Source organism: Amia ocellicauda, chromosome 23 (assembly GCF_036373705.1).
Source record: "Amia ocellicauda isolate fAmiCal2 chromosome 23, fAmiCal2.hap1, whole genome shotgun sequence".
Lineage (NCBI taxonomy): Eukaryota > Metazoa > Chordata > Actinopteri > Amiiformes > Amiidae > Amia > Amia ocellicauda.
The window spans coordinates 18885989-19028916 of record NC_089872.1 but is presented as its reverse complement, the minus strand read 5'-3'; the positions used below and the strand labels follow the sequence as shown (position 1 = coordinate 19028916).

The window sequence follows — 142928 nt, the reverse complement described above, 5'->3', positions numbered from 1 at the left end:
TATATTGAAGATCACTCTCAGCCAAAAGGTATCCAGGGTGCCTCACTCACATAAACTTTGAACGGGTTACTGACTGACCACAACAGCTACCTGCTTGAATGAAAATACAGGATTCCTAGTTTTAAAAAAGAAAGCCTGTATTTCAATTGGGTTTTATGTCATAAAAGTAGCAACAACACCATAAAAAAACAACACAAAATAAAGTTAAATAAACAGACGTGCAGTTGCAGGAAGTGCATCCAAAGCTATAAAACTGCACTGTGAAAATGATGGCTATCATGCACAATTAAATCAAGCAGTAGCAAGGAAACTGTTAATGTGTCTTAAACTGCAGTGTTGTTTTGGTTTATTTGAACTGCCTGGCTGTTAAATGTCCAATATTTTACATTTACAGTAGAACTGGTGTCAATCCTCAAACCAACCACCTACAAAAAACGATTTTAATTACTTTTGTTTTCTTTGTTTAATGAAACTGAATCCTACTGACCCAGCTAGCCTGCTAATACAGCAGTCAGAACATTTGCATTCTTAATATGAACATCTGAGAGAGCTGGCTGGTCTAATTCTTCCACTAATCACCTCAGAAATCCCTTGATGTTTTCCATTTCACTCATATATGCTCTTTTTGTCCCCTGGATAGCTAGTAAATCCATACCTGGACATGTTCCACCATATTGGTGAAAGAAAATATATTCAGCACAAAATAAGACGGAATTTAGTATTTGACTCCCAACAGAGCTGAAATCAGCAACAATGCATGACGTGAAAGTACAAGATTGTATTGACTTGCACACAAAGATCAGCCAACACTAACCCTATATCACATTCCCATTCATAAATGCACCTATAAAAGCGCACAATACAGACAAAAGCACACTCCCCAAAAACATGCAGTACTCAGAAAGAAGTGAATGCATGTAAGATGTATTGTGCATTTTGATAAGCCTGACATACATGCATGTCTAATGTGTAAGTAGAGTGCATTCTCCAGAAAATGTGCCAACACTGCTCTTACAACTTCAACAGTGCCTGGTCAGAATACATAGATGTCTGTGTGTTGATAGAACAGGTGTAAAAAAAGATGTGCATCCAATTAATAACTCAATCAACCACAGCAACAGCAACAGAGGACTGACCTGCGCTGCCCGGGACTGGTGCACCGCTGTCAGACACAGCAGCAGCAGGCAGCTGCACGGCACCGCGGCGCTCATCCTCGCAGAGTTGCGCCTTATTGCTCCCCTTGTGCGACGGTCTGTGTCTGTTGGGATCTGCTCGGAAACCAGTGCGAGTCAATGCATGAATAGTTTACTGAGTAGCAAGACGTCTGTGGGTCGGTGATCAGCAGTGCCAGGGGTGATGCTCCACTCCGCGGGATGCTGCGCCTCGTCCTCGGGTTGCGGGAGGCAGGGCAATGCGGGGCTGCTACCTAATGCGCTCCGACTCCCAGGACCGCTGGATGTGATCCCTCCCACCAACACCCGGCAGCGCTGAATCGCGATTGCCTTTCCTTTTTTCACCCCCTTCTTCAGAAAGGTCCCACAGTAAAGCCCCCTTCTGTGTGCGAAGCAAAGCCTCACCCCTCCAAAAAAGACAAAAGCATGATCACAGTGAGTGGCATCAAATCAAAGGGGCATCAAAACCAGAGTTCCTAGCATGTCTTTACTTTTTACTTTGTTTATGAAGTCAATGCTGTGCAGAGATGACAAAGCATTTCAGAAACTATATGAATGTGGTTGTAAACTGGAGAAATTCAGAGTTCATCTCCTTTCTCCTCAATGGACCAAGTGTGTTTCCCCAAACATCCTTGCTCCACAACTCTCTCTCTCTCTCTCTCTCTCTCTGCTGGTGCTCAGCCCAGGAGCTGCTCATGAGAGCCACATGTTGATACAAACAAAGCAAGCAGAAATAAATGGTGTGTAGTAGATTGGTTAAATTGCTCCCTACTTCCTCCGCATACTTTCCATGAATTTGCTGTGTGTGTATCTTGGAGCAAGCACAGTTTAAATTGACAAACGCTGCAAGAATCGCAGTAAAAATGACAGATTTCGGCAGATCTCCGAAAGACAGTTATGTGAGTTACTAAATCAAGTGATTTGTTACAGGGATATGTGTTACAAGATTTTACAGCACTTTTGGGATTAGCAGTAATTTTACTAAAATACACTAAATGTAACTGTTCTTGTTGTTCTTTTTAACTTTAAACCAAGCATCTACAGTATCTGCATGGCACACTATCAATCACAAAGCACAGTTTTGATCAGCTTTAGCAGGTTCCTAATTTCTCAGAAGTTAGTTTTGATGTCAGATTGTGTGAAACCGGTCCTGCAGTACCCCTTGCCCTGCTGGTTTTTGTTCCAACCTAGGTCTTAATTACTTAATTGAATGGTGTATTGCTTTGTTAGGGCAATTAAGGATTCAATTAAGCAATTAAGACCTCAGTTGGAACAAAAAGCAGCAGGGCAGGGGGTCCTCCAGGGCTGGTTTTAAAACCCCTGGTGTGAAGCAAGAACTTCTTCAAAACTAAATTAAAAAACAGATACATGTTTTGTCAACTGCCTTTGTTTATTTCATTATCTTTAATATGTTTTGAGAAAATAGTTATTTCATTATTTTCCACACTATTCATTAGAAAGGGATGTGAGTGAGGAGGAATGGATAATATTACCAAAAAGTCAAATCATTCCATATATTACTTGTTGCTTCCAAATTCCTTGACCAGTAATATAAATTAATAGGAAAGCAAATACGGCCAACTTCCTACCTAGAGATTTTCTGTCTAATATCAGACATTTCTGCTTTTTACATTTCCTGTCAAGAAAGAGATAAAAAAAAAAACTGTCAGTCTGTTATGCAAATTTACAAATGTAACAACAGTCCCCTCATGAAAAGTCCTTTTTATTTCTGTAACTTTCTGCAGGACAGCAATAACAGACCTATAATACGTGACATGGAAATGGAAAAACACTAACTTGTTTTTAAGTGTTATTCGGGGGGCAGATTGATTTGTATTTATAGCAAACGAGAACCAGATTTGAAGTGTTGGAAGTTGTGTAATAATGTTGTACGCTAGGTATGTTAGATATTTGTTTATGAAGTTTAACAGCCCGTCCTGAAAATCCCCCCTTCAGCGTAGATGATAGGATCGAGGAGCATTCCGGAAGAAAGCCCCTGCATTATCCCGTGAAATGAGCCATTTATTTATTCAGCCTTAAAGCATCTGAAATGTTCCCAGGGAGTTCAGATGTTCAAAACCACATTTAGAAATACATCCAAGTCTGCTCAAAGTTATCCTTCAGTGTATTACCCTAACGCTGTTCCCTACCAGGGATAAATAACCCAATCCAACACCAATCATCAGTTCAGTTTATTGCACTTTGTTTTTCAGTCAATGCCATTCAAATTCAGTTCTTGCCAAGATAAAAAGAAGAGGAAGATTTAAGAATAGATCTTCGCTGCAGCTTATGCAACAGGAAATGTAATTATTAGTTGACACTTTTTTATCTAGAAGTCACAAACACAACTCATGTTCAATACTGATCAATATGGCAGCTGTCTTGAGATGTACAAGTGGTGACCAATCCCTCCAGATACTAAGGGGATGTGATGGACTTGGGCAAGATACTCATGAACATGAGTGGATTAAAAATAGAGGCGGCGCTGTGTGTGTGTGTGAGTGTGAGTTTATGAGCACCTACTGAAAACTGTCACACTCTCAAGCAGCCCATGTGTGCGGTGAATGACGGAGAACCTTGTAAACATCTCTTATGAAAGCTTCTGTGACTCGCAGGTCAGAAACACGGACCTGCCCTGGTCATACAGGATATCTTCAAGCAAAGCTCTCTTTCATCCATGGCGCAATGTGCCTCAGCGTTCGGGAGTGAGGAAATTCCAGGCCGTCAGCCCCTCCAGGCTCCAAACCCGTGTCCTACGGAGAGGGCAGGAATGTGGGCTTAGCAGCTTCGAATGGGAGAGGCAACAAAAAATGCTTAGACCCTATTTTTTTCAGGCAAAATAAATAACCACCACAATGCAGCCAACATTCGAGCTTCGTCTTAAACAACAAACAAGCAGTATTTTTCTTTCTGTGCAGGTTAACACATTTCTGTCTGCGTGTGTTTGTTTTCCTCGCAGATCTGTGCAAGCACAAGAAAGATCTCGTCTTCAATTACACAAACACAAATCCTGTCCAGTAAAGAGGGTGAAGGACAGCCCATACAAAGACAGAGGGGGGAGTGTGAGTGTCACCCTGACAGGGCTGCTCAGTCTGAGGCTGAATAGTGAATCAATGACTTAACAGACCTGATGCTTACTCTGGAAGAAACCCTTTCCCACACAAACCAAACTAACTAACCCAACACAGACATGCTTGACAAACTTGCATGTTTTAAAATCTATAGGGTGACAGTTTTAAGCAGTCCTTGGGGCGCCACCTGCCGTTCAGATACTGGAAATTGAACTAGCCATGATAGCACTGTGGGCTGCAATATCATTTACTGACATACACCTAAAGCAAATATAATCACATTTGTTTAAGTTGTGCATATATATATATATATAACCTTTCGAATTGTATAGCCATGCATTGTGTATATGTTTAATAGGAGGAACTAATACACCGCAAAGGGAGTGCAAAAACATATAATTAGAAGATCTGTGCTAAAAGTTATCGTTTCACAATATAAGTAGTTGTTTTGTTACTATTTTCATCTATATATTCGAAAGAAATTACTTTTAGATGTGTGGACTTTTTTCTTGATTTTAATTCAATGCATAGTACTTTTTATTGTTCTTAAGCATGGAGATCGGTTTATTTATTTAATTTAGTTTGCATAGTACTAGCCGGTCTCCTGCTCTATATGTCTCCCGTATCATTCCGCCGCGCAATGACGCAACACGCCTTCTCATTGGCGAGTGTTCCCACCCGTCTACCAAGCTTGATTTTCTAACCACGCCTCTTTTTGTGTTAGACAGCCCACTTAGCCAATAACAGGGAGCAAATTTGCATAATATCTCTACACTGAGATAGACTAGCCAATCAGAGTACGGAGAGACCGGGATTAGTGCGGGACTACTCTGACCGAACGGGACCAGCCTGCGCGGCGGAAGGACACGAGTGATGTGGCGGGGGGTCGAGCGCCGCCATTTTGAGATTGCATTGCGGGCGCCATGTTTGTGTGAAGGAATAGAAACCACCGAAAATGATTAAATTGCTTGTTATTCCACCCTCCGTCTCCACAAATATCAAGAACACAGTCATCCGGCGGGACATTAGCAAAGCGGGGGTATCAAACTCTGTCACAGTCTTAAAAAAAACATCAGTGATTGATTAAGAGACTGGGATATATATAAAAAAAAAAAAGTGTGTTTACTCTTGTCTCTCACTAAAGTAACCGTGAGTTTTTCCAACTAATGTAATCCTTCATCATCTCTCACAGTCCAACGCCTCCTCTTGTGAGAGACTGAATGCAGCTCACTGTGGTCTCGGCAGCGGTGCGGTGTCGTGTCCGACCATCATGGCTTTTGCGAGCCTGTTCGCCAGCCCCCCAAACCCCGTCCTTGACAAAAACATGACAGACCAGTCTGAACTGGCAGGGGACGAAAGGTCGAGTAACATTCTTATATATATATATCTCTAAAGAGTTGATTGATTGATACAGAAATGCTTGTCTCTTTCGGTTTGGCTCGGTGTATCCAGACTACGGTGTTGTTGAAACGGTGTTAATGGTGGAGTCGGGCCTCTATCCTTGTACTATTAGTATAGTAGTAGCTGCATGCCGTTTTTTTAAATATATATATGGATATCAGTCCTATTTCCGTGCCATAAAAATTGCACTCGTCATGGTAAGTTGTGTTGCTCATTTCACTCTGCAGACGCGAGTAGGTGGGGTTGTCGTTTTTGTTTTATTCTTGTTTTTGTGGCGGTGAAGTTCTTGGCACGGTGAAAACGGACGGGGCCGCCATTTTGAAATGGTGGCTGTCATGTTCGCTGGATTGTTTTATGTAAATGAGATGACGTAGCCGAGACGCCCCGTCACAGTCATGCGCACTGAGGCCCCCCTGTGCACAGTTGTGAAAGCACCGCTGGGCTGCACAGCAGAGTAGGTCAGCGGCAGCTAATTGCACTTTTCATTTTGTCACCCTGACATTGAGACTTTGTTTTCCCTTTCCTTGTGTCCAGTTGTGCCTGTCCCCTTTGTCATATGATCATCAGTCCTCATAAGTCTTGACTAACACTTTTGTTCAGTCAACCTGCATTTATTGACATTTTGAAGTTTGTTACCAAGTTTCAATCAGCTGTTAATTCATTTTTGCTTTAGAAAAGTTAATTGTGAATTTAAATTTCTCTTTAATAGTCTATATATGTTTTTTTCTCATTTAAATCCAGAACAAAAACTTACCACGTATATATCTCTTAACAGATGCATGTATTATACACTTTAATTGATTTTCAATTAGGCTATATATGTTTTTCTCCCTTCAACTCCTGAAAAAAAATTACCACTTATGTATCTCAAGCAGATGCATGTATTATGTACACTTTAATTGATTTTCAATTATTGACCCTTAGCACTGGCACTCACTCACAAATATAATTATATAGGTTTTGTTCAGTTGTTAGGTCATGTTTTAAGCTTAGCTAAGATTTCAGAAGTATTTTACTGTAATCCATGACTTTCGGTAGTTTGCCTCTGGAATCAGTTGTTGCTTTAGGTATTACAGCAGATGACACTAAACTAACCTGTTTTGTGATGCAAAACTGAAAGTGTTAGAGAAGCGCTTGTGGACCATTTTGTTACACATTTCCTTCAGTTGGTTGAATAAAGCAATCCCCCTGCTTTTCCCCACATTTGTTTTAAAATAAAATGCACTGAAAATGAAAAGCCGATCTTTGTGGGTAAAATGAATATCTCGGAGGCACTATCTGTGTGTCGGGAGAAGTGTTGCACAGGTCCTGTATAGTTCACAGATCTAGCTGCCACAGAAAGCTTTATCTAGGCAAGAGGCTGGTAATGAAGATAAGGTGCTGGAGGTTGCAACTGAGTGGTTTAAAGATGCTGATCGGGAGGCTTTTAGGAGATGTGTCCGTTGTTGTAAAATTACACTAAGGGAAAAGGTACAGGGGTCAGATAGTTTTGTATTCTCCCATGTAACAGTGAAAAATGTATTACAGACGGCCCCGTCCACTGAATTTCACAACTGCATGGATTAGGTCATCTTTGTAGTTTTGTGAGTTTAAGGTGGGAATTCGGAGTGAATTGTCTGAGAAATAAACGAACAGTGTTTTATGTGCGTTTCACAACTCCCGTGTCTTGGGGGTTGTCCGAGTGTCTAAACTTTACTGTGGCATTTCGAATATCGGTAGAACGTTGTGGTCTTCTCAGAAAGAAACCCGTTTGTAGAAGGTTATCATTTGCTGCTGAGCTGTCTCCGTTGTGGCAGCAGCTGAATACTAAGTTTTTGCTTTTGTGCACAGCGAGGCTTTTGTGATTCCTCCTAAGAGAACAGAAACCATCTTTGCTGCCACAGGTTTTAATGACCTTGAGGTTGAACTTGCATGAACCTCCCTGGAAATCACGCATTGTCCTGTGGCCTGCGTGCCCATGTGCATTGCAAACTGGGACTTTGGAATAAAGTGGGTTACACAGAAGAATTAAAAACTGCTGCTGCCGTGCAAATTCAGGCAATTAAATAGTTCCTTAAATAGTGACACGTTTATGGTAACATCAGGGTGCAATAAAGTGCCCCTACTAATCACTGTTCAAATGAGAAAGAATTCAGGACAAATATGCAACTTTCTGATGGTGTCTTTCTCTTTCTCTGGATACTGGGCACTGATTTTATTTAACTATGATCACTCTGAAGAAGTTCTGTTTAAGTTACACTTACAATTGTTCCCCAAATCGAACACACCGATTGTTAGAAACATGAATCGCTCGCAATGACAAAGCAGTTTAGAGATGTTGACTTCCACATGCACACCATTTGCTAATTAACCGAAAAGTAGTTTTTCGTCATACCTGATGCAAAACCATGACTTGAACCGCGTGCCTTTGGTCCTCATTTCATACGTTTGGCAGTTTTCCAAGACATTTGTCTGGTTCTGGCAGCTGTTGTCTCTGCTGAATATGACATAACTTGAGACAACAGTGACATGGCTTGTGTGACTTAATTATGTGCACAACCACCAATTAATTACACCGCTGTCCTGGGGCAGGAGGGCAGACTTTATTCTGTTAAGGTCCCCTCGTCCCAGGATCCAAAACATGAAAATTGCTTTAATCACGGAACATCAGACCAGTCAAGAATGACAATGATATGACAGGGAAGGAAAATAGTGTTCTTTCATACGATGTTCTTTTATGTAAATGTCTTGACTGCGTCCTGTGGTGAGGTGAAACTAATGGAAGAGACATTTTCAATACCTCGGGTAGGTGGGTTTTCCGTTGTAGGTTTGTCGGCCCTGTTATATGAATAAAACATTGTGTGGTCGGTGTAGTATGGGCTTAACTTGCGTGTCTGGAAAATAGGCCTGCAGCGATCTACTGGAGGGTTTCTGAATTGATAGCCAACCTGTATGTTAAACACGGTAAACTAAAGTGATGTTGTGTGTATATCTGAGTGAAGTTGACTACATCAGTGTGTTGTATGCAGCAGTGTCAGTGGGCTGATCTTCTCCATGCTCAGTTCAGCAGTTTTCACCCCCCACCCCCCGTGTTTGACTGTTCATGGCAGTGCAGTCCCTCTCTCTGCAGACAGCCGTGGTTTGGAAATGCACAGGCCCTCACGAACACAGCTGCTGTTAGTGTTCACTTCAGATGTACGTTAGTTGAAGCGGTCAGTCGGATGGATGTGTCTGTAGTGTGTTTTGATTTATTAGCCGTCAGAATGCGTACACCAGGGTTTTAGTGTGTTGGGACTTTAATAATTGGCCTCAAATACCGTCTGCCTTAAAAAAACACACAAAACAACAACTGGACGCGTGTCTTAGTCAAAGTGATCTGTTCCTCTGCTTCTAATATCACGCAAAGTAACGCGTTTAATGCAAACAGTAGTGGATTACAATGGATCACTATTTTTTGCATTCCCTGTATTTCCCTGGTCCTCAGTTTAACTTTTTTATTCCTGAGTTTGTTTCTCGTAAAGTTTTTTTTTCACACTGCAAATGTAAATGCCATTGCCAAGATAGAGGAAAATGTCCCTGATGATTTGTTTTGCATAGTTTAGTGTCGCTGTACTGTAATTTCTTTTGTAAAATTGGACTGTTGGTTTGTTGCAATTTCATAAAAGCATGCCATACAATCTGTGTAGATGATGCAACACTTTGGTGTGCCGGACAGCAGCTGTATCTAATCTAATATTTTGTTTCCATGAATATGCTGTTGATGGAAGGGGCTATTCCTTGCTATGGATGTTTTTTTTTTCTTGTTGAAAATCACATTATCCACAGGCTTTATGACTCAGCCTTTAAATACTCCACAGACTTTCCACGATGAGTAAAACTAAACGCACACATCTTTTTCTACTAAAGGGAGGATGGTGAACTCGAGGATGGGGAAATCGACGATGAGGGCATTGGCATCGAAGAGGAGGGGAAAGAGGTGAAGGAGGAGAAGGAGAAGGAGGAGAAGAGTCACCGGCGCTCCAGAAAGAGGCACCGCAAAGAGAGGGAGAAGAGGAAGTCCAAGAAAAGGAGGCGTGACCGCCAGAAAGTAAGACCCGCATTTCCTTATTTACAGCCCTCCCTCCTGCACCTCGCATGTTCATCTACAGTATAAACATCGCTGTGAGGCTTTTCAATACACGCTGCGTGCCGAAGACAGCCTTGGGATCTCCTAGACCAGGGGTTGTCAATAGGCAGACCGCGTGCCAAATCCGGACCACCAGACGCTTATGACTGGACCGCGAGAATAATATTAATTAACTTATTGTCATGATTTATTTTTATGTATGTATTGTTACAGAGGTTTGTTGCACTCAGTGCTTGTTATTGTGTGGAACCCAGTAGCAGCCCTTCCTGGATATTAGCCGATAGGATGTGACATATTAATACGGGATGTCCTATATAGAGCCCGTGATCCAGTGAGTGAGTTGATTGCTCGCAGATTCCCGGTTCGGGCATGTCTGTCTGGACCCCCAGACCCCCTGCCCTGACTGACTCAATCCTCTTCACCCTCATTTTCAACATTAATTTTGTGCAGTGCACAGTGGGGCGAAGGGGAAAATGCTAAAGACTTGAATCTAATAAGATGCAAAATGCTTGACAGTGTCTATTGTGTTTATTTATATGCCTACAATAATCTTTAACAAGTTAAAATTAAAAGTGGTCTGAAACCATTTTATTACTAATATTTACATTTATTTAAACGTTTTATTTTTGTACTTTGTCAGATGAATGTACTAAATATAAGCAACGGGGTATATTACTAATGCACAGAAGTGTGTGTGAGGGTGTTGGAAATGGTCTGTTTTCTGGACCTTGACCAAGACATTTGGACTCTGACACACAATAATTGAACACCCCTGCCCTAGATGCGATACTGTGTGCTCGTGAGCGTGTTCTGATGCTTGCCTTCTCCTGCGACTGTTTCCAGCATCATTCCCCGGGCAGCGATGGCAGCTCAGACAGCTATGACTCGGAGTTCGACCACCCAGAGAGGTCGCACAAGAAGAACGCGGCACCGGCCTACAGGGATTACGACTCCCAGTTCACCCAGGTAAAAACAATTGTGGTCTGGAAACCGACTGGGAAATGTGATGCTTTGAAATAGGAACTAAAAAGGTGTGTGTCTTTGGGTTTCTAGCACGGCCAGCCGAGCGGCGGCGGCTACATGAAGCCCCAGAAAGCGCCGCCGCACAAGAACGACTTCGACAAGTTCAGCGACTACAGCGAGGAGAAGTACGACTACGAGGACGAGGACAACGACTTTGCGGATGAGCTGAACCAGTACAGGCAGGCCAAGGAGGCCACTGCCCCGGGGCCGCCCAAGGGGCCCCCCAAGGAACAGATGATGAAGCCCCCCAATATGAAGGGGGTGCAGAAAGGTGAGAACTCCTGGGCGGTTCCGTTTTGTTTTGACTCGATGTGGTGTCCACCCGCTCCTGGGCCACGAGGTGAACCGTCTGTGTGAATGTTACAGGTCCCGTGCTGAAGGGCAAAGGTCGGGGGATGGGCCGAGGACGGGGCGCGCAGAAGAACAAGAAGCAGAAGGGGAAGAACTGGGGCCGGGGGCGCGGCCGAGGAGGGGACCAGGGCGGAGACGGCATGAAGGAGGTGAGGGTCACGCACGGCGCTGCCCCGGCAGAGCATGAACATGAAGTGCTAATGTTTCATGAAACTCTCTTCACAGAATATGTGATTCAGGTTTTTCTCCTTCACAGGACGGGAAAGGCCCCCCCAATATCCAGAAGAAGCGCCCGATCATGACGCAGGAGTTCATCAACCAGCACACGGTGGAGCACAATGGCAGATACATCTGCAAATACTTCCTGGAGGGGCGCTGTATTAAGGTACGGGTCGGTGACTGCTCCCACCGCCCCCTTCAGGAGCCGGAATGAAAACACCGACTGAGCGAGACGTGGTTTCAGCTGTTATAGTCTCCCTTTGTGTCTTGCAGGGGGACCAGTGTAAATTTGAACATGAGATGGTGATTCCCGATAAGAAGAAAGAAATCTGCAAGTTCTACCTGCAGGGGTTCTGTAGTAAAGGAGAAAACTGCATTTACATGCACAATATCCTTGGCGTGTTTTTAGTAACGTGTCGCAGTTCAGAAGTGTTTACTTTAATCTCACTTTTATTCGAGATTGTTTAACTGTATTCTTTGATCAGTGATCTACGATATGTTTCCTGATGGCTGCGTGCCCTATCTGTCACAACTTGCCCTTTTATATGTCTTGTTTATAAAACTGTTTTGAGTAATTATATAAAATAGATCATTTAAATTGTATTCTGTCAGCTGCTGGCATAAGAACATCAGAAAGTATACAATCGAGGAGGCCATTCGCCCCATCGTGCTCGTTTGGTGTCCATTAATAACTAAGTGATCAAGGATCCTATCCAGTCTGTTTTTGAATGTTCCCAAATTGTCTCTTCAGCCACATCGCTGGGGAGTTTGTTCAGATTGTGACGCCTCTCTGTGTGAAGAAGTGTCTCCTGTTTTCTGTCTTGAATGCCTTGAAGCCCAATTTCCATTTGTGTCCCCGGGTGCGTGTGTCCCTGCTGATCTGGAAAAGCTCCTCTGGTTTGATGTGGTCGATGCCTTTCATGATTTTGAAGACTTGGATCAAGTCCCCACGTAGTCTCCTCTGTTCCAGGGTGAAAAGGTTCAGGTCCTCAGTCTCTCAGTAGGACATTCCCTTCAGACCTGGAATAAGTCTGGTTGCTCTCCTCTGAACTGCCTGACTGGCATAGTTGATTATGCTTTAGAAAGCACCGCAGTTAAAACTGTACAGATTTCAGGAGTGCTTGCCTTGGCACGAGTCTCGGAGGCAATAAATGTTTTTTGCGCTCACAATTTGTACTGTTGGTGCAGCTCCTTTCGGTTAGTTTTATGGAGATAGCTGACTTGGATTAGTTTCAGCTCCTTAATTGTTTTGTCAGGACTTCCACAGTTGAAGTAGAGCAATTATCCTTTTTTTCCTGTGCTGTGGTTATTTCTGGCATGAGATGTACTTGGTTGGACAGAAAAGGGATCTAAGCAATATAGATTCTAAGTTAATTGTGCACAATACATTCTGGTGCCTATAATTGTCTCTGAAGCGTGCAAGTCGTTTGTTGCCTTCATTGAACCACATAAATTAGACCTGTACAAACCTGTGCTCTCCTTAACCTTCCGCTTTACATGAATATCCTTGCAAATTCTACCACACTGGAGCGAAGTGCTTTCAGGGAGATAACTGCAAGTTTTCCCACGAGCCCCTGACGGATCTCACCAGAGAACTGCTTGAAAAGGTTCGTAACCTTCCTGATCATTTGAGCACGGATTCATTAGCAGCGAACCCAACCCCATATCTTTGTGAACTTGCACTCGGAAGCAAACCCATCTGGGGCTGTCCGCTCAGGTGCAGCAGCAGCAGATGGTGCACTGTAAGTGTGCATTAATGTCATTTGAGTCCACCCTGCTTTTTCACCCCTCAGGTCCTGAACACGGAGGAGGAGCCAGTGAACGAGGACGAACAAGAGCTTGAGGACCTTCGGAAACAGGGCATCGCTCCCCTTCCCAAGCCTCCGCCTGGAGTAGGGCTCCTGCCGACGCCTGGGCCTCACAGCCCCCAGGAGGGCAGCCCGTGCGGGGGGAAGAAGATCCCCTCGCTGTTCGAGATCGTGGTGCAGCCAACGGTGGATCTGGCGCAGAAGATTGGACTGAGGTACTTCGGCTTTTTAATTTGCCTCTGTGTTCGTCCTGGCTGTGGCAGAAGTAAACGAATGTCAAGGCAGGGTGTCGGTGTTGACTGATGAGGGTATCCGTCTCTTCTTGTCCTAGACCCAATTTCTACAACAGCTCCTCCCCTCCCGGGCCTCAGTTCCAAGGAAATGGACCTCCACCCCCACAGATGTTTGGCAGCGGCCCCGACGACATAACCGGGCCCAACGGACCCCCAGGTCCACCCCCGGGGTCCCCAGGCTCTCACCATGGAGGACCACCAGGAGGGCACTGCCCCCCCATGAACCAGAGTCCCCCCGGGCACGGCTTCCCCGGGCCGCACGGCCACCCGGGCCCCCCGATGCATCTGCCTCCGCCCGGGCCCCCCCCGGGCTATCACGGGATGCCGCCGGGGAATCCACACGGCAGCCGGGCCAGAGACAACCCCCAGCAGATGCCAGATCTCCAGAACATTCCCTACCAGGCTGACTTCTTCAACAACTACTACTCCAACCAGGCGGTTCACAGCTTGGAGTCGGCACCGCTGCAGGAAGGTAGGACGTCATTTTGCACCGTCCAGTCCTTCGGCCTTCTTTGCCCGTCTTAGTCAGAGGTTGCCGAGTTGTTTTAAGCTCCCCAAATGTGCAAAACTGATTCCATCCACTGTTTCCTCCTCAGAAGAAGCTCTGAGCATGGAGCAGCTGGCCTACACTTGTGTCCAAGACTCCCAGCAGAGCGGCACCGAGTCGGACGGCGGCAGCAACCACAAGGGCCCGGTCCAGGTGCCCGACTTCCTCCCGGCCATGCAGAAGGCCCTGTTCCTCCGGCTGAGCCAGAAGCAGCACGAAGGCGACCACCAGAAGGACGACGGTAAAGGACACAAGATGGCCAACAAGGACAAAGGTGAGGCTAGCGATCCATTCCGTATTAATTTGGGGGACTGAGATTCGGCTTGGGTCTCTGAGCCCTGTGAGAAGCCCTCCTGATTACTCGCCATTAAACGCACTTTTATTTGTTTTCTGTAATGTCCCTCAGATGATGCTGTGAACTGGTACTCCAGTGATGAAGAGGACGGCAGCAGTGTGACGGCCATACTAAAGACCCTGAAGAAGCAGAACGAGATGATGAAGAGCCAGCAGCTGTCGACGGGCCAGCCAGGCCAGGGTCCCTGCGACCCCCGGCTCCAGAAGGAGAAGGGCGTCCCCTGTGATCCGCGGACTAAGTGCGACCCAAGGCACCGCGCGCCAGGGGAGGGGCGGAAGGTGGCAGACGTGGCGGTGGATCCGCGGCTGGTCCGGGACCCCAGGAAGATAAAGCCCCACGAATCTGGCCCTGCCAAGCCCGAAGGCCACCCGTCCCACAAGCAGCAAGCGGCAGACGACGACGAAGATGGCGAGAGAGAGCTGAGGGAGAAGGCGGCGAATATCCCCCTGGAGCCTCTGCCTGGCATGGCGTTGAGAGACCCTCGGTGTCAGCTGAAGCAGTTCAGCCACATCAAAGTGGACATCATCCTGTCCCGACCGGCTTTCGCCAAGAGCGTCGTGTGGGCCCCCGAAGACCTGATCCCTCTGCTCATACCCAAGCAAGAGCCCTCCATCAACCTGCCGCTGCCTCCTCTCATCGCCGACTGCAGGATGAACCGGAATCACAGCATTTTAAGCGACGCCAGTCAAGCCTCGCTGCCCCACGACCCTCGCCTCTCTGGGGCCCGGGCCAAGGATGGCTTCAGTAAAGTGGGCAAGCCCCCCGAGCCCAAATCATCTCCAGAAAAGCCGCTGGATCCTCGGCTCCACAAGGCGGTCGACCCCCGAATGGGCCGGCCCTCGGGTGCGGACTCCTCGAAGCCCCCTGCGGCGAAAGATTCCCACCCTGTCCCGGATCCTCGGCTCCTGCGCGGGAGCATGTCCTCCCTGCCAGCCCCTGCCCCAGCTCCTGCTAAACCGGAGCCGGAGAAACTCCCGCCCTACGCTCCCAAGCTGTCGTCTTCTAGCGGGGGTCTCGGCAGCCCTACCACCCTCCTGGGGGGCATCAGCCTGTACGATCCCAGGAACCAGTCGCCGCAGCCTGCGAAGGAAGAGGGAGAGCCTCCCAAGAAGTTAGGCGTCGCGAAACCGCCGGTCAAAGCGGAGACCATGCAGTCGCCCCCGGCCCCCGTGTCCAAGCCTGGCTCGGGCCCGGACGCCAAGGCGGCGGACGGTCCCTCCGACGCCCCCGCGGAGAAGTCCAACAGCTATGGCAAGGCCCGGCCGGTCTCCAAGGCGGCGCCGCCGTCCTCCGCAGCCCCGGCCGTGCACAACTTGCCCATCCAAGCGCTGGCCGGGCTGATCCGCCCCCCGTACAGCGACCCCCGACAGACTAGACAATCCGGACCCTCTAGCGTGTCCCAGGAGGCCGAGGCCAACGGGGAGCCGGACGGCAAACCGCTCAAGGACGTGTTCAAGACCTTCGACCCCACCGCCTCCCCTTTCTGTTAACGAGACGCTCCTGCTCCGTTTCGGATCGCGGACGCCCCGGGCCGAGCCACTCCCCTCCTCCGCGCACCCGATCGATATTTATTTATTTTAGCCGTCGCACAACCCCCCCCCACGCTGTCGTTAGTCGCGGTTTCGTTGAGCTAGAGAACCCGACGGAGCCCCGGTTTGTATGAACAGCGGATGTATAGTGTATGTGATGAATCCAGTAAAGTTTATTTTGTCAGTTGTCGTGTATCGAAGAGATGTGTGCTATTCAAGTATTATGATTTTAAACACATTTTTGTTGACAGAAACAAAAAAAACAAAACATAAAGATATAAAACTGCCACTTTTATAAACTGTACAGTACTTAGCTGATATTTAGCCAGAAACCACAGATAGTGTTACACAGCACCAGTCATCATAAATGTCGGGTTTTGTTTCTGCAATTACTGATCTTACTTTCAACACGTTGGTACTATGACCGTTATTATTTTTTTTACATATTTATTGCACCAGACCGCGAGGAATGTCAGCACGGTGAGAGTTTCGCAAAGTGATTTTCCTCGTCTCAGTGGGAAACTGTACGAGACTGTCGATGTCTGGCCCTGTCTCTCTGTGAAGTCGTTTTTTTTATCATCCTCATCTAATAAGGCAGCTTGTATATTGCATTTTTTTCTGTTGTAATATAAATGCTATACTTGTCATTAACCCCTGCTCTGTTTGACCGTTTCTGTTGTCGTCGTTGTGCTGTTGAATTAATTTAAACCTCCCAACTCATGCTGCATTGTGTTTTTAAAGAACGTTTGACATGGTCTTCAATAAAACGAAACGCCTTCGGGTCGGGACAGGAAGGTGACAAATAGTGCTGCACACTCCTTTATTTATTCATATGTTTGTTTATTTTAAAGGTGTTGATATTAAACAGGATTGTATACCCCAAATGTAATGCACATGAAACAGCTCTCATGTTTTTCTTTTATGACAAACACAAAACAAAAACACAAAGACGGAGAACAAGAAACTGTGATGACATTTTTAACGGGATGCTTGATATTCTGCAGGGGTAGGTTATATATAACATAGTTGTATCTGAGTTTGGGGAGTTTTATTCTCTCTCATTCTAGAGGGAGACGCTATTTGGGCCACAGGGATGGATGGATACTTCCTTCGGGCCTCTTTCTGTGCAATTTAGTGTCGGGTCAATAACACGTTTCAGGGGAACAGCTTGGCTTAGATTAACTCCTTTTGCTGTCGGTCTTCCTTGCGGTAACTCGGCCATTACTCCGGTAAGGCCAAGTCGTCAGGGCATTTGGATCGGCAGGGCCAGACTATGCGCTGGCGGCTGCCTGGATGTTTTTCGAAGCCCCAGCTCATCGGTGTGGGGGTTGGCGGCCTGCTGGGCGAGCTGGATCTGGAGTCTCCGCCTCCACTGGAGACACAGGTTGGCGGCTGCGGCTTCGTCCGAGTCGGGCCACGGTTGCTTCAGACCCTGGGTTTAAAACGTACAAGAGTAATTTTCATACAACCCATCTGTTGCGTTTCTTACACTAGCAATCCCTCACACACCTCTCATCTAGACTGCGGACCGAAGAAAAAGGCTAGATGGATAATATATATCCCACAGGAGAGGTTACAAATGCTTATACACAGCCCAGCCAAACATAGTTAATGAAGGCTGTTTGAATTCCCTGAACTCAGTTGAGAAAAGGAAAAATCAAAGCTGTAATGATGCACCTTGACGGCGGCCGCTTCGGCAGCTCTCGTGCCCTGCAGCACGATCTGCAGCAGGTTCTGTGCATTTGTCACCAGGACCTCGTCTGACGCCCTGCTTCCCACCGTCCCTGCTTTCACGCTGTGGGTACAGTCACAGAAAGGGACAGCGGTTGGAGTGGAAGTTCAGAAACATGACGTGCTCTAGTCGCTTCATGCTTCTCAACCAGCTTTAGTCCCCCGGTGTCCCTGTGTTCGCAGAGACGGACTCCAGCCAGTGCGTCGCACTTTCCGTGGCGTATCTGAAGTGTGTGAAGACTCGACTCGGAGGAACATCAGGGAGGCGGGACTTTATTGGCATTCATGTCACTGCCAGGTACGCTGTTCTATTTAAAGACACGGGATGTTATAATGGCTCTGCATTTCGTTTCTTGCCAATTCACTGCTGGCTACTTCAGCAAGGCCCTGATTTATTAGTCTGAAACCATTGCAGTATAAATATCACCTACAGGGCATTTATAATATCCGGACCAGGTTCACAGAGCTCTGACACCTTTGACTGTTTAAAGTTCAGACGCTAAATCTGACTGGTCAAAAAAATATCTGTACACATATATATTATATATTATATTCTAAATGAAACCTTTTTTCTGACCTTGCGATGATGGTCAGCTGGCTGCTAATGGTGCGAATCTGCTCGACAATATGCAAGAGCTCTTCGGCACAACGCCCGTCCAGTGAGAGATCAGCGATGATGTGAAGGAACTTGGAGACCTTCTGACCGCTGACTGCAATGTGTTTGGCTGCCGCGATGAACTCCTTCTGGGTCTGAAATGGGAAGAGAAAATGATTAAATCCAGCATCACACGTCAAATAACCCGAGCATCTTGGTTTATGGTCACGTCATGTCTATATATTTAGTCAGATCCATAAATATTTGGACAGTGACACAATTGTCATCTTTTTGGCTCTGTATGCCACCACAATGGATTTGAAAGGAAACAGTCAAGATGTGCTTTAAGTGTAGACTTTCATCTTTAATTTGAGGGTAGTTACATCCAAATTGGGGGAATTACACCCATTTTTAAAGGTGGTCCCCCCCCAATTTTAGGGGCTCAAAAGTATTTGGGCAAACTTACATAATCATGAATTAAATTGTGAGTTTCAATACTTGGTTGCAAATGCTTAGTTCCTGCCTCTTGGATTTGTATGCAATATGCTTTTTGGCACATATTGCACACACACACACACACACACATATAATTTCATACCTTGAGGGGTCCTTTCTTTTTAAGGTACTGCACCATGTCATAAATCTGAGCTGCCATCTCTTTAGTTGCTTTGACAATCCTGTCGTCCTCCTGACACCGGTCCGTCTCTCTCTTGAGGAAGAGGGCTGTCTCTGTGAGTGAAAGCGCCTGGCTGCTGGCTCTGAACACCCTGAGAGATGCGCTGTAGTCCTATGGACCAACCAGAGCAGCAGAATCACAACCAACCTGCTCTTTCACTACTGCTACACTTTCACACACAATTGCAGTTTGATTAAGAAGGCAGAATTATTACAGTTACCTTTTCTGGTTCACATTTGTGGACTGGAGGCTTGCCAGTGTCGTCTTCATTATTCCGATTGATTGTGATTGTTGTCTTCCGAGAAACACTTGAGTTGTCTTCGAATCCTGTACGTCCGCGTGGGGCGGAAGGGGTGTCACTGTCGGCGTCGGGGGCTTCAGTCGGATGCTGACACCGCAGAGCACATTGGATGAGATTTCTTGCCTCCGGGTGGATTTCGCTGACCCGCTGCACTTCCGTCACAAGATAATGTGCCTTCGCAGACCAGTCTTTTGTGCGGATTTCTAGGCCCGTGGAGTCACGGAGATCCTGCGTTTCGACGATGTGTCTGGCCCTGCTTACGATGTCAGATGTTAGGAAGGACAGATGCTCATTAACGAACCTCAGAGTGCATCTGACTCGGGGGTCCCTGATATAGTTAAGGCAGTGCTGTATGTTTTCACTGGCAACTTTGACATTTTGTAATAGCTGTCCTGCCTCTCTTTCGAAATCCTTCGCTGCTTGTATCTTCTCCTCACCAGTTTGTGTAGCAGCAAGAGTGGCAAAGTGGACAGTATCTTGAACCGCGTCTACATAATCGATATTAACCCTGTCGACGAGACCCGACAGCATCTTGATCTTGATGCGGAGTTCTCTCTGGAGCAGCTCAGACCTGGAAAGCGGTTTCATATGAGACAGAGGTATGGTGCTGAGGTTGTCTGCCGACTGGAGAAAGGCTTCTGTGAGGACCTTCACTTCTTCCTGAAGGTCTGCAATCTTTAAATTAGTCTTGTTGTCCTTACAGGTCAAGGAGGACAGTTTGGCGGCCTCCTGGATGCGGAGCGAGTTCTCCGAGATGACCGCCAGCGCTTTCTGTGGGGTGAATCGATGCGTTAAAGACTGGCCTTCGGTGGGATGCGTTTGTTCTCCTAATAGCTTATCGAGTGAACGTAATAGAACCTGGATGGACAGTGACCATAACATGCACGGACCCTCGAGTCGGTCAGATCTCACTGGTGCAGCCGCAACTTCGAGTAGACGTTTAGTGTTGGTCTGCGCTTTCTTCAGCTTGCTGTTTAGTGTGGTGATGTTCTGCTGCGGTGCGGATCTCAGCGTAGAGTTAAAATCCGACACCGTAGAAATGATAGCTGATTGGACGACGTCGGAACAGGACAGCATCACTTCACTGATGTCCTGCGTGTTCGCTGCGATGCTCTTCTGTGCTCGGTCAGTCAACATCGCTCGGACCGCGTGGTACCAGGTTCCCGCAGCGGGTAGCAGTATCTGCCTCATTTCAGCGATGCTGTCCGACAGTAAGGCAGCATTTTTGTCCACGGTGTCGGTACCAAGTGCTGCGTTCATGGCTGCCTCCTGAGCGGCTCTGATGAGTGCTGACGTTAGTGCCATGACCTCAGATCTAAGAGAATCCAGTTTTTTATTGTCTACATGGTCGGTGACAGTGGATGCCTCTTTTGCAGCCTCCATGTAACAGTTTGAGAGCTCCAGGACAGCAGTGCAGGCCGTGTTCAGGACAGTCATATCCATCTCTTTAGTTGCACTGAGAACTTCATTTAGGACAGGTAAAAGATCGAGGCCTGGTAATTTTTGGTCAGGCGTTGTGTCGTCCCTGATGGGAACTGTCATGCTTGTATCACTGCTCTGGGAAATTCCCAGCACTGCAGGTTTATACAAGTTTTTGTCTAAACACTTGTCATGGCACTGTGAGGAGGTGTTCTTATTTTGAACCTCCAGGACTGGCAAGTTGGCTTCCGTGTTGGTGACGATGACCTGTGAAACGGGGGGCTGCCGGGCTTGTTCCCGTAAAGGACTGAGGATGTGCGGGTGATTGACACCATCCAGGCCGTCCCTTAAAATCTGGATTCGCTCGATTGCCTCCAGCACTTTTTCTGAAAACGTTTCGAAGGATTTCACATTAGAGAAGTGTTTGACACAGTGTTGCACCGCCACGGTTGCCTGTGAAGCAGACGTTTCTACTTGCTTTACCAGCACTAGAAGCCCGTTACGAAAAATCGGGTCGTCACTTTTGCCCACGTGCCTCTTTCCCGCATCGATCACGTGTTTAATGCGTGCTGTGAGAGTGGCAGCATGCTCACCAAACTGATCGGCACTTTGGCCTTCAAAAGCCTTTTGACACTCCGCTTTATCGCTCATCATCTCTTGCACAGACAGGTCTGTAAATTGCTTTATGTTGATGACATTGTGGAGAGCACCCAGCAGCTGTCTGGTTTCTTCTGCCCATTGGTGGTTGAGATCCTGCAACCTCTTCACAGCGCTGGCGTTCGGGGAACTTCTTCCCAGTTCTAGCACGTTTGGCACAATATTATCCCGTAGCCACTTTAAACAAGCTCTGGAAGTCTCTATGTTTTCAATGGCCTTTGTGTCAGTGGAGCCGGCTGAGATATTGCCTGCCACTTGGATCATGAGATCAGCATGTGTGAGGAAGGCAGTGAGGAGAGGTTGGAGCTGGTCCAGCTCACCGCAGCCTCGGATATTTGAAGCCTGTGTGGCTGCTCCTAGAAGCTCATCTAAAGCTGTATCATGAGCTGTAAAGATATCCAACATCTGGTAAACAATGGCTGACGACATACTACTGTCCAGGTTCTCCAATTCCTTTTTCATAGACGCACAGTTGTCTTCCAAATCTTGTTGCAATTGTTTGGAGTCAGCATAACATTTTACGAGCCTCCTCGCTTCCCTGGATATTTGTGTCCCGAGCTGCAGGACGTGTTGGCAATGTTTAATCACGATGAGCTGCCATTCTTTTCGAGAAGCTCTGGCTACCACCATGCAGTGCATCACCAGATCTCGTAGTAGGCTGTCAAAGTCACTGTCTGTAATTGAAGAACATCTGGAGCTGGGCAACAGCTGGAGTAGCCCCTGAAGTTTATCCACATAGTATCCCTGAGAGGTAGAAGCACTTTCAATTAAATTACTTTTCACCAGTGAAATCAGGTCTGTTATGGTGGTGTCCACGTGATCAAGGATGTACTTCTTGGCACTTTGAGCTTCCGCATTGCGAGGCTGTTTGATGGTGGTTTGCATGGCTGTATATAACATGGAGATGCATTTTGTCAGAGCTTCCAAGCAGTGGCCTAAATGTTCTCGCTGACTGGAGTCCCTCAGTTCCTCCAGACGCTTTGTGGCCAGGTTGTGCAACAACAGTAGAGCTTCAGAAAACCCCCGGAATGACATCAGAAGAGATGGCATATTGGGTGCCGCCTCGACCTGGGTAAGACTATCCAACAGCCAGTGCGCCGCTGCCACGATCTTCCTCACAGCAGCGTCGTCTTCCACTAAGAGAATCTAGGAGCAATAGACACAACAAAGATGTGGATTTAAGGTTAGACTTCATGTCATTATGGACTCTCTAAATTATATGAAATTGTTCCACAAATGTAAACAGCTATTTATAATGGCATTTCCCATCTACTGTACACCAGAATGATCTAATTAAAATATAAATGTTTCTTCTGTGGATGCTTTAATTGGTCAATTAATTAAGAAAGTATGTGTTTTTGTTCACAATATCCTATCACAGCTGTGCCTCTCTTCCCCTAATCTATGATAAAATCTATAATATCAACCATTGACTGATTCACACTGAAACACCTGTGTCTTGATCAGGGCAGCAGCAGGCGAGGCCGCAAGAAGATCCTGTACAAACCTTTAAAGTTCCCAACAACACGTTTTGTGTTGCAATGACAAGTTCTTCTTTGTGGTCAGATATCTGCGGCTGGATGCTGAGCTTCTGGGCAGCCAAGAGGATGTTTTGTCCGGATGCTATCAGAGACTCCATCGCTGGCCTCATCTCTTTCTGTAGAATGTCATCTTCTGACTCTTGCACAAGCCTGGAAGAGACCAATCAATTTACAGGACTACCTGCATCTTTTCACTATTCATCTTTACATCCTTTAAGAACTTAGAAGTAGAAGCTAATGCAGTTCATTCTATTAATAGTGAATGAATCCCTCTAGTCCATGAGACAATTATATCCTCTCTTCTAGTCGCAATACTCCCTCTGGTGTCCGCCAGATGTTTCAATTAAGAGCCAAATCTGTTCAGCACTCCAGTAATTTTGCACTTTATGAAACTGTTTCATTATGCTGCTTAGTCATACATCGCTGGAGCTCCTGTTGTTTATGTGATTGCCCCCGCTACCCCCTTCCCTCTCACTCATCCCTAGGACTTCACAGCATCATATCTGCACTTTTGTTACCTATTTGAACTAGAATGTATAACTTGTGTTTTATATTAACTGTATATTTTACCTCTGCACTCCTATAATTTACTGTTTTGCACTTTTGTATTGCTCTTATAACCTGTAAGTTGCCCTGGATAAGGGAGTCTGCCAAGAAAGAAAGAAAAATAACAATCCAGTGCCACATATTTATAAGCATCCACACTGGGGACAAAAAAACTAAACAAAATAAACAAACCTATATTTTGCAATCATTAAATACTTATTTTACCATATTTCTACATGTCTACCTTGAACGACAAATCAGCGCAGACTGAGATTTTATGGAAGAAATGGATAGAGTGCATTTAGAAGAAACAGTGCACTATTAAAAAGGAAATGACCCATTTGCCTGAAGATCATTTAGATCATATTACCAGCGGTCATTTATGGCTGTGAAACCTGGTCCATTAATTCAAAACAATACAGAAACTGTGGACAATGCAAAGGAGCATGGGAAGATGTCTGCTTGGTTTAACAAGAAGAGACAGAAAAGGAAATGAACACATTCGAGAACAAACGCAAATGTGACATTACTGAAAGAGTGAAAATGTTAAAATAGCAATGGGCCGGACACACTGCAAGAAGAACAGATCATAAATAAATGTATACATTTGTAGTATAAATACTGAAATAATTAATAAAATCTGATATTTGAAAATCTGAAATCTGATAAGTGGTTAAGCCTGCAATGGAACAAACTTACCTAAAAGCCACACTGGCCATTTTCTTGGTAGCTTTTGCCACATCTTCAGCGGCCCCCTCCAGCTCGGCGAACTCCTGGGCTCTGCCTCCCAGTTCACTTATGATAATCAGATGGCAAACCTGAGCTGCAATTGGAGCAATTACTCTCTCGATGGATTTGGTCTTTATTACGCACAGCATACCATTTTCCAGAAGGCAGGCCATTCCTGTCAAAACAGAGTCACGTGCATTTCGCATTCATTAAGACGATTCTATAAATCCCTAAAATAACAAAATCCATCAGCAGGTGCTGCATATATAGTATGTTCAGTTGAAGCAATGGTTACACTGGCAAAAATCTATGAAAGGACTGAAACTATAAAAATGTGATTAATATAAATCCTGTTTGGTCAAGTGCATATATACACACAGACCTGTGTCTGCTGCAGTGCAGTGTACCATATTGCACCCTGTGTGAATGTATTACAAACACTGAACAATGCTTTGTCAGAAACACAATGGATATGGTATCAGTAATGTATGCAAATAGTATTTACCTGGTTAGTGGTATGGAGGTGGTGTTTGTTCCCTGTGTTTCTCAGTATCTGCTGGAAATGTTTCCACTCGGGTTTCAAAATGCCTGCAAGTGTGGCTTTGGTGTTGCATGGCAACCAGCAGTCAGCTGATTTAAACAATTACGTCATCAGAAAGCATGCCTGCCACTTCTAATTTCACAGCAATTGTTTCTCTTGGATCCTTTCACCATTCCCCACACATATAAAAGAAGACTAATAGGAATGGTAATAGCGTTCTGTCTTTCTGTCTGGTATGATGCTCAATGCATATTCATAGCAGGGTTTTGTTTTCAAAAGACTCCATTATTTCTGTAGAACTACTACACCGTCATTGTTTAATTTAAATAAATTAACCTTCAAACTTCAAAGCTTTTTATTTGAACGTATTTAAAGATGCACATTTGATATGGTAAATGTTTATTATTATTATTATTATTATTATTATTATTATTATTATTATTATTATTACTTACACCACACACAGGAAAACATAAATGCACGAACTGTTTCAGGTTAAACAAAGCAAACCTAAGCAATACAGTATCAAGTATTTAGATAAACCATTGTTGCAGATGGCCTTTAAAAGCCGAAGCTATGCATTTTGGGACATGTAGTCCTTTTTAACACCCTATCTGCACGGCAGTCATTTTTCTTTGGATATTAAACTGCGTTTATATGTACCTCTTCATTTCCAAACGAATTGTAAATACTGCTCCGCAATGCAACTGTCGTATGTTGTGCTCTAGTGAGTTTATCATGTAACAGCATCACGTCTCGAATTACAATACCCAGCACCCCCCGCTGCCCGGTGTGGGCGCATGCGCGGAGCCGAGACACGTGACTGGGAGCTGACAGCTGTGCGGCGGAATAAAGGAGAAGAGGCTCGGGGTGGATGGAAGATGGGATTAAAAAGCGCGGACATCTATCGGTAGACAAAACAAATACTTGCAAATTACAGGCCTGTGTGGCAGCTGTGCTCAGAACCAGCATGCTCTCCAATACCGGGGACTGGATTCACTAGCGGGCAGGGGAGCGACATTGAAGCCGGGAGGAATTAGGACAGTCACACCCTGATCTGCTCGGGACGCCCGGCCGGTGCTCCGTTATTCCCCGGACAGCATGCGTGTGGGCAGCGGGTAGCTCTCCTGCAAAGACCCGGGCGCTGGCGACTGATGCTCCCCGGCGGCTCCGTGCAGATACATTGACAGTGTAGCTCGCTATTTTGTTTCCTGTGTCTCTCTGTCTTGTTGAGCTTTTGTTTGCAGCATGAATGCCACCATGTACACGTTCGTGGCGCGGGATGAGAACAGCAGCGTCTATGCCGAAGTTTCCAAAATCCTGCTCTCCACTGGACAATGGAAGAGACTCAAGAGAGACAATCCCAGATTCAACCTAATGCTGGGCGAGAGGAACAGACTGCCCTTTGGGAGGCTCGGTGAGTAACTGGTCTCGGATCCGACTGGGGCAGCTGGGCGATTTGGAGAAAAGCGTCTGCGTATTGTCATGTTAATTGTCATTTATTGGAGCGGCTTCCCTGCAATGCGAACCCCATCCCAGATTAGCATCCCCGACCTCTCCTGCGTTTGGCCAGAGTGTTTGAAATGCGTTGAATTTGCATTGCATTTGTAATTGAGCTGCCAGGGACACTTGATTTGATACGGTTTTGTAGACTTCTCATCCGCATCATCGTCTTGCATTCGAATGATTATACAGTAGTTTGTGCTTCTTAGTGGTTTTTGTTGTCCTAAAATTAAATAGCCTACTTACAATTCAAGAAATACTATGTCATGCATTAAGCTTCCTCAGGCCCCCACGACAATGCATCATGCCCCACAGTGTGTAGGAGGATCCCGTGTTCCCAATCTTAATTCTCCCCGGTTTCCGAGATGCAGTCAATGTGCATGCAATCTGTCTCTCTTCCTCCCTCCCTCCCTCCCTCTTACTGTGGAGTATTAGACTTATCCATTTCCCTCTATTTTATGGTTGCATTTCGGTAGACCACATTAAAAACAATTGAAAATGACCTTGCATGCCCTGCCTCTGGCTGCAGCACCAAAGTAGACTAAAACATCTGAACATCTGTGCAGACTCATACTGTTGCACTTTTGCATTGAATATCCTTTAGGTAATACCAATTAGCAGTGATCTATGGGAGTTTATCTTCTGTACCTATTTCTATGAACAGTCCTTTCCTAAATATAACTTTTTGTATTGAATTTGTCTCTTTCCCCCCCCCCCCCCACCCCTCAACAGGTCATGAACCAGGATTAATGCAGCTGGTGAATTATTACAGAGGGGCTGACAAACTGTGCCGCAAAGCATCTCTAGTGAAGTATGTGTATCCACTCTGAAGTGTGTGTTCATTTTAATCATAAAAGTGCTCCCTTTGTGTACCATAAACAATGGACGGGGATGGTACTGTGCCATGTCTGGAGCTTGGCGGGGGATTCGCGGGGGACCTGGGGCAGATGTCTCCTGGGAGCATATCGAATCGATACAGCTCCGCCCTGTTGATGAAGTGTTACAATGCTAATGAGCTCCAGTTTGTCTTTAATCCGTGTGACCCTCTCTGGGCTGCAAACTGCTGACCGATCAGAATGAGGATTGTGCATAAACACTCTCCTGTTGCTTTAGACTGAACCAAAATTATATGAAACATTATTTATTGGCAGACGCCCTTATCCAGGGTGACTTACAGCTTACACGAGCATTACAGAAGTGCAGTAATACCAATCGATACACAATTCAGTTTCAGCAGTAGTATAATCAATACAAAGTACAATTTAGAAATGACAAAAGTGCAGAAGTACAATGAATGTAAAATTCAAAGCACACATTGATACAGTGAAACTAAGAGGTGATATTTCCTCGGACGGATCTGTGAATGTTTCTCTTTCTTCATATCGACCGCATGCGTGTGTAGGTTAATCAAGACCAGCCCAGAACTGTGCGATTCGTCGAGCTGGTTCCCCGAGTCCTACGTGATCTACCCCACCAACCTCAACACCCCCGTGGCCCCGGCCAAGAACGGCATCAACCACTTGAAGAACCACCCAAAGACCGACGAGAGGGAAGTGTTCCTGGCGTCCTATCACGCCAAGAAAGACAAAGGCGAGGGGACGGTGTGGATTGCAAAGTCCTCAGCTGGAGCTAAAGGTGAGAACCCCACCTGCCTAGTGTTAGCGCTACTGTTACATTGAAGCAAGTTAAATATTGCTATCAAAAATCAGTTTACAGCGTTGCATGTGTAACGGCACTAAATACACAAGTCAAATGCTAATGATGAAAGCTTTAGAATATATTATGAACTTGTAATTGTGCTGCTTTTATGTTGTTTCAGGTGCTGGAATTTTAATCTCTTCAGATGCGAGTCAGTTGTTAGAATTCATCGATAATCAAGGCCAGGTTCATGTCATCCAGAAATACCTAGAGAGGCCACTTCTGCTGGAACCAGGCCATCGCAAGTTTGATATCAGGTGGGGATGTTTCCGCCATGTGTCCTTGTCTGCCGATAAACGCACTTCATTTTGTCCAGTTCTTTTCTTCAGTAAATAGAAGGTCACTCTGGTTTTCCTGCTTGAGATCTAAAAGATGCCTTCTGTCCGTTTCTTAGGAGCTGGGTACTGGTCGATCACCAGTACAACATCTACCTCTACAGAGAGGGGGTGCTGCGAACCTCCTCCGAGCCCTACAACAGCTCCGACTTCCAGGACAAGACCAGCCACCTGACCAACCACTGCATCCAGAAGGAGCACTCTAAGAACTACGGCAAGTACGAGGAGGGCAACGAGATGTTCTTCGACGAGTTCCGTCAGTATCTGCTGGACACCCATAAAGTGGCGCTGGAGAGCTCCGTGTTACCTCAGCTCAAGCAGATCATCAGGTAACCACGTCTCCTCTGCCTCTGGAGAGGACCTGAGATTCATTTGCCATCTTTGCTTTGCTTGAGAAAATGGTCCAAACCTGGGTTCCACTTGCAACAGTTATGCATGATGTTGGTTTTAATTGTATTGATGGTCATTAACAAAGCAAGTTCTAGTCAGATAAGGTCTTGAAATGCATTGCTGTGTCTCTTCCCTCCCAGGAGCTGCCTCGCGTGCATTGAGCCGGCCATCAGCACAAAGCACCTGTCGTACCAGAGCTTCCAGCTGTTTGGATTCGACTTCATGGTGGACCAGGACCTGAAAGTCTGGCTGATTGAAATCAATGGAGCTCCAGCTTGTGCCCAGTAAGACCTTGGCATACAGCTGCGCCTAATTCTGTGTGATTTACAGATGCCAGCGTCCAGCTCGTAGAGTTTTTATTTTATTCTGTATAACCAGTCCTAGTATATCGTATCGGAGAGATGCAGGAATCCAGGAATGTCTATTAATCAAGACGCTTTGATATTGTTATTGCACCACATGATCTAAAATTAGTTCAATGTCATTTTTAGAGCTTTGTAATATCTCTATAGGCTGCTGATTACGTGTGCAGCTTGTTCAATAAAGGTGTTTTACTAATCCCTTTATTCCTACAGAAAAACTTCTGCTTTATATAGAGACTTAAATATATATCCTCTTCACTAGCATTAGAGACTGTATCACCTTTCATTATTAATGTAAGGCTTAGTGCATATAGTAAAGATCTTAAATTGCAATTGGGCTTTTAAATAAATAATCAGACCCCAGCTCTGAAACCAGTTTGCTATTGTAGGATAATAAGACTTTCATCTGCAAGTGTTTTGTCGAACAGTTCTCTGCTTTGCACTTCAAAGCAGCCCGAGCGAGAGAGTGATGGGCTTTGTAACCTGAGAATAATGCATGGTTTAATCTTGCAGAAAGCAGATCGCACTGATCACACCACCTCATCTGGGTTTCCTCTTTGTGAGACTGTTTGATGGTAATTACAGGTGAACAGAAAGAGTGCCGGATTGTTGTTCTACAGGAGAGCCCTTTCTTACACCTACCATTTAGATTGCGTTCAATCGCAAGTTTTTGAAGCAGCTAAGACAAACCCATTTGGAAGGGGAAAGGGATGTGAAAAGGCTGAAGTGACCCCGAGAGAGAGAGCGCTCTAGATTAAAAGTGCATTGACAAGGTTTCCTGCTGATAGAAATAAGTCAAATAGGTGGTTTATACTTAATTGTATCTGTGGAGATATTGTACAAAAGAAAAGGCCCAATATTTAAGCTAAACCCCAGAGCATGGACATATCCCGAAACCTTTTCCTTTTTGTCCTGTTCAGGAAACTTTACCCAGAACTCTGTCAGGGGATTGTGGACATCGCCATCTCCAGCGTCTTCACCTTGACCGACTCCTCCTCGCGGCCCCCGAGCCAGCAGACCCCCTTCATCAAGCTGTAAAATGGAGGATCCCAGTCCTTCTAGAGTTCAAGCTTCTTCTTTACCCACCTCATGCTTTCCTGATGACCCCAGGTTTTGTAGGTTTTAATTTGAGTGACTCGCGAGCGGCCAAGGAAGAGAGACGCCTCCCAGGAACGGGTGACGAGAGCAACGCGGGATAGACTAGGGGAATGGGTCCTCGGCAGGGTGTTGGCCTGGTACCGCCAACAACATCCCGTGAAGAAGGGAGGACCCCATCAAGTCCACATGATAGAACTCCCGTCTGTTCCATGGTAGGGCGTGGAAGGTCTTTTTGGAGATCTTGCTTGAAAGGAGGCAATGAATGTCTAAAGATGAAGAGAATGGAGGAAGACTCTGGTCGGCTGCTGGAGGATTCTCCTGCTGGGGAAAACAAAAAAAGGTATACTGTACTGCCATCAAGACTTTAAAGGACTTTGTCACATGGTTAAAAGATCTGGATATATCATTACCATTCAGTACCTGTGACTCGAGTGCCTTACATCCCTTTCCCTACCCCCCCAATATGATACAGCTAGGCTTTTACGTTGCTTTTTTGCCATGCAATGTAGCCATACCTGACTTATATGGCAGGCCTGGCTAATGCTTGCGTCTTGGCACCACAGTCTATTATTTCGCCTCAACCATTACAGTCTTCAATACCCTGGAAGTCTAACGGTGGAAGTGGTTTGAACTGAAAGGCAAATTCATCCTGAGTGGCTGCGTTTGCATTTGGCCTTAGTGGTTTCCTAACGACTTGATTGAGAGTCACTTTGAGACTGAGACCGCATTTCTGTTCCAGAGACATCTGTGCATTAATGCTAAATGCCTCTTGCCCCCCTCAACTTCTACGCTGCTTCTTGCACATACTATAGTACATTTGCAAAACAAGCCCCAACTAGTAGTGAGGAGAAGGTCTGGGGAGGTGGGTCCTCCGTGGGGTTGAGCATTGAGAGCTGGATCCTCTGAGAAAGATGAGGGGTGTAGTATTAAGTGTGAAGTTGTTAAACCTGTAGGCTGTCCTAGAAAAGTTTCTCATCCCCCGTTCTCCTGAACCCCGTTATAATGAAACCTTGAACCCCAGCTCAGTTTTGCTCCTGCTGACCAATTTGAAACCTTATTCCGCCCCCCCTGCAGCTGTCTGTGACGAGCCATGGATTTGAAATGGGTTGAGATGTCTAGATTGTGGTACCAAGATCCCTTTTGTTTGCTTCTCATTTTGAAATGAACCAAATCAACCAACCTGCAATTGCTGATGTTCCAGCCTATGATCTCTGTTGTGTTCGAACGCGACGGAGCAAAAGGATCATCTGTCAGTCTTTGCAATCCGAAGAAAGGTTTTAAAAAATTGAATTATCGATTATGGCTGGCCTACTATTTATGAATGCATCGATAATGGCCTACAAGCCTAAAAGCATGTTAATTGTGTGTGTGTGTGTGTGTGCTTGTCGGTTTATTTATAGTCATCTTCCTGTTTGTTTTGTATGGCGTGCTCAACTCTGCCTAATGGTCTTCTGTCTGACGTTTATCTAATTCCTCCATATATTTCTGTTTGAGCTGATGATGGAAGGCCGCCTGTTCTGATTTTTCACTCCCCAAAACAAGATGCATCTCGAGACATGGATTATAAAATACATTTACATGTTATGGAAGAAATACAAATGTTTTACTTAGTTGAGAATTTAATTTAAAAAAAGACTCTATTTAAAGTGTTTAATCAGAGTTTCTGAACTCTTTCTGCTTGGTATTAAAACAAAGTTATTTAACACGTGAATTGCACTAGGGTATTTCCATTGTGACTGACATTAGATTGTCAATGAACATTTAAGCATTGATGGTATCATTTCATAGAGGATCAAGCTTATGCTCAATCACTGGGTTCGGGTTGTCCCACAAAAAGGGATTCTCTTCTTATCAGCTCTCCTATGTAGTTTTAATATTTATATTTCCAATAGGATTTCATGTACATGTTATGTTGACTTGATTTGGCTATAGTTTAGGTAGTACTAGCGTCTTCCTCATCCTGTGGAGTATTGTGCATCATCAAGAGTCTTTCCTATGGAAGATCTACCTCACTTCTCTGTTAATCATTATAGATAAATAAATAACAAATGTATAAATGGTGATAAAAACAAATATAAACCTCTTTAAGACATAAAAAAGCCAACCTATCAAATTCACAAATCCCGTCTGTTGGATCCATATCGGTGTTCTTTGTTTTATCTGAAAGAAATGGCTTTTTTTTTAAATCAGCTAAGAGTGATAATAGCCGGATGATGGAGACGAGGAGAGTTAAGTGAGTAATACAGGAAATGATTGTAGGAGACGGGGGAAACTGAAGTTAAATGCATGGTCTCTGAATATGCCTTCGTTGGCCTGCTGCAGAATGAACCTTATTTTTCTTTGAATGTGTGACTAGAATGTACTGACACAATGTCGAACGGGAGCTTGTTTATGGTTTAGATATTGTGCAGGCCTATTTAAAAGATTTTGATCTACTGTAGGAACCATTAGTTTTTTCTAAGATAAGGGTAGTTCCCGGGGAAGAAAATCCTTTCCTAAAGACTTTTAAACCATGCACAACTTACATTTTTATTTTTCTTAACTTCAAAACAACGTCCAGGTTTTAATTTAATTGAAATGGTTTGAACAGAACAGTTTTATGTACTCATCCCTGAAGCTCTGAATACTGTAGGTGTGAAACACTAGACTCGTTTATCCATCTAAAATGACTTTTTAAAAATTTATTTTTTATATTCCCAATTCTTGACCATTATTTTCCCCACTCAGTTGCAACTTTATCATTGTTATAGTCAAACGTGCTTCTTTGTCTGAAAGAGCCTGTTTGTGCAGACCCTCTCCTGGTGTAGAGCCCACAGACTATACTTACAGAATACAACTGACTGGGAGAAATACTTCACTCAATGCTTGGTTTGTCCTTTTACTTTGAGCGGAAATCCCCATTCCTGATGCCCTCCTTGCTTCGCCCATCACATTTCTTCTTGTGTGAAGCATGTATCCTGCTTGGATTTACATAAAGCAGCTGGGAAGGCAGTGGCCAGCACACTGCTGACCTATGATCACTGTATTACACCTTATTGGACCATTAGTATCTTGGTACAGAGGGAATGCTATATTTGCTTTGCAGAAATTGTGTGATACAGCATTATCTCGTCATGTTTTTGAATATCAAGCAGGGCTGTCTGATCTGTATGGTAAATGGCTGTACTTAGACACTATCAGTGTTATCCACATGGCCAAATGTGTGGACTTACACATCACAATCAACCATCTCTTTGTAGCACTTTTCTCTGCAATAAGGGGAACTCTGTGCAATAATATATGTATCGGTCATATTATAAACCTGCTGTCATTATAAATTAAATCAGGAGTTCACAATGTGTCAAGAAAACATGCCAGTACATTACCTGTACCTGCTACTTAACCAAGATGTGTATGTAGTAACAATCAATAGATCCGATGTTTTTCTCTTGTTTAACAGATTATTGCATGGTTTCTTGGCATCTGTATGAGAAACACTATCCATGAAGAATAAAACCTTAAATGTCTTCTTGAATGTCTCTCACTTCATTTTTGTGTACGAACGTATAGTTCTACGACTTCAGTCGTGGGAAAAAAAGTTTGTTGTTGAACCATCGAAGAATAGTCTTTGTACAAACAGTAATAGAAACCGTGTGGTCATGTTTTGTTATCCTGGTCCAAGATTTTACCAGAAATCAGCCAATTGTTGTCCTTAGACTTGATGGAGGATCAGTCGACAAGAACCTGATCACTACCAAGAGTTTTTATCTCTGATAATTTTGATAATTGTTTTTACACTACAGCAGTCAGACCCTGCTTTCCTTTGGTATTTATTTTACTATACACACCTGCAGTTCTCTGGTACAGTTACTTTATAAACCTGATGTTTGAGCTGTTTCAACTAGTTTTAGAATATATAGTTTGTTAAAATTAGCATTTCAGCATTTTGACTGCCTAGCTTATGTATAAATAACTGCAACACTGTCATGTTAAAATGTTATGCATTTTCTCCCTACAAATAGAGATGAATAGCCAGCTCTACATAGGGGCATTAGAGTCATATAAAGATATGGTCTTTACTATGGCATAAATCGGTTATTTACATCACAATGAACAGTTATAGTTTTAAATATCTATTGTCAGGAGCGATTCATAGTGCAGGACCTATCTATTAAAAGCAGAAACTGTATTCTATGGTACTTCCGCTGTGAACCGGAAGTGGCATTTCTAACAAGCATGGATTCCGCGGAGCAGTGGAGAAGCAGCCCCGCCGCTCCCAGCCTCAAGAACCTCACCGAACCGGGCTACGGGCTCCCGAAGAAGAAGCAGCATGCGGCGGTGCAGGGCCTGGTCAGGGCTCACATCGACTCGTTTGACGAGGCGGTTTCCGAGGGCCTCAGTCGGGTGGTGCAGGTAGGCGATGCGCTCCGAGCGGCGGCGTGTTTGTGCTCGGCCGCATGTGCGTGAGAGCTGAGCACAAGCACTTCACTGTCCCTCCGCATGTGTGTGTCAGGACATGCACTTCACTGTCCCTCCGCATGTGTGTGTCAGGACAAGCACTTCACTGTCCCTCCGCATGTGTGTGTCAGGACAAGCACTTCACTGTCCCTCCGCATGTGTGTGTCAGGACAAGCACTTCACTGTCCCTCCGCATGTGTGTGTCAGGACATGCACTTCACTGTCCCTCCGCATGTGTGTGTCAGGACATGCACTTCACTGTCCCTCCGCATGTGTGTGTCAGGACATGCACTTCACTGTCCCTCCGCATGTGTGTGTCAGGACATGCACTTCACTGTCCCTCCCATGTGTGTGTCAGGACAAGCACTTCACTGTCCCTCCGCATGTGTGTGTCAGGACATGCACTTCACTGTCCCTCCGCATGTGTGTGTCAGGACAAGCACTTCACTGTCCCTCCGCATGTGTGTGTCAGGACATGCACTTCACTGTCCCTCCGCATGTGTGTGTCAGGACAAGCACTTCACTGTCCCTCCGCATGTGTGTGTCAGGACAAGCACTTCACTGTCCCTCCGCATGTGTGTGTCAGGACATGCACTTTGCCACGTGGTTTTATTTTTGCACACTATTAATAGTATTATTCTTGTGATATTTTTTTGCAGGCGATTCCACCTCTGGAATTCATGTTTAAAAATGATCGCCTTTCACTGGCATATGTCGACGTTGCCATCAACCGCCCCACGGTGCCTAAAGGCAGCATTTGCCGGGACCTGAGGGTGTTCCCGGGAGAGTGCCGAGGCCGGCGCTGTTCATACCGAGGGAAGATTGTGGTAAGTAAGGTTTCTTATTCAGATCTCTCTCTATCTGTGTAACTTACCTATTGCAGAATCATTGAAAATGTTCTTTGTTACCAGGCAGGTGTCAGCTGGTCCGTCAATGGGGTTCCTAAAGGGATTATAAAGCAGTCTCTTGGTATGGTGCCCATCATGGTGAAGTCCAGACTATGCAATTTGCACGGCCTGTCTCCCGCAGAGCTGGTTGAGCATCACGAAGAAGCAGAGGTAAGGCAACCCTCGCCTCTCGTTCTCTACCTCAATCAGATTCCCTTTTCTTCCCTCTCTCCTGGGTCATTCTGCGACACAATGCCACTCTCTCTTCCTCTGCTGTAGGAAATGGGAGGGTATTTTATCATCAACGGCATCGAGAAGGTCATTCGAATGCTGATAATGCCCAGGAGGAACTTCCCCATCGCCATGGTCAGACCCAAGTGGAAGAGCAGAGGGCAAGGGTACACGCAGTATGGTAAATATCACCTCAAAACTTTAAGACAGGGGTGTCAGACTCCAGTCCAGGGGGGCCACAGTCTGTCGATGACTCAAAACATTGAACCCACAGAACATGTAAGAGTCTGGAGAGAGAAGTGTTCAATTAGTCCAGTTAATTGTTTAATTAGACAAATTAAGGAGCCAAGAGCTGGGCTGGAACAAAAAACAGCAGATACTGGACTGGAGTCTGACACCCCTATATAGCCTTATGTAAGGTGTGCAGTGTAACCCGTCCACAACCTGTAATGTTATCGGACAACAAAAGGGTCAATATTCTGTTTCAGAAGAGGGGACATCGTAGTACTTTTTTTTTTTTTCCCAGCCACACATTTAAGACCCTGTTCTGTCCCACTAGGTATCTCAATGCACTGCGTCAAAGACGAGCACACGGCCATTAATATGAACCTGCACTACCTTGACAATGGAACGGTCATGGTGAACTTTATTTACCACAAAGAGCTCTTTTTCATCCCTCTGGGCTTCGCGCTGAAGGTGAGCATTGCAATTTCATACAGAAAGAAAGTGTTTAGACTTCAAATTGAAACGTAATAAAACGAGCGTGAGTGAATAGTTGCAGAAAACAGCCAAGCCTCGCTGTGTGGTAGAAGGACGATTATTAATCCTGGCAGCTGCAGGGGAGCCTGACAGGAGAAGGTTCCTCAGACAGCTTCAATATTTCTAAGTGACATTTGGTATTTCATGGGTTGTGTACAAGACAGAGAAGACAGTTCTTTCCTTCTTGATTGGTGCAAACAAGCTTACTATGCAAATTGCAACTAATTAACGAGACATTTAAATGACTTACTACATAGACTTTATGAATGAATAACCTTTTGTTAAACAACAGAATGCAGAACCTTAGAGATAAGAGAGCTATATTTGAAATTATAGAAATAATCTATACCATACCAATGGTCTCAAACTCAATCGATGGCGGGCCCTGTGTGTGTATGCTGGTTTTTGTTCCAGCCGAGTCCTCAGTTACTTAATTGATCTAATTGTTTAATTAGCTACATACATTTAAACACCTATCCAGGCCCAGGATGTTTTATAAGATACTGTACCTTGAATCAAATGCACTTTTTAGACCATCAACTGTAAAATACCTCACAATATATTGTTGAAATATATCAAATTTAATAATTATTTAGACAAATGAAGTAATTGAGGACTTGGTTGGAACGAATACCAGCATACACACGGCCCTCCAGGCTTTGCCAGGTCCAAAGAGTAACACACAAACAGAGTCGGCTTTAAAACTCTAGGAATGTGAAATGTATCTCGAAATATTAAATTTAGTTCTTCAGTGAGAATCAAGTTTGTCCCTTAGAGAATCATCGATATTAACAGTATCATAGTTTAACTAATTAAAGAACTGTCCTTGTGAAAGTGCACTCCAGCTGGGGTTAATTACGTCTGCGTGAGCTGTTGTTGACATGCTTCTCTCCGGTTCCCCACCCCCAGGCACTGGTGGATTTCACAGATTACCAGATCTTCCAAGAGCTGATCAAAGGCCGGGAGGATAACTCCTTCTACAAGAGTTGTGTGTCTGAAATGCTGCGCATGGTGATGGAGGAGGGCTGCACCACCAGGATGCAGGTGCTCAACTACCTGGGCGAGCGCTTCCGGGTCAAGATGCAGCTGCCAGAATGGTACTCCAACCAGCAGTGCGCAGAATTCCTCCTGGAGTACGTACGGCACGTCCCATTCCAGCACGTCCACTGGCTGCGCGATCACTCCAGTGGCCAGTGCTTTCTCCCCGCCGTTGTGTGCGGCGGTCACTGAACCCTCCCCCTCTTCCCTCCAGACAGTGCCTCTGCATCCACCTGAGGTCCAGCGCCGAGAAGTTCTACCAGCTGTGCCTGATGACCCGCAAGCTTTTCACCTTCGCCAAGGGAGAGTGCATGGAGGAGAATCCAGACAGTCTGATGTGTCAGGAGGTGATGACCCCGGGCCAGCTGTACTTGATGTTTTTAAAAGTAAGTGCTGCGTTTTTGCGTGTGCGCGCTTCTCCTTTCTCCTTTTAAACGCGCTTCGGGATGCGGTTTCCTCCCTGCGGTCCTTTCGTTCCCCTCACTGTCTTCATACAATGATCTCTGTTCGCCTGCAGGAGAGGATGATGGCCTGGTTGCATTCGGTGAAGATAGTGATCGACAAAAAGGCGCAGAAAGGCTACACCACTATAAACTCGGACAGTCTCATGAAAATGTTCAATCTGGGGATGGACTTGACCAGACCTTTTGAGTATCTCTTGGCTACGGGGAACCTCCATTCAAAAACAGGTAAAGCAAGAGGTTTCCTTTGCCAAATGCCAATCCAAAATGTTCGCCTCTGTGGTGGTGTGTTTTGCAGCGCTGTTGTGAACCGCGGGGCTTCGCTCTGGCTGCTCTCTCCTCAGGCCTGGGCATGCTGCAAGACTCAGGGCTCAGCGTCGTGGCCGACAAGCTCAACTTCATCCGCTACCTGTCGCACTTCCGCTGCGTCCACCGAGGGGCGGCCTTCGCCAAGATGAGGACGACCACCGTGCGCCGGCTCCTGCCCGAGTCCTGGGGCTTCATGTGCCCCGTGCACACGCCCGACGGAGAGCCCTGTGGCCTGATGAACCACATGACCACGCACTGCCAGATCGTGACCAAGGCCCTCCCCACCACCACCCTCCCGGCGCTGCTCTGCTCCCTCGGTGAGTCCCTGTCCGCCCCGCTGACGCTCGGGTGTTTTTATTCAGCGTGCTGTTCTTGAGAACGCTCACATCGCGCTGTAACCGCGATAGGCTGTCAGGGGTCTGTTAGGCACCGCAGAGTGCGCTGAGCTGTGAGTCTCTCTCTCCAGGTGTCACCCCGGTGGACGGCACCCCCAGCCGGCCCTACTCCGAGTGCTACCCCGTGGTGCTGGATGGGGCCATGCTGGGATGGGTGGAGAAGGACCTGGCTCCAGCCGTCGTTGAGTCTCTGCGTAACTTTAAGGTGAGTTGGGTTGACAGGAGCGCTAAAAACACAACTTCTCTCCATCAATTTAGTTTGAATGGCTGGGAGGGGGATAACCAACAAATAAGCGTTACAGATGTGTGCTTTCAGTTGTGTTGTGTGTGGAGGTTCCTGCCTAAAATTACAAAATCATCAGAGAGTTGGAGCCCAAGATATATCGTCCCACCTTATCGTTACAATTCTAAATGTGGAAAGAGACCAGCGCCTATTCCGAAGTCTCACATGCAATTGTTTGGGGTTGTCTCGGGGCTCTTGCTGTGCAGGTGCTGAAGGAGAAGCGTGTGCCACCCAGCTTGGAGATCGCGCTGGTGCCCATGACGGGCAAGGCCAGCATCTACCCCGGCCTCCTGCTCTTCACCACGCCCTGCCGCATGGTGAGGCCCGTCCGCAACCTGGACAGCGGGAAGGAGGAGCTGATCGGCACCTTTGAGCAGGTACACCCACTGACTTTGTGGCCTCTGTGCCCCCGGCTTGTCAATAACACAGGAGAGGGGAATGTCTAGGGTGTCCTGAGGGACATTTATGTTAGGTCAGAGGTGGTCTTCATTTAGAATTGTTCAGAGAACCGCGGCACCTAACAATCAGCAGCTTAGATGATCATAAACAACCTCACGGTGGTCTCGGGGGGGCTTCCTTCTCTCAGCTCTACATCGACATTGGGATATTCGAAGAGGAGATCGTGCCGGGGGTCACCACCCACCAGGAGCTCTTCCCCCACAGCATGCTGAGTGTGGTGGCCAACTTCATCCCTTACTCTGACCACAACCAGAGCCCCAGGAACATGTACCAGTGCCAGATGGGTAAGACGAGCCTTTCCTCACTTACACCACGGGCCGAGCCAGAGAGACTGAGCTCCGTGAGACCAGCTGTGAATGCGTTGTTCATTTCCCTTTCCCTCAGGCAAGCAGACCATGGGCTTCCCCCTGCATTCGTACCAGGAGCGCTCTGACAACAAACTGTACCGCCTGCAGACGCCCCAGAGCCCCCTGGTCAGACCCCTCATGTATGACCACTATGACATCGACAACTACCCCATTGGAACCAACGCCGTGGTGGCCGTCATTTCCTACACTGGGTACGACATGGAAGATGCCATGGTGAGTCTGTGTGCCGGATTGAAATGATTGGACTCCCTCTCACAGATGTTGCAGATGTTGTGTTGCGTGTGCTGTAGCCATCGTTCGACTGACGAGATCCTCTGCTGTCCCTCCCCGCCTTGTAGATCGTGAACAAGTCTTCCTGGGAGAGGGGCTTTGCTCACGGCTGCGTCTACAAAACCGAGCTGGTGGACCTGAGCGACAAGGTGAAGTCGGGGGAGGACTGCCTGGTGTTCGGGGTGAAGCCCGGCGACCCGAAGGTGATGAATAAACTGGACGAGGACGGGCTGCCCCCGATCGGGGCGGTGCTGGAGTTCGGGGACCCGTTCTACAGCTACGTCAACCTCAACACCGGGCAGAGTTTCGTCACCTTTTACAAGTAAGTCATGAGAGAATCGAGGGGTTTGGTTGGGTTTTATGGTTGAAGACACTAACGGGAGAAAAACTTCTCGCTTAGGAGCAAAGAGAGCTGCACGGTGGACAACATCAAGATCTGCAGCAACGACAGCGGCACGGGCAAGTTCAAGCGCGTGTGCATCACCATCCGCGTGCCGCGCAACCCCACCATCGGGGACAAGTTCGCCAGCCGGCACGGGCAGAAGGGCATCCTGAGCCGGCTGTGGCCCGCCGAGGACATGCCCTTCACCGAGAGCGGCATGACCCCTGACATCCTGTTCAACCCGCACGGCTTCCCCTCACGCATGACCATCGGCATGCTGATCGAGAGCATGGCGGGCAAGTCGGCGGCGCTGCACGGCCTGTGCCACGACGCCACGCCCTTCACCTTCTCCGAGGAGCACGCTGCCCTGGACCACTTCGGGGAGCTGCTCAAAGCGGCTGGCTACAACTTCTACGGCACCGAGCGGCTCTACAGCGGGCTGAGCGGCCTGGAGCTGGAGGCGGACATCTTCATCGGCGTGGTTTACTACCAGCGGCTGCGCCACATGGTCTCCGACAAGTTCCAGGTTCGGACCACGGGCGCCAGGGACAAGGTGACCAACCAGCCGGTGGGGGGCAGGAACGTGCAGGGCGGGATCCGCTTCGGGGAGATGGAGCGCGACGCCTTGTTGGCCCACGGCACCTCCTTCCTGCTCCACGACCGGCTGTTCAACTGCTCCGACCGCTCGGTGGCCCAGGTGTGCCTGGAGTGCGGCAGCCTGCTGTCCCCACTGCTGGAGAAGCCGCCGCCCTCCTGGTCGGCCACGCGCCGCAGGAAGACGCTGTGCACGCTCTGCCGGAAGAGCGACTGCCTGGACACCGTGGCCGTGCCGTACGTCTTCCGGTACTTCGTTGCCGAGCTGGCGGCCATGAACATTAAGGTGAAGCTGGACATTAAGTAAATCTGTCGAGACTGATTTGTTGTGGTTCTGAAGGCCACGATGGCTTCACAGCTTCTGGTTTTCAAGAAGCAAATATCTGATGGGCCGCGAAGTGGTCTGAGTTCTGCTCAGTCAGGACAGTGTGCCGTATATAGCAATAGCAGAGATGCCAAGTGCTACTATGCTCCAATTTCAGAACTTGGCATCTCTGCAGTCGGTTATTTTCATTGCTTTAGAACTATATCCACAGGTGTAAGGAATAGGATGTAATTTGCACAGTTACCTGTACTATCACACATCATTGACCGCAGTAATGTATGATGGTCACTTTTTCCAAAGCCAAGCCGTGTTCTGTGCCTTGTGGGGGTTTGGGTTATATTGAGGATTAAAATGTTCAGCTCCTCCGCATAGTGGAGGCAGATCCCCGCAGCAAACGGAGACGGTTGCGCTTCACAGAATAAACCTAAACCTTATTCCTGAACAGTCTGGAGTCGGTCCTGAATCTCTTTGAACTTCACCAGCCTCATGAACAATTGTGTGGTTCAGTTAAAGCCATGTGAAGGAGAAACAAACTAGCTTTTTTGCTTGATTTTTTTTGTCTACATTTCATATATATGCAGCCAATACCAGTATAATGGAATGTAAGCACTTGGTTATTGTAAAATAAATCCAGAAAACAGGATCATCAGGTCTACTGCGACAGGCAGGTGAGTGAGTGTGACACGAGGCTGGACAGCAAAGATCAGCACGTATGTTAAGTGTGATTCAAAGAACTGGCATCCCAAAATAAAGCCATCATGAAAATGATAAAAACACCTTCACAATCCACTGCTTTTCATTTTAAACACAAGTCTCGGTGCGTAGTGTTGTTCGAAGAAATGCATGTTTATTTGGCTGACGCCCACATTCAAATCAGACATCAGAAACTCAAACACAATAGCGCAGTACAGCGATTTAAGTAAAGTGGAGTCTGAAAAGATTAAAGCAAGTCAAGTTACAGCTCCGCACTTGAGAATAACTAACACAGAGAAATGGGTATATCTAATGAAAGTGTTTTTTATAACGTAATTAGAAAAACATACTAGATAGATTAGCGCAAGATCATGTAATAATGGTTACAGTAGGTTGTTTGTATGCAAATCGCATCACAAATAACTGGCAACAATCACAGTGAGGGTTATTTCAGCCCTGGTGTATCCTTGTCTGTAGCTACACTTTGACAACCTAGATTGTGTTGCATTTGCAAAAAATCAAGTTCGACAGGGTGTCATTGCCCAGTCGTGCGCGGTGGGGCCGCATCACCACCCCCCCGTGGCTGAAAACGCGTTCAATCTCTGCACTCGACGCCGGCACTGCCAAGGCCCTCATCGCCACCTTGAACAGCGAGGGCAGGGTCTGCCTGTTCATGGCCCAGAACAACAGGCTGTTCTGGCCATCGCAGATGTCCAGGTAGCGGTCCAGCTGAGCCCGAGGACAGGAAGGAGCCGTTCTCTTCTGCCTCTTGCGGTACGAGGAGAACAACCCCGGCTCCTCACCCTCCGCTGGGTCCCGATCATCCACGCCTTGTTCCGCTGGGATGGGCTCCACCTCCGCCGCGTCCTGGAGAATCAGATCTAGAGCGCACGAGCAGAAACGGTCAACATCTTTGAGCAGAAACGCAAAGATCCTGTGTGATTTCTCATTTTAAAACATCAATTTTTGTATCTCACTCAGTTCTTACCTTTCACAAATGCAGACACCTCCTCTTTCAGCTTCCCATCAACGAGAACATCATGGTCCAGCCACATGGTGCCAAACGAAGGATCCAGCACGGCAGCTTTGAGATACACGGTGTCTGAGAAGGGTAACGGCCCTCCGTCACTCGGCTCGGACATCCTCACGTTCACGAAGATGCCCCGGAATCTTCTGTGGAGAGATCGGTGGAGACCGTGGATCAGGCTGCCCAGGTAGTGCGCTTCCTTCTTCTGTTTCTCGAGGTGGTGGTTGAGGGAGAGGACACAGGGGATCACCGCCCCGATTGTCACGACCTTCTCCCCCTGTGTGAGATCCGTGGCTTCTCCGAAAGGGGTCAGGATCTCGACCAGCTCCTTAACTTGGCTCCACTCTCTCTCTGTGAACTTGGACTCCTTGTGTCCCCCGACCTCGAGGACCTCACACAACTTCTGGTAGTCAAAGGTGACCAGAGCTTTAAGTTGTCTCAGTGTCACGTTCCAAGGCGGGAGGACGGAAGCAGGGGCTCCACGTTGCCCGAAATCCATCTCAAGCTCCTCCCCGAAGGACGGACTTGTGTGGAGCAAGGCGCTGATTCGGGAGGCGTTAGCCAGGGCTGGACTGATGACGTTGGTCTCTTGAAGTGCGTCGCCCACTACCAGTTGCAGGGTGTGGGCAAAACCCTGTAATCTGCATTGGCTTCTTGTACTTAAAGTCCTGTCTACCCTTTCCTGCTCTTCCACTGCCAGGTCGTTCCAGATGTCAGCATCATCAAGATGATCGTCCTCATCAGCATTGACCAAACCTGGAAAGCACGTGGTCAAGGCCCTTTTCATGTTCGCAGCATAGTCATAAAGGATGTGATCGATGTTCTTGATGTTGTACTGATCACATATCTGCTCAAACTCTTCGCAGATGGTGTGCGGTCCCTTGAAGCGACTGCAAGCGAGCAAATGCGACTGCAGGGCTATGGTCTCCGCTCCGATGCGCATCCAGTGGGCCGTGATCCCGAGATAGCCCCCCATCCTCCTGTCGGACCAGATGTCCACAGTGACGGACACGTTCTCCACCTCTGCCAATTGATACTGCAGTTTGGCCCGTCCTTCGGCCACCAAGAGCTCGAGTCTTGCGGTGATGGTCCCGAGGCCGACGGGAGAATATTCCCCGTCCACAACGGACATGAAACGGTGGAAGTCCACGTTTTCCACGGCGGAGAGAGGCATGTTGCAGCTGATGATCAGATCGGTTAATATGGCGTCTGTGATTGCGGTTTGCCGAGGGGTGTTCGCAGTGCGTGACGGCACAGCCCTGGATTCAATAAACGGGGACATCTGAGGAGACTGAAGTTGATTGCTGGCCAATTTGGCTCTGAGATACTCTTCATATCTGCAAAGTTAAAAACATGAATGAAAAAAGACAAGTTAGCTTTCAGTACATTACTTTTTTTATTCCAAGGCAAATTAAAACCGGTGCAACAATGTCTACTGCTCAAATGTTCCTTATTAAGGTCTGATAAAGGGTGGTTTCAATATTTGTAGTATTATTAAAAGCAACTCTCTCCATCTCTCAAACAAACCACATTTAAAAACTGCCTTCTGAGCAGTAAAGTCAGGTGACATTATACAATAACTCAAGTACATTTCAGTAGCAAACCTTTACTGTATAATTACACTATATAAATACAGTATAATCATAAATCTCGAAAAACTACTCCCTTCTAAACCTTTTATAGTCGTACTACTTTAGTATAAATACATGCCAATTTGGAATCATGTTGTTTTTTCTGACTTTGTGAATGAAAAGACACATTTTCTCACTGGAAATAGTTACATTTCAAAATATCACTGTCCTGGTCACAAACGCAAAATTCGTGGGGAATAATAGCCATTTTCTATACTTTTGAGGCATAAGCAATTAGAAAATAACATTTACTACCCAGGCACAACAACAACAAATGTTACATAGTGTTATTTCCAAATGTTTTTTTCCTTATAAGTAATTTTAGCCTAATTATTATCATGCAGTGGAAATGGCTGATGTATGTGTGAGATTATGTGTCAATTATTGGTTGTACTATATGGGTCTAATTTGGCTGATTCGGTGTGATGATGACGCGGACACCCTGCAGCTCTCGGCCTGCCAGTGAATAATGAGCGCTGGGACACGTGTGCTGTACCTCTCGGGGTGCTGCTTGAAGTGCCGTGTGAAGTTGGACGTGGTGGCCCGGGAGTCCGAGATCTTGGAGCCGCACACCTTGCACACGGCGGTGCGCTTGTTCCTGCCGGCGTCCACGGCGTAGTCGCGGAACCCGAACACCACGATCTTGGGGGTGGCCGGCTGCAGGCCCGCCATGGCGCCCGGGGGTGCACACTAGATCACCCGCGCCGTGTGTGCATGCATTGCTCCCACGTCACAGACCGATATATACCCAATAAATAAAGCGACAGAAGATCGAGTGTCGAACCCAGGTCTTTGTGTTTTTGGTCTGCTTTCTCAAGGCAGCTGCGCGAGTCTCAAGTCCCCGGATTTGCGACTCGAGTCACGTCACGTGATCCGGGGGCCAGTCATGTGACGTCTCCGGCCGGACACGTGGTTTCCCGGTGAGGGCACCGAGGCTGCGGAGACGAGCGCCCAGCGCCGGTTTCGAGATGAAGTAAAGCCACCCCGCTCTTTTGGCAACACGTTTAATTTCAGTTCTCCTTTATACTCGGCAGCCATGTCTGTCAGCAGAGTTTCTGGGCTTCTGTAGTTTCTCTACAGTGCGCTGAACGCCCCCTGCTGACTTTAACCACAGTTCGGTGATCACAGCAGCTCACCGGTGAATATAACCGCTTACCGCCAGGGGGTCACTGGGGGTCGTGTTGAATGTCAGTGCATACACTTTAAAGCTTTATTTAGAGTAACTTTATTCACAGAGCAGTACTTATAACTGAAATGTCTATGCAATGGGATTCTGAGTTGCATCCTTATTAATCATAATTAAATAAGTCCTTAAATAATGCAGTGTTCCTGTCTGTAATCATTAAAGGGTCTGTCCGTGTCGACTTCATTCCATTGCACATGCGCAGACCCTTCACTGCATCCTGTCCAGCACGGCCGGCAGCTGCAGCACCGAGGGGATGGTGTGGTGGGGCTGGACCGGGCAGCCGCTCGGGGGGCAGTCGGCGGCGCTGATCCACACCGTGGCCCGCAGCCCCGCATTGACGCCCCCCTGGATGTCCGTGTCCAGCGAGTCGCCCACCATCACGCACTCGGAGGGCCGCACCCCCAGCAGCCCGCAGCTGTGCAGGAACACCGAGGCGGCGGGCTTCTCCTCGCCGTGCTCCCCGCACAGCACCACGGCGTCGAACAGGGCCCGGCACCGCGCCGCGGCCACCTTCTCCCGCTGCGTCTGCGCCTCCCCGTTGGTCAGCAAGAGCAGCTTGTAAGAGCGCCGGAGCTCCCGCAGCAGCTGCCTGCAGGCCGGGGGGATGCGCAGCTGCCGCAGCCGGGTGCTCTTCCACAGCCGGTAGCACTTCGCCGCCAGGCCGCTCGGACATGTGCTTCCCACTTCCTGGATGGCTTGAGCCCAGTGACGCGTCCTGACGTCATCGATGGGGGTCCCCCCGGGGCTGGAGGCTTCGTGCAGCAGTTTGCATTGGAAGCGCTCGCAGATCTCGTCGATATGGGTGTCGTCGTCCAGTTTACCCTTCATGAAATCCTTAACCTAATTACAGAGTCGTGTATTAATTAATAAAATAGTGTACACGTGTTTAGGCAGAACTGGTTTCTACTTCCGCATTCACGCAGCTGTGTGATTATCAGTTACCGCTGTGAGAGGTGGTGGCTAAACGAGTGACATCAGTATAATTATACACAACTACACATGTACTCAGGTGGTCTGAATCCACATGCATTTTAAAGTGTTATTTGAATGTACTTACTGTTTCAATCGCTATTTTACCTGCGCCAGCCGTGTCTATAAGAGTGTTATCCAAGTCAAATAAAATCGCTTTTAAAACCTCGCTGCCCATGTTCGTGTGTTTGCAAAGTAAATCGGATGATAAACCCAGAACAGCTGCATTCAAGGTGCAAGCAGGAGGAAAAGCACACTAATGCGGAAGTAGAGCGGAACTCGTGTTAGCGTCGCACTCCTTCGCAAAGCCACCTGGGAGATGTAGTTCCCCCCCACAGGGCAAAATTATTGAATCATAAAGTATGGGCTTTTGACCTTCAGTTGATTGTAAATCTTCTGTTCAGGCATATTTGTATGTGCATGCAGTTATTAATAAAATACTAACATTTTTAATTGTAGTTATACTGCCTTTTTTGTAACAATATAGTCATGTTGCTGAATATGTCCAGAAATACAATGTCTAAATATCTAACAGTACGCCAGTTAGGAGTACAAAGCAATTCATTTTCAAAGACTTGTGTTGTTTAACTGCCCGTAAGTTCGGGTGTTTCATCTGTTTTGAACTCATTACAGAGGAGTGGAAGTGGTTCAAGTGCTGTGCAGGGCTTTGATCCCTACACAGTCCACTTGGGGGCATTATATCCCTAGAAATGAATTTAAATGTAAGACAACATCTTGACTTTATGCAGCATAACTACATTGCTTTCGTTTTTTTGATGACTGAAATGCACTTTCTGCACAAAATACTGTGTACTACATGATGCAATTTAGTTACACTCTGGACCCCCAAGGACCTGAGAAATGTGCTGGTGTAGTTCAATTCTGGAGTTCACCTATATCAATATATTTTATAATATTACCAACATAGATAAGTTCAGAATTACATGTTTCTTCAATGGAAGCATACTTTTTTTTTCTTCCAAAAATGCATTGCAATCCAAGTTGAAAACAAGTTAAATTGCTACAGACATTGTGTAGGGACATGAGAGACAAATTAAATATCTTATTCATGATTTATTTCCTCAAAAAATAAATCTATGAAGTACCAGTGATCACTCCCATTCATCAGTGTTATGTGGGGTATTTAAGTATTTTGATTAGGCATTTTTCTTGACACTTACTTGTGCCACATTCCATTTACCTGTAGTGATACTGCAGTATTCACCACAGAGAGGACCGGCGGTGTTTTAATTACAGTATAAGATTAAATGGAATGTGGAAGTCAGTGGTAAGTTTTCTAATTACTATTGTAATCTAACAAAACATGCATACCTTCATCTGTAACTGTAACATTATGTAACTGATTCCTGGCCCTCAACCAAAGACTCACACGCAAAATATGCACGCATTCATTCCCACACGTTCTGAATAAGACATCGTTTCTCACATACATGAATTGCAGTCATAGTGAAACTGTTTGGCTGCGTGCAGGCAATGCTGTAAATGTCAAGGACCTTGGGCAAATCTCTCGCAACTAACAATAAGGAAGTAGTGTGAGAAAGCTGGCCTACTTTAATTACAAAAACTCCGAAACCATTCCAGTCATGTTTGGTCATGTGACAAATATTGCTGTACATGTCTGTGACATGCAAGGTATTCCTGAAAACCAACAAACTACAAAACCTTCCAAAAATGCATTTGTTTATTTGTATAGGTTTAAATCCAGTTGTACAATTCAGAAGTCAACCTAAACATAATGACAAAGTAGTTCAGTTGTGTGTTTTTCTATAATTTTTTGTGAGTCACGAAGCTTACACCATGTTACTCTCTATTCAAATAGAGAACAACAAGCTTTTCAGTGATTGATAGGCAATAGAGCACTCTGTCGGCTCTTTATCGGCTCTCCTGGCTGCAGACGGATCTCTCTGATCTGTGCTGGTGGTCATCCCCGCTGTGCCGTGCGTTATCTTTCGGTACGGTACAGCTGAGACGCACAAGCAATGATGCAAGCCAGTACCAAGTGAAGTGAGACTTCAGATAAAGCCTCCTTTCTCTATCTCTCTCTCCTTGTTTGCCTCAAAGCCTTCACAACTTAATATCCCCAGCCTCTACTGCAGCCAAACCTTATCACACCAGTGGCTTTAATTAAGATTAGAGTTGTAACTGCAATTATTCATGAATGGAGTAAAAGAAATCCAATCTATTGCAGAAGGTGACACAGAATTTAATTACCATTTTAAACAAATGTGGCCTGTGTGCTCTTTTAATGAAGCCCAACAGGCCCACTTCACAGTAAACACACATTTAAAGTCATTATGTTGCTTATATTAATACTTTGTTTGTTAGAATATGTTTCAACACTACTGCTATCTTACCCTATTCACTCTTTCACACAGGTATTGTTAGTGTGAGCTCTGCACGACGATCATTGTTTGAATATCCCAAAAAGTAACAGATGTATACAATACATTGAGTGAAGTCAAATACGCTTCAGATCAGAAAACTCTGGACTGTTTTTTTTCCTCGTCTCAAAGAGGACTGGCAACCCAGCAGCTCACACGGAAGAGAAATTAAGTCTGAATTATCCTGAGCGGGGATTGAACCGCAAACTCATTTTGAAGGTGATGTTTGGCAACCACAGGACATATTAATTAGAGAATTACAGCAGTGAGACTTCAGCACAATACCGAAACTAGTGAGTGACAGGAGGTCTGGGAGGAGCCTGGCGTTTTCAGCACTCCTGCTCACGGCAAACTGCTTTAAAAACCCCCGACCATAAGGGCTTCAACAAAGGGTATAGAGATCTAATGCATTTTACATTGTTGAGGAGCAGCTGTATATAAATACACACATGGGTGCATATGAGAGTTGTGAGTTGGCAACCGGGAGGCAGAAACAGAATTGAAGGAAATAAAACACTTTTATTAAAATAATCACACAAACCAAAACCACAGGCACATTGGCCTCCAACACCAACCCTCAGACATCCCTTGTTACTCTCCACTCTCCTGTCTTCCTATGGGGCGTGGTGCTGCCCAGGGGGAAAATTTACTGATTGGCCAACCACACAGGAGACATCCATTTGATGCAGTTTGTCAGCTGGCCAATCAGCCAATTAAGCCTCCCGGACCTGCACACCTGGAGCTGAAGGTCACCCTGCCCCACTGTTGATCTGTTTTTATGTGTGTGTGTGTGTATATTGCCATGCATTTCAATTATATTAACTAAGAACTTCCATTTTGACCCGAGAGTCTATAAGGACCTAATAATAATTACAAAAACAAACAAACAAAAACACTTTCCAGCTGGCAAACCTTTTCCTGATTCAATGAAGCACGGTCCTCGACAGTTTAATGAAGACTGAATATGTTTTTTCCTGGGGGTCACATGGTCCCGATGGTAAGTGTCCCTGGTTTTGAACAGGTTTGTGTACAGTGCTCTGATTGAGTTTTAGGAAACAGATGATGTAATTGCAACTACATTATCATTGTTTACAACTATTAGGCCACCACTGCTCCTAATCACTGCTATTATTAATATTATTATTCCCTGAGAAGTTATGGTTTGGGTTTCGTGTGTAGTAATACTATCGGAGTTGCAGTTGGGATGTGGTAAAATGTATTAGGCCTAGGGTGTTGTGTGGCAAAAACATGTTAAATATAGTGTGGTTTACCATGGTAAAATCACAGTAAAGTGTAGTGTGATGTTATGTACCATGGTAAAACACTGAAGTAGTGTGGTGTACTGTGCTGAAATCAGAGTAAAGTGTGGTGTGGTGTACTGTGGTAACAACATGGTCAGATGTAGTGTGCTGCACTGTGGTAAAAATGGTAACGTGAAGAGCGGTGTAATGTGGTAAAAAACATGAAGTGTTGTGTAGTGTACTGCGTTAACCTGTTAACGTGTCGTGTCGTGTAGTGTAGTGCACTTCTACTAATATTTTATGCTAGCCAGGTCTCTGAAACATGTATATTTAACAATGATAATGTTTAACCATATTTATGAATGCATTGAACTCACAAGCTATGCTCTGATTCTGGGCTATTACAGAAACCAGACATCATCAATCCTTTGCTCTGAGATTTGTGATCCTGAGCTGCTTTTCCATGTCAACTTGTTTTCAGTTGTTAATTGAGCATTTTATGAATGGTCTGTTCATCACTTCAATCACTATGATGCACATGGAAATGTTCCTGTCATTTCCTGAAGCTACAGTGCCATCGATACCCCATCTCTCCACACCGAGGGATTATGGCTTTGCGTGGGTTGAAGAGCTTCTATTTTTGGGTTGCCCGAGTCAAGAACAAACACTTGTCTTCATAAGAACAAGAAAGTCCACAGTCCAGGTCTTATAAATAGCAGGCATTGTTAAGGTGTGGTCATTGAGGAAAACCACATATCTGAAGTCGAAGGTAATCGGCGGGAATAGGCATCATCACTGAAGAAGATTGAGAGAGCTTCTCAATCATTGTATAATGAAGAGTCTTGTCTTTTTCCTTCTGAAACTTAGGAAATGTGCTCCTAAGCAGAAAAAAACTAAACCGTGTAACTGCTGGAAAGATTACTTTTGAAATGATAGGCATGACCCTAATCATGTGTCAGTGCTCTGAGGTCTTGGGATCGAGGAAGTGTGAAATACATTATATATAGAATCTACATAATGTGATTTTGTAATTAGGAAAATGTAGTCATAGCTTCATTTCCTCAGAATATGATAATGACTCGACGAAAGGCCATTCTGAAATTATATCTTACTAAATTTAAAATGTTGGATTATACCTGTGTTCTGGCAAGTACATTCTGCTGAAAAAAGCAGGTGTGGGAGAACATAATTTTAGGAATAATATGTCTGTGTACACATGGAATTGCTACATATTTCACAGAGACGATAAGAAAAACAAGACTGAAAGTTGGATGACAGAGCTGAGGCAGAAATGGAGAATGAGCAGAGAAAGCATGGCGAGATATGAGATGAGGAATTCAATGTTATCAGCCTTCACGGTTGCGGGCCCGTGCTTTCACGAGGACAGCAGTCGGAAAGTGTAGATATTCGTGGTGCAGCGCGACTTTGATCCGGCTTTTATCAAGGGTCTGTAGTCATCAAAGGGAGAAGTCTGAGACCGGGGGCCCCTGGGTTGGGCAACCGCGATCCGAGGCATGGCGTTCGACCGTCGCACTACTCCTTGAAGCCAAGATTACCCTGCCGTCCGCGATGACGGGTCGAGTGACGCCTGGTGTTCGGTGGTCAAGCGAGTCATTGTGCTTCTTGGTAGGACCGTGATTCACCATGGTAGCCACTAGCCAATGAACAAAGACATGTTTCTCTGTTGTTTGTAACTAAATCTGTGAAGGTCTTAGTGTTCAGGGGTTCAGATAAAACAAAACTAGAGTTGATCAGCACCTGAACAATATGCTTAACGTAAAGAAATCTTTCCACATAAAGATCTTTCAAAGTCTTTATATTGCTAAGGGACTTGGGAAGCTGGGGAATGTTGGCCGGTCTGCTTTTCAACGTTTACATTTACGTATCGGTTAAAAAGCCTGAACCACAATTTTCCTAATAACATCAAACCTGCCTTCCGTGACATAGAAGGAAGTGCAGTGTTTTCGTGACAGTTTTTGGGCCTGATGCAATTTCTGCACAGGAAAATCCCATTTTGTACCGAACTGATTGGCCAACATTGTTATTGTCAGCATGACTGGCCTGCTATTTATAGCACTACATGTACACCGTCCTAACTGACAACCATGGGGACGATGCATCGCTCCACATCCTGGAAATGAAAACCCCCTTCTCTCTCCACAAAAACACACAATACACCTCGGGCTGTTTCATCGTAGTGTATTGCGTATGTCGGGTCCCATAGCTGTCACTATTACACACACAAGGATATTCTTGGCAGGATTGTCATTTAAATGTCAAGAGTTATTGAACGTATGCCTACAATAACATAGACTTTGATACGTGTAATTAGTTTGGCAAACGATCTCCTATAATTTTAAATTAATGGAAAACATTTGACACATTTGTCAACTGATAATTCTCTCTGAGGAGATGTAATTGGGAAATAATTTGAATACATTGCTATGTAACCTAAATGTAACCTTATTATGTCTACACTTTCACAGTCAGTGGGAATCTAACCGTGTTAACCGTGAATGAGCATTTAAGTGAAATTTGTATAAAAACTTTGCAATTTACTTTCAAAGCTCAATAGAGATGTATAAAATTAACCTAGGAAGAAAAATACCTTTTAGATCTGGCTACTTGCCCTCCAAGGGTTCAGACAAGTTTTTATTCTGACTTTTCATGCCCTTATTATGAGTACACGAGAAGGATCGCAACTGCGGTGGCGAGGCACTAATGGGAAATATTTTCAGTGTCCTTCATGCAAATTGTCTGCCTTCATAAATGCCTTCTCTTTGAATCCACATGTGAGAAGATGTGGCCTGTATCAATATATATGTGATGTATATATTTGCAGATAAATTATACATCCTTGGAAAACAAAATGTATATGTGGATGTCTACTAAAGACCCCAGAAATAGTTTAAGCATGTAAGTCAGTTGAAAGGAAGGACTGGTGGTATGGGACTTGAACTCCCCTAAAATTTGGTTTGTGAAGTTTAATCATATATTGGCTTTCAGGATGGACCCCATGGGCTTCGGAAACTCTTTTACTGGGGCCTGAATGCTGAGTTAGAGGAATTGTATGAACAAATGAAGAACAGTATGTTGCAGCTACATGCATTAGTACATTTGTTTCTGCTTTATTCACTGTGAGATGAGGACACTGTGAGTTACTGTAGGTCAACGGAAGGTTAAGCACATGGGTGTGAAACAAAGCTTGTGAACAAACATCTATCTTCATGTTCCCTACAGGACCATCACTGACATGAAATATCTGCTCTCCTGATTGAACTCGTACAGGAACAGGAAACTGCTTGGTCGTGCCCCGGAGAAGCCATGAGGTCGTGAGGAACGAGAGACCACTTACTCATTCCGGGAAACGTCACCAAGGTAATCAATGTGTCCTTTCATAGCCGCAGAGGCCTGGAAATGATTACAGCAGCCAACGCCATGCATACCGGAATAAATCGCCTTTTAAAAACGTGTCGCTTCCTAATGCACGAGATGGCTGGAGGTGAGTTCAGAATGGACTTGACAGCTGAGGGGCCCTGGGTGTGCTTTTGATTCACATGTGAACCGTGTTTCCTTGCCCTTGGTGGGCTGTGTGTATCTACAGAATCCCCAGATTTGCCAAAAGGTGTAAAACTGAGACAGTGGCAGGCAGGGCAAGACAAAATGGCGAAACGGGCCAAAGCGCTCCTGTGACATGCAAGGTTCGTGGGAGTGAGAACTCCTTTCATTGCATGGGTTTGTCTCTGTTTTCTTAGCGTTTCCCACAATGCCTGCCACTCTGCTGTAGGGAAGGAGGGACGATTGCCAACACAAATAGAGACGCTAATGTTTACAGAATCTCAGCCACGTCTTGTGTTTGTGATAAATAAGATGATCTCTCGCCTGTAACAATGCAGGTTTAATTATTATGAAGGTGAAGTCTAATACCAAGAGCTTTCAAAGTCTGTTTTAAATTAGTAATACTCTTGGCGGCAAGTTGTTTTTTTATGATATTCTCCATATATGTTGTTGCGTAGGTCATGGGTCGCCTCTCACTACAGTTCTGCAAAGATATTCGTTGCTAATGGTCACGCTTGTTCCTCCCCCGAGTTCCCCTTTACAAATGACAATATCGATTTCAAAACCTGTCTTTCACTACTTCTGGTTAGCGCTTGTGTAGCAAATACTCCATCAACCCCATGAGGGTGATCAAGCAGGCATTTCAAAAGAGTGGACAATGAAGCAGTCGTGTATATTCCCGTTTTACGAAATACTCAGAAAGTGCAACATACCCATGCGTGACATGTGCCTGAAAGAATGATGCTGAGGTGAATGTGTGATGTAATTATCAACAGCCACTGCGCTAATGCTAATCCAATTCCTGGGAAGCTTGAGTCATTGCAGGGTTCAACCCACCACACAAAGCAGCTCCGCCACAACACTCGGTCATAGTTTCCAGCGCTGGGATCCATGAGACGTCCAGCTGGGAACATCCCTCCCTGCCACCAGATTCCTCAATCTCTAGGAATGACACACAATCACACACACGCAAACACACAGGCACACACTCTCACACACACACAGGCACTGCATACAGAAATACACACCCATTCGCAGAAGCGCACACAACACACTGATATATACAACACACACACACACACACACACACACACATACTGATATGGCCATGACGGGGGGGTATGGTTTTAACGTGATACTGTTTGTCTCAAGTGATGGGTAAACAAGATTAACTGTTAATGTACAATTAACCAGGTGATAAAAGATCTTTACAAAGATGTTGTTTATTCTGGCCTATCGAGGTCAATATGAACCTTCAATATACTACTTCTGTTCTTGTTTGTATATTTCTTGATCTGGTCTGGCCGCAGGTGTTTCAGATGTGCTTGTAAACGTTGCCACAGGAAGATGCCGAACAGTGAGGATTTGGTTTAAACGTATAATCCCTAGTGTCCGTCTGCAGGAAACGGGTACAGATCTTCTGTTCAACGCCATCATCTGCAGTGCGTGACAGTACGGCTTCACTTTGTCCTGAAATTATAAAACTTAATTGTGATACTGGATACTGTGAAAACAAATACTGTAAATGTCTTTTCCTATTCCTATTCATGGAGCTTATTTTAACCAAAATACCAGGAAGTTATTAACCCCGTGATAATGGGGACAGACAAAAGGGCACCAACCTTTTCTTACAGCAGCCAACCTCCTTTTTTTTGTTTTAGTTTTAAAATAAGTAAAGTTAAAAAAAGCAAAACCAGAACAAAACAACTTCCCTTCCCCGAATGATTACAGTAATCACCTAAGGACACAGCGCAGGAGTACCAGGTCATCCATGTAATGCACGATAAACTTAAAACTTTCCATTGTTATCAGAAAGTGTCTTTTTCCACTTGCAGCAATGTAAACCCGTTTTATTTTTAGAAACAAATCATCTCTGTTACGACTTTAAGTGACTCAAGGCTGCAAAAGCACGGCACACACACGGGCTTCTACAGAAATCATATGTCAGTCAGTCAGTAACGAAGATGAGTTGGCACTAATCAGGAAAATGAGGAGACATGGGGGTCTGATGCTCTGAGGAGATGCTGAAGCGGCAGGACAGTGCGTCCCCGCTCTCTGTGCAGATTTCCCATGGAGCACATGTCCACATCGGCGGGTTAAAACCACAGTGTGATGCAACAAAGTAGAAGGGCTTGCAATGTGCACGTCAGTTACTAACGTCAAAACAAAACCGAACATGAAACAAAACAATATCACCATGTCTTACAAAAGTGTTAAATTCATCACCTCTTTCCTGACTAAAACTAAGATGCCCAAAGCTTAAGTGGTGACCTGGGAGTCGATCCTGGAAAAGCATAACCGTTTTCCAAAGTACCAGAAGAAGAATATATATGAAACATGTTTTGTATTGTGAGTATTTGTGGTAATTAAATGTATTCCATATTGATAACCAATAATGATACCCAGCAACTTTCATGAGAGTGTATTCACTGCAATGCCCTGCATCCACAAAAAGAGGCAAAGCAAAAGCAGGGGCCCATTCCCCTCGCATTCCCACAGGGCTCTGAGGATCCGGCAGCCTGATGGTGCTTTTCCTTTTATGGGACTGTGTTTACAATGCCATGAAATGAGACTGTAGTAAAGTAATTTTGTTTTATCAGCCGCTGGCACCTGATAAGCTATGCGTTCAGGGCGGTCGGGCCAATGAGTGTGGTGTCGGTTCAATAACTGGCACCCGGCTTGGAGAGCTCGGGCCCTTCAAGTGAGCACATCATCTCAAAGGAGAGCCAGATAGCTTATCAATGAAGAACAATAGCATTAATTCATGAGCACAGCTTATATAATGCCATCACAGTCAGTGAAAAAATAAAAGTAATGTATATTGTCTCTTTGCTGCACAGGGCTGACCTCAAAGCCATATAGTTTGTTCTTGGTCTCCAAAAGTAGGCCAAGGTTTATTTTTTAACAATTGTACTGTTTACAACTAAAAGTGAATTGCGCAGCACAGTCATGAACACGATGTTAGTTTCTGATAAAGAAAAGCATTTATTGATTAAAACTGGGCAACCAACTCTTTCTGCTACACTAATCGAAATGAACAATAATACTCCACTCCCCGGGATGCATAACGCCTGACTTACATACATTGTATTTCCCCATAGGCCCCATTATTTCGAGTTCTGAAAAGGTGTATGAAGGGTTTGGCAGAGCAGGGAGACGGGCAGGTTGGGCTCTGGGCTGTGTGATCTTGGCACCGTGCGACTGACCTTGGCGGCTTGTTGAGATTGACTCAAGAACATATCGTATTGTCATTACTTGCCTTAATTATCAAGAATGCAAACCATCAAAGACGCGCTTCATTCCTCCAAGACGCTCTGCCAAATTCACTACAGACTTTGAAGTTCCTTCAGTTCCAAGTTATTAAATTTGGTATTAACAAACCATTAAGAAGCATCTAATGATGCCAGCAGAGCTCAATTTCCCATTGCAACAAACGCCACACAATTAATTTTGCCCCTTACTATCAATGCCATCGTCACGAATATGGTTGTTATACTTATAGACCTACTGTTTTACCCCGTTTAATTTTGTAATACAACACATGTAGTGTGAAAATGCATTGTCTTCTTGAGTGGTAGGTCATAAATAAAGATAAAGAACACGTAGACAGAGTTTGCCCTCATTTAAAAGCACATTGGAAATGCAGTGTCTGTCTGTCAACAACTCAACATCCTCATATTCTCTTTCTGCGAGTGATCATATACCCAACAAAAGCCATAAATTGCTGCTTTTCAGCTGTCAGACAGTACTGGGGTGTGATTGGTACAGGATATTCTACAAGCAAGACATCTTGGACTTTCTGTAATCTGTCAGTCGACACAATGTTGTGTTGACTTAGTGTTGATTGCCATTTATCGGGGGCAGCTTGCACAATCGCAACTCGATTGCCACGGCTTTGATTGGCCCGCGTTCCCGCTGACTGCACCGCCACCAACGCACACAAGTCTCTCTGGCATCTTTCCTTAGAAACTGTCACCAGGTGTGAGAAGAATTGACTTCCTGTTTTTGTAAAGATCATTTATATAAAGATAGGGCTGAACACCACATAGTTGGGGTGCGGATACAACTTTCCATTGTAGGATAGTGAAGGTTTGTAGGAAAATTACATGCCAAGGTGTTGGGGAACGCGATACTCATAGACGAGGTAAAGAACTGAAGAGCTACAGTAAATGTGAAGCTTATATTTTTTTTTAAAGCTGTTCACATATATCCTGAAGATTTAAATAATTTTGTATCCAAACACCGCAGCATTAGTATATTCATTTTAAGCAGAAACCTTGTTATTTGTATCAATGTTCATAAAGGCAGTGTGGGAAATTAACTTTCTCTTCCTATGAAACCTAAAACCAGCAGATCAAGGTTGCACTACAGTTTTAATGGCCAGAATGTTCCAGAATCATAATACAGACATAAGGTCAGATAAATATGAACATGAAATGTAGCAGAGAAAAGATAAATATAAATAGTTATTTTGTCACTTTATAAAGCAGTATCTGTAACATATATTTTTTCCTTCACTTTATAGAGAATGGAAGCTGTTCTTAATTTAGTTTCCTACCGCTTCTAAAAACATCCCTTTCTCCATTGTCTCAATAAAATCTTTCCCTTTTCTAGACAGTTGGCAGCGATCATATGAAATATTTCCTGTTGGAAATGATTTCCTGAAGAAGCAATTATACCCCCCTGGTGTCAGCAGAGGGCAGTGTGCAGCGGGCCGTGTTCGGAGCGTGTTTAAGCAGGAGCATGACACGGCACAGGAGTCAGACGTGTCAGATAGCAATGTTCCTTCTGGGCAAATTTTGTTTGAGTTCACATCCTCCGACTGAGGCGAGATTCCTGTCATTTAAAGGATCGCAGGCCATCTAGGGCAACAGCAGCTAAAAACAAAACACAAAAACATCCCTGTGAGAGAGAGAATGGGGTGACAGGTACCCCAGGGCCAAATCCCGAGAAGTCAAGATGAATGGAGGGGTTTTCCAGGGTTTAAATGTCTGGATTGGGCACTGCTAGCGTTTGGAAGGCGGTTATATAAAAATAGGTATGCATGCAAAAGTTGGCATTATTTATTCCGTGGGAGGAGGAACTGCCGATGTTTGTGTGCAACCTCGCCTCCATCATGTAAATAAATCCTAAATGTTCACACTATTTAAAAAAAATAATTTATTATTATTGCTTTGCAGGTCAATGTAATTTAGTAAAATGGTTGTTCATTTTCCAGCGTGTCATTCCAGTAGGTTTAAAGTTAAAGCCAAGCCACTGAATAAGAGTGATTATTGCACTGCAGTTAATGTATGCCAACATTGAAAGATTAAAGCACCAAGCCACGGTTTCCATTTAGTATCCTATTCATGTAGTTGTACAGCTTAATTGCAAGGCTTTTATCTTCACAATACATTCTACGTTAAGATTTACAATGCTGTCTACTGTGTCACTACCTGCTCAACTCGAGGGTATGTCTTCATTATCGCAGGGCTGTTGTTTAATGTTTTAATTGTGCCCAGGGTTAGGAAGACTACTATACGTCTAAGTACATCTTTCTTTTCAGTTTTGGAATTGATGCGGGTCCCTGGCATTGCTATGACCTGGACATTTTACACCAGAGGAAAAAGCTCAGAATTAATAGATTGCTCTTTCCGTCATCTACAATTTGATGTATTTTTAAATTCAGTACAATATGAGTAGCATTATCACACATTAAGATTAAAAGAGTTTCACTTATGCAGCTACACATGAAACATTACAATTCCTGAAATAACTTATCCAGACAGTGTGTTAACAAACTAAATAGAAAATAAAGCAGGTCAGTCAGTTATCCTTATATACATGCACAGACGCATGCACACATGCACGAAGAGTGTGTTATCTAAACCAAATGCTTAAAACCACACAGACAGAGCCTTAACAAAACCCAGAGTCCATATGGGTGATTGCCCCGCGGTTCAGCCAGCGTTCATGGTGGGGATTTCGAGGATTGACTTGGAAGTGCAAAGTGTGAGATTAGTTATCACTCAGATGTGTCCCTTTTACACAATATCAGTGAGCTAATCATAAAACTATCCATTTCCACTCCAATACAGGACCAAATCGCAGTTGCGTGTCACGGCTCTGAAGGTGCAAACACTTCAAAGGACGCCAGAGAACAAAGGGTCTTAGTTGAATCTCCCTGCAGAATGACTTTATTGCCCTGAATGAACACTCCTGTCTCTCTCTCTCTCTCTCTCTCTCCCTCCCTCTCTCTGGTTTCCGTGAGAGGAAGCCACAAGGGCAGGGACGAAGGCGGAGCCTCTGCACGCGATTGTAACAATAACTCCTCGCTGGCTCATTTTTCACATGCTCACTCCCAGTGTCTGACATCCCTGACATCGCAAACTGCAAAGGGATTACAGAAATATACAAGTATGTAACATTCCTCCATTCTCTCCTTTCCACTCTGCAGGATTTCTCCAGTCTTTCTTCAAATGCACGAGCAACCAGCAGCATGCTAATGTCGAGAACAATCTGTAGGATGAAGTCCTCTCCTTTCCTTCCATACTGCACATTTAAAAATAAAAAATAAAAAATACATACAACCACAAGAAGAGACCGTAGCCATGTCCTTCCAGCACATTGCCAAGGCATAGGAGGTTACAGTTAAATGAAAGAAGTTCTAACCATACTGTAGTTTCTGTAGAAGAGACTGGAATGGCAGACATTTGGTATTGTGTGTCTAAGGCACTATATATGTTTCACTGTATAATGAACTACGACCACAGCAGCATGGCTTCATATGGGACTCTCAATCATCTGTGTAAGGTGATCACGCCATGATATGACAGCTGGAGACGGTTCACGTGTCACAGAGAACACAACCAAGTCTCACGATGACCATTGGGTGGTTCATCGTAACCCGGATGGAGAGACACATATGAGCAGAACTGCAGTGTGCGTGCCTGTGTTGTGCGCTCGCGTGCGAGTGTGAGGAGATTAACGCCGGGAATCTGCCTCTCGAAACCCGCCCAGTCCAGTTTAGCATGTTTACTTCATCCTGCAACATATTGCATTACAAAGTTACATAAGACAATGTCAACAATGAACAATCTGATGACCCCTAAAAAAACAATCCCGCATATTCAAAATACCTGATTTGCTTTATCACGGCAGAACAATCAACACTCCCAGCTCCAAAAGACACTCCATTTTGTTCTGTAATGGATACAGGGTTTTCAAAACCAGTTTGGTCAAGGGCACAAATTCTGTATACTGATACTTGTATCAACAAAATGCAGGTTTATCAGGAGGCTGTTGAGTATTAGCCTATGTGATTGTATTCTGCTGATGTAAGATACCAGAGCAGTATCCTTTGTGGACGGCCATCCTCTATCAATGTAGGCCAGCATGCACTTGCTTTCAATACTCATGTGAACTGTGGCTTGATCAGTATTGTAGATGTCTGACCTAGGTGGGTTTTGCAGTTCCTGCCATCTATAGTAGCTCTTAAACCTAGAAGCATGTCAGGAAATGACCATAAGGACTTTGATTTACTTCAAATAAATGGTTAGAATATTCCGCAAAATATTTTGAAAATTTTGAATAATATTCTATCTGGGGCACAGACTGACCTGATTTAAAATGTGTGTATATACACGATCATGTATCACACTGTTTATTCCAACATAACATAAAAGGATTGGGAACATTTCATTTTCAGAATGAATGAGACGTATATTACAACATGTTTTATATTGAAATGTGGTCCACATTAAATTTGAGATGTATTTTCATTTAGTTTTTTTATTTTTAAACCCAAATACATTTCCACTTTCTTTCATTAATAAAACATACGTGAGCTTTTATTAATAATGGAAAGAAAACTTGTAAGAAATACCATGGGGGGGATCTGCATCAAATTAATCCGAGATTTATTTTAAACACGCTTCTAAAAATATATAAGGCCGTGAGGAAATTCATGATCTGTTCCCGCAGTGTAACGCAGGGGGCAGCCAAGCGCTTGCGGTTTACTAACACGGTATAATGTGCTCTCACAGCTGGCTGGCAACATCTGTATTTCATGGAACTACCACATTATTTTACACATCTAGAAAGCACTCTCATTTGTGTATTTGAGGCAAAACACATCAGGCTGTATTAATGATCATGTGTAAAGGGGACGGATGTGTTCAGAAAGTTTCTTGGCGTAATAATGGCGTATAAGTCCCCAACAAGACTAATCACGTTTGATAATTGTGACTTTCGTATCTGGTCACATCCAGTCTCTGCACTAACATTTCCTAATATGAGACGCTAGTTTATATGCCAGCACCTGTTGTCAGAAGATGGACTCTGGTTGAAGTGTAACTTTGTTGCGTCCGGGATTGTTTTTTCAGGTGCGGCAGATGCGGATTATGTATATTTTCCCCTGTGCTGTTGGATAAAATATTGCCGCTTTATGTCTAGACAGACTGGCTTGAGCCAAAGGGCTTCTGTGGGCCATCCTCTCTTTAGTTCAGTCTGTGATCCCAAGAGGAGCGCCTGTGCTTGGAAAACCAGCTTCGTGCTCTGGGATTCCTCTTCCTCACCTCCTTGTTACTCTGTGCGGTAAAGGCAATATCTCCCCCTAATTATTGTTTAGGTTAGGGCCTCACCCACCCAGCTGTATGTCTCGCACACTTCTGACTACTTTGAGGGCTTATAATCGCACGCAAGCCGGCAAACGACTGATGACGATGCTGTCTTAAGACCCAACAAACCCCAAGAGTTCGTTACAGAACAACAAAAACAAAAAACAGGGCTTATTCACTGATTAATGATCTTTTACAATGTTATAGATTAGACCTCAAAATCGGATTGCTGTAACTGCTAGCCTAATACTTTGCAGGATTTAGGGATGAAAAGGGCACTTTTTACAAGGAACATATTTTACCTGAGCAGTATTGTTGAAGAGCAATAACGTGTTCAATAGAAAAATAATGTAATGTCCTGTGAAGCACAAGCTCATGCACAGCTACAGATGTGTGGCGGTGGGAGAGTAATTTCTCCAATTTTGATTTATTCTTGTGCCCCTGCATCTGCCAAAGGACACGAGTTATGCTGGAAAGAAGGGGAAGCTTTCTATTTTAATATTGTTGGGATTTTCTTTTAAGATTTTCTATTTTTAAAGGACTCGAGGTTCAAAGGCAGCAGCTGAAAGATGAAACTGAGGATCACAGAGTTGAAATACCAGCCCTTTGATTTGGTATTTATTTTTCTGCTAAATAGTAACTAACCCATATCATGAGAACCTGTCTGATCCTATAATTATGAGTTAACAGATTTATAATAGACCCCAAAGGGACATGCAAATATGTCTGACAATGTAGAGTAGAGGTGTGATATTGAGACCCCATGTCAGAGACGTCGTTAATGTTAACCCAATCAAAGGGACGCGTCACATGGCTCATTTGCCAGGGGCTTTTCCTATTCACACTGCCCTACCTTGGCTGAACCCTAAACCCTGTTTTATTGTGAGTCGCTCTTTGCCGTTCCTCCCAGGAATGCGCTCTCCTTTCCAACGCTTTGCTGTGATTTCCAAAGTCAATATTTAGAAGAAGTACACTTCGTATATCTGAATATGAATTCCATCTCTTTTGCATTGTCAACGCACTTCAAAGCGCAGAGAGGTCTTAATTGAATAAAGGGACTTACTGTCATCTTGATGAAGGATGGAGCTGAAAGGCTGATTAAACTGTAGCAGGGTGCAGACATGGGTCTATTATATATACATAGATATGACTCACTGTATGCTCTGCTGTGCAGGTGACTTCACTGCCTTGAGCATCGTCATTCAGAGGAGACGTGCAGCGGGTGTTGGTGCACAATTCCACACCATGTCTCCGACTTGATTTGGCGTAAAGGCATCGGTTAGGTGACTAATTCATCATGATCTTCTCCTTCCTATTTCTCGCTTTCCTCTGACTGTCAGTGTGCAGACGGATGCCTTTCTGAGCACGTTGCCTACATGATCAAGTCTGAGGATCTCGCCAAGGGAATCGGTGGAGTTTATTTAAACTTGAAAGGAGCCATAAGACAGTTGGACTAATTCGATGTTATTGGCAATTAATTTCGCTCTCAGCTGGCGTCTGCTGAGAGAAAAGTGTGTCTGCCCTCGACTCTCTTTCCAAGCTGGTCTGTTCTTGGGGAGTATGACCATGGAATGGCCCTTTTAGTGCCAAAACAGATTATACATGTAATTAAAGATGTATGACGGTTATTAGAGCATAATATTTTCATTGTTTTATTATTATCGGCACAACTGTTTGATAGATACTAGATGTATTGGAATTGGAAGTGAAGCTCTAATGCGTTTATCTGATTGCCTGCATTTTGTATGTAGTTTTGTGGTGCTTTTGTGTTTTTATATAACTCAGTCTAAACTCTCTACAGTTGGAGAACCTGCATCGATGTTCATGTTTTTTCAGATTTACCTTTATTCAAGTTAAATGTACCGCATGAGTGAGCGTTAAGCTACTGGCTCTTGCCACAGTATTTTTCCTACAACCAAGTGTTGCAACCTACGGCATGCACTCATAAATATTTACAACTTCCTCTCGGAGTCCATTACGGCGCCGCCGCAGACCGGGCCTGTCGCAGGAGGAACATGACCTCATGCACGTTGAGGGCAATCGGCACTCTCATTAAAACGTGTTAACAGCCTGCAATGGAGCTGTACATTGCAAACATAAGCTCCTTAATTGCAGAGAGACATGAAACGCATGCAATAGTACAAAATACTACTAATTGAATAATGGAACCGTTATACATATATAATAATGTATTCTGTACATGTGTGTTTGTGTAGAAGGGGAGAGATTCAATGATTCAGCTGAGTCTATAGGAGAAATCAAACTTTGTGCTGATATTGTGCATACAAAGACTACCAGTTCAATTTAGCTAGTTCAAATCTACTACTAGTTCAATATATAAAACATGGCATTGGAGAAGAAATTAGGAGATGCCACTGTTAAATTCCATAACTGGTGAATGTCAGCTTAAATTGTTCTCCAGCACGACCTTTTACCTTGAAATAAAATGAATACATCCTCTCTGAGCCGCGACTAGACTCAAAACCTTCCCAAACCACCCGTCGTTCCCCTGTATCCCTGCTGATGAACTGCCTTTCCGTGCATGTGGCTAGTTTGTCATGCTGCGATGAATTAAACAAGGAATCTGCATGTTTTACAAGGCAATCAAACTAAGCTCTTTCCAGTCACCTAACACACAGATTTCTGTCATATCCTTCCATTCACTGACCCAGTCACTGAGATACTAAAGTGTGTGTATCGCTCATAAGCACAAAACCGCGTTAAAGCTGTATTTCCTAACATTTTCCATCAGCTTTCCCAAATTACTGTTTTTAGTTGGTCAACACGTTTACCGATATTGTGTAGAATAAAAATCGTATAAACACCGATCAAATAAGTACTTGTGCAAAAATGTGACGCATACTTAATAAATAGGGTAGAGATTAATGTTCCAGTCATATCTGTTGAGAGATTGTGACTTATAAGTGTAGCACTTAAGTGTGCATGGCCCAATTCAATATAAAATAGATATTAAATTGATAATCCATTAACATTCAACTACTTAAAGATTAAAGTTCTATTAAATGTGAATGCAATTCAACCTCCACTTATAATATATCCTCATAAAAAAAAAGAAAAAAGGGCAAACAATTATTGAGGTCACCATTACTAAAAAAAGATGCCAGATGCTAAACTTTGTCATTTCACCCCATTTAGAAATAATCAAACTACAGGCACCTGCATTCCCTTAAGCCATCCCCGGGACTAATTTCTCTAGAGCCGAGGTACTTTATAGACACAATAACTTTAAAGATGAATACCATTAGAACCACAAATTGCTTCCAGATTGTCACGGCTTGTTCCGTGTATAAGACCAAAAACAAAATAACGACAAACATGTAAACTGGGATCCACAATTGTAACACTTTCGTTTGTGAAATGGGTGTTTGTAAGAAATTCACTTAAAGGCTTGTAGGGAAATAAACCATCCGGATGCTTTTTAATTTTTGGTCAGTTCTGTTGTAGACGCAACTCCCTTAATACTCCCTTAGTACCCTTATACTAAACTCCCTTATACTTAATTATTTAAAAGATAGCAATTTCTTAGTTAATCTTTAGTAGTTGTATATGCTGACATTTGTTTTAACATAAATAGATAGTTAACTATTAATTGCATGTTTACTGATGGCATCTACCATGTAAATGTACATTACTATACATATCACCAGATTGTTAACAGTTAATAAACTGCCACTTTAAGTGTAAAACTGTCCTTTACTCAGAGATGTATCTAATCTGAAACACTGGCTTGTCTGTGCTGTCCCTTAAAGTAAAGAGAAAGGGGGTTTATTTGTGTAAAAATATAGCCAGAAATGGGTGACTGAATCTTGTATCTACTGGTAGTGATAAGTGAATGTTTTGCAATTGCAACCTATCGTGGTAAACCTGTATAAATATCTTTCTAAATGTGATGCAACCACATACTTTGACTCCCATTATAACATTTTTAGTTTATTGCCCAGTTACTGGAGAAAGTAATTGATGGAATGAGAATAGAATGAGTTCTACATTACATCACAAGCAGTTGCAGACACATTTTATGGAAACTGCAAATATTTATCATTTCCACTTATGGGTGGAGAGGAAGTAATTTATTTCCACACTGAATGCCGAGAATTATTTCAAAAGCTGGATACGTGCCTCCTGGTGTAATTAGGTCTGTGCACGTTTCAAATGGCTAAAGACCCCTTGCTTGGCATTGTTTTACAGCTTCCTTCCCAGGATGTAACATTTGATATTGATATAAAATAAACCTGAATGAGCATAGATTAAAAAAAGAATATCACCAGCAACAGTAACCACCAATTGGAACAACTGATCGCTGATAACAGAATAAAAATAGTCACGTCAGGTCATAACTTTTCACTCAGCGATAATCTCAACATAAAGGTCAATGGAAACAATGCAAGCAAAAGCCTTTTACATGTCCGCCTTTTCTGCACAGACCAGTTTCTGTCTGGGATTTGACAACTTGCGTGCATTAAAATTAATAATAATAATGCATGTGATGAAAGGCAGAATGCTACACTAATATATCTTCCGATGTAGGATGATCTGTTTGAAAGAACAACAATGGCAACTTCTAGACTCGAGGTTCTGTGAGCATGACTATCAGAATGCTAGGTAGGTGTATAGCGTGCCCGTTCCTGTTTCGCACTGCCAATGCCTGGTGATTTGGGGGATTAACTAATCACTTTTGATGTGAAAAGAACTATTAATTAATTATATCTTTGAAAACACTGGCCGTGTCTGGGGAGGGTGAACATGCTTGGAGGTTTTACTGAAAGGTGTCAAGAGGATCACAGCACTGTCGTCAGGGCACAATAGGAATCACTTCTGCGTCTGTCAGAGCTCTCTCCCCACCGCCACCGCAGTCTCCACCCAATACCGCCATCGCCACCATGCACAGCCGTTATAGTCGTGGATCTAGTCCAATAAAATCTCCTCGGAAAAACAATGCATACATTTACAATGTCAATGTCATATTTAGAGGAAAAGAAAGAACGATCATTGTCTCAGTTAAATGTCAATGTTTTCTAAAGCAATGTGGAATAAATGAAATGCTGAAAGAAGGTGTAATTTTGAGGACCTCGGTTTACTTCCATGCAAATCATGGGAAAGTACTGTGTAAAACAAACTGACAAAAATAACGCGTTCAGTTGGAGTAACTAACTCACTCGGATGCACTAAAAACATAGTAACTCTAGTTATTACATGTTTATTATAAGACTGCTCGGACAGTTCAGCAATAATCCAGTTAATCCATTTTGAATTAACTGTAAATCACCAAGGAATAAATAATAATCATTATAATAATATTATAATTATCTGAAGTACATCTAGACAATGAAGACCTGTAGGTATATCAATAAATCATCATCTCTTGATACTTAACCAGGAATATCGGACAGCTGGTTTGCGAGATGAGTGGAATGATCCGAAACTTCAGAGAAGTAAGACCTGGGCTTTTTACATGGGGCACATATTAATATCAATGTAATTCAAGTCAACTTGTTGAATTAATTGGATAAATACTTGCCAGACTATTTTAAATGTCTGATTTACTCTCAATACCTTTGACTCCAAAATTGTCTCTAATACATATTTGAACATATCACCTTTGCGTAAAATGTATATTATAAAGGATTGGAGTTTTGTGTATGTTCTCAACCCCTGTAACAAATCAATATCCTGTACTCAAACCAAAGGCCAAAGTAATGCAAAGGTAACTTGAAGCACAGTACGGTTGAATCTTATATCCATATGGTTGTTCGTAAAGTGGCAGCCTGCAGGTTTCCACTATTAATTAATGAAGTTGGTATATATCAAACCCCCATGTCTATTTAACTGATAACTCAAGAAAGGAGTCCTACAATAGTGAATTTCAGTTATTGTGGCCAGCAAACGGTCAAGATGGTCTCAGTGGACAGTTGGGTTAACAAAGCCAGGGAGGAATACCGTTCTGTGGCTGGGACTGAATTAATTTCAGTGGCCCGACCATAGGAAGGTCTAAAGTCATTTGTTTGTCACGTTTATATTACTGAGCCAAGATCTGTGACATCTGTGAAGAGAAATGAAAAATGTGCCAGGTGTCCATATTCCATGATATCCTCACAATGTATTCTTAAAACTTCCATATGTTTAGAGTAACATGCTCCTCCACATCCTTGGGTATTACCAGTTGTTTACAACTCATTATCATTGGTCAACATATTATAGACAGTTGGAAGAGACATGCCTTGATCTATCCTATATCTTATCGCTTCTCCACTTCTATTCTGATAAGTATCCACATTTGAGAGAAAATATTGGTCAAGAGGAATAAAAAGAGGGGTTATGATAGATTGATTGATTGTGTTACCTGTGGTTTTGTGAAGATGTCTGTCCAAAACATCCCCAATCGCCCATAAACAACAATTTGCTGGAAAGTGTGGCAGCATTTGATTGGTGCCATTAATTATCAGATTCTCTGAACACAACCACAGGAAAATAAAAACTATAGTGGAGCTCATCTTTCCGTTGACCTTTTGTGTTGTGTAAATATACATCCTTGCCAGTTAAAAGACGCTTTGCTTTATAAAACGGCTAATCCGTTTCCACCAGGCATGTGGGGCGTCCTCTCCACGGCGTGGCCGTTGGGAGGTCCTCTAGCTCCGGCATATTCCATTCAGTAAATCTTCTGCGGTTGAACCCAGGAATATATCCCAGATTGTGAAGTTTTATCCCATCAGTGCAGTGCGTTTAATAGAAACCATCCATGGAGCTGTAGACCCTCCGTACTGATCAGTACCTTTTCTTTCTTTTCGTATAAGACTCCCCAACAGAGACTTCTATTTCTCACCATTGTTGGCACCAGAGATGAAAATCAACATGCATTGGTGCTCCCTGCCTTTTATACTGTACTTGTTCTCACATGACTGGTCATCTCAAAGTCCAATGAAAGGACCGGTCTTAATGTCTCATTTCCCTTTCTGACCGTAACTGAGTGACCAAAACAAAAGGTTGAATCTGTAACCTCCGGCCCGACTGAATGGTGGTTAAATCGTCTCATGCGAACTTTTTGAGATGTTTCCAAAACGGCAGACTTGTTTTGTTTACTTGTTGAATGCACGGTATATATTTCTGAACTTGTGATCATCAGACCTGCAATGAAATATGTTGTCAAGACGTGAGTGAGTGGGACAATTCTAAATACTTATTTTAATCCTTAGTGAGAGAGGCCAATGAAGGAAGTGACATCAACAGATCACCTTCTAATGTTTTTGAACTGCCATTTAAAAGCGAAACACTTAACACTTAAAACCTAGACAGACATGAAACATGGAAAAAATACCAATTAACACATTTTGAGAAGTAAAACATTATTAATAGTGAAGAGATTCTAAAGGTCCTTCGAGATTCTTCATGTTGTCTACCAAGCAGTCAGCAGACAGACTTGTGTTGCAATGAATTGATAACTTCTTCAGATCCATTTTAAAAAACAAAAACATTTCACCCAAACTCCAAGTGTGCATCAGAACGGCTTCATCGACTTCAAGTAAACATGCCAGGTAAATGCTGGACTGAACAAAAACAGCCCTGTATGATTTCCACCTAACAGTAGGTAGTCAAGCGTGCATGACTGTCCATCACCATTATCTTCTTGTAAAAACAGACCAAGAACCAGAGGCTAAAGCTGCCTTTAAATACCCTGCGACCTTTCACCTCAGACGGGGGTTACTGATACATGGAAGAGAAAAGTCATGCTTCACTAACTTTTAACGACCGAGATCGTTAGGGTTAAAATAGCAACATGGTCTTCCTGTGGTGATCACATCAGCTTCAGGTCCATCAGCTGCGGTGACGGAGGGGTTGTCTTACCGCAGAGGCCTCCTTCCTGCAGTTATTCCTTCTTGAGCTCACGTTGATGCTTTGTGATATATAGCAGGCTCATGTCTTTATAAAAATCAATGAGGCTACTAGACTGGAGATGTTTTTGGGCACATTTGTGCTTGGTAGTGGAGATGGGCTCTTGTAGACGTGTTCAACTCAAGAGAGGGCCAGGGAGATAGACTCGTCTCAAAGCGATTCCTTCAGAAACGATTTTGGACGGAAACAACATTCCTTGGCATTTCAGCTGACGGAGATTAAATGCAGTTCTCATTGCATTCTCTCTGTTTCACCTCCACAAAAAGAAACCCATCTCATGGTTATTGTGAAGTGTTTTATGTTAAAACAATTAAAAATATATATTTTTCCCTAACCGCAGTTAACATCAATCTCTGAGGCCTAGACCAAATCAGAACTGACCAACCTACAAATCACAAACTGTGTGGTGTTTTTATTTGGTCTCGGCCTTAATTTGATAAAATTGTAATGATAAAACTACCAATATATAAACTCTTTGCTTTCCAGCTATCCCCCCCAGCAAAAAAAAAAAATTGAAATAAGACAGTCCTATCTAAATACACACACAATAGCACGAGGGAAATACACGTGTAACTCTTCAGTTTTATATTTCAGTTTATAAAGGCCTAGTGTACATTTTCCCTGTGACCCAAAAAGTAACAGTTCTGAATCCTAATGAAAGTAACTGTAAGTGTGTAAATATAAATGAAAGAATAAGTAGAAAAATCTAAAACAAAAGCAAATTTCCAATTAATATTGATTTGCGGTCACTTGTGGTCTGCTATTGCTGAAATGGATTAGGCCTTCATGTAACACGATAAAAGGCCTAGTTTTAACATTTATATTTTTTTAAAACATTCAGTTTCTCACGGTGTAAGTAGGGCAGATAGAGAATGGGGTTTGCAGCCGGCGTGGCAGAAGCGCAGTCATGCGACTGATCACGTCCCAAATGGCAACGCTCCCGTTTCGCTGGCGAGACTGTGTGGTCAACGGTGTTATATGAATGCCAATTCAGAATTCAGTTGAAAAATGCCCTTTTAGTGTCAGGCCCGAAAGACGACGCCTTCACGGACTGGTGACTACGCCTCGGAAAATACGCCTCGCATCAGCCGGCCAGACACAAAAAAGAAAGAATGAGACGGCCTGATGGAGCTACCTCAATCGGCAGCTAATCGGCGAGATCATTAGGATGTTTCAAACCAATACCGTGCTCATTAGCATGACTCTCTCTTCCCTTAATGTTTTCGACCTTTTGTAAAAAAAAAAAAAGAAAACGGATGGAGGGGGGGAGAAACTGCTTTAACATTCCATGGGAAATGTGGGGAGTTGCATGACATTTGAAGTCATGGGTCATTCCGCAGTAATGAAGCGCCAATTTGTGGGCGCCCCATCCACACCAACAGGATACATTTGTGCGAACGTGCTCGAACTCCTTGGAGCCAATCAGACGTCACCCTTCGGTCATAGTCGGCAACCTTCAATGCTGCAGGTTTCATCAGTTCTAATGGGGAGCAATTAGCAGCGCTGGGGCTGGACGGACAAATCCTGTTTAGTGGCCGTTTTTATAGACGTGTGTGTTCACATCACTAACAATTACGATGAATATTGTTCGGGGGGCGGGGGGAAGATTACATCTCAGTGGTGAGTGGGAATGGTGACCCTGTCCCAGCTGCAGAGAAATTCCTGCAAGCTAGGATCCCCTTTCAAAAGCACACACAGAAGAGCAATTTAAAGGTGCAGTGTACTCCCCCTGCAGCGGAAACAATTCGGGTTCATATTTAATGGAGACGTGTGATGCAGGCCACACCAATTCCTTAGGAGGACAGAAGCGCTCAAAAGCCCGACTATAAGGGATAGATTTTAAAACCTTTGCATTGAAGCAGTTGTTTTCATACTAAACAAGAACAAGACACATTCTTCTCTACAGGTAGTGTTATCTAGCTGAAATGACTTTGGGGCTCTTCTTCAGGGTACTGTGCTACAACATGCCAAAAGTTGTAGACGTTTAGAAAGAATATTATTACTGCTCTTAAGAATATATGTGAACTGATAATACAGTATCATTCTAAGCACATTGGAGACTCAAATGAAATTACATTGTTATATTTTCTGAAGCACAATTATGGTGTCACTTTTTTAATTAACTGGAGTCTTTGAAAAGCACTGTAAAGCTTATCAAGTATCCAATTACTTGAATTGCTGAGAAAAAGAAGAAAACAACTGTTTTAAAATGCGGTTACACTTTGTACTTAATATTTCAAGAACAGAAATATGATTTGCTTTGTCCATGGAGCACGAATACCAAAATCAGTGCAGGGTAGTAATTAAATACATCAGATCCCGCACTGAATCCGTCAAATGCACAGATTATGATTATTGAAGGAGCAACTGAAGTTAGTATTGCATTTTTGAATGCTAGTCTGGATGCATCACTGAATCCATATTACTTCTGTGTCCCAGAATACAAGCTTGTCAGCATTAGATAAAAACAATATTGGATTACCTTGTCATAAAGACTGTGTACTCCTGTTTCATTCATCAGCCTTTACTAATTTGGTGGTCTATTCTTCATTTGTTTCCTATACAGACAGTCTGAAACTGCAACAAAACTGAAAGTGAAGGCTAATCATCAGCAAAATAGTTTCATTTATGCATTTATTGTATACATTTACCACCCAGGTACAATAAGGTTTTGGGCGCTAGATCTTTACGTTTTATATTAAGCTCTCAATTGTTCCCCTCTACAAGATGGTAGCTGCAGAGGACAGACAATAGGAAAGAGGTCATAGAATTGCATTGAATAATAACATACGCTTGTTGGGCTTCTAATAGTGAGAAAATGAAAAGCTGTTGTTTACAGGTGCACCAACCACAGCACCCAGACTGCGTTATCCGACTCTCACAGTGATTAACTACATGTTCGTGACTCCTCCACACTGTAAGATCGCCCCGAGGGTTTTATTTTTTCTTGCTCAGAACTTTATTGCACTGATTGATAAAACAAGATAAGCTGGCTGAAGGCGCACACCTTTTTCTCGACTAATAGCGCCTTCTAACTGCCTACATAAATCAAGGTAATGCAGCGGCTATATTTGCTTTCCCAAACAGATGTAGGAATCCATTACGTAAAACGCGACTTCGTTTGAACTCATCTGTGATGCAACCCCTGAACTCCCACACCTGTCGCTCATGTTGAAATTCCTGGTTATGCTTTATATAGTTATTTATATTGCTCCAGCTCATTTCCCATGGTTCAGAGGAGACGTGCTCAAGCGCCCCAGTATAGAAGGGTAGCCAGTAAATCCTTGTGCAAAAGAGGTCACAAGCAAATCTTCAGAGGAGAGCTCTTGTTGGGATCTTATCTCTCATTCAGGTCCAATGCTTTTGAATGTAAACATGCTAAAGAGACGGCTTCCTAGAAGATCTCATCCACGTGGTCAAAGAGGTCACCGTCAGTTATGTCTTAGACAAATGGGTTTTTGCACCAAAGCTGAAATGCACAGATTAAAAAGGTTTATGTTGCAAATAAACCTGCAGGGATGTGGCTCCCTGGGCCCAGGAGTAGGAAATCAAATTCAAAATAAACTTTCCTGTCTTCTTGTTTTCTACCAAGGTCAAAGTGTGTTGAGTTGTAAGGTTTGTATATATGAGGTGCATTTGAATATTTCATATGTTGAAGCAATTCAATTCATTCCTCTGGCTGAAAAGGTGATGGTTAACTCACAGCATAACCCCGTTTTGTATTAAAAGTACCCACAGTAAAACGAGTTATTGTTCCAGCATTTTAAAGTGGGCTTTATCCCTCACAGTCCGTGACCTCAGTTCATCCATATACTCGGGGGAAACATTTTCACACTGAAAAATTGACACCTTTTGGTTTACTGTGCAGAGCAAACTTGAAATTGAACTTGATAAGGGCACTGCTGTAATCAGTAGTATTTAATTTCTCCACTCCCGTACATTTGAATGTGTTGCCACTCTGTCCTTTGATGAGCTTAGATCTAAGATTAACTGCATAATTATCGAATACTTTACATCCCACAATTGAGCTGGCCTATGTCAGTTCGGCTCAAACCCTGATGAACGCACTGTGCGGTCGGCCTTGTAGCTGGCGGCGCTGTCTGTGCTTGTGTGTCGCGGTGCAGATAGACACTGCTTGTAACCTTCAATCAATGTCTTCGGGTAATTAAGTGATGAAACCTTAGTTTCTCTTTTAACATGTAAACGCAGCGAGCGGGATGTCACCTCCAACCGTATGCCTCACCCTGTCACTGATAAATGGTTCAATAATGATCGCCTGCTCGTGTTAAATAGTAATTACAGCTCTATGCCAGACATGATATTAAAAAGAGGCCAAGTGGAAAGGTTGCAGATTACAGGACTAATTTTGTCATTTATTTATTCTGAATGAGTCAAACCAATTAAAATGTTTATTTTGAGTGTTCTGTGGGTCATCGGTTCAATTACAGTTCAGGCTGAACAGGTAATTATCACAGGTAAATTTGATTTGTGGGTGTGGATGACATTAAAGGAACTATGCAAGTGAGCTCCGGTATTAGCTGTCGAAACGAATTGACACTTCTGTGGGCACTGTCGGAGATGAACACGGAGGCACAGGTGCACACGTGGACTGAACCGCTGCTGGACTCCTTTGAAGTTTGTGGGTGATCGATGGTGGTGTAGGAAACGGCGCTCGCACCGCCCCAGGGGAACCCATCTCTACCTTTTCAGATGTAATCGAGCGATGTGTGTGTCTGTTAGTTTGAGGCGGCGGGATTTGTTCCACAGATCACACAAACATATGTAGATAAATAACTGGCAGGGAAATTAAAGGAACAGAATGAAGGCTAAACTGTAGCTTCCAACTGTGTGAAAATTACAGGTAGCATTTTACAACACATACTGAAGAGAGGGTTGCAATGAAACCGTTTATTATGAGTAAACCCAGGTGGCGCACTGCATGCTGAAGGAAGGCAGTTTAGACAGGGAACTCCAACGACTAGGCCTTCAATTGGAGGTCTTTGTTTCAACCACCTCCTTTAATGTAACCGAACCACCAATTAAATAATTAAAGAGCTTGTTATGTTGCAATCGTGCAAAAAGGTTGGCTTTGAAGGTTCACTAGTGTGGAACACTGTGAAACTCTCTACACTTCCCTCTGTTGGAGGAACGTGAAAGTGCCGGACAAAAGCCCTTTAATGGCCTACATTTTTTGGTAAGCAATCTGACTTTTCCCTGTGCTGCGTTTTTCTTTTATTATTCTGTGGTTTTGAGGGCTAACCTCACCAGAACACCAGCTGCAGACGTTGACATTGTATGTATAGAGACTAGATCCCAAACAATGAAGAAAAAAGGAAGCTGCATACTCTGAAAACATCGATTTAATTTTATTAAGCAAAATGTGTAAAAGGGAAGTGAGAACCAACTTTTCCCATCATGCACAGCAATAATATTAGCTTTGCTGCTATTTTTATGTAAATCAGACAAGGTCATATACATCAGGATTTGTTCCTCAAAGTAAAATAAATCTAGAAAAAATGCAATTTTTACAATGTTTTAACAATAATTCAAGATTTTTAGCTTGGATGAGAAACAGGTCATTTTAATTGAAGAAACGGGAGCATCAGGTGGGGGGTTACCTGGATTGAATTGTTACAAGTATATCTGGGATCTAGAAGCCGACAAATTATGCATTGGAGGCAAATCACAGGATCTGTCTGAGCTTTTCTAAAGAAACCTGATCTCCACAGCTGGTGCCAAGATCTTATCTGGTCTAGAAGGCTTGAAATGACGCCTTATTTTTTCTTCTACTTTTCAGTTTTCTCTATCCTTGCTGGTGGTGATCTACATTTGTTCTTTTAGAGTTTAAATAATTGTACATGGCAACAGAAGACTTCACATCTAAAACGACAATTGATAAATATCCTACTACTGTCTTAACCTGTACATGTGTATAGATTTGTTAATAATTTTTTTTTTTTAAGCTGCATGTAATTTATAGAGCATTTCAAAGATCCCCAAATCTGGAGGACTGAAGCTTTATCTTTAAGGGTGACCATACTGTTTGTCTTCCCCCTTGAACGTGGGTCTGTATGTTTTCAATAGAGGGTTTGTTTTCCAGATTTCGCTGTGGTGTTTCACAAGGCTGTTCATTGCATTGCTCCCATAAGACTTTCATCAATCATCGCCGGTCCGCCGGGATACAGCCTTAATGCCCTTTCATCTCTTTGAGTAATATAAGCGACCTCGCAGCCACAGAAACATGTTTTGAAGCAGAGTGTTGTGGTGAATGTGGTTCTGTTTTAAACGCTGCACTGATGTACGTAAGTATTCACAGACCGAAATAGCTCAGTGGGAGTTGGGCAACTTTAGCATGGCATAGTGTTAAATCCTATAAGTGGACAGTATAGCCCTGGGACTCTCATCAGGGTCTTGCATCAGAATCTATATATATCTTTAAACATCATCTTCAGTCACGTCTGGTGAGAAAATCCCTGTAAACAGGTGTCTGCATTATAGGATGTTGGAGTTGCAAGTAAGCTTAGGAAGAAGCTCTTAGACATGTGAGACCTAAGACTTAAAACACAAGAGAGAATTTCTGCAGCAAGAACTCTTACTGGGAGTTCATTTCCTACAACTTTTCATTTTTCTCAGCTTTTGTCTGAGGGAAAAGCACAGGAACAGCCTGGATTTCAGTCCTGAGAATCAAGGATAAAGTCGTGTATTGTAAACACAAGCATTGTTTTGTGTCGGTGTATTTGTATAGAAGGATAGGGGCTTCCAGATGAGCCCTGGGGCTGTGTCAGGGATCTTACCTCTCGGCAAGAAGACCCCAGGTCTCGTATCTCATTATTCATCCCAGTCTCTCTGTCACAGTCCGCATTCAACAAGTAACAGGAGAAGATGGTGCAAAACAAATGAAAGCATGTCGACCTGCAAATCTAATCGGGATATTCAGCACTAAGTTAAAGGAGAATACGAACAATTAAGACAGATGAATGTGAACGTGTTTAAATTTCACTTGCAGCAAAACATTTCCACTTTAGACATAAACTGATATAATGCTGTCTACATGTTCACAGGTAGTTATAATTACGGCATTATTTCATTTGGTTTCGTGTTACCTCTCTGGATTTGTAAGCATCTCACGATCGTGACAACTACTACTTATTTTTTGCTTAACGTATTTGTATTCAATAGTTCAACGATATAACTATAATGCATTTCTTTTTTCTGCTAGAACGTAGAATCTCATCAAGCATATACAGGAGGAAATGTTTTGCACTCCTTTAGAAATGTGTGTCGGAAAACCTCACCATTTTACCAACCTGATACCACTTCAATGAAGCGACAGACACAACAGATATTTATCGAATGGCATGACATCACTGTAATTTGCCTGTAGGTTTTCCATCTCATGACTGACTAGACAGTATTTATTTTCTGCACTCTGTAAAGTAATTATACTTGTTGCTTAAGATCAAGAGTGAACTAACCTCTCTCCCAGAATAGATAAGACATGTCATTTCAATCCCTTTGGCACAGAAAACCAGCACCTGTGCAGGAGGGGACATATATATATAATATTATAAAATATAGTAAAATGTCAATACAGTACAGTACTCTCTTTATTACAAATGTAAAAAATAAGTATCTTTAGAAAATAAAACATACATTTTTCTAAAACCCTTCATCCCCACCCTTTCACACAACATGCATACATCATGCATAAAGCACCACCACACACGTCTCACTATATACACACTTTTATTACCTGATAACACACAAGACAAAGTGAGTAGATAAATATAAACCTGTAAGTAACTGTAAATGACTGCTCCACCACAACACTACACCATATCAACATATAGCCCTTGACCCTGGTTTAAAGTGTTATCTGCATTATTTTAACCAAACTAAAAGTGCTCGGACGTCTCACTGAAAATCAACTGCAAGACCGCAGTCTCTCCATCCTGCATTGCACTATGGTTTAGGGAACTTCGTAAAAATTGCTCTAACTGTTCAGGGCAAAGGAATGAGGCCTGTAAAAATCTATTGATCAGTCATGCTAATTAATTGCCAGAGGCATCACAAAGGCTCAAGTGCTCCAGTCCTCTGGGCACACCTCTCTCCACAGGGATCTCACCACCCAGCAGCTCTGCAGGGATGCTCTAATGTATGCAGTTGAGCTGGTCTATGAAACCATTGACACCAAAGAGTAGCGGAGTCCCTTACATACCCAGAAGTGTCTTCTGTGTGCTCATGCACAGAGAGAGGACTGATGTCACACAATGTGTGCACTTGATAAGGATTTGGTGTGAAAATTGTTACCTAATTTGTAGTTATGTTCTTGTTAACATGTATTCTCTCCCATTCTTCGGGTGTTGGTCAGCTTTCCTCAGTATATAGAATAAGACGAACTTTTGTAATTTATTTTTTCAAACCATCACCAAAAATAGTGTGCGATTATGTTCACTGTGTGTCTGTCTTATCGTGTCAGTTTAACTTTTATTCTACACAGTGATTCCCATCCTGTCACCCAACATTGCCAGAACATTGTGTGAACTCCAGGGCTCTTGGGCGATGATGTCCAAAGGAAACGTTTAAAAATCGTACACCAGAGAACATATTTAATTGAATCGTTTCCCTTGCATGTCAGCTTCTAATTAGCCTGCAGTGTTTATGACACGCATGGTAATGCAATGCATGATTCACCCTGTACCCATTGTGTAACACGCCTTGTGTGAAACGCACTTAATTCATTTGTTAATTATCATTCGATAAATATGTAAATAGCCAAGCCAAGTGGTTTTGATTTCCTGGACATAGTTCGTTTTTATTGAAAATAGTCTATAGTTTTTTCTGTTGATAATCAGTGTGAACAAAACACCAAGCAGAGGCACATTTTCACATCATCGTGGTATTAAAGCAGGGCTAGGGTCTTGAGTTGGACTAGTCCGTTTTATGGTCACTGCTGAAATGATTTATGAAGCATTATGAATCATGCATGTCTTCTAGTGTTGTGTGATCCCTCTCAGTTCGTATCATTGGTATAATGAATATATGCTGCCATGCTAATATGTGATGGATACATACATATTGTATGACCTTTATACATTTAATCTACAGGAAATAGAGGCTCCTAAAAGGGAGCATGTCGTGCGCATCATTAATAACTCGGGAGCATGCTTTCGAAATTAATTCTAAAATACGGGAATGGCCCTTTAAATACATATATATTCGTGTCTGTATATTCAAATATCACTAAATGTGCAAATGCAATCCAATTAAACTTGATTAGGGTTAATATCACCAATAATAATCTGTTGCGTGTTGTACAATTGACACCCCTGTTAAACATTGCTCCAGGCTTCTGCGCCCCGCACTGCTGGATACTTTGTAAATCCCTTCTATGAGCCACTGCCGCACAACAAACAGTCTGTGTCTCCTGCAGGACTCCCAGGTGGGGGTGTGAGGGGGTGATTGGTGTCCACTCCAGCTGTGACAGGCAGACATGCGTGGAGTGGCTGGTAGTGTGAATGGGCCGGGTGGCGGGCCGGGCTGGGGGTCGGGCAGGGCGGTGGGCTGGGCTGTGCGTAACAGCGCAGTTTGTTACATTAACACTTGTGTATGCATTCACTTTATTTAATTATACTTTACTTATGTATGTATGTATGTATGTATGTATGTATGTATGTATTTCTATATAAGCTATCTGTATGATAAATGCTATCCATAACCAAGATGCTCTACACAAACGGGAGAAAGTGGGATACCTTTACTACCTAAATCAGAATCTAAGACTAATTCTGAAAGTATTTGGGGAAATGATCATATGCAATTGATCTTATTTTCTCACATTGCACACATAATAATACATTGATTTTATTCGATAATGTTGAAAGTTAAATGGTCATTACTTTTCTTTTACCGAAAAGATATAAACCCTATTATACCGAAATATCCGCACTCTGTGGTGGCATCTGCGGCTGGCTAGGTGAACAGGGTCCTGAGCCCCGCCATCGGCTCCTCCAGCCCCCCAGCCAGGAGAGGACCCGGCAGCCCCGCAGTGACGTCAGCATGGCATTCCGGCGGATTTACAGCCCTGCGTGACTGCGGAGCAAAAATGTGAACAATGCGACCTGCGCTGCCAGGACGGCACGATCACGCCTAGTCCCGCTGCTTCATTCAAGTTTCACTGCCGGCCTTAAAATAACTTGATTCAAGGGCCTGCACATTTCTGATCTTGTTCCCCCCTGTGAAGTGGTAACGAATTAGCATCAGGTATGGATTGTTCGGACTTATTCCTGTCACACACTACACAGTGAAGGTTCTTTAGAGGTTCTATTTAGAACCTTTGGGTTCTTCGTGGGTTTATTTTCATTAAAGGGTTCGTTTAAGAACTGCGAGGTCCACTGTAAACCCAAGGCATCATTTAAGACCCCCTTTTCATCATGATAAATGTGAGTTTCTTTAAGGATCCCTTTTTACCAAGGTTCTTTGCAAACGCTTCTAATGAGCAGCTTTTAAGGGTTCCTCCCCAGTATCAAGCCCAGGAACCCTAAAAGGTTTTTATTAGAACCTTTACTTCTTCGACTGCATGTGTGCGCAGAATCGATTAAATACGCACGTGTCCTATTCGTATTAATATTGATATGAAGACATCGCGCACAATTCAGCTTTCCCATACGACATTGTTTGGCTGTCATTTATGCATGCGTGTGGTAAATATTGCTAAAGGTTATGATTTAACGTCTATAGTTCCATGAGGAGTTAAAGGACGCCGGGCCCTTGGTGACACACGGGGCAGTCCCAACATAATGTTGCAACCGATTCAGCAGGTATACTCCTCCAGAACAGCCTGGGCCGTTTCATACGGACACTGCTTTAATCAGTCGAGATCTTAAACCTCCAATTAGCTAATGGACTCGTTTCTGTATTGAGGCAGGTTCGCACTGTGTTTCGGGCCGCATTTTCCAACGTTTTTCTAAAAGGAGGCCGTGCAGATGAACTCGTGTATTGCAATAAAGCGTGCTGTTACATGTAGGGTACAGGTTAAATCTGCTCCTCAAATACAGAAGCGGAGAACATCGCTCCAGGGAGTTTAATCGCAGGGTGGGGGATTCCCAGCAGATTACCCATGAAGAGCTGTCCGTGGTCCTGAACACGTCAGGGTCATGACATCATAGGCCACTTCCCGGATATCAAGACGTCTAAAATAATGAAAAGGGTTGCTTATTTGAAGCACACATACATTGACTATATTTTAAAACGAAAGATTGTATTGCATTGAATGAAGAATTGATTAATTAAGAAACAAATTTAATTTTAGAACACTCACATTGCCATACATTCTAGAACTGCCCAAGGACGACACTTTTTCACATGGCGTAGTATCTTAAGAGAACCTATTCCTATACGCAAATAAAGGAGATTGTAATAGTTAATTATTGTTTACATTCAATAACCGCTCTCTGCTAGAACATACTGCATAGGAAATATGCAATTCAAAGTTTCAACCGAAATGTATGTTACGGAACATTTGGTCATTTTCCCATTCGTCTTGGGCTAAAAGGGGACAGTTAGCCCTGACAGAGCAAAAGAACAGGTACTGTAGTGACTGAACACTCATTCGTCTTGAGCATCCCTCGGTCTTTAAACGATAGATGGCTGCAGTACATTGGGAGTGCACGGGTCATGTTCCGTACAGAATGGATCATTCCGTAAACTGAAATGTAAGAATGTGATTATGTAATTGTATTTGAGGTTAAGCTGATATTCTTGATTTTGAAATTAATTCAGAAAATACTAATCTGCTATGTCATGCTTTAGTGGTTATACCATACATATACAAATAAATAAATGCATTCGTACACACACACACACACACACACACACACACACACACACACACATACACATACACATAATGCATATGCTGTATGTGATAACATAACCAGAGCACCAAAATATCTCACTGGCCAAAGCAAAATGCAATCTACAGACACGGCAGGACAGCACTAGCTCCACAGGTGTGATGCTGCAATCAAACAACCCAGTTACAAAACCGCTGCACTGACTGTGCTTCGCATGAGTTTAAAGTATGCAAATATATTAAAACATGTACATATTATACAACAGTTTGGAACTGTAAACCCAAAGTAAATCAATAAATACTTATTATATTACCAATTACAATATCAAAGTTAAATTCATACTCAACATCGTGCATCATCTCCCCCTAGTGACAGAAACCTGGAAGTGCTAAGGATTTTTATTTTACGGTTTTATTATTTTCAGTTGCTGTAATAAGTTACATGAGACGTAATGCTTCCAGGGACCGGCAGTTTAAACGTGTTATTGTCAGGACAGAACAAACATTTTATATCATTTTTTAATAAGCACGAGGTTTGACCATTTACAAGCAATAGAGAAGGCGAACATAATCCCACATGAAATAAAAGCATGATCAGAATGGTTCAACTAAAACCCCGACATTATGAGACGAAGTTTATTCCTGCACATGCAACCGTGTGGTAGTTCATGTACAAGGACGTATTTTACCCAGTAATTTGAACTTTTACAGTCATGTTGTTGTTCCAGTAGCAGATTAGTTGAGGTTTAAAGTCCTCCGAGGTGCTCTTGCGTGTGTATGAGAGCTATAATTGTTGGGTGAGACCTCCTCTCCATCTGCACACAGACATGCACACCTCCGACAGCCTATTGTAGGGATTGCACTTGAGATGAAGCACACCTCCTGGATAGATGGAGGATATTGTGTGGGACGTATCTCTAGTTGTGACACAGTTACGCATTATGATGTAAATTAGTGCACATTATAAAACCCTATTGTATCGAAGACATGGACTGTGCAATGCATATGCTTTTATTGTTTCTATAAAATGCATAAACACTGTTCCTTGAAGGCGTGTATCCGACCACACCGGTTTTAAAAGAGCTGGCGTTTCTCATTCATAAGAAGATGGCACTCATTCATGCATGCAGGCGTTGTTCAAATCATTACCAACCACTAGCATCACAATGCCTAGACTTCACAGCGTTGCATTGGAGGAGGACGGCTGGCACACCCGGGGGCGCAGTGATGGACCCCCTCGGTGTAGGGACCCCCCGCCCGGCGCTGATCTGCGTCATCGCGCCTGCAGCCCAGGCATTGCGTGCAAGCGCCGCCATCCCCGAAGCTCTACAGAAACTCAAAGGGACATCAGTAACAGGTAGATCCGGTTTGGGCTCTTTCATCTGTGCCTCGCTCCCACCTCAAATCAAAAGCACCCAAAATAACAGTCGCGTCTTCCTGCTGAGGAGGTAGAGCTTCTCTAATCTGGACAGGCGATCCGTCGCGTCCACCCCGGCGCGCTGGAGAAGAGAAGCTCTCGTTTGGTGTAGAGATGCTTATCCAGACCTCCGTAGATCTACACGGATGAAGAGACCTAATGAAAACAAATAAAACCGACAACCACTCCTTTTAAAATACAAATAAGAGCATATAGGGGTTAGGAAACGGGACGGGTTATTGTTAGCTAGGATAAATGCTTCTTGAAAACAAACAGACAGACAAACGCCCACAGAAATACATGCATACATACATGTACAACTATAACAATATCAGTGTCGGCTATCCTATACCTCGATACTGCACACACTACAGCTCTCTTTGAATTAATCAGCACTTCCTTACATTATGTTCCCATGCAAACTCTAGCCGGGAGTTTTCCATTGTTTTCTTGACACACAAACCTGCAATTCTCCAGCCCACAGCACCCCAGTCCTTCCATGGGGGTCGTGCCTTTTAGGGTTCAAAATCTCCTGGGCATGGTCGCTGCCCTTTCCACCGGTTTTGTAGCAGGTGTATTTCGTTTAATCTACATCTATGCCTAATCAAATTATGCTTAATATAAAATCATAGCGTTTAAGGTCAGTTGATATAGGTTTATGAAATCACTTCACGATTGTTGACAAGTATCCAGATATTTCCCGACTATCGCGATCATTGCAGCTAAAACTCTAGTTCAAGTTTATAATTTTTTAAATATTATAAACTGGAATATAAATAGCATTCAACATATTTTCACAGTATTTGTCCTGCAGAAGTTAATATATCTATGCGTAGTTTATTTATAAAGTGAAGAAATATCTCATACATTCATAGTATTTCATAATTGCACACCTCATAGGTCGGGTATATGGCATGATACTCAGTAACATGGTTTAGGGGGTTCAAAGTGGGTTTTGTATTTCTATAGGTTCTTAATTGCCTACCATTTAATTCATATAAACATTTTGGCAATGTTTGCATTATCACTTAAATAGCTGTATTTTATAGAATCATAGGTATTTGTAACTATTACAATTTTGTTTGCGATTGTATTCATTTTAAGAATTGGGTTATACTTTCTGATTTAGTATTAATATTATTATTACAGTAGAACAATACAAGGCTCATGCATATTGTTAAAGGGAATTGCAAAAATGTTAACATCAATAAGATCGTATTTTAAAATGACAACTACCATTTTAAATACGTTATTGCATGATGTAAGTAATAGTGAATTAAAAGGCCAGGAAAAGGTTCTCGGGCACATTACCCATTATTATTGTCAGGATAAATGAATCTGCAATCTGCTTTTGGAGAACAAGATGATACAAAAAAGAAAACGAAATAGATATGGGAAAAAGGTCCTTCGAAATACTCAACCTTATAATGTGCAGATTTAAAAGTATGTTTAAACAATGGAGTAAAATTTCCTTAAGGGAGAGAATATTTGCTTTCAAACTTCAAATCGTATACAAACGCAACAAGCTTTTTACTGAAAATAATATTTATAATAAGAATTCTTGCATTATAAGGATTGTGCTTTTGGAATTCTATATTCTAATTCTATATTTTACCCATTGGAACAGTGTCTCTCATCATCATTTCAGTCAATCCGAAAATAATTAAATGTTTGGTACATTTTATAGCTGTGTTTATCACTAAAATATGCCATTGCATTTGGAGACACAATTATAACATTGATTATGGTATTATGCATTTATGTATGTATATATTTAATACATTTATAGGCACAGACGAGTTAAAAACAACTTGCATGTCTGTGTGTCGCGCGTTTGGTCTCTCTACATACCACCGGGACGGACGCTTTATTTTCTTGTTGAAAATGCACATTAGTCACATTACAAAATCACATTCGTTTTCAAAGTGTTGCCTATTACATGGGCTGTATATTTAATTTGAAATTCATGATTTAGACTTGAGTCTGCTTTAACTGAATGTATCTGGTTAAATTTAACAAATATACAAAACCATATTTAAGAAAAGTCTGGAAACGTATTTTGGTTTATTTACTCTAATGTATATTTTTTCTTTGTTTCGGTATTGAGAAACAAACCTAACAAAACTCATTTTAAAACCTTTCAATGTATGTATTTATTTAAAGAGCAATAATCTTAATAATTCACTGCATATTATTATTATTAGAGCTGAAGACGCATCCTTATTGAAAGGGACAGAAAACCAGGGACCAGAGCTGCTGTCTGGCTGCCAGTTTGGCACCCGTTCAATTTAGTGAAAAAAAAAAAAAACGCATTGCGAGGACTTAATGTCGCTCAATATTACATTTATTTTATCAATTAACCCTTACATATCTTTAAGTAAATACGTAAGTGGATAAGTAAGCAACTGGATAAGTAAACCAGTTAATCAATTAATACACAAATGCACGCATTAAGAATGGATGAATGAATAAGTGATTGATCGATACATAGCCCGATCTAAAATACACATTTAAGATTTTAAACTCATTGCAGAGATCCTTCTTATTGATAGCCTTTAAAACAAATCTCAGTGTGGCTGTGTTAGTTGACTATGCAACACGCGTCGTTCGATTGGTTTACATTTCTGTGTATTTTAATGTAATCTTTACACAACATAAAGACGAAATAGTAGAAAACATGGCATACATCTACCTTTCAATAAAGTACCAGGATACTTAACCATACATGTTGCACAATCTGTATATTCAACACGATGCAATAAAATACAATCAAATCCTAAAAATAAATCCGAATCGTCTTATCTTCAAGAAACGCAAATAGAAGCGGTAGACTCGGTGCATGGCCTACCGTGACGCGCTGATTTATTGTTGCAAAACTATTGTCCCTTTCACGTTGAATTTAGATTAACAGATGATCAATCTCCGGACAGCAGCGCACGCAAAGCCGGCAAACATGAAGTACACACCGCGGACCTGAGAGAGAGAGAGAGAGAGAGAGAGAGAGAGAGAGAGAGAGGGGGGAGGGAGAGAGGTTATAAAGGAGGGCGATCACACTTGGAGAGGTAAGAGAAAAAACTAATTCTCTGCAACAAACCACTTGTGAGTGACGAGCTGAGATCCCATTTGTCTGCAGCCTGTGTCCCGTCTCTGATCAATCACTTGTCCTGGGACTGTGGAGGCAGAGGGGCTTCAGTCGGGCGGGAGAAGCCGAGGCGCATTGAATTAAAAGGATTTGGACATTATTTGACAGACGTTTTTAGAACTATTCGTCCCCACTGGTGTCTCATAGTTGACAGCTCTGGATAAATAAGACAAAGCATTGCATATCATTAATTAATTAATAGCTATATCATTTTCTCGCATCTGGTTAAATCTTGCCATTTCTCGCAATCGGATCCACTAAAATCAATTCTTTTGAGGAGACCTGTCGGGTTCAGTGAAATGCAGCTGCTGTTCTGAGCGGCACTGAAATCGCACCTGGGAGCGGCAGAGAGGAGGAGAAAGCGCTGAACCTGTCCGCTGCAGCATTGGCTTCACCTGGTGCATCCGAGCAGAGCCATGGCTGGGAACCGCAGCGCGCTGCCCCTCACAGGTACCTCTCCCTTCTCCCTTCTCCCTTCTCCCTTCTCCCCTCTCCCCTCTCCCCTCTCCCCTCTCCTCTCTCCCCTCTCCCCTCTCCCCTCTCCCCTCTCCCCTCTCCCCTCTCCCCTCTCCTCTCTCCTCTCTCCTCTCTCCTCTCTCCTCTCTCCTCTCTCCTCTCTCCTCTCTCCTCTCTCCTCTCTCCTCTCTCCTCTCTCCTCTCTCCTCTCTCCTCTCTCCCCTCTCCCCTCTCCCCTCTCCAGGCTGGCTTTATTGTAACGCAGCAGCTGCAACTGACGATTTCTAACCTCCGTGTGAGACTTATTAACACACTGATCATTGTAGCTATTTGTGATTCAGATAAGACGTGCATTTGTGTTTAACCATAAAGTATTTGTTTAAAAGTGAAACCCTGTCCGTTTGCATTCCCACAGACACACAAGCTCTAACCATCAGTATAAATCACACCTTTCTAAATCCGCATGTCAGTTGATTGCAGACACTAATTAATTTTTTTGTCCGGGCTGACAGACGTGCGCACCGTGCGGCTGTTGGAAGAGCCGTCCCCGCCCCCGCTGCTGCTCGTCCTGCTGGCCCTGCTGTGCGCGCTGCTGGCTGTGCGCGCGTCCAGATGTGTGACCCGGCGGCGGGGGCGCGGCGCGCCACCCGGGCCCTTCCCCTGGCCGGTGGTCGGCAACGCGCTTGAGCTCGGGGGCGCGCCGCACCTGTACTTCACCCGCCTGGTGCCCAGGTACGGCCCGGTGTTTCAGATCAAGCTGGGCAGCCGCAGCGTGGTGGTCCTCAATGGAGAAGATGCCATCAAGCAAGCGCTGGTCAAGCAGGGGGTGGACTTCGCCGGCAGACCACATTTCAGCTCCTTCAAGGCGGTGTCGGGCGGCCAGAGCATGGCTTTCGGCCCCTACAATGACCGCTGGAAAGTGCACAGGAAGGTCGCCCAGTCCACCGTCAGGGCTTTCTCCAGCAGCAACCCGCAGACCAAGAAGACCTTCAACCAGCACGTCATCTATGAGGTCCGAGAGCTGCTGCACATCTTCCTGGAGAAGAGCAGGCAGGAAGGGTACTTCCAGCCCAGCCGGTTCATGACCGTGGCAATCGCCAACATCATGAGCGCCGTGTGCTTTGGCAAGAGGTACAGCTACGAGGACGCCGAGTTTCAGTCCGTGGTGGGCAGGAATGACCAGTTTGCCCAAACAGTGGGCGCCGGGAGCATTGTGGACGTCATGCCCTGGCTCCAGTACTTTCCCAACCCCATAAAGACCATGTTTGACAATTTTAAGTCTCTCAACATAGATTTTTTCTCCTTCATACACGACAAAGTCATCCAGCACCGAAAAAACATCCAGCCGGGCACCATTCGCGACTTGACTGATGCTTTTATTGTGGCTCTGGATGGGGGTTGGAAGGGCTCCAATGGCATCGTTATGGGCAAAGAGGATGTGCCACCCACTGTAGCGGACATCTTTGGAGCCAGCCAGGACACCCTGTCCACAGCCCTGCAGTGGATCGTGCTGCTGCTCATCAGGTAAGGCGCTATTTCAATGATTTGGGAAGTAACAGCTGGAAAACATCCGTCCTCTGTCCAGTGTAGTGGACAAACGCATTGTTATCAATCACATTATTGCTCGTTGGGCTAAGCTCACGCAATATAAATTAATTATATAGCGCCTTGCAACTGGTGAACACACACTAGCTGTTGATGACTTTTCACATGCTGAGTATATAACTACCTTCTGAAACCCTCGGTTTTAAATAATTTAAATCTATATACATTTCCTTTTTCATTTTATTGTTTTTAAGTTGCAGAATCCCCATCTCTACAGTTTAAACTGCCAGACAGTCCGAGTAAGAGATCCAATTTATCTCCTTAATCGAAATCTGAAACCTCTTTTATCGACTCAAATGTATCCTTTCGGGATTAAAGCTATAGAATAACGTGAGGGGGGATGAATGAGGGATGATGCCTTTGACACCCAGAGACGGTGTGTGCTGTTTGTTGAGAGAGAGAGAGAGAGAGAGAGAGAGAGAGGTGGGGGGGTATCCAGATATGGTTTCATGAGTGTTTGCTTCTGACGTTTTATGGCATAATATCCACCAAGATGATCATAAAACAGGGCTTGTGCCTACCAGTGAAACTTCAAACATTGAATGGATGGAATTTCATTTCTATGTGGGAACATAAAACAAGATAATTAATAACCGTAAAAGTTCCAAAGATGGGGATATATTAAGTGCATAGTATAGTATACACCCTGTTATTTGAATGTGCCTGTCTACTATATATACAAGCAGTAAAACTTGAATGCCAAATTATTTCATGCCAGGCATAATTTGTAACTTAGTTTATATCATCAATAATAAAGTAGAATAAATTATTTCAAAACATAGGATTCAGTAATGGAACCGAGTATTATAGAAATTCCAAATGAATGTTATGCAATACCAAATTAAATCAGAGAAAAGAGAGGTAGCCCACATAATGTCCAGTAGGGGGCACCAGCAATCATCCGCGAGCGGCTTCCAGAGAACGTGTGCTGCTGTTCACTTATAATTAAAACAACAAACAAACAAAATAAAGGGGCAGGTTTAAAGCCATGCTGCATCATGTGCTTATTAACACTGCACTTTGCACAAGTTTGTGGTACCTGTGGATGTGGGGGGATCCCTCTCTTTCTGATGTCCTAGTTCACAGCTGTCACGCAGTTGTGGTGCAAGCGCAGGCCGTCATCACCCCTCCCAGCACACACTGCCAGGACACTGCGATCATTGCCCAGTCCCAAAGGCGCGCTCCTGCTAGGCCACGTTTTCCAGACGCGCGATAATGTCCCCTGTTCGCACCAATGCCCGCAGCGAAGACGCCACCTCATCCAACGGCCACACGCGCACACAGGGCCGTTCCACAAGGGACTGGGCTGGAGCGCCATGTCGTTTCCCCCTCCGTCTCACTCACACGCTCTCTCTTCCTCTTCTAGGTTTCCCGAGACGCAGGTCAGGCTGCAGCAGGAGGTGGACAAGGTGGTGGACAGGACGCGGCTGCCCAGCACCGAGGACCGGGTCAGCCTGCCCTACGTCATGGCCTTCATCTACGAGACCATGCGCTTCAGCAGCTTCGTGCCCCTCACCATCCCCCACGCCACCACAGCCGACACATCCATCCTGGGCTACCACATCCCCAAGGAAACCATCGTCTTCATCAACCAGTGGTCTGTCAACCACGATCCGCAGAAGTGGGCCGACCCGGGCACTTTCGATCCCACGCGGTTCTTGGATGAGAGCGGCGCCCTGAACAAAGACCTGACCAGCAGCGTGCTGCTCTTCTCCTCGGGCAAGCGGCGCTGCATCGGGGAGGAGCTCTCCAAGATGCAGCTTTTTCTCTACACTGCCATCTTGGCCCACCAGTGCCACTTTAAAGCCAACCCTGCCGAGGAGGGGAGGTTCGACGCCGCGTACGGCCTGACCTTGAAGCCCGAGCCCTTCTCCGTGGAGGTGACGCTCCGGGACTCGATGCAGCTGCTCGACTCCTACGTGGCGGAGCTGCAGGCAGCGGAGACGGGCCAGTAGGGTGTCTGGCTCCAGACGGGTCGACGCCGTGGTAAATAATGAAGGTAACGCAGAATCCGGAAGTCAATTTCTGCATGTGCGGTTGTGCCATCGAGCTTCACCTTAAATCTGTATTTATTCTCTCAGGTGAAATAGCTGTAGCTCGCCTTTAGAGGTGTAGTTACATAGTTTGTTTTTAGAATCTCCTCATGGCTAATTGCACTGATTTGTTTCTGATGTCAATAGCCTCACTTTCAGATATAGATGTCAGTCCTAAGTGGGCAAAGCTGCGCGCCACTGAAACGACCGGGCAGAGATGGCCAGTTCGCTTTGAGATCATACTGCCACGGGGCTGATTTTTAAGAAACTGACTGGTAATGCTATTGCCACACCCAGTAATCACCCCTTTGTTTCTGATGGACGATTCCTCAGCCATCTTTTGATGCATGTTGCGCATCCTTCATTACAAAACCGTGTTCCTTGCCGGTAGGACCATCTTACCTGCTCTCCTCATTTACAGTAACGCGATAGAGAGGAATAGCCTTCGTTAAAAGCTAAGGAGGGGAGGATAACTGCACAATATACCTTAAATTGAACAGTCGATTGATTTTAAAGCATTTTCTACTTGTATGTATTGAGTTATGTGAAGATGCATTTCCAAATTTCGAATTAACATTTAAAAATTAGCACAAACTTCCATAGAGCATTGAATTCCCTTTATTTTAACGTTAAACACGCTGGACAGCAGAATTCACTTGAAATGCCTTCAGACCGTTAATGTGACGATGCTTGTATAAGCATCTTTTGTACAATGGATTAAACCTGTCTGAACTATAGACATCTGTGATCGCAGAATTTTATAGAATTTTATTTTTACTTTGAGAAACTGCTGTTGTTTCCTCTATCTCTCATTTGGGCATTCACCTTGTATCGTATCGTGAAGTTGTGAAGTGCAGGAAGCTAATGAAAGTAAATCAAATGTATTAGTTTACCAGAACAATCTTCTATCCACCATCTCCTCCTCCCCCTGTAATCCAGTTTGGGGATTTTAGTGAAGTGTAAACTGGTAAGATGTGGAAGTGTAGAGAAGAATGTTGCTCCCACAGACACAAGTTTTATACCCAAATAAACCTGTCAATTTCTTCTATTTTTCTTCACTTTAAAGGATACTCATTGCCATTTATATTGCCAGTTAAAATAAATAACAATAACTATGTTATAATGGTATGATCACTGTTGTACCCAGCATCCATCACAGTGTTCAGACAACAGTACAAAAACAACAGGAAATCAATACACCAAACCAAAAGCACATCAATTCCGTGACCATTTGGTACTTTGTGTGCCTTATCCTATCAATGTTCAAATACCGTACAGGAGATATATATAATTATTTAAACCTTTAATGGATACATTCACTTTTTCTTGTTCTGACCACAAGAGTCAAGTGCCTCAGGTATTGAGAAAAAGCCGACGTCTTGAACTTAGCCTCTTTCTGTGACCAGCTGTATGCAAACACGTTTTCAATTGTCTTCCTTATTTAGATCTATATTAGATCAGATTGTTTTACTGTCATTATTGTGAAATCTGTCTGTGAACCAGTTAGTTGAAATCCATATCTACTGTATTTTCACTTTCATGTGACATTGTTTTTAAAATAATTCTGATAAGCTTAAACATATGTAGAAGGCTGCTATACTTCACCTGTTTGTGTCCTGTTGTTTAGATCTATAATTTAACTTGCACATTACAGTTTTATGGTTTGATCATATATATCATTTATACATCTATAATATATATATATATATATATTTGCAGTAACTGAATGTCATTTAAAGCTATTCTATTATGTATACCACTGAGCAAGTTAACCACAATGTTTTGTTATCTTTTTAAAAATTAAAGGAGAACCCTTTTTCGAAATGACGCCTATTGTATTTTTATTCTGGTTGGTTTTGTCTTTTGCTACAGGCAAGATAGGAACAGTGCTGAAACAGTTAAAAGTGGTCTAAGATACTGCAGATTATGAATGGAAGGGATTTACTGTCACTACGCCCTGCTACGTCATCTTAAATGTACTGACTTAAGCTCGTACTTTTCTATCTGAGAAAATTCAGTTTGGGAATCAAAACCATAAAGTATATCCAATCTCAGTCACTCCCTGGGTGGGCAGCTGACATTCGTTCACCCTATTCTCCCAGAATTACCCTTTCCTAATTATCTTGATTATTAATACAAGATCTTAATTACTCTTGGCCTGTCTTGCCTACCCAAAGGAGCCTCCACTGGTAATATGTAATAATAACCATAGGACTCTCTCTCACTTCTCTTGCCTATAGTCGTACCTTTAACCTCTATAGAAATATCCTGAAACCTGACCCTTCTATAATAAGCACTTCTGTACGAATGTGTCCATTAAGAATTCTTTACCTGCCTATCCTGTCTTGGCCCACATCGCCTGCTTTACTGTACAGGGTTTCACAACATGCCCTCCAGGGATGCATTGTGGGTAACCGTTCCCTGAGGCACAAGAACAAAAGGGAAGTCTTTTAAGATAAAGCATCACACTGGGAAAGGTTATCTTTCTCTCCCAGAACATCCTGTACTTTATCAGTGAGGCGCTAACAGCCAACCATTGCGCCCGAGTGCGTGACAAGTTTAGATAAAGAAAGCCGATTGCTGATAAGGACCAAAGACAATAATAACACTCTCTCCCTTGCCAACCTCTGCATCAACAGTTACTTAATCAAAGTAAACCATAGGAAGCAATAAAGCAGGATTAAATCAAGACTAAGCCCTTTGAGATGCATGTTTACAAAGAAATGCAGAAACCAGTTCAACTCTGCACTAAAACTCCCTACATTTTTGACAATACAAAGTGTTTTAATGACACAATGTCAGGATAGTAAAGCTCAGTCTGGGGGGACAAAAACACGTTTCAAATGCACACTCACCCCTGACCTTCCTGCTTTCCTCCTTTAAAAATAACACAAAACAAAAGCATATGCTTATTGTACCAGGTGAAAAATAAACAAACCCCAGGTAACTTCTCCAGCAGGTAACAAGCAGCTTCCATGGTCTGCATTAAGTCTGTGTGAGTTGAAAGATCTTGAGCGTTCATGCACCAGTGCCACTAAAAGTGAGTGACCATTGCATTATGATATTACATCAATTGTCTGTATCTGAAAGTCAGACTGTTTATTTGATTGCCAATCAACCCAGGAGAGACACAAAAGCTGCTTCTGTGAAACACTTGGGTAGAAACAGAGTATAGATCCAACCTTTGACCATAGCCACAGACATCTCTCTCTGTGCAGCCAGCCAGGTTAGGGTGATGCAAACAATAACCTTTTCATGGACAGCTGTGGTTGGCAGACATTTGCAGGGAGCTGGGGAGTCTGAAAAAGACCTGTTTGCAGATGTAACCCCTTCCCTCCTGCATGCAATCAAAGGAGGACAATTCCCCTGCACAGGTGAGCAGCTTTGTTTGTTCTCGGAGTTACAGCGGAACACTGATTCAACGAGACGGAAATGAAACCGACAAATGACCAAAAAAACGACTTAATCCAAATCGGTAACGTAATGGTGCAGCTTCTCAAGGGTGTGAACCCGGAGATGCACTCTATGAATGTCTTCCCAAAGGTGTCTTATCGCTGCACAGATATCATCTCCAGGAGGAAATTCGCATTTCCATCAAGCTGAACAGTTTATGTGAACCAACACCGTGACATCTTCCAAATTGCAACATGTTTGGACTCGAGGAATCTATAAAGGATTTGAACACCTTCAAAACAAACAAACAGTGCAGAAACAGACAATGAGGAGGTGGCTGTGACTGAGAATACAATTCTTCCCCTGGTATTATGGTGGTTAGAGCAATTAATTTCCAGACTGTATAAACTGCCAAGTAAATATTTCAGATATAAATGACAACACAGTGAAAACTATAGCTCTAGGTTATTGGCAACATTTTATATATGTGCTATAGAAAAACCTGACAGCATTATGACCAGAACTGCAGAGATCTGTGCAGAACAGGCAGCGTTTTCTGCACACACCTCGGGTTAAACGCCTGCAAAGCACAGAGAGAGACAGTCTGGTTCAGCGCAGTGCGCCGGCGATTGTAAACTCTCGGCCGTCTCCCGTCACCAGCACAGAGCGCGCCTGAGCAGAGAACATAAACAAACCTCAGCTGTCAAAAGCTTTGTGTTTCAATGGAGGGGATTATATCGTTAGTTCGTGTTAATACACATAAACAAAACCAAACAGAAAACGTGTAATTTAAAACCACGGACTTTGGGCAGCATTGCTTCAAGCCCCATTGAAACAAATTGAAAAATAATAAAATCGATTCCTGAAGAAACAACAGCACGGTCTCTCAAATTTCCGAAACAAAAGCGTCTCTGTACAGCCTCTACTTTAAACCGGAAAAAACAAAACGCACAGTTTACACACAGTCTTTTAAAGTTTACAGTGAAGTTCATACTACAGTACAATGGCTACCTTGAAGACTGGAATTGCTTGCACAACATGATAGGAACATAGATAAACAGGGTACCCATCTCAACATTTACTTAAAGAATACAAAACAAGAACATACTTCGAGAGGGTTCAGTGAGAGAAGCGGCCGCGCTGGAGGAGGCCTGTTCTGGGCAGCTCTTCCAAGAGTCTCCTGGAGAACCAGTAACACCCAGCTTCGGAAAGAGAAAACGCTTGTCTTTTCTTCACAAACAAGATAAAACAGTCCCGTTCCCAGACCACCCTATAAGGAATAGAATTAAGAATATCCTCCCTAAATGTCTGTTCTTTCTGTAACTTTTCAAGTAAAGCTAAATATATAAATACACTGTATGAGTCCCCACTGCGAGTAAACGAACATAAAAGGATTTGGAAATCTCTACAAGAAAGTAAGCCATCTTACGTCCCTCGGTCGCTCTGTATCACTGCTTACCTTTTTAAAGCACTGGCTCGGGGTCCCGGAAAACATGGCAGCTTCCGCAATAGAGCCATCTTTTCCACGGTGAGGGCTATCTGAGAGCAGGCCGCTGCAACAGGCAACGCACGGGTAACGGGGTCAGCGCTGTGATGTCAAGAGCAGTTTGACAGCCATTAATCATGCTGCAGTTGTCCCGCTTCTGGGCACGGCCTGTAATTTAAGTTATTCAGTTGATGTAAAAGAACATGTCTGAGAAACACCTGGCTTGAGCGATTACTGGGATTCCTCTACATGTCTTAGACGTTTGCAGAGATCAGGCAAACATGGGTAATGCAGTGTACAAAAGTCACGGGCATCAGTGTCCAAATAGCTGAGGACAGAACTAATTGCAGACCCCAGAATCAATCCGTTACTGTGATTGCAACATTTTATACTGCGCTGGTTATACGTAATTAAAAAACGGATCGTGGTAACAGTCAGATTCAGAAAAAGTAAATGAGTAAATGAATAAATAAATCAGGCACCTTGTCACAAAGCCAAGGAAAAACATTTGCACCAACTGACTGAGAAGAGAAGTATTATCAAGTAAAAACAAGAAACGCAAGTTGGTGACAAAACTATTCCCTGCAATATGAACCATAAACTACTTTTCTACAATTTGCTGATCAAACAGAGTGCATTGAACATGAAAAGCCAAATGAGTCCCGAAACAGGAATTGTAATAAATGTGCTTTATTATAGAACACTGTATAAACACCTTTTAAAAGCATACATTAAAAGCCCTTTAATATACTAAATTATATCTATTTCTATTTTATAAAATCACATATATATACGAATTTGTACATCCCTTAAAAAAAACAAGACAAATGAAAACACATTCTGTATGTTAATCCATTGCAATGGTCCCAAATTAGAGAGAGACTATAGAGTGGTAGTCAAACAAACATTCGTTACAAAGCAGCAAAGATGTCCTGAAAACATGAGGTCTCGTCAACTGTGTGCCTGTAATCAAGGAAAAAACTCACTGTTTTGTATAACTGGTCCCCCACAATCACAAACACATAATTAAAAACAGAAAACGCCAATTACAGCAACCATAAAATATAAATGAAATCAATTAAAAAGCACAGTTCCAACACAAGCGTACTGTAAGATATTCATTTGTGTGCGATCGTGCTGTCGTCCGGACCTTGGTGTTGAAAAGCACTGAACAGGACGAGGTGAACGGAACGAATTATTTGCCTGGTTCTCTGTAAACTCGGCTTTAGATTCGAAACGATTTCCATAATAAAAGCTCTTTTTATACCATTTCAGCCTTTTTTCAGATCACCTGGACAAGACTACAGTGAGGTTAATGTCTTGACAGTTTCAGATTACTGGGATAAGTGTTAACCATAAAGTGCATGAACAGTTGGAGCTTAATTGCAGCCCTTAACATTTGTTTAACTTTCTAGTGAGAGTTTAGTTTAACCATACAATACACTGATAAAAACTGCTAAATAGTACATTATATGGTATGCAAAAAACTAAATGGAAAGGACACACTACAAAAGCTGCCAAACTCAGGGTTTTATTGCTGATAATGTGTCTTTTATACGATATGTCTATCAAGACGGATTAGGGGTTGAACATTATGAATGAGGTACTGTTCTAGTGTTGCTACATTCAGATTTACTTTAAAAAAAATGATAGAGAGATAAAATACAGCACCCAAGGAGAGAAAAGCGAACCCAGTATTGATGGATTGGATGCCCTCGAGTCTCTTCAAAAGAGTCCTGCAGCTACAGGTTAAAACCCGGTCCACGGTCCTGTTCCCCCAGTAAGCTGATGCAGAACAGTTTGGAACCCATGAAAGAATTGTACAAAATCAGTTTATTTCTATCAACAGCAGCTATTCCGGTGATCCTAACATTAAAGACAGTCTGTTGTCCTTTGCCCATTTAAAACGTTTTGTAAGTTGCAAAAAAATACAAAAAAGACCCAAAGAACAGTTGCTACAGGCCCACGTATCCAATTTAGGTGCATCACTTCACTCTGTCCCTGGATGGGACACATTCAATAGCGTGTTATAAAAACACAGCCTCTCCAAACTACCTGGCCCGCTGTGAAAGAGCGCCCGTCATCCGGTGTCAGTTAAGAGATAATTACAGTCCCTTCTCCTTGGCTCGGGATCAGGGAGAAAACACGCGAGGACACACGGTGCCTCTTTAACACCTTAATGCTGCCCAAATCAGTTACACAATGGCCAACAGTTCTTTTGCATTGTATCACCCTTTATAAAAGATCATAATAGAGTTTTGTGCTTCTAACTGTAGCCCAATATACAGTTGAGTCCCATCCGGTTATTATAAAAACAGAACGAATAAGAAAACCCTGAACATTTGCATATTATAATCTACGTGAGTCAACAAAAACAAATAAACAAACCAAAAAAATCTAAATGTCACTCCATCTCAAACTTAGTGTTAAATCTTCAGTTCATATACTGAGAGAAGAAACGATCAAGTCCAGCTCTTTCTGGGCTTCTTTATCCTGAAAGAAAACAAAGCGAGATTCAGTTTTACAGTGCATGTAATCTCATCACGCCGACGGGACAAGCAAAGGGTTAAATAGCTTTGTGAAGAGTCGGAGCAGTTGATTCGTAAGTAGTGTCTCAAAAAGCTTTCAGTCCAAACAGGGATCACTTTCTGGATACATCAATAAAAGCTAATAAAACACCCCGGAGTACAGCGAGCAAAAGCTTGTCGTTTTTGCATTTGAATGCTGTACAGGAAAAAAGTGTGTTGATACAGGACAAGACGCACAAAGGAAGGAACAACGATCGGGATTACACTTCAGCACAGCAATTCCAACCTAATCTTCTGACATAAATTCTCATTCTCTCGTGGACCGCCCATGGCCATGCGGTGGATTTCTCACACAAACCCCCGCGCTGCAGAGAAACTGGCTTCGCTTCGTGTCTCGGGCTGAACTGATGAATGAGCGTCGACGCTGCTGTGAAGGGAACGACTGTGTGAAGCAGAACCGCGCGCAGCTGGAGGATCACAGCACGATCTGACTGCGCGGAGATGAGGCCAGTCGGGTCTGTGTTGGAGTCGCGTGAGGGCCCATCCAGCCTTCAACGTTTAACATCTCAATACAAATAAACAAACTGTGCGTTCAAATAAGCAGGCAGCTGTCTATGAAGACGAGGACCTGGCCCTGTCCTGCGGCTTGTGGAAAACTGAACAAGCCATGTCTGTTTTAGTTGACTGGAATCTCAAATGTGTTTTGGTTCTCATTGAGTAGATTTGGTGTCATCTTGTTTGTTGCTTTTGCCAATGTCTGAACGTTTTGCACGCTTGCATCCTAAGAGAGCATAAACCACTAATCCGGGAGGTCGTTCACGATTAGCGAAATGCAATAATATATCCGTTAAACATTCCCGTGTCGATGCACCTTAACCTTCAGTCGATTCAGTGCTACGATAACATATTCAATCATTCATATTTGTCTGGGGAAAGATATCCTTTACTCCAAACATGCCGAAACAAAGCAGGGAAAATAACAGTTACAAATGCTCTATAACAGCAGTGGTTCTCAGCAGGACCAGCCAATATAAACCAGTGCTTGCCAAACGCCTGGGAAGTGAATGAAGGGCAATTCTCTGCGGCTGTCATTAACAGCAAACAGTAGTTGATATATTCCCCGGCTTCAGCACCCAGCTTTGTGAACTGCCTTTTATCTCACGTACTAAACGTGTGTGAGATGACTTTCCCTCCAGGAACAGTGACAGCGCTTAGTCATCGTTTAGACAGTCAAATCCACGGCTTTATGATGTCATCGCTGACGAGTCTGCTGTTTGCAGGGGGACTGGCTGGACCTTTGCTCGGGAAACTGCCCGGGCTCCTGTCAGCGAAACTCAGTGACGTGACCCATGTCAGGCTGTGTCTCGCTTATCGACAACTGCGTTTACCCATACAACATACAACTTTTATTTATTTATTGGCCGGTGTCAGTCATTTTTAAACCTCTACAACATTCACTCATTCGGCAAAACCTTAAAACTTGTTTCTTTGTTCAAATGAGATCACGTATTAAATCACCAAATAAATTAACTGAACCGATAACTCAAGAGCTTGGACTTTTGTTGTTCCAATTCATAACTGTGCAAGTGAAGTGGATTTAAAGTCATGTCGCAGTTACAGGACACAATGGACTGTTCAACGAACAGAAGTAAATCAATATTTGATGTTCTGCAACACGAGGAAAAGAGATTTCCTTTAGTCTGGGATTCTGGTGATAGAGCATGAATTTAAAGGAGGCATTTAGAAACCACAAACACCCCAATAAGACAAACAGTGAGCTCTGAACACGACAATTCAGATTTAGACGATTTCCACGGAGAGTAAACACGGTAAACAATATTAATTTCACCCCCGGGAGAGGTTCGTGTCGGCTCATGCTGGCGTTTCAGAGTCACGTCTCTTACAATAAGACTAGAGAGGTTCAACGGATGACCAATCCCACCATTTCCAGGCTGAGGAGTGTGCCAGCGCCACGTACCTCGTTAGAAACGATCTCCAGCGAAGCGGCGGCGTCACACCACTGCAGGGCCCGGGAGCGCTGTCCGAGGTCCTTGTAACACTGAGACACAGGTGGAGGGGACAGGTTCTTTCACAGTTCTGATCTTGTTAACATTGTGGTGAAAACACTAACAACGACAATCTCTAGACACTGATGGAAACGAGGAGGACCTGCTCAAAGCTCTACAGCAGCGGGAAACAGTATGAACACATGAAAACCGTCTGTGAGGTTAAGGAACGAGTTTACCTACCTTTGCTAAAAATACATAATTAAATTTGGAATACTTTGGACGGATTTCTTCTACCTAAAGGAAAAGAAAATGAACAAAAGGATAGTTACAGGTGAATTTTAATTAGATAAATGTAACCTAGCATTTTGCAAAGCACAAATCGAAGGCATGAGACCATTGCGAAAAGTCACGTCGCGCTGTCTGGGAACGAGAATCCAAACAAACCATTTCCCAAGAACAGATACAGGCGAGGTGGACAGTAATATGACTCTCGGGGGGAATTTACAGAATTGCTTTGCCGCTGCGAGTTATTCCCACTGTGTAAGATGATACAGCCTTATTGCTAGTTTCAATACAAAAGGGGAATAAAGCAGAAAATCCCCCTTTTCTCTCGCACGTGAGTCTAATCTCTTATCGCTAAATCTATATCTCACCATAGACACATTTTTGGTGTCCGAGCTCTCTCTCAACGAAAGACAACGTTCAGTTTCACGCAGCTGTGGGCCAAGAACCGGCAGCACGCTCTGAAGAGCTTCGATCAATCAGCAAAAGGCAACGATCACCTCGCTCTGTCACATCGTAAAAGCCTACAGGCACTGCAAAGAAAATATTACCCTTGGCATGTACGCAGTGGACCTTAAAATATAATGAATTAATCTTCAAGATGTGGGTGATGGATTACTGATTGAGTCTCACTGACAGCTCCGAAATATCAACAGTTTTTTTTACCGTAAGATAAGTGTACGCCAAAACAAATACCACTTGTGTGTGTCGTACCCTGTCACAGGTGTCTACACACCGCAAACTGCAGGAAAAGTGTATCATTTCTGGCAAGGAAAAGCTACCAGTCACTTCAAATAAGAGGCGATGTGCATAAAAAAGGTCTTAATCATTAATACTCTTCTACCTAGAAGTAAAATTAGTTGCCAGGATGTTTTTATTGAAACTAGACAGTGTTTTTTCTCTCACAGTCCTAAGGCAAAGAATAGCAAGTTACAACACAAGCCACTTAAATAAAATTGATAGGTTAAATACACAAGACGTGACAAAATATCTTGCGTATGAGGACTAGCCAGGGGCGATTTAATTACTTTACATAAACATAGAGGACAAAGCCTGTTTTAGTAATCGAAGGGGGAGGAACAGAGGGTTCATACTTCAAATTACTTCTACAGAAAATAACGCTTTAATGGCAGTAATAAATTAAATATAGCAGCTCAACTTGCTACTTGCTCTGCATTAAAGGTTTTTAATGCAGAGCGTTGTTTAGACCCACTATGTGTCAATATCGTCACAATCCTGCAGTCAGGTCCTCTGTGTTGTGTGTAAGATTTGTATTATTGTCCTGATCGCTTGCACCAGACTCTGCTATTGGCATGTGACTTACTATGCGAGTAGTAACTAAACTGCACCTTTAACCAAGAAAACATGGTCTACTAGGTGCATAAAAGCACCAGGACACAACTGAGAAGAAAGCAATTCGCAATTTAAAAAAAAAAAATTGGCGACAAATTAACAACTGATGATACCTTGAGGAAATATTTCAGGGCATCCTGTATAGTTGCTGTCGGTGGGTCTCCAAAAAGAGCCGCGGCGACTTTCCTCTCAATCCACGATAACTGGGAGACCTGAGAGAGGAAACAAGGAAGGAACAGATTCTGTGCTATCAAGAGTGTGTTGGGAAATGTACAATCAATATGGACCACAGTTATATAAACGCTGAGGTGATACAACCTTCAGTGTACACATTATTTACATTTCATGGCATGTCCATTGTGTTTCAAAGTGAATTCATCCATCCAATGCAATTTTATCTGATGGCTTGTGTGTGATGTACAGGCAAGCCCAAGTAAAAACTTCCTCTTCAGCAACAGTTTAATGGCAACAACAACAACAACAACAACAAAAAAAGTCCCTTCTTGACATGAGGGTTTGGCAAAACAGGAATCTTTCTAAGGTGTTTCTTCCAGGTGCCATGTAATTAGCAAGGAGGGATTGGGCTTGTGTGTATGGAGGCTCTGTATAGTGTTTCTCTGCACTCCATCAATGCTAAAACATGTAATTGCAGGTTTTCAGATGCTCTGCCACCATCGGAGGGGTTCACAGAGGCCTGTGGCAGCTCATAAACACTGGATTATTGTTTACAAGGGACTTTTTACTCAACCTGCGTTATATCCAGCTTATAAAAACATTGATTGTTTATTGTCGTTCAAAGGCAGTGCTCTTAGCTCCTCTAGAAGCTATCGTTTATTTCATAAGGAGAAGATCAATGGTAAAAATATGGTGAATATTAGAGATTGCTTTTAAAATTAATCATAATATCATAATTCTTTACACCAGCAGGTCATGGCTTTGTTGCATCATTAGGATAAAGGGCAGTGGTTAATTAATGGTTTCATGAATCAGGGTTGGGGGTCAATTCCAATTTCCTTTTAATTTAATCTCAATTCCAGTAGAGCCTATGGTGTCAGTGGCAATAAGAATTGGAACTGGAATTGGAATTGGAATTTGGAATTGACCCAAAACCTGGTTTAAATATCAGATAATGCAGGTCTTGTTTCAAATTTAGATATGCACTACATTACATATCCAGGGCTTAAGTTTGGGATGAATTTTGCTCACTGTGTAAAACATGGATTCAACCAACCAGACTTCTTGGGCAAGACATTTTCAATCGTCTTTTATGGCTTCATCCCTGACCTGCATTTGAGTTTCACATCTCACTGATTGTCACAGGATCGCACGCAACTGATTGTAATTAAAAGTGAAGAGAGATGCCCCGTTGAAAACTGCAAAGGACACGTTGATTCTCTCTGGTGTGTCAGCGTTTCGTTTCAGGTGTCTTTGGTCACGAAAGCCACGATCACGAACATGCTCAAGTCTACGGGGGGCGGGGGGGGAAATTCAAGGAACATACCGCGTAGCACCACCTTCCCAACAGGTAGTACGAGAGCGGATCCTGAGGCTTCAGCTCAATCGCCTTATCAAGATGGTCCTGAACAGAGAAAGGCAGAAAAAAGCCGTGTCAGTGCCCTGCGCATACCCGACCTGGTCTCTCGGACTAGTTCTGTCATGCATTACGATACCCACAACCCCCTCCGAGGCACGCACACTAACCACACAGCCTTGTCTGTCATGCAATCTCTCTCTCTCTTGCACTCTCTTACAGATGCGTTCGAAGATACTTCCACTGTGAGAAACCTCGAAAACTGGAGCCGTGAAAGGTAAACAGTTTTAGGTGGCAGCTGTGCGTTGCCAGATAACATGTTTCGTGCCACGCTCTCAACGCCAGGCACTGCGGTTACGCCGAACCGCCTGAGAAACAAAATGCTTCTCATGCGTGTTGAGCAGGAACAGATGCGTTCAGCAATTTTCTCACACAATGCAGTCACACTTAGAGATACATTTTCATTGCTGAAATGTTTTGCTCATTTTAAAGCAGAAAGTTATATTCCTGCAGTGCAAAGTTATTTATAGGTTCCAATTAAAATGTGAAAGGACTGAAGGAGAGAAAATCATTTTGCCTTTCCACTGGGTGTTTTTATGGAGAATTTAAATTAACCCCCAAATCGATGCAATACTATCACTCACACAACATATTTGCTCATGTGATTCATTTAATTAACAAAGACTCTCCAATTATACACTTTATTATATTAGTATATACATTTTATACAGCAACAACACCAACCATAATCTAGACGAATACAATTCATAGAGATCGGTTCCTATGTGGTTCTACTGTATGTCTGGTGTGTCAGCACTGATGGATACAGATCAAGCTTCTGAAATCGGGCGATTAAAAAGTGCTCGGGTCTGGGAGAGTTTTATTTACAGTCAAACTGGACTTGCTTCTGCTTACAGCTAGATTAACCTGACAAAGCGGAAAGAGGACAAATCCTGCCCGGTTGGGTGCAATCCTGACAATGTCTGCCCCGGTTTCCCGTGTGTCCCAGCTTCTGAAGTCGGCTCCACGCCCCACAGAGGCCGAGGAGATTAAAATCAGGACTGGGCTGTGGCTAATAAATCTCACGGCCACAGCCTGTGAAAGCGCCTTTTGCTCCCCACCCCCCACCTCAAGGACACAAACACACACTCAGATTCGTGGCACTGCTGGGATTTACACTGTGCTCAATGAACGCTGACAAAAGGTGTCAAGGAAAAGCTAGAATACCTAGAAAAGGGAATACTGTATTTCCAATGCAGCCAGCATCACGTGCAGTTCTCGCAGTTTAAACCCCGTTCGGAGTGATGCTGTACGGACACGCAGAGATAATCTGAGCACAGAAACACTGGCACAAGAACCCTCCCCCGGGCAGATTCTCCGGTCTGGAAAACCCGGGTCTACCTCCACTCAGAGAAGAGCAAATTAAACACCGCAGCTGCTTAGCACAGCTGCCAAAACCTACCTTGAAGAGATAGCCATTCTTGATTTTGTTCTGCACGGTCTCATACTCGGACACGTAGCCGCACATGATGGCGAACCTGGAAGGAAACAGCAAGTGTGAGGCGGTTCTGTTATAACGCTTCGTCTCGATTTCTCGAACATGAGAGGCGAACACAAAACCTGACGTTCAAAAGAAGGGAAAGCTCACAATGTGTCGTACTGTAATATTATATTACTTAGATGTACACTACCATTTTCTTGCTCCCACCCAATTGAGACAAGGAAAACAAACTAGACCTTTTTACACAATTTGACAGCCTTCAGTAATTTACAGTAGCAAGTTTCTATTTTAAAGGCAGGTTAGCACTATTTACACACACTACACAATGTAGTGTTGATTGTTGATGCTTTCCCACCCTCAGCCTGTGCCGAGAAGCTGGGGGGAAAGTTAAGATGCAATTCAGTATAGGTTGTCCTTAATTAAGACCGATTGCTTCGTGTGAGTCTGAGAAGGGTTTGTCAAGTGAGACGCTAGGCAAGATCAAAGCAGCTGGGATATAACGACAGTAATCCTGCGGGTACTCGTCACATACAGCAACCGGGTACCTTTCATACGGAGGATGAGAGGGTGAAAAGGTCATGAGAGTTCAGCTGCCAGAGAATGGGTGGGGTGGCTGCGTAGTTGAAGCCTTATTTGGCAGAACATGTTCATAAACTGGCAGGAACACTGTTCCCTTTCACTCCGAGGGCTCTAATCAGATAACCTCGGCATACTGTGCCTAACCGGATTGCTGCCTGAAAAGAAAACAATGAGCAATGAACGGGCTGATCCCGTGTCTCGTCAAATATCTCCTCTGTGCGTGACCGAAAACATGAGAGCACTACTTTAGAAAGTATCGAGGCATTACTGTGTCCATTTCTGTTCAGATTATTTTTTAATCCACACGCCTGGGATGCTTGTGCTCGTGGAAAGCGCTGCTCTTTCAGGGCGATTTACGGCCGGATCCTGGCAGCGTTTACAAAGACGGGAACTTTGCGTAGTTCTTGTACATAGGGGGAAAAAAAGGGATAACATGTTGTGTTTTACGTGTAATTGCAGGGCTATCCTAACAATCAATGTTTTGGTTGGTTTTAAATTTGACATTTTTCATTCTAAATCAAAAACCCTGATACTGAAACCAGCAGGGATCCGGATTGGTAGGTTACGTTGTTTTATGAGCTCACAGGGTTTAAAAGTGCCCTTTAATACAACTGTCAGATGAATTCCACAAACATTTATGGTTTCCTAACCCCTTCGACATGTCCCAAGGCTTGCTTGACAAATGAGGCCATATAGGCAGACACACGAGGAAACGACTGTCAGAACCGTCAGCTGCCGTGCTGATGATGTAACAGACCCGATGCTGTCTTAGGCACGGCTGCTGTGATCAGACCTTGTCTTCTTTGTGTTCTGCATACGATGGTATGGTTTCTAAGCCACAAATCAGATCTTCAGAAAGGGCTGTGATTAAAAAAATGGAAATAAAATACACACAACAGGGTAAGAAGTGCAATGTGAAGAGTGGTCTCCTTGATTATTGCTCAGATGGTTTTAGACTGATTCTGAACAAGGCCAAAGGCAATAATAATATTTTTTGGTTTTACATTCCAGCTTACAATTTCAAATACCTGTGTTTTAGTGTATGTGTTTTATTTAGGACTAATCTTTGCACTGAAGCATCCTCTCACTTGAACAGGTTCAGAGGGAAACAGAAAATATGATTGTCACATCACATCATCAGACTGCCAATGACATCCAGACTTACAACCTTCAACCTGAAGATGCATCATGTCATGTGACAAGTACTGCCAGGGAACTAGGTGCACTATTACAGTGTATTGACAATATCTCATGGAACTTGAAGTCCGGGTACCAAAGTATGGATCTTAACCACTGAAACCATGAGAAAAACATAAGAGACAGTTTCAAATGAGACGGGCAGAGTGCCAAGCACGCTCCTTCTTCACAACATATGTGAAAGTTGGCGAGGACAAAATGATTCGCTGCTTCATGTTGATATCAGGTTGCTTTTGCAGGAACCTAAGGATTTGGCAGTATTTTATCAGAACTATGTGACTCCTAAGCTACTTACACAATGGGACTGCTCTGCTTCACCCGAGTTCCTCACAGGAACACCAGATTTATCCCGAGTGGAATCTTAATCAAAGCAAACTTTAGCAAAATAGCAAAAGTGACCAATTAAAATTGACTATCTTTCCCTCCGATGGGCATATACGACTCCAAAACACCTTTAAGTAATAAAGTCCACTAGTTACAATCAGACCTGATAAATTTGGACACTGGCTGGTTCAGGAACATCAATAGGAAGCGTCTCTGCATTTTGTTTATCTTAAAAGGCTCTCATAATTCCCAAATTATTCCAGGCATCAGCTGGTTATGTAAAGTTTATTTTAGTAATGTTTGAAAAAATGCATTGTCTCTGAAAAAGATGTCGTCATGAAGACAAACAAACCCCGGGGCTGTTTTCATATGTCGTCCTTTTCCTTCAGTTTCAAATGCGAAGCAAGGTTGTGATGCCAAACTGTTGAGCAACATTTTACTGCAAAAATTGGATTTGATTGTTCTTATGGGCAATTGCTTCTTGCTACAGACATCCACACTTGATTAGCTCAACACAAAGAGGGTTAAGAGTCAAATGTTTGCCTGAAGCACGAGACTTATTTCATCTTTTTAAAGATCTCTTTAACCTTTCCTTTTTGCACAGAAAATGAATTGAACACAGGGCAATTATACCTCAGGGCGCCCTTTAAAAATAACAAATTCTGGAATTGAAATGCAGGCGCAGCACGCAGTGAAGGTAATGTTTATTGCTCATCTATTCTGTGGCAGAAGACAAGGAAAGTAGGCACAAGGATGCCAGGATCCTTTGACAGCGATATAACATGAAATTAATGTTAATTCACATTACATAAGGGCATTTCTGTCAGCCTGCCAAACAAACTATTTTCCAAAGAACATTGCATGTGTTAAATAATAATTAATAACACCGCTCATAGAAAAGAAAAACAAAAACACCTGGCTGGGAATGTTTTCATTAAGACAGGAAAGACAAATAGCTCAATAGCTCACTTTGTCTCTGATACTCAGATCTGTGCAGTGCAATACGGTGACACAAATTCATTATAAAACAATCTCGCCGTTGAATAAATAAGACTTATTTTTACGACTCTTCTTTGCCAGTCTGCAATCTTTTCCCAAACAAATGAAGAATGTTGAAATTAACTTGGTGGATGTTCCCTAATTTCAGCAAGAACAATTAAATGTATAGAATTCTGATAGACATTTAACTTATTTTAATTTAGGATGAATGTAATGCTGATTTCTATCTGCTCATGAGGACGATTTTCAATACGTCTAAAACTGGAATAGTTTAGGACCAACAGCTAGTTAAAAGCTAGGGTGTCACTGAACGGCACTGAGAAATAAACCTGTTTGATTTGTACATTGTTTTGACAATCTTTTGTGGGGGGGAAGAAAGAAAAGAAAAGAAGCATCAATCAAGCTTTGTTGGGTGGTTGTGCTTCTTCTTTACATTATCTCTTTCTAAGCATTTAACAATTAACATGAAGGATGAATCTATGAAACAGTTCCAAAACAATAAAAGAGAAGATGAAAAAATATACAATAGTTTTTTTTCCCCCAAGAGTTGCTATCATGCCCAGGGCTTTCCATAAATTGTGGTCTTCCAAAATGTATAATAGGGAGGCGCATGACAACTGATTTAACAACTAACATTGGCAAACTCTAATGGTTTCCTTTCCCACATTCACCTTCGAATTATGCTGAGGTATTGCCAGAAATATTCCTCTCCTGCTCAAGTTCAATAAATGTACTCTAAACTTTGCATCACATTTTTTCCCAGAGAGCTCAAGACAGACATTGTACTCCAATCCTGAACTGTCAGTTACAAATGACTATCAGAGGGATGGAGGGAACCTACAGGAACTGATGATTTATCCTGGCATCATAAGAATCATGACAACTTAACTCAGGTTGAAGATTGCTTCCACCTGAGCTAATGTAGCATTGCTTTATTTGGAAGTGTAGGCCAGGATGTGTAGACACATGGCAGAAAAAACAAACAAATCTATTTTAATGAATTTTAATTCCAGGCAACACAAGGTGAACATTTCTAAAGGGGGTGTAGGCCTTCTATAGGAACTGTATATATAAATTGTGAACAACTGAAATGTTTTGGCATTGCTTAAAATCATACTGCGCGTATGATCAGGCAGAAAGGAATTTTACACCAAAGCTTTCGTCATTCTGAGGTTAACAGTGGCAATATAAGTACTGTCAAAACACAGCAGAGAGCTCACTTTTGATATTTGACCTGGGGAAGGGTTGTCATGATGTGACCTTCAGTGCTCAACCCATAGATAGGCCTCCAGTGCTCATTTCCTTACAACCCAGAGACAGCCCTGCGTCTTTCTTTCACTGTAAGAACAACTGTGACCTCTGAGATAAGAGACCTCTTCACAGTGTCTCACAGCCTTCACAGACTGGGCAAACATCTTCACACACATGGCCTTGTCTTCTGGGGATACCCAAGGCACAGGTAAAAAAAGTATGACTGGCACGACCAGCGAAAAAATGGGAGACTCTCAAAGCCTGGCAAATGAAAACCAGACCGTGGGAACAAATGGTGTCGCCCGGCACGGAAACGAGCCAGAGAGCAACGTGTGTGGGTATTTTACAAGAGCCAGTCCAACGAATTACCACAAGGACGGCTCGTGCTCCGGGATGCACAACCAAGCGTATCGTTCCCTCCCCTCCACCGTGGACTGTACCAGTCCTCTTCATTTAACCTCTCAATCACCTGTCTGACAACAGAGGCAGCCAAACCTACAGCACTGCACCAACACAATGTCATTAATCCGGCACATTACCTTGTTGCCCGCGTGACCGGGTTGTGTAATCCCCCTCACAAAACAATTACCCCGCTGTGGCCTGCGACGGGACAGACGGTTTTCTCATGATTAACGAAGGCACGGTTAACCCACATGTGCCGTTGCAGGCTTCTCTCGTGCAGGGCGAATACCACAAGCGCAGCTCCAGCTTATGTGGTCACAGAAGTCGGTATGTACTTGCAAAACAATGCCTTACCCAGAGGTACATCCGAGGGTTTGCTCTCACGCTTAACACGGTTCACCACAGGCATGCAACACTACCTGGTAATAACTAGAAAACTGTTGTTTATTCTCCACCTGAATGGGGTCTCAGTTCGATCTCTAATCAGGTTGAAAGGCATTGTTTAAAACGGTTTAATTTCCATCACGTCCTGAGTTCTGAGCTCAAATCTTTCCCACACCCTGCTTCAAACTTCAAACAGATACACACAACCTGCACCACGAACCGTTTTCAACTTTAGTTGAAATTTCAGGCTAATCCCCACACACAGCACGTATTAATACAGGGCTCAGACAGGACTTTCTCAGCATCCCTCCATCCTCCCCGAACACGTGCAAACACCACACTCCATCCATCGAAGTCTAATTTGGATCCGGACAAAGCTCCTGTAAGCAATTTTGTAAAAATACAGTTTTTGCTTGCATGCAGACTTTAAAGACCTAAATAAATACATAACTAAACACTTCACTCCAACTCTCTCGTACGGACAAGTTCCAAAAAAATGTCACAACAGAAACAAACTACATTAAAAACTAAAAACTCTCCACTACAAGTGCCATGTGTTATATATTAAGTGAAATACACACCACTGAAAAAGTTCATAGAAGCACTCCCGTTAGGGAGCATGAAAAACAAAGGATGTCTTGAGATTTTTCTCTTTTCCGCAATATACGGTTGTGCGTATATGAGTTAACTACCAAGATAATAATACATCACAACAGTGTGGTGTAATACAAGTCAAATTAGGTAAAATTACCACAATTATAAATGTGAGCACTTTAAAGCTGTGTCGAGGTTCAGAACACTTTTTTTTTTTTTGGAGCACTTACAAGATTTTTAAATGTAGGTCCAAAGGTCTACAGCACATTATTCTTATTATTTATACTTAAGTCAGCTATAAAAGATTCAGAAATTTGCATGGATGAAGTAGAGGTAAGCCATAGGCAAAGCAGTGTCAAACATTCCTGTAAAGCTTTGTCTGACATCACGAAGGACAGTCTGCAAATTTGTACTGCATAGAGGGGAAAAATGTCCCCCGACAATCAATATGTAATGCATTTACTTTCCCATATCAGTCTTCTAACAAGTTCATCTAAGTAGTATGTTGTATGTGCAGCTCAAACTGGATGAGACACTGAAGTTTGTTTACATTTTTCACTCCGATGAAAGTGATCTGAAATGCCTGCATGGTGTGGCAAGTAGAATCAAGAATCTCAACACTACAGGAAAACACGCTGTCCAGGTACTGCTGATGGAGCGATTTCACAACTGGATACATTACACAACATGGGGATCTTCCTACTGGAATTCCAGGAGATAATTAATACAATATGAAGCACAGAGAAAGTTCAGAGAGAAATCCGACAACCACGTGCATTGTGTGAACTGTTTACATATATACACATGCAAGTAGAGGGGATAAGATGGTGAATGGCAGCGACAACATTCGGGCGAATCGCACTAGAGCTAAAGACAACATTTTTGTCAACCTCAAATACGTTGTTATTTGAAACTCACTTGTAGGGCTTCAATCACTTGTTAGCAGTATGTATAAGGGATATACGTATCCACTTAGGTACTTGTTTTACACCATCAGGATGCTACAGGCAAATATCCATTTACAAATAATCAAAATGTGGTCAGTTTGGTTTTGTACCAAATGCCTGTCCGTAGTTTGACAACTGATTTCCATGCCGAACATTTTGGGTGCCCATTTCTTTGTTGTCGCTCATTTGAAACAACCCTCTTATCTGCACAATTCATCAATTAGTTTATCGGCAAGATAAGCTTACCAAGCACATTTCTCTGACATAGCGTGAAACAAGTCTTTGGCAGGGCTGCGTCCTTAAAACAAACTCTCTTTCATTAAAAAGGGAAAGATTTTTTTTACTGCATTTTACAGCAGAGAATTGAGCCATCTAATTATATTTCATTCACTGGCATCCTCACCTGGCAGGGGAGAAAGTGATTGAATACCAGTGCCTGTAAAAACAAGATTACAACTGAATTGTTTGAAAAACTAACCTGAAATCATTAAGACCGACACTGTCCACTATTTGTCTTATTAAAATCAAGGAAACTATGTATTTTAAAGATATGTTTCTGCCTAATTAAATTCAATGCTCTACTGATGCTCAAGAGGGAATTTCCAGTGATATTTAGGAATTCAAATCACTTGTTTCAGTGGCTGTTGATGCCACATCAGACTCGGTGATCTAGGAATTCAGATACACAACCCAGTAAGAAAATATAGAGGACTTGACAGGGCTGAGCAGTAATGATATACAAGAGCATCTTTCACAAGATAAAAGTGTCAAACGCAGAAGCACTCAATCTCCGAGTGTTGACTTGGCAGGAGGAGCACTATTGCCGCACAGGCGCTGAGCGCAATGCGGTTTCATCCAGGATATTAGCCAGTGTTTATTCAGCGTGGTTCTATGCACAGGCATGCATGTTTGTGCGTGTCTGAAAAGTGTATGCGTGTGCCAGGGAACTATCCCCGTTACTCACACACTGGGGCAGAGCTGGCGATACAGAAATCCACGGCATTATCACAGAGCAGCACGTTAATGCTAAAGGAATTTAGAGGGGGGGAAAAAAGAAATGGGTTCACTGCTCTGATTCAGAGAAAAGCACTCTCTTTCTCAAGCTGCGCTTGTGGTATCTCTCCTAGAAGTCACAATGTCTATATGATCACATGACTACAGTCTTCAACTGAAGAGTTCACAAAAAATAAACTATGGGGAATGGTAGTGTTCTTTCATGGAAGTGTGTTTGTGAAGGACATCGTATGTCTAACTCCTCAGATTGTTCCTCCTTATTTGTTCCTTTCAAAAGAACAAAGTTTACATACAAGAGGAGGCCATTCGCCCCATCGTGCTCGTTTGGTGTCCATTAATAACTAAGTGATCCAAGGATCATATCCAGTCTGTTTTTGAATGTTCTCAAATTGCCTCTTCAGCCACATCGCTGGGGAGTTTGTTCAGATTGTGATGCCTCTCTTTGTGAAGAAGTGTTTCCTGTTTTCTGTCTTGAAGCCCAATTTCCATTTGTGTCCCCGGGTGCGTGTGTCCCTGCTGATCTGGAAAAGCTCCTCTGGTTTGATGTGGTCGATGGCTTTCATGATTTTGAAGACCTGGATCAAGTCCCCACGTAGTCTCCTCTGTTCCAGGGTGAGGTTCAGGTCCTCAGTCTCTCAGTAGGACATTCCCTTCAGACCTGGAATAAGTCTGGTTGCTCTCCTCTGAACTGCCTCTAGAGCAGCGATATCTTTCTTGAAGCGTGGAGCCCAGAACTGCACACAGTATCCAGATGAGCTCTAACTAGTGCGTTGTACAGTCTGAACATTACTGCCCTTGTTCTCAATTCTACACTTTTGACAATATACCCTAACATTGTGTTTGCCTTTTTTATTGCTTCCCCACACTGTTTGGATGCAGAAAGTGAGGAGTCCACATAGACTCCTAGGTCTTTCTCATGCGATACTTCATCTAGTTCTATTCCTCCCATAATGTAATTATAGTGGACATTTTTGTTACCTGCATGTAATACCCTTGCACTTGTCCACATTGAATTTCATCTGCCAGGTGTCGGCCCACAACTGAATATTATCTAAGTCCCTTTGAATAGCCTGTGCTGCCGAGATTGTATCTGCTGAGCCACCTATTTTAGTATAATCCGCACATTTGACAAATTTGCTAACTGTCCCTGAATCCAGATCATTAATATAGATTAGAAAAAGCAAAGGCCCTAATACTGATCCCTGTGGAACTCCACTAACAACCTCACTCCAGTATGTCCTCCCCCCAATTCAGCAGAAGCAGGAAGTGCTGGGCCCTGGGGCCGCGGAGTCAGAGGATTTGAGCTAATCGTGTGCAGGCATTTCACACCAAGTACAGCACCCCCAGAGCGGGCCGCTCAGAGCAAGCTGATTTGATAGAGTAGTTTCAGTCAATAGGGGTCAGCTCAATCCTGAGCATTGTCACACTGAGCAGTGTTCGTACACCAGTATTTAGTTATACATATCCTGATACTTGTTTAATTTCAAGGAAGAGTGTATTTGAAGTCACACTTGGGACTACATCTGTGAGATGAGTTATTTGCTCTTGTGTGTGTGCCGTATGCATGCTCTGGTGTGCGTGCTCTAGTGTGTGTGCTCTGGTGTGTGTGCCGCATGCGTCCTCCGGTGTCCCCGCTTGTGAGCAGTCCGCTTGTGTGCTGCAGATATTTGTAAACAGGCCCGTCATCCTCAAAGGTGTCCAGAGCTGATGCCTGACCTGGACATCCACGCTCTGGTCCTGAATGTCTCCGGTGTCTAAGTGGGCGAGGGGTGCTCAGAGCAAGTGACTTTAATTTCCACTCTTAATGCTCTGAAATGTGTACTCCATACTCCTCTAATCGACGCCCTCTGTTTCCTATACATCAACCAGTTCATAATCTATCTACTTATATTACCCTGAATTACCATTACCTTCCAATTTGAGGATCAGTCTTTGGTGTGGAATCTTATCAAAAGCTTTCTGAAAATCTAAGTATATCATATCATATGCTTTCACATGATCTACAGCTGCAGTTGCATCTTCAAAAAACTCCAATAAATTAGTAAGACATGATCTGACTTGTCATAACCCATGTTGACTATCTCGAATAATATGGTTTTCATTAAGATGCTCCTCTATTTTCTGTCTAAGTAATACAGGTTTTGCACTAGAACACTTACAAAAACTCTTATGTACCATATGATTTACATCACAGTAGAATCCTATTGTCAGTGTAATGTGTTCAGTTGACACCGTCTCTTACATCGGCTCTTTGATTACTCACTGAAGCCGATTTTCAATCTGCTGGACGACTTTTGTCACGCGAGAAACCAGTTATTCAGCCCTGAGAAACAATACTATTTTCTACACTTTTCCCATTCATCTTTCAATTCTGAAGTAGACTTAGGAACAACCATTTATTTAAGGAAGTTTTATAACAAACTTACCACTGATGACTATCTGGACACATGGGATCTAAAGTAATAGCCTCTTCTCCAATCTTCTTTCCTGGAAAGAAAAAAAACTTTGAACTTTGACCTTTCTTTTAGGGTTCAAAGGTCAATAATATGCAATTGCACTTTATAACTGCCTTCAGATTGAAAATAGAGAAATGCATGTTTCAAAGCTTGAAGACAACTTTCTCATCCCTTAAAACATTCATATTACAGCTGTCTGTTCTCGCACGGCTATGACATCTCCAACATGCATCTCCGCAGCAATCGCTTGTGATGAAATATCGCAGCTACTTTACATAACGTTGTTTTCTGCAGATAGCCCCTGAGCAGGTCGGTGGGTGTGACATTACTTCACCATCAGAAATAAACGTGGTACATTTTTGGAGAGCGTACAATGTTCGACACGTTTCAACAGCTATGGTGTCATACTGCAATAAAAATACAATATCATGTCATGCCTACCAGCCTCTGCATAGCTCTTCTTGTCCTCAACATCTGAAGTCATGTCGTACACATCTCCATACGCCCGCGCCAGACGCCACAGAAACGCAGCTCTCTGATCAAACTGAAGGCATCAGACAGAGCGAAAACACAGAAGAGCCTCATCAGACAGGTCAGGTCAAGCAAGAAGGGGCTTCCTAACGGCCAAAACAGTGCATCTTTACGTTTCGATCTCGTTGGAACCAAACTAAGAAGTTCTGAAATGAAAAACATGGGTGCCCTTGTGTATGCGTTGGACATTTAAAGTCACATGTTTGTTTTAGTGCCCTCTTCCATAAAGCCTGTGCCAACGAGCAAAATATACATTCAAAATCAAAATTACTGTTTTCCTCTGTGGCTGTTTTACCTACATTCAGGAGAGTTGTCCTAAAATATTACACTATTATCTCCTGTGGTTAAAGCTCCCTCTGCACAGGCTGCCAAAAGGGGAGATTCAGGCCCCAATCTTTTATATTGGTGACGATATTCAAGGGAACTCAATTACCACCCCCAATGATTAATTAAACAAACAAACAATAATAACAGAGAAATTTTGAGCCTGTTTTCCTTACTCTAAGGAGCCGATAGCGAATAATAAATGATTCCTAGATAAGTAGGCCAGATCAAGAGATTAGACAGGGATTTCTGCGGTCTGAGGCCCTTCATCGCACCTCCGCCTTTTTCTCCAGCAGCATCATAAACCCTTCCTTCTTCTCCGACTCGGGGCCCCCGTGTAACCGATCTGCCTTCTTCATGAGGACGGTCCAATCGTCCTGCTCCTCCTCCGAGTCGTCCCTCGTCGGGTCCGTCGGGGTACGAGGCCGGCTCCCCTCCTCCAGCTCCTCTTCGGTGTCCGTGTGGGCCGTGACATAACTGCAAGAGAGAAGAGAAACACTTTGGTTATCCAGAGCACTTTACTTACCTGCTACTCCAGGGGTTGACAGCTCAGACACCTTGGATGTGTATATCTGGAGAGGTCTGTCTTTTTGATGAGAAATGAGGTAATAAAGGAACGCATTGTGTTGTGTTAAAAAAACATACAGGATCAACAGCAAAGCAAACAACGGGTAAATTACACTATAGACTTAAACGCTTTAGCTTAGCGAAGGAAGGGGTGGGGGGGAACAGTCAGCTTAAATACAGATTTCTGGCAATCAAACATGAAAGAAATCCATTATATCTTGGCAATTATTCCATGTGCGTCAGAAGCAGTGCAAAGTACACTTGAGTCTGGAAGCTATGATTTTCAACCGACAGTCACTCCTTACTGTGGAGTATAAAAACACTTGTTATGTGTGGAAATCGAGCACTGGCAGCTGCTGACTGTGTAAAGTCAACCTCAAACCCGAGAGAGGTATTTGGAGAACTTTGCCCTGAAGGAAATAAAAGCGTAACAGCAGAGCTACAAGTTAACCTAGTCTACATAGCGATCAAAGGTGCAAACAAATATATGTTTGTGTGAAAGTAATGCATTAGGCTAAACTGTCACTCATAATGTCTAAGAACTTACAATACAAATACTTCACGGCCTTATTGTCTTGCTAGAGCACATTCAATAAATTCAAAGCTGATAATTGAGGATTTTGAAAAAAAAAAATGTACATGGTCAAGCTGTAATTTCTGCGAGTTACACACACTCTGAAAACCTGCTTTTCTCTTAGCAACTCTGGAGGCAAACGGCACAAATAGGTCAATAAAGAATGGGGAGGATATCAGAGCCACAATGGAGCGCTATAAGCAGTCATTAAAGGGTGTCATAATCCATGTCACTGAGTCTGTATGTTAAACCTTACAAATCCGGCGATCATCTGCAGGAGAGATGCTGTCTGAGTGAGTGCGTTCCTGTTCAAATATTTGTTCTTGCCGGCGAGAACTATGGAAAAGGCATAGAAAGGGCTTAAAATACCAAATTACGGATTACTCCAAAGTCAATTGAATCCTTTTTTGGATGGCTTGTGCTCATGTTGTCATCGGCAGCTACTTAAAGTGTTACTGGCAGGGTTTTGAAGTACGTGTGCAGGTTGAGTTATCGTCTGTCGGTGCCCTGTGTTTTCACTCTTTTCGGGCTAAAATAGAAAAAATAAAACCAGTAGCGTCGGGGCATGCCATGTGTTCCAGGTTCCAGCTCAGTTCGCGCACAAAAAGAGCCTCACAAACTGGCGCTGACAGAAATGGCACGACCGAAATAGAGGGATAAACAAACAAGCGATGCCATTCAGAAAAAGAACGTCCGAGTCCAATTGTAAGCTGTAAGACATACAGAACATGCCCCAGAAACAGGTTTCTTCAAATAACAATAACAAACAAAACTAGAGATAAAACATCCACGGAAAGATAAATGCACTGAAATCAAAGAACCGACTGCAACACTGTGGATATAACCACACACTTCATCTGATACTGACACACTGGTGTGGGTGTGCAGTGTAAAAAAGGCACCGTCATTACTTTATAATAACCGCATTCCCCCGCAACACAATGCGTGTCTTTATTTTTAATATGTTTCCATTACCAACACTGCATATATTTGGTGTTAATTCAGTTGCCCTGCATGTGTCGCTCAACTGTCCTGTCAGAGGTTTCCACACCTACTGTAAACGCAATATATCAACGCCTGAAGAATGTGTGAAAGTGGTCTTAATGGTGCTGTACCAATACATTAGCGCAGGCCTTATCACTTTCAACAAACACAATAAAACACAAATAAAAGTTTCTTGGCACAATCGAAAATGTGGCAAAATAGACAGAGGATTTACAAAGCAAAAAAAACAACAACAGTGATTTGATTTATAGTGTTAGAACCCAATGGACATTTAATACATAAAAGCAAGGAGGCTATTCAACAATCAATATTGTGTTAATTTATCTACAAAGTTCAGCATTTTCCCATTACCTCTTCTGATGCAAAACATTTTCTTTTTTCACAAGAGAATAAGGATTAAAAGCTACTAAACTACACTGATTTCCAAAGATGTCCGTCTCTGCCTCAGCTCAGAGGCGTCGCTGACATCATGCAGACTGCCGCAGGACCCGAGCCGGCCAGCTTTACAACACAACTCCTTGCCAAGCGCACTCAGAAGTGTGTGTAAATCTGACTCTGAAACGAACTCACAAGAGATTTTGGCAGCAAACCCAAGTCTGAGGGTAATAAATGACCCCCAACATGCGGACTGAATTATGGCCACAGTTGCATTAACAGAACAGGTCCACAACAGCACCCAAGAATTCAATGCTTCAGAAGGAAGCCGTTGCATTGTATGAAAAACTCCTGTGGGCCGCTTCCAGAATCTCTGTAATACCAGTTTAAAAAAGGTTAACCATGGAGAAAACATGTTTTTCTTACAGTCAAGAGTTTAACAGATCTTTGGCTGAAAAGAAAGGGCATCACCATCTCAAAAGAAGATGTCTAAAGCACTTCTCTGGAAATCTATGACTTAGCTCCATATTTCCAATGTGTGTTTTCAGCCAGATGAACTCAGGGAGGACTAAGTGATTCTCTACATGAAAAATAAACTTGAATAACACTAATTTTGAAGCATACAAAGGGTAATTTAATTACACTCAATTCAGTTCTCTTTGCTTTTTACGAGTAAAATATGAAACCTTAGCCACTTTTTTAAGAGCTAATGTTCTTTAACAACAATGTACAAAAAGTATGTTGCAGGACTAATGTAAAGAAATTAAATGTTTGAAGTTTGAAGTTTACATTCTGTCACTGACATCAATTACCACTTCGGCTGTATCTTGTTTTTACCATCCTCAAACTGCAATAAGGAAACTGTCAGATCGTTTTCTGATCTTGCATTACCGACAAACACGAATCTCAAAACAAAGAGATGATTTAAGCTTTAAAGCTCTAGATCATAAAACACGTCATTAAACGAGTTACTGATTGAGCGGCACGTTTCAAGAGATGTCTGGAAAGATGCTAATTGTTCGAACTGAGCTCCTGGGAATTCCATCAGATAGTTAAATGGTTACTAACAGTGCTTTTATTCTTGTGACATTACCGGGAAATAAAACAAAGGCCCTGCTTTAAATGCAAGTAGAAAGATAAAAGTCCCTAAACAAGTCCGTCAGAGTGTTTCGAAGTGTCCGTCTCCAGGCAAGTCTCACAAACACAAGTGGAAGAATAGTTGCCTACCCAACAAGGTCCAGCTCTCGGGGAATTCAGCCGGCTTTAGCCCTCTCTAATCTAAGAGCCCTGGAGAACAATCGGAGTGTATTAGTAGCTACAGGAACCTGGCTGTGGCCACAAATCCACTGACAAGTTGCATTCACAGAGGCCAGCATGAGATCAGAGATATTGCATGTCATCCTCGGCATCACCCTGGAGAAGTCTGAGCATTACATGGCTAATCGGAAAACGTTCCTCCCCCCTCCGGTTCTGGCAAACAGGTCGGCTCCCAATAATGAGCCATTGTGTAATTTATATAAGAGCTGCCAACTTGATTGGTACACAGACTCTGAGCTTCATAAAACACTCTAGCGACCTGCCAAAGTAGGTCTCTGTAATTGCTGGTTGTAAAAATGATGGTCTGAAAGGTGAGAAGAAATCATAATAGTTTGTTTTGTTTGTATGTCATCCTTGTGTTAAAGATCTGCTTCGGCAGCATATGAAACGGGTTTTCTTCAATGACATTTTTGTCGAGATGGGGAATTAAAGGAGAGTTTGTCATTTGCCATGAAGAGGGGAGTATGGATGGATGGAAGGGGTGGACCATCCCATAGAGAGGCAGATGGTTTCTCTACAAAGGCACACCTTTATTAAAAGGGAAAGTCTTCAGCTTATTTTGCCAACACGTGACTTGGCAGGATGTTCCTTCCAACGGCACAAAGAAAGAAAGGCCAGAAACATGAAGACCAACTCAAGCTGAAACAACAAAGTGTGCTTGTTTATCAAGTACAATTTCACTTTCCATCCCAGAAATGACATCGCCACACAACCAGAAATACAGTGTGGAGAACAAATATAAACCTTTCAAACCTTGAGGATTTGCATTTATGGAAATATGAATCATACAACCTCACTTAGGTGACATCTGAGCATGGGAAGATGTCTGCTTGGAATAATAATGAGAGAGAGAAAATAAATGAATGTATCCGAGAACAAAATAAAATATGTGACATCACTGAAAGAGTGAAGATGTTAAAATGGCGGTCAAAGGAAGGTATTGACTGTATGCCAAGAGATGAGGAAAGTCTTAGAAGACTACCACAGAGAAGATGGGGAGATGAAGTCATACAATTTGCAGGCGTGATGTGGAAAGGAGAAGCTGTAGATCGAAGCGAGTGGAAACATCTTGGGGAGCCTACATCCCGCAGTGGCGGACGGTGATGATGTATTTATTTATGTATTTATTTGAATGTATTCTTTCCATGATACTAATGTTCCGTAATATTTCTTTACATGCAATACCTAGATTAGAAGGGTGCTGACATACAGATGTTATCCAAACACTTATTCGAATTAGGAACATCTCAGACTGACAACTTACCACACATTTAAACTCTCCATACCTGCACTGTATAAAGTCTGCTGGGTGGCAGTGCAGGGAACCGAAATACAGCAAGTCTGTACAGCGAGTTGCCACGCACACTTACTCTAAATCGAACAAGGAAAACAATGTCTACGGGTTGTTTCTCAGTCCGAATGGAAAGTGGGAGTCACATAGCAGGCCTCCGAAATGTTTGTTGAAACTCACACGTTGGCATATCACAGAATCCTCGAGATAAGTAAAAGTCACTCTCAGGTCCATGCACATATGAGGGGGGAAACTATAACCTCCTCTGCATTTCCATATGTGCCATATATTGTCAAAAGTGTAGAATTGAGAAAAAGGACAGTGATGTTCAGACTGTACAATGCACTAGTTAGAGCTCATCTGGATACTGTGGACAGTTCTGGGCTCCACACTTCAAGAAAGATATCGCTGCTCTAGAGGCAGTTCAGAGGAGAGCAACCAGACTTATTCCAGGTCTGAAGGGACTGTCCTACTGAGAGACTGAGGACCTGAACCTTTTCACCCTGGAACAGAGGAGACTACGTGGGGACTTGATCCAAGTCTTCAAAATCATGAAGGGCATCGTGCACATCAAACCAGAGGAGCTTTTCCAGATCAGCAGGGACACACGGACCCGGGGACACAAATGGAAATTGGGCTTCAAGGCATTCAAGACAGAAAACAGGAGACACTTCTTCACACAGGAAGGCGTCACAATCTGAACAAACTCCCCAGCGATGTGGCTGAAGAGACAATTTGGGAACATTCAAAAACAGACTGGATAGGATCCTTGATCACTCAGTTATTAATGGACACCAAACGAGCACGATGGGGCGAATGGCCTCCTCTCGATTGGACACTCTCTTATGTTCACAACATAAATAATTCCACTAAACAAAACATTATCTTCATGTACACTGTGCCGAATAGAGGCCATTCAGTGAGTGTGACCATTTTGTAAGCTGCATATTCAAGAATATCATAAAAGTATTAATTCCTTGACACAGGTATGGATCGAAAAGCTTCACCTACGACCAGGTCCTGGAAGGCAAGTCTTCCCAGCATGTCAGATATTTTACTTTCCCTCCAGTTTGATGACTGTCATGTGCAAACTGTATTATTTAAACACTGAAGTCAGTAGAATCGCCCCCGGCTATAGGAGCCGTGTGCGTAGATGAAGTTGGAATTGTAAAAAGGAATTACAAGTTCCGACACGATGGTGCAAATCCCACAGCCCGATAGCTTCTGGGCGGCACTATAAACATCCAGTAAGATTTATAGCCTGTTTGATTCAGACAGGGGTAACTGATGTGTGTTTTGACAGATGAATAGAAAACAATGTGAAACTGTTCATGTTAGGCTCTATCTGAAGAGAGCATCCACATTTGCAGAGCCTAATTATACATGCCCTGCAAAATGATAAAATCTGCTTAACACAGCAATCATTGAGGACTGGCACTAAACAAACATGGTCAACCCACGGTAAACAATCTGTTCAATCATTACTGTACCTGAAAATGCTTTACATGGCAGAATACTGACTTACAAACTGTCAGCAAGCGACAGGAGAGTCAAGGTCTGAATTAGTTGCAAGCAAGGATTAGGCAAGTATTAAAAATAACAACCATTTATAAATATGCTTTGTAAAAACAAATATTGGATTTAGAATATAGAGCTGGTTTCCCAGACCCAGATCATCCCAGGTCTTGGACGACCCACTGTTATTTTAGGTAGAGTACAAGACCATTGCGAATCGAGGCCTGGGAAACCAGTGGGAGATTCCCTCCCCTATCTCTCCATTCACAGTGGTTTTACAACAGTCTGTGGGTGTTAAAGGGAGTTCACACGTGACTACATCAGGGTTAAGTGTCGTGTGTCACTGTATATCCATTTATTAGTCACAGCACTCGTCATGCTGTTGAAAAGCAAAGCACATTAAAACGCAGAGCTGGTCTCTCACTCTCACGCACCTGTCTGACCACAGTACGCTGATACACAGAGACCCGTTATCTTATGTGCATACCGTCAGTCCAGCACACTCGGGAGGAAAATATTTATTCGAATATAAAGTTGTTGTTATTTCAGTTTGGATTGGCTTCCATGTTTTCTGTTTAATTACAATTATCCTGCAGTAATTCAAGTTATGATTTAATAGGTTTCCACAGGAAGAGTTCAGTCACGGAGCTGAGAAGGGCTTTCAAAGGCTCGATATGACACATCTCCTCATAGCGTTTCACGGAGGAGGCCGGTAAGATCTGCCGCTTCTTGCCCCGCGTGCCCTGCCCTCGCATGGTACAGGCGAACTCACTGGAGAACGATCAGGAAATTACCAACTCGGAGACCTCGGGGACTGTTTCTGCCTGACGTGGTGTCATTTTGTTTCTTGGGAGTGTGGTTTTATTTGTTTTCAATGAATGCACCGCTCAAAGTATTTATTTTATGATGCAGACAGAGATGGATCAGTGCAGAATAAAAGAAGAGTATTTCCTTTGCATGATGTGTCCCTATAAGTCTACACCAAAGCTGAGACTACATAATATTAAAAATAAGTTTGTATAAGACTGCAATTGTCATATACAGCACCTTTTCATTTTGTTCACGATCTCAGTCCAACTAACACAGTCAATTTGTATCCTAGGATGTATATTTTCTTTAATTTGTTCAAAATTAAAACTACACGTAGGCGTGCCTGCAGAACCGACTGCCAGGCTACTGTTTAAAACCATCCCACGCTGATCCAAGAATAATACCGCATTAAGATAAACAGTAACACCGTTTAGAGCAAGCCCTGGAAATTACAGGTACTGAACTCCCAATAAAAACTGTATGTGAGAAAAATACAAATGCCTTGGAGATAAATGTTTAAGTAGGGTGCTTTTTCAGCCCATATTGCAAGATTTCCCCCACTTTATACAGCTTGTCACATTTATTCCTGGGATGCATCCAACAAAACACTGAGAAACTGTATCAGCTAGACATAAAACTGCCTCCTAGGATTGTGTTCTTAATTCTCTCCGCGAGGTTTTAAGGAGACCGCGGTTTTGACCATTGTATGACATCTAAAGACTTCTTCGACTGGTGCACAGTACTATAGCACAGATGTAACGTGAAAACATCCCAGCACGCTCCTTGCATTTCATTGCCCACGTATAGAAAATGCTTGCTATACAACAGCAGGGGTTTTGATTAACTTTTGGATGAAGCCAAGAGCTGCCTACATTTGCCAGGAGAAGCCAATTTCATACCCCTGCAGAGAACGGCCTGTATGCCAATATTCAGATTCCTAGGGATCAACTAGGCTTTGAGAGAGTCGAGTTTATTAAAATGCCGCATTAACGATGACAGAATGGAAGTTCACGCTGCAAGCAGAGACATCATTACCAGCTCTTCCTCAAACTTCAAATGCAGCCAAACGTGTCTTCAAACACTGAGCGCTGCGGCTTCCATTGCGAGAAAACTAAGAGGCAGCGCTGACAAATCTGACGGCTGCTTTTCAAAGACTTTCACCTCGTATTCACCTCATATGTACAGTAACTCAAGGTGAATTTCATTCCCCGCTGGAGGATACCAGGACAATCATTTGAAGACTGAACAAAAGGACAAAAGTAGGTGGCGATCAAACTGTGGAGGACAGAGACGCACGTGGAAGAGACGAAAGCTTAGTCTCTTAATGGACAGGAGGTTCTCAGGACAAGCAGCAGCCTGGGTACCAATAACTGACACAAAGCCCTGATGTGGCCGGACCAACTCCGTCCCACAGAAACAAGCCACATTCTGTAGGAACTTGCAATGCCCGATAGAGGTCTAAAGATGTCAGCAACAGCCCATGAATGGACACCTCTGGGCCCTGAGTCAGACACGAGGTGAGAAACAGGTCACATGGGGTCCCCAGAGTGCATACAAACACTAACCACAACAACACAAAACCCACAATACATATTTCTGCTGAGATTCGTACACTGCGATTGTCAGACCTACTGCCCTGGCGAATTACACAACGGCAGGTGTGTGTTCAGGTTTGAATTGTTCAAAATGTTAGTCCGTCGTTTTCAAAAATATATTATTATTAAACGCCCCGAGGCAGTGGCTGGGATCTTCATTCAGCCGAGCCTAAAGCGGTAAAGGCATGCTTTATATATTCCTTTTCAGTTTTAACGTCTAGGCACCCGTCCAGCCCGGGAAAAAACAAGGCGAACCAAGTCAATCAAGGCCGATCTCAAAAAGGCCTTGAACCGAATCCAGTTGGTAGAAAACAAGCTCGAGCAACATTGGCTGCACAGACAATCTCAAACTGTGATTTACTATAGGACTGTTTTTATCCCATTTCAAATCTAAGCGCTCTGTGATAGATCATTTTTAGGTTATTGGAGAAGCCCTTGACATTTCCTGCACAGACGGCTACCAACTCATAAAATAAATCAAAGAAGAAAAGCAATCACAGCAAGAATTCTACATTTAATTAAAGTATCAAGAAGGAATTTCAGCAGCTGCCCTAAATAGTATTAACAATGAATGGAAACCATAACTGATTAGCAATAACAAAAACTACTCACACAACTTCAAATCTAGATCTTAACTACTAGCTTATGTGAAGAATATCTTCTAAAGGCAAACTTCCCAGCGATGCAGCTGAAGAGACAATTTGGGAACATTCAAAAACAGACTGGATAGGATCCTTGGATCACTTGGACACCAAACGAGCATGATGGGGCGCATGGCCTCCTCTCAATTGGACACTCTCTTATGTTCTTATGTTTCTTGTGATTGATAAGAGCAAACTTTAGAAAATGCCCTAAAGAGGATGAAAATCAGCTGTGACAATGAATTAAATGGAAAATACTGAGATGGAAGAAAACAAATGCCAAGCAGGCTTCAGAATACAAGACTGTACCTACACTGTATAGATAGCATTTCAAAACAAACAGAACGGAAACTATTACAAAAGGTATAATACCTTGATATCCCTCGTTTACCTTAAAAAATATTGTATTCTCAAAGGGGATTTAAACATTTGACAAATTAAACAGACATCTGTTGTTTATGTTACGCTGCGTTGGCTAGGGTTCAAGGAATTTGGCTCATGAGTGCGGGAGTTTGGCATGAAACATACCGAGGTAGCACTTCAAACAAAACTATGAGTTTGGGCACATTTACATATTTCTGCTTTGGCAAACTATACAATGCCCCTTGTTCAGGAGTCGCAGAGAAAGAATGCATTTCAGACACATCCATATCGGCGAGGATCTGTCACACTAATTATAGCATGTGGGAAAATTAAATTAGTCTCTCGGTGTGTGTCTGTCGAGGAACGTGCACATTAAAGCACAGCGCAGTTTACAGTGTAATCCTGTATTTGACGCAATTAAAGTCAAATGAATCAAACGGCTGGAGAAGGCATCATTAAAATCATATCAAAGGAGCGATACTCTCTCTGTCAAGACAAGCGGAGAAGCTGCCAGATTTGAAACCCTTGTGTATCCAGAGAGAGGGGGAGAGCGGAGGGGAACAGATTGACAGCACAAACACTCACCCTCCTTCACTCTCCGCCTCCTCAGAGCTGTGGCCCTCCTCCCTAGGGACGCCGGTCCTCTTGCGGCGGGGCGGCTGGTGCAGGGGGGTGACCCTGCGCCACTCGGGCTTCCCCCGCAGCTCTTCCCTCACCTGCTCCTGCAGCCGGGGGATGGCATCCTTCAGGCTCCTGACCTCCTCCTTCAGCTCCGACACGCACAGGATCAAGGTGTTGAGTTTGTCCAGCACCTCGTTCTGCCGGCCCTGCAGGACGCGCGCCGCCCCCCCGCCCCTGTCCTCCGCGCCGGCCTCGGCCCACCGGCCGGCGCTGTTGCTCAGGGAGAGTGGGGGAAGGGTCACGCGCCCCCCGGTCTTCCTGGTCCTGTACCAGACAACTGCCATGCTGACACCGGCGGCCCCCGCCAGCACGCTGAGGACCACCACTCTGCTGTCCGCCGGCACCATGTTGCTGCTCTGCAGGGGAAAGAAAGTCTTTAAGATAAGGGTGTTATTATAATCACAGTATTGTTCGTCTCAGTGTCAGTCTCAGTCTCAGCTGATTCCTAAACTCCAGCCCTTCCTAACTTACCATCAGCCTGATTAATAAATACAAGTAACGACCTCTATAAGGACTTGAACCCAGAGAAGGCTCCAGCTGTTTTAGCGAGAGGGATCCGTGTTTCAGTCGGGCTGTTGACCCAGACAGCAGGTTAAAGCTGGACAGTACAGTCTTGGCTTGAGGTCCAAACCTAAAAATAACTTTACACCCGTTTTCTTGAGATGCACATTATTCTCTTTGATTCATTCCTCCCCAAAACAATCCATCTCTAATAGGGATTCAGGGCAGGTCACTCGCCTGCCTTGCTATGACAGAAGACTGCACTGATGTCCAGACTTCTACTAGTGTAAGTAGGGATGGCGATGCTTAATGAATCGCTTCTATTTATGGGACTGCAAATGGGCTTAGTGTAAAACATTTCTGCTTGTCCTTCGTCAGGTCTCTGTTCCTGCAGCTGAGACAGAGCTGTGTGTTGACATGCAACTACAGGTGGGAAAGAAAATACCGAATATGAAAATTAGATGCACTGAAACAACCCTGTAAACAAAATGGCTGAAACATTTGGAGTCCGCTGTTTTTGTAAGTCATGTATATCAAAAAAGGCTTATTATGGCAGTATTTCATCCAGTGTACTTTCCAACTTTTCAATATACATTAGCTTGTGAATCATTGAGAGGATTTGTGGGCCACAGTGAAACAACAACCCATAGAAACTGCTACGAACACAATGAACAGAGTTACATTTGCCAACTTTCTCAAAATAAAGCATCCAAAGCAAACAAACTGAAAACAAATGTAAACAGATAGCTAATGCAGAAAACAGGTTACAGGGTTAACTGTGGGATAATGAAAGAGCAAACTTACAAGCACTAGGAAAATAAGAGACACATCAGACACACACAAAAATACAACAGTGACTACTCCAAATACTACAATATGATTTACACCGACTGCAAAGTAGATCATGTGGGGTCTGTCACTGGTTAGTTAACATGACCTAAGCACTGGCTTTTACCTACACAGATAACCCCTCATCACATATGGCTGTTTAACAAGATTAACAACCTAATATAGAGCAGATTAAATCCCGGGCCAGACAGACACATAATCGCCTCCTGGGGGTGACCATCACTAGGGTAGCCTTGTCTCTATCCCACGCCTGGCAAAAACTGAATGCGTCCCTCAATCGCAAATCGATTCTAAATAACCACATCTGACCAAATAAGTTACATTGTAATGTAATAAAAGCAGGAGCATTGGATACTGTGAGGAGAATAAAGATCATATCCAATGACAACTTTAGGGCCGGATATCCGAGGATGATCTTGTGTTGATCTTTCAGCACCTTGTTGCAGGTGATAGCGGGACACCTGTACGCAATTATAACAACCCGATCACACGGCCGCCGCACGATTCAGATTCACACTGTCGTCTCTATTAAAACCGATACAAAGTACATTTCCAGCGCTATCGTCCAAAATTGAAAAGACCTTACTGTGTACACGGCGGTTCCTCCGCAGAGCCGCTCTCAGCTGTTCATTGACAGCTCGGTGCAGCGCACTAAGCGGGCCGGCCGGCCGCTCCTCTTGCGGAAAAAAGGTTCCACGTCGGGGCTAATTTGAGTTCCGGGCTCAAAACACGGAGGTTAGAGCTCCCACGTCACGCCTGTAATCCGCCCCCAAGGGTGGAGCAGCTCGGCTCTCTCATTCACAAAAGCACGGCACCAACCCGACTTGCCCTTCTGGTAAGGTGGCCTCATGTCTGCAGTGATCAGTGGAGGAAAGCATGACCTGATAGTAGCCTTAGATCACCTAAATACATGTATACCATGCATAAAACCAGTTTTTGGTTAAGCCATCTTAAATATAATCTATTTATCATGCAAAGCTTTCTATTATTTTGCATTAATGGTGAGCTGGTGGATATGGAATCTGTTGAGAACTGAGGTAAAGAAAATGTTGGGACAGTATCCATATCTCAGTCATACACAGCAGGATGCAAAGGTGGACATCACAGCAACCACGATTAGCTTCTGTCAGACATGGGGGGGTTTAACTCCACTGGGGCTTTAGGAAGCTTGACACTTTAATGCCGAATGCATCAGCTCTTGATTAATGTAGTTCTTTCACTTCTCTACATCTGAAAATATTCCATTATTAACTTAATAATCTAAAATTAAAGACAATCTTTATCATAGTGGGTGTCGAATATATTTCTTCTCCTTCAATTCCACCTCCTTCTGCTCTTTCACCCTCAAACGTGTTTCAATTTTGATTAAAAAAATCAAGAAGTCAGAGAAACAATAACTGTTTTGATAGTGTGAATACCTCCCCGAGCAAAAAGCTGCTGCAATGACGTTACTCACTGTTTATATTAATTCATAGTGTCCTAGGGGCGCGCTGTTTTTCTTGTTCATTTCTAAACTGAAGCTAGGAATTTAACTACACAGACCCCAGGCTTCACCAACAGCACAAAAGCAGCCAATAGCAATCGAGTATGAAGAGGGCTCTCTAAAAAGGCAAACATGCTGTGTCTCGAACTTCTGAATCCATTCCCAAACCTTTAATATCCAAGATATTACAAACACAGCTCCTTTTCAACGTAATAGGTTAACCCACGAGAAAAAAAAAGGTTTTAAAGGTTTTCTGGCAAATAATTGACCGTTTCTGAGAGGGGTTCATGGGTCAGTTCCTCAGGTATTGATTTCCCAGTCCTCTTTGAGTTACATTTTAATGCTGCTTCACTCAGTTTTCAGGGTTTATTTGAGGGTAAAAAAACAAAGTGTGCTGTGTATTGCCATTATTTTAAAAAATGTTTCTGATGGAGACGGTATTGACATAATCCAGAGATTGAGATTTTGCCAGATAGAAGGTTAAGACGTAATCAAAACGCCAACAGTTTTGACTCAGAGACAACTTCTGACCCATTTAGATATAGAAGAATATCAGACAAAAGAGACCAAAATGATTAATTGGGCAGCTGATTACAAAGATAATGACAGAGCTTGTGGCTGTATTTTCCATTTCCATCTGCAAGTAGTGACTGTTCAATGGAAACAGCTGGAAAGATATGTTGACATCCTACGCCTTCTGCCTCAACTTGATTAGACTGAATTCAAATCTACTGCCTGGGATCTCAATGCACAAGGCCGTGTGTATTTGTGTAACACAGCTACGCAATGGCATTATCCACCCTGGAATATTGCAGATTGACACCTGGATTGTGTGTGAAATGAAAGGTAATCCTGGGGTTTTTAATGAGTGGTGATTACATCATTCTTCTATAGTCTGGAAACAGGAAGAGACCGGGCATGATGCTGCTGATTGGATATTGGTTGCACAACCTTCCTTTAGGTAGTAAAATATATACATTTATAGATCTTAGGAAAGTACTTAAATCTGTAAACAAATCCTGCCCGTTAGATATAATGTAAATAAAGATAAATACACTCATTAATATAACAGACAACATAAACCTCAAAGACAAAAACAATATTTAAATAATGAAATACCTTTTAGTGCAATAAACTGGTTGAACCGTGAAATATCTAATGACATTTAAATGAAGAAATCCTCATAGGTTTATAGTTCAGATTCCAAAACCCATCTTACATTGGAAGATGTTGTTCATTTAGGAAAGGTCTGTTGTACACACGATTACTTCCAAAGATATACATGTATGGAGAGAAAAGGCAGCAGGTTTTAAAAACTTCTATTTAAAATAGTTGTTAAAGCAGCTATAATTCTAATTCAGCTAACAGGTTCTCAGACTAAATTCTACCTATCAGAAAGATAAGGTAATAAAGGGCTGAACCAAATTAAAGTTTTGACCCACACACAATGGTAAAGTTGTACCCTATTGTGTTTTGATGTTTAAATAGTACTGGCTTCTAACAATAAATTAAACTGTAGAGATTTGTACTTTAAAATTCACAGGTTGCTCAAAATTTTGATTTGGTTAAGCCCAAAGTAAGGAACAATCTTAAAATATATTTGTTAATTTTGTTTTAATCATAATTGAAAAGATATCAACTAACTTAACTCTCAAACTTACCTACAGCTCCAGCTGCATGGGTGTGCTTGGACGTGTGTTAAGCAGAGTCCGCTGTCCTCTGTCTGAAGTCACATGGATTGCAAATAAACAATCGGATCAACCTTCAGCCACAGTCCACTCACTTTCAAGGCTTTTGCTTTGACAGGTTTTTTTATCTGTTGTCATCATGAAGGTCAAACTAAATCTTTAACACAACTACCAATATGTGTTATGTTACACACGGGGGGCGTGCAGGGAGGACTGTTGGGATGTCGGGGGTATACAATCATAGTAATGTAAAACATACACAATAAGTATCCCCTTTAGAGTCCCCTTTACTACCTCTTACTAGGAATGATTTGAGCCCTGTAGTCAGTCTTGGCCTGTATTTTCATGTGCAGTTATATTCACCAGGATGAAAGAGTTTTCAGCATGCAGTGACTAAGCACGAAGACAGTTACTTACATGCTTACATATGTGTGAGTCAGACTAACATTGTTTGTGCACCTTAATTCAATTGACTTCAACTGAGATGTTCTATCTAATGCATTCTTTTTGCATCTGTCAACAAGTGTGACACATCAAACATATTACTGGAAAAGTGATATCTGCTGTGTTTTTATGAAAGGGTATTTCACAAAATTGACTGACACTGGGTTCCACCCATGAGATTGAGGATATTTACTTACTGTACACTGGAAGGCAAAGTTAGGGAATGTTGTGCCTGCTTCCTGATGAATGCTTTCCTTTTTAATGCTCTCTACATAGAAACAGTTAGTCTAAAACCAGGGAGAACGAAACATCAGTCCCATACTCATCACAGCTCCCATCAGTGCTTACTCTGGAGATTGACAAGTCTTTTCAAAAGTAAAGTAATTGTCGGCTGTCTATGTACGGTAGCGAAACGATACATGAAAATAAGTTAATTTAAAAACGCGGAAGGGCAAAGTGGGCTAAAGTGCAGCTCTCTACCTACAACCCACAGCTAATTCACACCTGTCTGTCATGACAACACTTAGTTAGCCTATCTCATGAACGATCTACCTACCACATTTACTTAAAAATAGCAAGCTTGTGCCACCGACACCTGTAAAACTCGATGTAGCCTAGGAACCCATCCGGGAGCCGGTAGGCTTTTCCCACAAGGACACGATGGCCTGGTACGTGCAGTTTCTTTGATCAACAATCTGGTGCACTTGACTCTCAGTATGTGGGTTATTGTTTCCAGCCCACAGCCACCATTCAGTCAGGGCTTTAAAGAAAAAAACGACATACAGCTCAAAGAAATCATTTCGGTAACACCTCACCAGCTACCTTGAATCAGCTTGGCAGCAGGAGATGAAGTGATAAAAGTCACTCATCCAGCCATGGCCTCCTTCTGATTGGGTCAATGCCTAGAGATAAGACACTTTATAACACAAATAGATCACACTACAGCTGTTCAAACCGCCTCCCTTTCAAATTGGATTTCTCTGTGCCTCCAAAACATAATTAGACTGTAACTGTTGGTAACTTATCTTTAAATGGTGGTGGATTTCTTAATTACCCCAGACATCTGTGGGTGTGCTCTGCCAAGCGGGTAGCTGCACCCGGCTATTTATTTACCCTCGTTTGTTTGTGTCTTACACAAGATGGGAGCGCTGAGTGAGAGACCGGCATCACAACATGGGCAAATCAGAGCCTCCGCATGAACCCAGAATAAAATGCTTTTGTTTCTTTCTTTCTTTATGTTTTTCTCAAGCTAATGCTCAGTGGATCTGGCTTTCAGTGACTGCGGTTTGCAATAAAGAAAGAACGCCCCTTTAAAACATACTTTGAAACTGACATCAACTTCAGGTGAGGCACGCTCAGGTGAACGAAGGCCAGCTTAGTATGCGTTCAGTCAAGTGGTACCATGAGTCAAGGATACGGTTTAAGTCCTGGTCTGTAGGGACTTCCTGAACAAGAACAACCTTCACAAGAACACAACAATTGACAAGAAACACATGAGAGGAAGCCATTCAGACCCTCTTGCTTGCTTGGTTGCTTGTAGACAATCAAACTCAGGCCGTCACCCAATCATTGCATGAAGTGAGTCAGCGTCAACTGTCTGGCTGGGGAGTTTGTACCAGAAGAAGTGAAGTGAACCAGACTTCGACTGCATCCTCACACACTGTTTCCTTTACTTCTACACCACACTACGCCTTACTTTATTGTTACTCCTACTGTATTCGTCATTGCAAGCACCTGTCTGAAGGTTTGTGTGTATTCTCTTTCATCGTAAGAATAGGTCAAGATTGCACCTCCTCATTTTAGCTGTACGAAGAATGCGTCTTTATGATTTATTTATTTTTATGTTGGTACTGATGTTTGAAATCAACCAGAACATATTTAATTTACCGTACGTCCTGTGTCCTATGTACACAAGTTTAAAGGCTGTGCTTTTGCTGCAAGGAACATTCCAGGTGATTCATGTAATATCAGACCTTGCTGATAATGTGGTATGTAAGTGGAGGTTTGTCTATCAGCCCAGAGATACATTTTCTAACCAAAGTCTTGTCTTGTATGCCAAAACCACAGGGATTGGTCTTGATTAAAGGTTAAACGATGCCACACAGGAGCAAGGAACTCTGGGAAGGCTGGTGAACTCAGGCAAACTACTTCTAGATGAATCAGGTGTTTAAAACACACGCAGTAGTATAAATGTAATAGCCCAAGTGTATGTAAACTTTACACAATGCTGTTAAAGCCAGGCGAATGACTTATGTCTCGGGTTCATTGTTTGATATTTCTTTGTCTGAATAACATAACAGTCCTAAACAGAATAGTGCTCTCACTATATTTTCAGGTTATTAGTAATAGTGGCAGGACTGCACTTTTAACTATAAACTTTGAATGAAACAAGGTTTTGATTAACTTAATATAAATTGTTCTTTCCAGCAGCCAAGACACTGTGCAACACTGCCCCTCTCTGTGTCTGGTCAGAGAAGGTATTACTTGGTTGTTAGCCATTGCTTGTTGTTCAATTTTTTGTTATGGTCCTCCTAAGACTTCTTGATTTTCTTGTATTCCTTGTGAGTTATCAGCTCTGAAATCTCTCAGTTTATGTTCGGTTTCTTCTGACTTAATGCCAACCCACAGTTTATAAGAATGGGTTGAGTTTAACTGTGTACGTGTGTGTGTGTGTGTGTGCATAAAAGAAAATCTGAAAATCAGGATTTAAAGTATCAATTCAAAAATGTTGATATTCAAAATCATGTTTATGTAAGCATGATTAATTTATTTTGAATAGCTATGTTTAGCTTCTCATCAGAGTAAAATTACACTTACTTCTTAGTTTGTCTGCCAGACTTATTAAATCACATACATCTAAATGCAGTGAACAACAACCCTTTTCTTGCACCAATGTATAAAGCTCTGCTATACCATTATGTTTGGTCTCCAGCACACTTTTTTTCAAACCAGGTGTGCCAGAACAAGTGGTGCCGGAGGCGGTGCACCGGTTAAACTAAGTTCATGAAAAATGATATAGCCTACATTGTATAATGTGCAAACTGGATGGCATTCAGCAGGAAAGATTATATAATCCTTTCATCTGTTTACATACAGGGTAAATACATTGCCAGGGAAAAAACGCCAGTATTGTAAACTTGAATCATTTTCCACCCTGCTAAACAAAGATAATTTATTGCTGCTGCACACAATGCAAGTATAGCGATGCTTGCGACTCAATTAAACTCCTTCAAAGAACTGACCACACCCTTCTTACTCGGGAGTCAAACACCGGGGTCTTGGAGGCGCGGGGGATTGATGTGAGATAATATAAAGCTTCCTCCACGGTGTTGGTGTTTCAGTGGAGGTTTTAGGTTGTGATATTTGAGAACTGGCCCAAAACTAATATCAAGTAGCATCTTATACATGTGAGACCAGTCGAACAGACGGTTCTGTAACAGTAAACCAGCTCTAATACTTGGAATATATCAATAGTGATGTTTCGAATGCATTAGCCCTGATTTCCCCAGCTGATTGAAACCCCAAACTGAAAGGCTGGTAGTTTAATGCATTTTTATCTCCACTGATAACAGCTATCTGGTTTTCTGCTGCCATTGTAGTATTCTGTAACTATTTTGCTGACCCAGACATGTCTACCCACCAAGACAACAAAAAAACACAATGTCTCAGATCAATGCAATGCAGATCTCCTCACCTTGTCAGTGTTGTATTCATGCTTCCCCTAGGAATATGATGATTATAGACATGTATTTGTCTGGAGACCTATATTAAAAGACTGAAGCTCAGGACAATTAGTAGTTGCCCGCCCACGGCTCTCGGTGTAAACAGATCTTGTGTTGTCTGATAAACACCATAATGGCTCTGTGTAGGAGCCCTGCATTGTTTCATGATAAAGTATGGTTTATGAAAAATATATATTTTATACAACATGCACATTGAAAAGGCCAATGGGATGGTAAACCAGAAAACACCAAATAATGTTGAAACTAAACTAATTCATACTCATCTGTGGCTCGGTGTGAAGTCACGATGTGCGATCCAGTGGCCTCTGGTTCACACCAGAGACAGGAATTCTCTGACGTTTGCGCAGGATCCCTCACTTTCCCACCAGATCCAATCACAGACATTACGTGACACATGGCACTGGCCATACATATTTTGTTAGAGATACAAATCAGCAACATGATACTGAATGCAATCTGTATATGCTCTGTGATAAAAAGAAACCAATCACCAATTCACTTCTATTCAAACATGAATGATCTCAATCAGATCATCTAAATGGATTCACACGGGTGCAGCTGAACTTTGCATGCCTCCTGGCAAGAGCAGGAGGTCAGAGGAGGCCTGGGGTGAGGAGTCTTTCTGATTAACACCATGCTAATGAGCTCAGTACAACGTCCCTACACAAACAGACGCAACGTTGGTGGCGTGCAAAACCACGACACTCTGAACAGGCAGACAATTACAATTTACCCTTTGTGTTGAAATATGACTGGTATTCAAGATAATTGCTAATTACTATGCATTCACTGCATAACAGTTTAAATGTCAGCCTATTAGAAAGAATAACTCATTTGATTTAATAAACAGCTCTTACAAAAAGAATAAAAACATCTAACGGAGTCTGATGACCACTAGTTAATCCAGGTTTGACAAATCTCCTGAATGATATGAAAAAACAATGAAGAACACAAACTTAAACCTACCATTTTCTTTATAATATAAAAAAGGTTTTTAGATGCCCAACAAGACCATATTCAAAGTAAACTCAGATGCACAACTGTGCTGCAGGCTGGGTGGCCTGACCCTGTGTGGAGCCCATTCACAGAAACACACACCACTAGCACGCCGGCAGTGGCCTGGTTAGCATCAACAGATGTCACTGTTGCACATCCTTCAGAGCGTGCTGTAATCCACGGCGGGATCTTTGACAGAGGTGCAGGAAAAAACAAGGCTGTTAGAAGCCTAAGTTTCCAAACATAATCTCCCCGTTTATATGTTCATATATCCCAGGAGGCCACGTTGAAAACCCTGCAAGACGTTACTCTGGCAATGCAATCTACCCTGGACTAGTCAAGTCCTACTCAATGTGCATCTACTTTCTATAAGGGTACCTGGAAGATATTGTAGAACTAGGACAGTTTTTTGTCGTTGTCGTTGTTGTGAATGTCTAAACTTGACTGTTGGATTGATAACATTTGAAGCTTCGAAGATTAAATTTGTTTTCATTTCTTACCTGTAGTACTTAGCCCATTTTCTTTCCTATATCCAATTAAATTAAACTTAAATTAAAACTGTCCTCAGTTTAAGCAAGAAGATTAGTAATATATATACACCAATCAGCCATAACATTATGAGCACTGACAGGTGAAGTGAATAACACTGATAATCTCGTTATCATGGCACCTGTCAGTGGGTGGGATATATTAGGCAGCAAGTGAACATTTTGTCCTCAAAGTTGATGTGAAAGAAGCAGGAAAAATGGGCAGCATAAGGATCTGAGCGACTTTGACAAGGGCCACATTGTGAGGGCTAGACGACTGGGTCAGAGCATCTCCAAAACTGCAGCTCTTGTGGGGTGTTCCCGGTCTGCAGTGGTCAGTACCTATCAAAAGTGGTCCAAGGAAGGACAGGGTCATGTGCGGCCAAGGCTCATCGATGCACGTGGGGAGCGAAGGCTGGCCCGTGTGGTCCGATCCAACAGACGAGCTACTGTAGCTCAAATTGCTGAAAAAGTGAATGCTGGTTCTGATAGAAAGGTGTCAGAACACACAGTGCATCGCAGTTTGTTGCGTATGGGGCTGAGTAGCCGCAGACCAGTCAGGGTGCCCATGCTGACCCCTGTCCACTGCCGAAAGTGCCTACAATGGGCACATGAGCATCACAACTGGACCATGGATCAATGGAAGAAGGTGGCCTGGTCTGATGAATCACGAGTTCAAGGTGTTGACTTGGCCTCCAAATTCCCCAGATCTCAATCCAAACGAGCATCTGTGGGATGTGCTGGACAAACAAGTCCGATCCATGGAGGCCCCACCTCGCAACTTACAGGACTTAAAGGATCTGCTGCTAATGTCTTGGTGCCAGATACCACAGCACACCTTCAGAGGTCTAGTGGAGTCCATGCCTCGACGGGTCAGGGCTGTTTTGGCGGCAAAAGGGGGACCTACACAATATTAGGCAGGTGGTCATAATGTTATGGCTGATCGGTGTATATATATAATGAAGACGGCTTATCAAATGTAACACACTGTGGTTTGATATGTACTCTTGTTCCTCGTAAACCTCCAGTATGTAACAGTTCATGTAATAATATAATCCAAACAGTAGATGGAGCTCAAGTTAATGTTTGATGATGTTTAGCCTGAAACCCTTCTCTTTACAGTTTGTTAAAAGATAAAAGACAAACATAAAATAGTAAATAGACATACATATGTCTTTGTAATTAAGATCAACTTGTTTTCTTGTTCATGTGTACAAGAAGGAAGTCTCTCACCTGCAGCAAATGTTGCACAGCTCCTAACATGATCTAATGAGAATAAACTTTTCGCACAGGTCTGGTAAGTTTGTTCTCCCTGTGTAAATTCTGAGCCATCATTGCTCTCTGTCTGTAATCTGAGATGGGTGTGAAATCTCCAATTAAAAGCACCAACTCGGCATGTGAGAAGCAAATGTTCTCACGTTTATATACAGAAACACGCTCTGGGACAGAGGAGTCGACATAAACGCCTCAATCCGACCGAGGACGGGAAGTGGGACAGCCTGGGCCGCACCACCACGGACAGATATAGCCCCCTCAGTGCCTTGCCTGTCTCGGCACTGGGCTGAGCCGGGCTGTGCTCTACCCACACGGGCCTCAAACCCCTTCCCCTGTTAGTCATACATGTGCGAACAGGCTCGAGAACATAGGGGCAGTCTCAGACAAATACAAATTCTTGGGGGGGTGATTAAAAGACTCTATGAGGTATTTTTTTCAGGAAATAAATATGTATTTTATTGGAATAAAAAAAAACAACCTTTCCAAGTATCTAAAGTGTATCTTAGCATATTTAACAAACTACAAATACCTTCAACTTTTAATCAATGCATGGATTACACTCCCAAGCACCCTCATTAAAAGGTATGAGTCAAACCAGATACTAAATATTTTGTTCTGGAAACTAATTAATTTAGTTCTGTAGTTTAGTTCAAAAAGCAACTCACTCCCGCTTTGAATTTTTATCTACAAGAATGATGTTTGTATTACACATGAAGCCAATTATGTACAAATTGCACTGGACTGAAATAAATGTGTATGCTTTAATGCTCACTTCACTGCTGTAAAAGGACAAAGTTTCCTCTATAGTCAGTCTTGTAAAGTAATATAATTATGGCTTTCGAAATTGAAAAAGAATGCAAAGGCCAATTACAGAAGAGTGACACACGCTGCCGTCTGAATGAACAGATAACACAGCGCAGCTTCTCTCTCTTCCACCAGGGAATAGCGAGGATTGTCCATCTTTTCCCTTCTTCTTCTGGTTTATCTGTGGATCTGGAATTGTATGTGCCGTTTGTGGGTGGAATTGGCCACTTCCCCTAAGCCATCTTTCCCGTGGTTTCGTAGATAAACAGCACATTAGTCTGCGCAGCTCGAAATAGCAGAGGGTGGGGAAGGGCAGAGCTATGTGTGGGATATTTCTCTGTGCTCTTTAGTGCTTAGAAACCATATCCCCACCAGTGGAATGGACCCAAAGTTCCCTTCTGCATACCAGCGGTCAGCGGCAGCCTACCCACCCACTGCTATTTTAAGTTTCTTCAAAAACCTAAGAGCACACATTGTGTGAAGGGAGGCTGCCGTCCTGTGTATACGCAGCATGGCCGATGGCTGAATCACGGGGAAAGGAATGTCACAGACAAGATATTTATCTCCTCTGATTATATTTGTTGCACGCTACATTTCCTGACTCCCTAATCACTTTTAAAGTGGCAAGGCCCGGCCAGAGTATATCCTGTGAAAGTCTAGGAGATGGGGCAAACTAGACTCACCGTTCACCGGTCTAGTATAGATGATCTTCATTGGAGGATCATCACCAAATGGCACTTCAAAATCTACTTTGGCACGTCCACACAATCACGTGGATTATATCACACAACACACCTCCCTTTTGTATTGAGATATCTGTACAAATGTATTACAAAAGTGAAGAGCAAGAAAATAAAAAGATTAAGACATCAGAGGGAGTGGATGGGACACAGTCAGAGAGAGAAGGTGAAGGGAATCATTGTAGAAGTACTTTAAAACAAACTCTCTTACTGTAACCTATTAAATCAGGCTGCAACATGGTCCCTGTATCCAGATCTACATTACAGTGATGACAGAAGAGGTGACTCCCTCTAAACGGTTCTTTCATGGTGTTTGGAGGGACGGGATGCCTGGCAGATAACCATCCGCAGATGTTTACACTGTTGCCGTGTTGCGCTTCAGATTTATGCCGTGGATACGAGGCAGGGGTGCGTGTCCCCCACTGCCCCCTGCGTCTCCCCCGAGGCCAAATGCAGACCACATGAGTGAAATCTCGGAGCTCTTTGATCTGAACTCACGTGCACGTTTTCTCCGAGAGGTTTCCGTCTGCTCGCTTTGTATTTGCTGACTTTGGTCTGCAGCGCAGTGTTCCCGCACGTAGGGGTTATGTGTCATGATGGCACAGCGCTCACAAGCAAACGCCCTAGCCAATGGACTCCTCAGAAGCATCACATCTAAACAACACAACATTAGTGTCCACAGATTATGACAATGCTATTATCACTGCTTTAGAGATAAACGTATATGTTGACCACATCAGAAATTTTATTGTTAGCTTGATGGCCTGACCAGAGTGGTAATCCGTATATAACCTTTTAAAAGCTTCTACCCTTTCTTTGTTATTGTGTCTCCAATCTGCACATGTCTTGACAAAAGACGAAGCATAATTGTCACCATAATGCAATTTCAGTGCATTCCCTACACTAAGCTGGAAACACGTGCTCAATCTGTTTACCAGAGCACACATTTGAACGCATACCAAGCCAGCAATAACATCCTCGGCATCGGTGCTCACAGATGAGTTTATAATGACAGGCAATCTTCTCAGCTTCCTGCTAACGGGCAGTCTGAACGGAATCACATCTTTATTTTAGATCACTGGAGGTGTCTGTTAAGCAGCTTCTTCATTTGGTGCATCCATCGCTCATCCATCGTGGGATTGGAGCTCATTGTGGTCAGACTTTACAACAGGGAGGTGCGATTCCTCATGAATGAATACATGAATACCACAGGATTAAAACATGAATATGGCATGCACTTCACCTAAGTTCTGGTGTTAATCACATGCATTACAGAGCTAGGGTTGAGTCCACGTGCTCAACATCAGAACTCACATGATCTGCATGAGGTATTGATGTGTTAATCCTGTGGTATTCATATATTAATTCATGAGCAATCACACCACCTTACTTTAAAGTGTTACCTAAGGGATTATACTGTATCTGAAGGCATCAGTCAGATACCTGTAATCTTGCCAAGGTCAGTACTAGGCCTATCTGTGCCAGTTGGCTGACAAAAACAACAAGAGGGGAAATGTCTGAATAAGTCTGAACATGGCTGGTGGCTGGAGGAGCAAACAGCAGAGACGCCTGGTTACTCTCATTGTGAGTTGTTTTAATTTCCACGAAACAGCCCCTGACAGACTGCTGCCCACGATCAGCGTGAAAACATGTGTGGCACGCACTCTGTTTAGTTTTGCCTGGACCTGGGCGTTTCTTGGAAGACAGATATCATTCCTCTCTCTCTCTCTCTCTCTCTCTCTCTCTCTCTGTGTGTGTGTGTGTAGGTCAACAATTTACCTACGGAAGTAAGATGTTGACCTGCCTCATCCTCATTATTAGTCAGGATGATTTTAATGATGCAATTCATAATCAGGTTCTCAGTGTCACTATGATGAGCCCAAGGCTGAACAGTGCCTCTGCTTAATTAACGAGCCTCTTAAATATGGTAATGACATGCTAATAAGGGAACAGGCTTCAAAGGGCAGAAGAATGCTTTCATCTTTATTTTAATCAATACTGCAGAAAGGAATGAAATATTTTTGCTACAGCTCCTGAGATAATGTATGTTTCAGTGAGATTTTATGTGGATTTGTGTAGGTGGCAGAGTAGATTCATTTTGGGATTGGTTTGGCAAAATTGGCTTCTTTGTGTGTTCTTTAAAAACATACATGTAGGAGACTCTGAGAACATGCTAATGATCTATATATTCCCAGTTAAATCTGCTGTTCTAACGATATAACTCAAGATTAAAACACTCTAAGCCAGAGTGAAGAGAACAGTCATTGAAAACCACAATCCATTTATACTGTATGCTGTACAACCACAGAATGAGATTAAAAATATCACAAAACCACCCAGTTAAGAACAAGAGGTTAAACAGCTTGCCGCACACTTCAGATTCTCTGTGTATACTCCATACTGTATGCACTTCTTGTATTATATTTTACACATTGTGTCAGAGACCAGCAACACCATTTTGTGATCAAACCAATCTCTGGGATGGCTTCAGTGATACAATCTGGGTCATTAAATCAGCTCCAGAAATATTTTCAGTTTCTCATGACCATTTCATTCTGCGCTGGAATGTTATTTAGTGACACTGATAAGATTTGTTCCTGGTATGTCCCAAATGGGAATAACACGGGGAGTTCCTGTGGGATATTAATTTGTTATCTTTTATCAGACAACACAGACCCGCTTTTGAAATGTTACAAAAAAGGACACAAAATCCTACACTACTACTCAGGCCACTGATTAAAGTATTTTCAATTTTGCACATCAATACAAGTCTTGGTAATTGTTTACTATATTGACATGCAAACAAAACCCACCTCAGGCTCTGCAGATAGCTGGGGTTAAGTCTGTACCAAAGCAATTGAAAAACAAATCGATACACAACTACGCCCAAGCAATGCACGCTGGGACTTCTGATGCATAAAACCAATGACCGATACGATGTGTTACGCCTGCTAAAACAACAGGTTTCCTTTTTCAGAACTGGAATATAACTCCAACATTGTGCCAAAGAGTGCCGTACTGAACTTTACAACTGGTCCAGCTATCAGAAGCACCTCGATACACTTCCATACCGGCCATTATTTCACAGAAAGGCAGGATGTTTGCCGTGCTAAGTTTGTAAAATTACAGATTGTGACTCAAAGCCA

General features: G+C 43.2%; 9 protein-coding genes and 1 long non-coding RNA gene across 14 annotated transcripts in view; 4 read left to right on the top strand and 6 right to left on the bottom strand.

Moving 5' to 3' along the window:
• The window catches only part of fbln7 (fibulin 7), a 13105-nt gene extending 11324 nt beyond the window's left edge, over positions 1-1781 (bottom strand). The window contains exon 1 of the mRNA XM_066696985.1: positions 1137-1781. Coding sequence (XP_066553082.1) covers positions 1137-1211 — 75 coding nt within the window. The 5' untranslated portion in view covers positions 1212-1781. The remainder of the gene's footprint in view (positions 1-1136) is intronic.
• Positions 1782-5130: 3349 nt separating this feature from the next.
• On the top strand, positions 5131-16526 carry zc3h6 (zinc finger CCCH-type containing 6). The gene is made up of 13 exons (XM_066696700.1): positions 5131-5282; positions 5436-5602; positions 9530-9710; positions 10593-10715; positions 10803-11043; positions 11139-11272; positions 11380-11508; positions 11616-11730; positions 12840-12949; positions 13136-13365; positions 13482-13915; positions 14040-14264; positions 14397-16526. Exons 1-13 carry the CDS (start codon positions 5199-5201, stop codon positions 15833-15835), a joined length of 3612 nt encoding a protein of 1203 aa, XP_066552797.1. The 5' UTR covers positions 5131-5198; the 3' UTR covers positions 15836-16526.
• A 167-nt stretch (positions 16527-16693) lies between these two features.
• LOC136718903 (uncharacterized) lies at positions 16694-24916 on the bottom strand. Of its 2 annotated transcripts, XM_066696699.1 has the most exons (8): positions 24575-24916; positions 24040-24244; positions 22761-22944; positions 19097-22399; positions 18799-18987; positions 18183-18355; positions 17552-17669; positions 16694-17306 (listed from the first exon to the last, which is right to left on the bottom strand). In XM_066696699.1, the coding sequence occupies exons 2-8, from the start codon at positions 24240-24242 to the stop codon at positions 17118-17120; spliced, it is 4359 nt and encodes a 1452-aa protein (XP_066552796.1). In that variant the 5' UTR covers positions 24243-24244; positions 24575-24916; the 3' UTR covers positions 16694-17117. The 2 variants fall into 2 exon arrangements, with proteins under 2 accessions (XP_066552796.1, XP_066552795.1); XM_066696698.1 differs by lacking the exon at positions 24575-24916 and having other exon boundaries at positions 24040-24331.
• Positions 24917-25423: 507 nt separating this feature from the next.
• ttl (tubulin tyrosine ligase) lies at positions 25424-33510 on the top strand. The gene is made up of 7 exons (XM_066696658.1): positions 25424-26027; positions 26846-26924; positions 27516-27748; positions 27933-28068; positions 28206-28475; positions 28677-28820; positions 29819-33510. The coding sequence occupies exons 1-7, from the start codon at positions 25859-25861 to the stop codon at positions 29934-29936; spliced, it is 1149 nt and encodes a 382-aa protein (XP_066552755.1). The 5' UTR covers positions 25424-25858; the 3' UTR covers positions 29937-33510.
• Positions 33511-34193: 683 nt separating this feature from the next.
• On the top strand, positions 34194-41970 carry polr1b (RNA polymerase I subunit B). Its single transcript, XM_066696427.1, has 15 exons — positions 34194-34388; positions 35093-35260; positions 35345-35491; positions 35600-35732; positions 36111-36247; positions 37220-37443; positions 37563-37734; positions 37866-38037; positions 38154-38435; positions 38585-38718; positions 39003-39173; positions 39383-39539; positions 39640-39836; positions 39962-40215; positions 40294-41970. The coding sequence occupies exons 1-15, from the start codon at positions 34212-34214 to the stop codon at positions 41174-41176; spliced, it is 3408 nt and encodes a 1135-aa protein (XP_066552524.1). The 5' UTR covers positions 34194-34211; the 3' UTR covers positions 41177-41970.
• A 49-nt stretch (positions 41971-42019) lies between these two features.
• Positions 42020-45607, bottom strand: LOC136718717 (zinc finger BED domain-containing protein 4-like). The gene is made up of 3 exons (XM_066696425.1): positions 45042-45607; positions 42876-44251; positions 42020-42768 (listed from the first exon to the last, which is right to left on the bottom strand). The coding sequence occupies exons 1-3, from the start codon at positions 45215-45217 to the stop codon at positions 42380-42382; spliced, it is 1941 nt and encodes a 646-aa protein (XP_066552522.1). The 5' UTR covers positions 45218-45607; the 3' UTR covers positions 42020-42379.
• Positions 45608-45754: 147 nt separating this feature from the next.
• On the bottom strand, positions 45755-46969 carry nanp (N-acetylneuraminic acid phosphatase). Its single transcript, XM_066696426.1, has 2 exons — positions 46789-46969; positions 45755-46571 (listed from the first exon to the last, which is right to left on the bottom strand). Exons 1-2 carry the CDS (start codon positions 46876-46878, stop codon positions 45939-45941), a joined length of 723 nt encoding a protein of 240 aa, XP_066552523.1. The 5' UTR covers positions 46879-46969; the 3' UTR covers positions 45755-45938.
• Positions 46970-49700: 2731 nt separating this feature from the next.
• On the top strand, positions 49701-92735 carry cyp1b1 (cytochrome P450, family 1, subfamily B, polypeptide 1). Of its 2 annotated transcripts, XM_066696743.1 has the most exons (5): positions 49701-50099; positions 53584-53721; positions 87100-87269; positions 87788-88799; positions 90247-92735. In XM_066696743.1, exons 3-5 carry the CDS (start codon positions 87236-87238, stop codon positions 90833-90835), a joined length of 1635 nt encoding a protein of 544 aa, XP_066552840.1. In that variant the 5' UTR covers positions 49701-50099; positions 53584-53721; positions 87100-87235; the 3' UTR covers positions 90836-92735. The 2 variants fall into 2 exon arrangements, with proteins under 2 accessions (XP_066552840.1, XP_066552841.1); XM_066696744.1 differs by lacking the exon at positions 49701-50099 and having other exon boundaries at positions 53535-53721.
• On the bottom strand, positions 82657-87804 carry LOC136718939 (uncharacterized). Its single transcript, XR_010805334.1, has 4 exons — positions 87725-87804; positions 86772-86975; positions 86526-86650; positions 82657-83833 (listed from the first exon to the last, which is right to left on the bottom strand). It is a non-coding gene; the product is annotated as an uncharacterized LOC136718939 (long non-coding RNA).
• Positions 92736-96460: 3725 nt separating the features above from the next.
• Positions 96461-131279, bottom strand: rmdn2 (regulator of microtubule dynamics 2). Of its 3 annotated transcripts, none has more exons than XM_066696802.1 (11): positions 131227-131279; positions 126637-127088; positions 116274-116475; positions 115585-115687; positions 115114-115174; positions 104958-105033; positions 103466-103543; positions 102078-102176; positions 100570-100623; positions 100299-100379; positions 96461-98285 (listed from the first exon to the last, which is right to left on the bottom strand). In XM_066696802.1, the coding sequence occupies exons 2-11, from the start codon at positions 127077-127079 to the stop codon at positions 98232-98234; spliced, it is 1251 nt and encodes a 416-aa protein (XP_066552899.1). In that variant the 5' UTR covers positions 127080-127088; positions 131227-131279; the 3' UTR covers positions 96461-98231. The 3 variants fall into 3 exon arrangements, with proteins under 3 accessions (XP_066552899.1, XP_066552898.1, XP_066552900.1); XM_066696801.1 differs by lacking the exon at positions 131227-131279 and adding an exon at positions 128669-128756; XM_066696803.1 differs by lacking the exons at positions 100570-100623; positions 131227-131279 and adding an exon at positions 128669-128756.
• Between the last annotated feature and the right edge of the window lie 11649 nt (positions 131280-142928).

Bases quoted from the DNA above. Each gene is read 5' to 3' on its own strand.
- polr1b (XM_066696427.1), top strand. From the start codon at position 34,212: ATGGATTCCGCGGAGCAGTGGAGAAGCAGCCCCGCCGCTCCCAGCCTC. The intron at 38,038-38,153 runs GTAAAGCAAGAG...CTCTCTCCTCAG, and splicing joins GAACCTCCATTCAAAAACAG to GCCTGGGCATGCTGCAAGAC. The intron at 39,837-39,961 runs GTGAGTCTGTGT...CCCGCCTTGTAG, and splicing joins ACGACATGGAAGATGCCATG to ATCGTGAACAAGTCTTCCTG.
- LOC136718717 (XM_066696425.1), bottom strand. From the start codon at position 45,217: ATGGCGGGCCTGCAGCCGGCCACCCCCAAGATCGTGGTGTTCGGGTTC. The intron at 44,252-45,041 runs GTACAGCACACG...TTAACTTTGCAG, and splicing joins TTCAAGCAGCACCCCGAGAG to ATATGAAGAGTATCTCAGAG. The intron at 42,769-42,875 runs GTAAGAACTGAG...CGTGCGCTCTAG, and splicing joins GGTGTCTGCATTTGTGAAAG to ATCTGATTCTCCAGGACGCG.
- rmdn2 (XM_066696802.1), bottom strand. From the start codon at position 127,079: ATGGTGCCGGCGGACAGCAGAGTGGTGGTCCTCAGCGTGCTGGCGGGG. The intron at 115,688-116,273 runs GTGCGATGAAGG...TGATGCCTTCAG, and splicing joins TGCTGGAGAAAAAGGCGGAG to TTTGATCAGAGAGCTGCGTT. The intron at 98,286-100,298 runs GTACGTGGCGCT...GTTTTCTTTCAG, and splicing joins TGGAGATCGTTTCTAACGAG to GATAAAGAAGCCCAGAAAGA.
- zc3h6 (XM_066696700.1), top strand. From the start codon at position 5,199: ATGATTAAATTGCTTGTTATTCCACCCTCCGTCTCCACAAATATCAAG. The intron at 9,711-10,592 runs GTAAGACCCGCA...GACTGTTTCCAG, and splicing joins GGAGGCGTGACCGCCAGAAA to CATCATTCCCCGGGCAGCGA. The intron at 13,366-13,481 runs GTACTTCGGCTT...TTCTTGTCCTAG, and splicing joins GCGCAGAAGATTGGACTGAG to ACCCAATTTCTACAACAGCT.
- LOC136718903 (XM_066696698.1), bottom strand. From the start codon at position 24,275: ATGCGAAATGCACGTGACTCTGTTTTGACAGGAATGGCCTGCCTTCTG. The intron at 22,400-22,760 runs GTTTGTACAGGA...TATTGCTCCTAG, and splicing joins TGTTGTTGGGAACTTTAAAG to ATTCTCTTAGTGGAAGACGA. The intron at 18,988-19,096 runs GTAACTGTAATA...GTTGGTCCATAG, and splicing joins ACAAATGTGAACCAGAAAAG to GACTACAGCGCATCTCTCAG.
- nanp (XM_066696426.1), bottom strand. From the start codon at position 46,878: ATGGGCAGCGAGGTTTTAAAAGCGATTTTATTTGACTTGGATAACACT. The intron at 46,572-46,788 runs GTAAGTACATTC...CTCTGTAATTAG, and splicing joins GTAAAATAGCGATTGAAACA to GTTAAGGATTTCATGAAGGG.
- ttl (XM_066696658.1), top strand. From the start codon at position 25,859: ATGAATGCCACCATGTACACGTTCGTGGCGCGGGATGAGAACAGCAGC. The intron at 26,028-26,845 runs GTGAGTAACTGG...ACCCCTCAACAG, and splicing joins ACTGCCCTTTGGGAGGCTCG to GTCATGAACCAGGATTAATG. The intron at 27,749-27,932 runs GTGAGAACCCCA...ATGTTGTTTCAG, and splicing joins GTCCTCAGCTGGAGCTAAAG to GTGCTGGAATTTTAATCTCT.
- cyp1b1 (XM_066696743.1), top strand. From the start codon at position 87,236: ATGGCTGGGAACCGCAGCGCGCTGCCCCTCACAG. The intron at 87,270-87,787 runs GTACCTCTCCCT...CCGGGCTGACAG, and splicing joins CAGCGCGCTGCCCCTCACAG to ACGTGCGCACCGTGCGGCTG. The intron at 88,800-90,246 runs GTAAGGCGCTAT...TTCCTCTTCTAG, and splicing joins ATCGTGCTGCTGCTCATCAG to GTTTCCCGAGACGCAGGTCA.